The following is a 144,179-nucleotide window of genomic DNA, read 5'->3' as shown; positions in this document are numbered from 1 at the left end:
CCCTTCCTTAGCTACTGCTTCCATTCCTTTACCAGAATCTGCAGGCCTTTTTTCCAATGGTTTGAATCTTTTAGCTTTTGAGGAGTCTGTAGGAGCTGTATCATCAGAATTCTGCTTTCTAAGCCTTTTTAGGGACCTAGAACTCCCAATATCAGCATCCTTCTGAGAAGAGACCTTCTCAGCTTCTATAATAACAGGTTCTGATACTGGAACCTGTACAGTGAATTTATGAGTACCACTAACCCAAATTATGTGACTGTTTATATCTCACCCAAACATATTCTGATTAAAGAAATGACTGTTTCAGATTGAACCACAAATAAGTCAAGTAAAGAATCAGGATTTAATATCAGAACTTAGACTTATATCAAAACTTAACAGTCATCAGAACATGACTCCTTAACTCAAAAAGTGAATGTTTTATTCCTGTAATTCTTCACACAAATTCTGATTTCATTTCTTCAGGACTTAATCATTAGAACTTCCATCATAACTTGTCCTCAGAATTTATGCAACTGACACTTAAACTGTTCATCTAAAATAACATTTATCACCACAGTAATTTTCATCATTCATATGGAGTGTATGTGTGTGCAATAAGCTAAATATCAGATAAAGATTAAAGTCTGATTTACTTCAGTACATCTTAGAAATAAGGCATAACTAAGAACTTTGCTCAAAATCTGTTATTATTCTGAAGTCTACTATAGAATGAGTTCATGCATGAGTCCACTTCAACTGTTTTGTGCTCATTTTATGCATCTTTTGAAATTCCTTTTTACAGTGGCTTCTTAGTGTAAGTGAGTCATGACTGCTTATCAGAATTTATGCTATTATCAGAGTATTTCTCCAGTAATCATAGAGTGTAAAAAGTCACCAAGAAAATTTTATTTTGCTTTTCTGATGCATATTACTTAATACCAGCAATGCACTTGGGTCTTCCCTTCCACATTTTTACTCTAGATCTCAAAGGAGTACTTGATTTTTATTCTCTTTTCTTTTCTTTTCTTTTGATAAGTGAGGATTATCAGCACTTAGAATATTCACCAGATTTACTAACATCAGAGCTTAACAGATAAGAAGCACTATTCTAGTTTTTGACTTAGTAATAAGATACACAAAGTAAATTTTAACTAAGCTCAATATCGGAATTTGCTTGTGTTAACAAATTTCCACATAAACAATTACTTCAACATGTGATCTTCAGTATATTAAAGACTACTCAGTCGACATCTAGCGCAGTTATCCTCATTGGATTAAATAGTCTCAGAAACATTCATATCACTATCAGAGTTTAGAAATTAACATCAGATAACAATCAGTACTTAAGCAATTTTCAAATTAAGCACAGAATTTACAAAGACAGTAATATCTGTAAATACTGATCATAAAATCTGATAAAATAGAATATAAACTAAGCAGACTTAGAGAAAGAACCTGAAACCATTCCAAGTTCATTTACCAATCTTGTAAAAGTAGCTTCACACAGTGGTTTTGTGAAGATATCTGCTAGTTGTTGATCTGTTGGAACAAAGTGCAATTCCACTGTACCTTCATCCACATGTTCCCTTATGAAGTGGTACCTAATGCTGATGTGCTTTGTCATTGAGTGTTGAGCTGGATTACCTGTCATAGCAATAGCACTTTGATTATCACAGTAAATAGGGATTTTAAAGTATGTTAACCCGTTAACCCATAATCCAGTAACTGATTCTTTATCCAAAGAATCTGTGCACAACAGCTTCCTGCAGCAATGTATTCTGCTTCTGCAGTTGATGTGGAAATTGACTTTTGTTTCTTGCTAAACCAAGAAACCAATCTGCCTCCAAGAAATTGGCAGCTTCCACTTGTGCTTTTCCTGTCAACTTTGCATCCTGCAAAATCTGCATCTGAGTAACCTATTAGCTTAAAGTCTGATTCTCTAGGATACCATAATCCCAGATCAGTTGTACCCTTAAGATACTTGAAAATTCTTTTTACAGCTGTTAAGTGAGGTTCTCTTGGATCTGCTTGAAATCTTGTATAAAGACAGGTAGCATACATGATATCAGGTCTACTTGCAGTAAGATAGAGTAGTGAGCAAATCATACCTCTGTAATCAGTAATATCTACTGATTTACCAGTATCCTTATCCAATTTTGTTGCAGTGGCCATGGGAGTGGATGCACTCGAACAATCTTGCATTCCAAATTTCTTCAACAGATTTCTAGTGTACTTGGATTGACAAATAAAAGTGCCTTCTTCATTCTGCTTGACTTGAAGGCCCAGAAAATAGCTAAGTTCCCCCATCATACTCATTTGATATCTTGACTACATCAGTTTGGAAAACTTCTTGCAAAGTCTGTCATTTGTAGAACCAAAAATGATATCATCAACATATATATGCACCAAAAGTAAGTCCTTTCCATGGTTGAGGTAGAACAGTGTTTTGTCAATAGTTCCTCTGTTAAATCCACTTTCCAGAAGAAACTAAGCTAAAGTCTCATACCATGCTCTTGGAGCTTGCTTAAGGCCATAAAGTACTTTATCAAGCCTGTAGACATGATTTGGAAATTTGGAATCTACAAAGCCTGGAGGTTGTTCAACATATATTTCCTGTTCCAATTCTCCATTGAGAAAAACACTTTTCACATCCATTTGAAAGACTGTAAACTTTTTGTGAGCAGCATAAGCCAAAAATATCCTTATGGCTTCCAATCTAGCAACTGGTGCAAATGTTTCATCATAATCAATTCCCTCATGTTGATAATATCCTTTTGCAACCAGCCTTGCTTTATTTCTTGTAATTATGCCATCACTATCAGTTTTGTTTCTGAACACCCACTTTGTACCAACAACAGATCTGTTCTTTGGTCTTGGCACTAGGGTCTAGACTTTGTTTCTTTCAAATTCATTTAACTCTTCCTGCATTGCTTGCACCCAATCAGCATCTTGAAGAGCTTCTTCCACTTTCTTTGGTTCAGTCTGAGAAAGAAAAGAATTATAGAGACATTCATTTGAAGTAGTTGTTCTAGTTCTGACACCTGCATCAGGATTTCCAATTATTAAATCAGGTGTATGTGATTTAGTCCATTTCCTTGCAGATGGAAGGTTTTCTCTAGAACTGGATGCTCCCCCGTGATCCATGCTATCTTTATCAACAGTTTCTAATGCTCCCCCTGAAATTATGCTCTCTGAGTTGGATCCTTCAGAAATTGAGTTTCCAGAATTATCAGAACTTGGCTCATCAGAATTTGATGAATCAGAACTTGAAGAGCCAGTTGTATGTTCTGATGCTTCTTGAGACGTGATTCTATCTTCAGTATGCTCCCCCTGTACAGGTGCATCTTCCTTTGGAGTAGTCACCACAGTTTCAATAACATCAGAGCTTAATTCATCAGAGTTTGCAGTATCAGGAGTTAGACTGTCAGGACTTTCAGTATCAGAATTTAAGTCTTCATTTTCAAATCTCAGCTGATCATGATTATTGAAATCTTCAAGTCCAGTAATCTTCTTATCATCAAAGGAGACATTGATAGATTCCATGACAACCCTTGTTCTTAAATTGTAGACTCTGAAGGCTTTTGTGGAAAGTGGATATCCAACAAAAATTCCTTCATCAGCTTTTAAATCAAATTTGGATAGCTGTTCAGGATGAGTCTTAAGAACAAAACACTTGTATCCAAATACATGAAAATACTTCAGATTTGGCTTCTTTTTCTTCACCATCTCATATGGTGTCTTTCCATGCTTGTTAATGAGTGTTGCATTCTCAGTAAAACAAGCAGTCTGCACAGCTTCAGCCCAAAAATAGGTTGGTAGCTTTGCTTCATCAAGCATTGTTCGTGCAGCTTCAATAAGAGTTCTATTCTTTCTTTCAACAACTCCATTTTGCTGTGGAGTTCCAGGGGCAGAAAATTCCTGCTTTATTCTATGGTCTTTGCAGAACTCTTCCATGATCAAATTCTTGAACTCAGTACCATTATCACTTCTTATGATCTTCACAGAATCCTTGACCAATTTATCTAGTTGCTTGACATGATTAATCAAGATAGATGCAGTTTCACTTTTTGTGTGCAAGAAATACACCCATGTGTATCTGGTGAACTCATCCACTATGACCATAGCATATTTCTTCTTTGCAATAGACATGACATTTACTGGACCAAATAGATCAACATGTAGTAGGTGATAAGGCTCAAGAATTGATGATTGAGTCTTGCTCTTGAATGAAGATTTCCTTTGTTTTTCCTTCTGACATGAATCACAAAGGCCATCAGGAGCAAATACTGATTTTGGCAGTCCTCTTACAAGATCTTTCTTGACTAGTTCATTTATATTGTTGAAATTTAAATGAGAGAGTTTCTTGTGCCAATTCCAGCTTTCTTCAATTGATGCTCTGCTTAACAGACAGATTGCAGAACCATAAGAACCTGTTGAAAGCTTATCTTCATAAATGTTACAATGCCTGTATCCCTTCAGAACAACTTTGCCTGTAGATGTGCTTACAACTTCACAGTGTTCTTCAAAGAAATCCACATGATAACCTCTGTCACAGATTTGACACACACTCAGCAAATTGTGTTTAAGTCCTGAGACCAGAGCTACTTTTTCAATGATGACATTCCCCAGATTGATATTGCCATATCCCAAAGTTTTTCCCATGTTGCCATTTCCATAAGAAACACCTGGGCCAGCTTTCTCCACAAAGTCTGATAGCAGGGCTTTATTTCCAGTCATATGTCCTGAACATCCACTGTCCAGAACTAGGATGTTTTTCCTATTGCCCTGCAATCACAAAGACCACTAATGATTAGTTTTAAGGACCCGGACTTGCTTGGATCCTTTGGCCTTATTAAGTTTGTTAACATTTGCAGCGGATTTTACATCAGAGTTTATGTTAACATTTTTCTTATCAGAATTTATACTATCAGACTTTGAATCAGAACTTACACTAGAAGGAACAATGCTAACTTTCTTTAAAGAAGGTTTTATTTGATAATAATCATAGTAGAAACTATGATATGCCTTACAAGTATAAATGGAATGCCATAAACTACCACAATGAAAATAAGGATTTTGTGGCCTATATCTAACAGACTGACTCTTAACTCCTGACTTTGAAGGTAAGGAGTTTATGTTCTTATTCTTCCTGCAAAAAGAAGCCAGATGGTTAGAACTTCCACAATTATGACATGTTTTTCTAGGAGCATTAGGATCATGCTTATAATCATTGCTTTTATTCACATATTCCTTTCCATTCCTATTTTTCCTAGGTGACTTTACCTTGTTTACATTCTTAACATCTTTCAGCTTGTACTTAAGCTGCTTCTTAGTCATTAAGCCTATGTTAACTTCAGTTGCCTTTTCCTGTTTTAGTTTGTCAGAAGTTAATTCCTCTTTAACTTCTGATTTCTCAGTATCAGTCTTTACAGCTACAAACTTAACAAGTTTTATCTTTGGATTTTGTTTAACAACTATAGGCTCAATTTGTACAGTTCCCTTATCATTCTTATCATCTCCATAACCTAAGCCCTCTTTCCAGTTTCCACTACTTAACAAATTCTGAGTTGTTCTGCCAGAGTTAGTCCAAGTCCTGATAATCTCTTTTTCCTTTTCTAACTCAGTTTTTAGTGATTCATTCATTTTAAGTACTTCATCCCTAACATAGAAAGCATCATCTCTATCTTTCTGAGTTTGATGGAACATGACTAACTCTTTTTCTAAATAATCATTCCTCTTTTTGCAAGCAAGTTTTTCAGAAGTTAATCTTTCACATATTAAAGTTTGATCTCTATAACTAATAAACATGGTTTTAAGATATGTTCTCAACTCATTAATATCATCAGTATGAAAGGCATAAGTAGTTTGAGGTACCTTTAACTCAGCAGCATCAGAACTGCTATCAGCATTTGCCATCAAGGCATAGTTCTCCTCACTTTCAGAATCTGAAGTGTCTGTCCAGCTTTTCTTCTTTGTGACAAGAGCCTTGCCTTTGTCACTCTTCACTTTCTTGCAATCAGGAGATATGTGGCCTTTCTCACCACAGTTGTAGCATTTGACATTTGAGTAATCTCCTCTGTCAGACTTTCCTCCTTTGCCTTCAGATTTTCTGAAACTCTTCTTATCAGAACTTGCACCTTTCCTGGAAAACTTCTTTCCCTTCCTGAATTTCCTGTATGCAATCCTTGTGATTCCTTTCACCATAAGAGCACACAGCTTCATCATCTCTTCATCAACATCCATCTCAGGCAAGCTTTCAGTTTCTGAGTCATCATCACTATCAGAACTTGATGACTCAGTATCAGACTTTGTGATGAGCGCTTTTCCCTTGCCTTTCCTTGAGGTAGCTGCATTGGGGGAATCTTCCTCAGCCTTAAGAGCAACTGTCCTTGATTTTCCTCCTTTCCTCTTGCTTCTTTGTTCCATCTCAAGTTCATGAGTCTTGAGCATCCCATAAATTTCATCAAGAGTTGTTTCTTCAAGATTATAGTTGTCTCTTATAATTGTGGCCTTCAAATCCCAACTTTCAGGAAGAGCTAACAGGAATTTAAGGTTTGAATCTTCAAGATCATACTCCTTATCAACTAGTGACAAATCATTCAAGAGTTTGACAAATCTGTCATATATATCAGTCAATGACTCATTAGGCTTTGAGTCAAAGTGTTCATACTCTTGAGTGAGTATAGTCTTCCTGTTCTTCTTAATCGAATCAGTTCCCTGGCATCTTATCTCCAAGGCATCTCATATCTCCTTTGCAGTCTTGCAATTAATTACCCTGTTTGATATTACATTATCAATGGCACTATGCAGCAAGTGTCGTACCTTAGCATCCTTATAATTGATGGGATATCTTCAGCAGTGTAATCACTCTTCTCCTTTGGTACATACTTTGCTGCTTCACCTGCAACTGCAACAACGAGTTTGGTTGGCTTGTGAGGCCCTTCATTGATTCTGTCAAGATATTCTGGATCAGTAGCTTCCAGAAATATAGTCATCCTCACCTTCCATATAGGATATTCAGATGGTTTCAGTATAGGAACTCTAATAGCCTCATATCGACTATGGATTTGAGTCTTTGGAGGTTCTTCAGTTTTGGTGGGCTTGGTTGGAGTTTCTGCTTCAGACATGATTGTTTTTGGATCTTAAACTGTTTGTGTGTTAACAGAGCTGCTCTAATACCACTTGTTAGGTCACACACACTGTAGAAGAGGGTTGAATACAGTGTTTAACACAATCAAATCGAATTAAAGAACACAAGTAACAGAAAACAAACTTTATTAAACTATGTTACAATATGGAACTGTCCTCTCTCAGTGATGAACAAATTATCACGAGAGCTGCTAGGGTTACAATGAATATTATTCTCGATAATGATAACACGTATAGTGTAAACCCTATGTCTGTGTTTATATACTACACAGTTACAAGATAAGTTCTAATTGATATGGAATATAATTCTGCTTCCTAAAATATATCAATCAGATATCTTTTCTTCCAAGTATTCTATTCTTCATAGAATTCTTCTCCATGCATATCTCTTCTTTATTTAGTCTTGATCTTCTTTCCTTTCAATTAGCCTTTCCTTAACTGTTCGTCCTCCCGCACTTAAGTTCTGATATCCATCTTCTGATAATTATCTCCTGATAATTTAAGTACTGATATCCTTAAGTTCTGACTTCCAGTATGTGCTGATTTCAGTTAAGTACTGATTTATCATGTTTAAGTAAGATCTGAAAACTAAACACAAATCATATTAGACATGACATTATCAAATATATCTAACACGGGAGTTTTATGCTAACGCAAAGGCGGAGAAGAATGGCTTCACGGTGGTTAGGGGGATGACTATCGAGTACAGTGCTGAGGCTATTAGGAGGGTGATTGAGCAGCCCGCGAGGAAGGTGGGTCAGGACACATGAAACGATAAGACTCCGGAGGACTTTGATTTGGATCTGATCATTACAACTCTCTGTGTGCCTAAGACTTATTGGAAGTTCAAGAGGGGCACTACTGATTACTCCACGTTCCCTGCTTCGTGCATGAACAGGTTTGCACGTGCTTCGAACTCGTTTATTTGTGCTAACATTATGCCTTCTTCACATGTGCATAAGATTACTTTGGAGCGTGCTCGTCTGTTGTGGGAGATTCTGCAGGGTGTTTACATTGAGTTGGGGATGGTGATTTATAAGGGGATTCTGAGATTTTTGAGGGGAAGTACTACAGGTGCTATTTCGTATGCGTCAGTTGTGACGAAGTTGTGGGTGGTAGTTGGTGTTCATTGGCCAGCATATGAGCAGCTACAGCTTCCCAGTGCTCCTATTGATAGTGCTACGCTGCACAGCATGGTTGAGTGGTATGGCGGCAAGCCCGACCCTAAGGGCCTTGGTTACTCTTATGCTCTCTGCCAGGTGGTGTGCCTATGGAGGCAGCTATAGCGGGAGGTTCTCAGCATGCCCTCCGAGCAGCTTGGAGAGCTCAGTATAGAGAGGAGGCCGGTCCATCGCAGCAGCAGCAGCAGCATTAGTAGGCAGCAGGAGCAGAGATGGGAGATGGTTTGAGTTCGACGTAGTATAGGCGTCTAGCACGGAGGATGGATGCGATGCACGACATCCACAGTCGGTTTGCACGTGATCTCACCCAGGCACTTGGGACAGCTTTTAGAGCCATCGGAGTTGACATCCAGTGGCCAGTATTTGGTGAGGACTCCGTATATCCACCTCCGGACATGCCTGACACTCCACCCGTTGAGGGTGAGGATCTGATTCGCAGTAGGTATGCCTGATTCCTTACTATTACCTTTACTGAGGACAGTGAATATTTTAAGCTTGGGGGTAGTAGTTGAAGGAATATGTTTTTGTCTTAGTCTCATATAGTTGCATATTCATAATAGTTTAGTTCATATAGTTGCATATTTTTCCATGTAGTTTTTTATTTATTTTTTATATATTTTGTTAGTATTTTATGTTATTTTTCTCATATAGTTTCATGCATTTGCATTATAACATGATCCCTTAGATGATTTTTTCGATTAATTGGTGATATTGATGCTAGTGTAGTGATGTTGTGTTTAGAGATGTTAAGTCGTATTAAGTTGATTTACATGCTAGAGACACTTGTATTTCAATAAGTCTTATAGGTTGCTTAAGTGCTAGATCATAGTCATCGTTTATTGGTTTGTCGAGGTTTAACCGCTTGTTTATATTTATAATTTAGGATATTCGCTTAATAATAAAAGACATGGATATTTAAAAATTGGAGAAAATTGGATTTCATTGCTAGTTGTATGGCTAGGTGTCAAATGGCTAGTAGCCGGCTCATATTTATATGAGTAGTCTAGGGTTGAATGAGATGGAGCGAAAAGCACTCATTCAGAAATTGTGAAAAAAAGAGAAAAAAAAGAGAAGAATAAGTGTTATGTATAATTGATCACAAGTGGGCTCTTTAGTACTTGAGTTATTAAGTTCTTAGGGGACTTTGTGCCTAGTAACCTAAGGCTTGTATAGTCTGGGATCCACTAACCTAACGCTCGCTACATGGGTACTATTGTATAAGTCTTTTGTGGACCTCACTCATTGTACGATCAAATAAGCATATGTGTTTTGTTTTGTTTAAATAAAAGCATGAATCCATGATTAATTCCGATATAAGAATAGAAGTGTTATAAGTTATTTTGAGTCTAGCTTTTATTCTGTTTATAAACTTGCGATTGTTTTGATAAGTAATGAGTCCTGATTGTCGATCTAGTGGCGGCAATATATCTGTAAGCATTTGCACACATGCACGTCTTTAGTTTGTGAGTTGATTTGTATGATTTAATTGATCTTTATGCGCGTAACTGCATTTGCTGAGGTGTTGCTTGTTGATTGGTTGAGTTATTCTAGAGGGGATCATTGCATTCATATTAGTTGCATTCATGCATTTTTGTTCTCTTGTTTTTGAGTCTGTTTATGCTTGAGGACAAGCATTGATTCAAGTTTGGGGGTATGTTGAGTGGAATTTATGACACTTTATAATGCTCTATAAAGGCTTGAATTGATGTTTTGTACTCAATTTATTTGTGTTTTTGATGTGTTTTGTAGTGTTATTGCATTTCAGGCATTATCTGAGGAATCAGGTGAATTAACATTGTTTTGATGCTAATATGGTGTTAGGATGGAGTCTAAGGAATAAAGCTCTGGAAGCCAACTCGATTACAGCAGGAATTAAAGAAAGTCAGAAGTTTTTCCAAAAGCACGGCACGCCCGCGCTGGTCTAGCGCGCGGCCGCGTCCATTTGTTAGAGAGCCAGCGCGCCTGCGCTGATGAAGCGCGCGGCCGCGCCAAGTCGGGATTTTAGAATCCTTATTCTAATTGATTTACAATTAGGAGGACTTCTATCTTACTTGGGCCGCTATATAAGCATACTTTAGGTCATTTTTTAAGATATATCAAGACAGAGCGCAAGGAGAAGACGACAAGAGACTTATAGCACAATTCAACAAAGGCGAAGACGATCTAGTTTATTCTTGTGAATCTTTGTTTTGAGTTGTAATCTTGGATGCTCGTTTCTTGTTTTATTGAACCTATACTCTTATTTTGTACTTGGTTTTAATTATTTGATTATAAAGACTACGTTTGTTTTACCATGCTTTCATCGGAACCCACATTGATGATGAGTCCGATTATGGGCTAATCATTATCGTGGGGTTCTAGCGGATTTATTTATGGATTTCTTTGGTTAATTTGTTCAATACCTTAGTGTGTGGTGATTGATTGATAACCTAGTATTGGTTGTGCTTGTTCATCTTATGAGCGTCGCGAACTTATAAGATAGCGTGTTAATTCTTAATGAAGCGAAAGTGAATTTAAGGATTTAGAACTTGCCATTCTAGCACAGGTTCATGTATTGTTATGCATGATTCGTAGGTAATTTTAACCATCTTACTTGCCCAGTGTAATCAAGATAGATAACTTGTGCTTAAACCGTTATGTTGTCAAATTTTATAGACATATAGGGTCTCAATATAATTAGTGTCTATTCAGCTTCTATCTCTTTTATGGATGTCTGATAGTATCATACTCTTGCAACGAAAGTTGGCGTTTATCAGTTTCGTGTTATCTGATTAGTATCATCACCATTGCATGCTAAGGTTAAGAATGAAAAGGCTATTAAATGAAGTATTTAATGAAGTTAGATACTCATGTTTGTCATATATATTAATTCAATCGATCTTATTCTCGTAGTTATAATTATTAGTTTAATTCTTAGTTAATAACAATCTCAATAAGTTATCGTCTTAGCATTGAATAATAACCATACATTGTTGCCTAGGTGCATGACTTAATTAGTTAACAAATACAGTCTCTATGGGAACGAACTAGAAAAGATTCTATACTACTTGCGAACTCGTATAGTTGCGTGTATTATTAGCACGTGTTTAGCGACTAACAAGTTTTTCTTGTTCACGTTAAGGGTTTCGTTTTCTTTTAAGTATGATGACATATTGTACATAAAAATTAATTCTCCTCTTACATGGAGTTTTTTTAATTTTATTTTCCGCAACAATGACAAAAACCGTGTAAACTAAAGACGCATATGGTTTCTCACAACACGGTTTTTCCGTATAATTCATATTTAAGGTGGTACTCAGTATTGCTTTCCCGTTTAAGTTTCAGTTTAAATTTGAAAATAAAACCCAAGTCTCACAACATACTAAATTTCTTGTTGGGTGTGGTTGCATAAAATTTGCAGCAAGCAACTGAATAGGAATTCATAATGCACCAAGAATGATAGAAAAACACTTGACTTGCATATTATTAATGAAACAATTTGGAAAAACATTTCATGCACTTACTCCAACAGTTTATTATTTTTTATTTTTCGAGGGAAAAGTCAATTTTTATGTACTCGAACAATTCATATTCATATGTTATTCCATGCTTTACAGTATTGCTTATATTAGTAGTTTATATGTACCTGGAGTTACGTACCACCTCGAGATACTTTTCAATAGATGTGCCGAACTCATCCATATAAACAAGGTTAGATAGCTTGTTCATTCATACCTTTCTCGGCCTTTTGGCTAAGATCAAGTGTAGTATCTGTTTTTATCAGTTTAATATCTGATATGTGGACCAATGGTTCACATGATATTAAATTAATTTTTTTATCGGTGAAGATCCTAACAATAGCTTGCTATTGAGGTCTTCATGCGTCTCCTAAGTGTTGCACTACTGCTCGGGCGTGGTGCACCCCCACCAAATCAATGAATAAATAATTTTTTAAAGGGCACGAACTCTTTGCCAGAGAAAAAAATTGCTATTTCGATTGTTTCCAGATGAAAGTTTAAAACTACGATGATATATTTTAAATATAATTCAATTTATTGTAATAATTTAAGAATATTGTCTCAATTTCACCTTTTTAATATAATATTTCACGATAATAAGTAATATAGTTTCAATTTCGCCCTTTATGATGGAATGCATGACAATAAATAATAAAGTTCTTATTTTCCAGATTCAAGTACAAAGATTGTACCTCATTTCGATCCATGTTCAATGAACTGAGTTATTATGTCACCCAAAGCTATTTTCACTCATTGGCTGTAATAACCCCAAAATTTTGAACTTTTTGTAACCCTTATGAATAGTGTTTTTGCTGATATTTCTGAACAAGAAAACTTTTCATGCCACACTATATAGGGGTTCTTATATGGATATTCTGAGATTTTATTGGTACTCTATATGATATATAAGTGTATGTAAAGATCGTCAGAATCCAAATCCGAACACTTTGATTTTTCCAGGAAATCCACCAGATATCGAAAGAATTGAGTATAAGGTAACAGGATAAAAAGGATTTAAATTCAAGGATTTTAATAGAGGATCATAAAAAGGAATATAATGTATTGAGAAAGGTTAAGGGAACCTAAGTAATAAGATCCCGAGTATGATCCCTCAAACGAGAAACGAGAACGAAAGATAAGCGAACCGTATAACAGATCAGCGGTCATTAGGCAAACAATTAGGAGTTAATCAAGGAGGTCAGGGATGATGAGGTCATCAAACCAATAAGAAGAGGGCAAGTAAGGGATGATGACATAACAAGGTGACATAAGCATGACATAAGGGGGAAGGAGGTGTGGTTGATTTAAAACCACACAAAGTTCATGGTTAAAAAGGTAATTAACCAAAATCAAGCTAAAAACAACCAACCAACAATCATTTCACCCAAAACACAAAGATCATTTAATTTTCTTCATCTTGCTCTTGGCTTTTCTTCTTTTCCAAAGAAAGAAAAATCAAAATCCTAGTTCCAAGCTTTGTTAAATCACAAGGTAATTATCCAAGACTCCTTATGCATAGTTATGGATATCCTATAAGTTTGAGCTCCTAAACCATTCACAATCTCTTCCTAAAAATCATGGAAGAAGATGGTGAATAGTGTTTTTCAAGAACTAAATTTTTTGTTCTTGAAGTTTTGTTTAGATTAAGCTTGGATGAGGACTTTAAGGGTGATTCCAAGCCATTCTCTTGATTTTCCACTCTCCAAGGAAGGTATAACCCCTCCAAACCCTAACTTTATTTGAGTAATTAGGTTTAGTTTTGTTGTTATAATTCATGAGAGGTTTGCTAGTTGTAAATGTAGAGATTAGTTGATTTTGTGAAGTTTTTGGAGTGGTAGTTCTTGGATTGTTGATTAATGAACTTAAGTGTAGTTAAATTCAAGTTTAAGAATAAGTATAAATTGTTAATGTTGAGTTGTTGGGGCTGTTATGATGTAGTATGGATGGAGTTTTGATTGGGTTGTGATTGTGGATTGATTGTGGGTTAAATTGGAGTGTTTTAAATTTGGGAAATCGCGTAAACAAGCCGTCGTAATGTCCGATTTACTTTAGGCTGTTTTGTTCTTAACATTAGGACCCGAGAACTCACTGCTAGGTTTTGACCATTACCATGATTTGATATTTCATGTTACGAGCTTCGTTTTGATATGTGGTTCGTTTGATTCCGATGTACGGTTTAGGAGAAACGGCCGTTTTAAGTAACGATGTTTCGCGAACGAACCATTACCCCTCGCCTTACTTTGAAACATAGGTTAAAGACCTTAAAGACTAATTGGAGTATGAAACATTTATGTAAATTGTAATAGGCAGTTGGTAAGACACTCGCGAAAGAATCGCCTTAAAACTCGTAATGGTTAATTTATTAAAAATGGTGGAGCCAAGGGTACTCGAGCGACTTAAGTGAATCGTTAAGCGCAAAGCGAGCGTTAGAGTCTAAATTGGTTAAAGTATAGATTTATAAGTGACTTTGGCTTAATTCCAACTTATATGTTGTTTATAGGTTACCAGACTCGTCCCAAGCCATTTGTAACCCCCAATCGCTCAGGCAAGTTTTCCACCCGCTATACTGTTGTTGTGATGTATATATGTATATGCATTGTCTTGTGATAAATGCATATTTGTTATTAGCAAAATCTTGCGATATATTGTAGCATGTGATATGGTATATATGCATGCTTGGTTCGTAATCTTGATACATATATCTGTTGATTCAGTTGATAATACCCATGCTAGAGATAAGCGGTAATTTGTATATACCCTTAGTAAAGGGGACCCCAAGGTGAACATATTTCTAAACCGGGAGTCGATGTTTCCGAATATATTATATATATATATATATTTATATATATATGGATATAGTTTTCAAAACTATTGATCGAATAAGGTTTATTCGATAACTTTATTTTATTTAATGAATATTATTTGAATATTCATTCGAGGACTTATGACTCTGTTTATTCTATTTAATGATTATTATTTGAATATTCATTTGAGGATGTATGACTCCGTTTATTTTATTTAATGAATATTATTTATAATATTCATTCGAGGTATTAAGACTCCGCTTAGTATTTAATAATATCCTTTATTTTATTAAAGAATAATGTTTCGATAATCAAACTTATTTTCGATTATTCAAATAAAGATAGTACTTTCATATAAGTATATCTTTGGTTATTTAATATTCATTTCAAGTATGAGCTTTAACACTTCTACTTCGATTATTTTTATAAGGATTATCTTTATGAGAATATTATTTAAATAATAATATTCAGATATTTCTAATATATCGGGACTGATTTATTTTAATAAATCAGCAGTACTCCAAACATTCTTAAAAATGTTTTCGAGTTTTCAAAATGATTTCTAAAAGTTAGGGCGGATCCCAAAACTCATTCTTTTATATTTAAGATCCTCCTTTCGAAGGGGATTTAAATACTCGCTCAAAACCTGGGGGATCCGGCTCTGTGGTGTATTTTACATTCGCAACGTGGTTGCTGTTTTGAGAAAACAATTTGATTACTTGCCCAACGTTCGGGAAGTAAGTCCATCTAATTGAGTCGGCATAAGAGACAGGCCGGGGTACACGGTCTATCAAAGTGTAAGTGGCTGGGTGGCAGTCCATCAACACGTAAGAGGCCGGGTGGCGGTCCAGCACAAGGTCCTTATGTGGCCAGGGTGATGACCGGTGGGGGATTCATCCATCTACTAGTAGAAAAGGTTACTTATTGGTATCTTTGCCTGATCAGCAAGATATCGGGTTTATGCCAAAATTCTTTTCCTTTCCAAAATTCATTGGATGTTACAAACTCTGTTCATACTTCACATAACAGAGGTTCCATGAAATGTTTAAGAGATATATATGTGGATATATATATCGGGACTAAATAAAGTATCTCGTAACTTTATTTCATTCAATAATATTTCAAAGATTGAATCTATTCAAGTCTTAACTTGTGGTCTCATCTATGGAATGACCTTTTGAACCCTATAATACTTTGAACAGTGGTAGTTCAAATAGCTTTATAAATGATATAAGTATAGTGAAGTATTTGGTAACTTCATCCCTTATTTTTGCTTATATCCAGTAAGTAATTATCTTACACCTGATAAAGGTTTCCAGCAAGTTATCCATTTAGATACTTGCGTTATTGTTTACACTATATATTATCTTGCGAGCTGTAATGCTCACTCTTGCTTTATTTCTTCATCACACAACAACAGTTAGGAAAGATGGCCAGACTCCAGCAGACCCAGCGCAAGAGCGTGGGAAGCGCCCCGCGCCTTCCCGTTGAGATCATAGCTGCTATAGCTGCAGAGGTAGATCTATCTGTAGATCAGACCTTCTACTTTTGGGAATCAATTATGTATAATTATAACTTGTGGCAGATAATGGCAATTAATTGTAAACTTATCAAGTAATCATTTTGGGTTGTAATAACTTTTAAATTATGGATTCAAAGACTTGTACTTATTTAAATTTCATCTCTGAGACTATAACGGGTTGTGGTGTGTGTTAGTGTGGGGTCACAATATGAGGTTATTTATTGTTAATTAAGTGAAGTGATATTGTGGAAAGAAAGACCGTGACGACCCGGATCCCTGACCCCGGATCTGGGGGTGTTATAGAAATGATATCAGAGCCAAGCATTATAAACCTCAGAGATGATGCGACGGTATAATAATAAACTCACAAAGATAATAAGAACTCTTGCCAAGTTCATGGTCAGACTACTTAAAGTAGCGCTGACAGTTAAAACCCTTACGGGAACCCTTATAAGTATCATGATAGTAACTTAGCTCGTTTAATGTGTAGGCGCATGAGATAGAGGACCCTGAGATGTTCGAGCGTGAGCATGATGAGGCACTGCTAGATGTCGAGGATCAGGAGGAGCCTGAGATGGAGGAGGATGAGGAGGACCCCTCAGAGGAGTCAGAGACAGAGGTCATTGCTATTTCAGATGAGGAGGACCCGAATGAGGTCCCAGTAGCTGAGGAGCGTGTCGGAGCTATGGTAGTGTACACTGGTACCCCTTTACCTACACTCCCGATGGTCAGAGCTCCTACCCCTCCACCACTATCTTGGATCCCCTATAATGACAGCTCGGAGACCCATACTTCCGAGCCTAGGCAGACCGAGGAGGCACCCCCAGCAGCTTCGGATTCACCACCTCTCGACCCTGCCCATAGGTAGTCTTTGTTAGCCCACGACTATGTTCAGGATGTACTGAGGACTCAAGTGGCTGTTGCTGAGGCCCGGCTGGATGAGGCCAGGAGGGAGTTGGATGCGGAGAGGGCGGGTAGGCGTACCCGAGCTTATGAGACTAGGGTTGCTATACCCCGATCCTTGAGGAGGGAGCTGACGGGATAGAGCTCACGTCCCGAGCGAGACTCAGATCGCTTCAGGGGGACAAGCATGGTAAGATCTCCAGGTGGCAGGCCGACTATATCTTCCGTCATGCGATGGAAAGGGTATGGGAGCTGACCCGCTCCGGTGTGTGATTCAGGACTGACGATGGGATAGTCTAGTTATCTAGTTAGTCGAGGCCTTAGTAAGAGCCAATTTTCTGGGATAGTTGACTTGTATATAGCATCCCTTTTTCTGACTAGACAGATAGACTATTGTGTATCACTTTTAGGACAGATGGCTGTAACACTGTTGTACTTTTGACCAGATCAAACTATGTATTTCTCGTATTATGTATATATTTGCTTCCTTTCAGTTCAGTTCCTTAGTGACGAGATCACTGTTTTTATCATTATTATTACTGCACTTCTTATTAGAACTGTCATAAAATAATAGAATTGCGAGATACATTCTCCCCATTATAGAGTTGTGCAAGGCACAATGTTGTGTATGATTGTGACCTAACGTTGAATTTCCCAATAATTTTTTTTCATCACACAACAACAGTTAGGAAAGATGGCCAGACTCCAGCAGACCCAGCGCAAGAGCGTGGGAAGCGCCTCGCGCCTTCCCGTTGAGATCATAGCTGCTATAGCTGCAGAGGTAGATCTATCTATAGATCAGACCTTCTACTTTTGGGAATCAATTATGTATAATTATAACTTGTGGCAGATAATGGCAATTAATTGTAAACTTATCAAGTAATCATTTTGGGTTGTAATAACTTTTAAATTGTGGATTCAAAGACTTGTACTTATTTCAATTTCATCTCTGAGACTATAACGGGTTGTGGTGTGTGTTAGTGTGGGGTCACAGCATGAGGTTATTTATTGTTAATTAAGTGAAGTGATATTGTGGAAAGAAAGACCGTGACGACCCGGATCCCTGACCCCGGATCTGGGGGTGTTACATTGGCCGCAAACTACATAAAGATACCGGTGGTGTAAGAAATTACATTTGGAGATATAGATATTCCGTGTTTTTTATTTAAGACAAATAACTCCCAAATTTTAAACTACATGTCAATCGCACTACGAAATTATAGTCAAATACATCATCACAAGATTTACACTATCGTTGATAACAAAAGTCTGCTGTGAGAACTTTCCACATCGACCGATCTAAGGTAAAATATTCCAACGACGCTATGAATAGAGATATACGGCCTACATGAAAACTTACTTACCTGGATGGGGTCAATGGGCGATCATTAAGGTCCATGGCCTAGGGAAGTGACTTCCATTGCACTTTAGTTGTTTTTCTTGCCTAAGGTCTACCCAAGTGGTGGAGCCTACATCATAATTTGTGTTAGGGGGCTTGCGTTAGCGCGACCCCGCCAACTATATTACATAATTTGTTATATTACTGAATTTCATTAAACCTAGTAAACCAAGGGGATTTTAAACTTGGGGTGGCGAAATCTAAAATTCGGAATTAATCAATTAAAAACTTCATTTATTTAAAGTTATTACTATCTATTGAATATTTGCAAGTAAAAATTACTCTTATTAACACGCAAATGAATTTATAGTCTCTCACTAAATAAATTCATCATAATATAATATAAGAAATGATAGGTGAGGTAAATATTCACAATTACAAACATCAACATGCACATATATTGTACTGCGCCATTATCTTGTTCACGTTAAAGGTTTCGTTTTCTTTTAAGTTTGGTGACATATTGTGCTTAAAAATTAATTCTCCTCTTAAGTGGAGTTTTTTTAATTTTATTATTCGAAACAATGACAAATACCGTGTAAACTAAAGAGGCATATGGTTTCTCACAACACGGTTTTTCCGCATCATTCATATTTGAGGTGTCACTCGGTATTGCTTTCCCGATTAAGTTTCAATTTAAATTTGAAAATAAAACACAAGTCTCGCAACATACTAAATTTCTTCTTGGGTGTGGTTGCATAAAATTTGTAGCAAGCAACTGAATAGGAATTCGTAATGAACCAAGAGTGATAGAAAAGCAGTTGACTTGTATATTATTAATTAAATGATTTGGAAAAACATTTTATGCAGTTACTCCAACAGCTTAATATTTTTTTATTTTTCGAGGGAAAAGTCAATTTGTATGTACTCGAACAATTTATATTCATATCTTATTCCATGCTTTACAGCATTGCTTACATTAGTAGTTTATATGTGTCTGGAGTTCCGTACCAGCTCGAGATACTTTTCGGTAGACGTGCCGAACTCATCCATATAAACAAGGTCAGATAGCATGTTCATTCATACCTTTCTCGGCCTTTTGGCTAAGATGAAGTGTAGTATTTGTTCTTATCAGTTTAATATCTGATATGTGAGCCAATGGTTCACACAATATTAAATTAATTTTTTTATCTGGGAAGATCCTAGCAATAGCTTGCTATTGAGGTCTTCATGCGTCGCCTAAGTGTTGTACTACTGCTCGGGCCTGTCACACCCCCACCAAATCAATGAATAAATAATTTTTTAAAGGACACAAACTCTTTTTCGGAGAAAAAAATCGCTATTTCGATTGTTTACAGATGAAAGTTTAAGACTACGATAATATACTTCAAATATAATTCAACTTGTTATAATAATTTACGAATATTGCCTCAATTTCACCTTTTTAATATAATATTTCATGACAATAAGTAATATAGTTTCAATTTCACCCTTTATAATAGAATGCACGACAATAAATAATAAAGTTCTTATTTTCCAGATTCAAGTACAAAGATTGTACCTCATTTCGATCCATGTTCAATGAACCGAGTTATTATGTCACCCAAAGCTATTTTCACTCATTGGCCGCAAACTGCATTAAGGTACCGGTGGTGTAAGAAATTACGTTTGGAGATATAGATATTCCGTGTTTTTATTTAAGACAAATAACTCCCAAACTTTAAATTACATGTCAATCGCACTGCGAAATTATAGTCAAATACATCATCACAAGATTTACACTATCGTTGGTAACAAAAGTCTGCTCTGAGAACTTCCCACATCGACCGATCTAAGGTAAAATTTTCCAACAATGCTATGAATAGAGATATACGACCTACATGAAAACTTACTTACCTGGATGGGGTCAATGGGCGATCATTAAGGTCCATGGCCTAGGGAAGTGACTTCCATTGCACTTTGAATGAGTTCTTGCCTAAGGTCTACCCAAGTGGTGGAGCCTACATCATAATTTGTGTTAGGGGGCTTGCGTTCGCACGGCCCCGCCAACTATATTACATAATTTGTTATATTACTGTTGTTAGGTCACACACACACTATAGAGGGGGTGAATACAGTGTAAAGTACAATCAAATCGAACTTTAATATCTCAAGTAACAGAAAATAAACTTTATTGAAACAATAAACTATGTTACAGTATGGAACTGTTACCTCTCAGTGATGAACAAATATCACGAGAGCTGCTAGGGTTACAATGAATAATATTTTCGTATATGATAACACTTATAGTGTAAACCCTATGTCTTTGTTTATATACTACACAGTTACATGATAATCGCTAATTGATATGGAATATAATTCTGCTTTCTAAAATATATCAATCAGATATCTTTTCTTCCAAGTATTCTATTCTTCATAGAATTCCTTTTTCATGCATATCTCTTCTTATGTTTGTCTTGATCTTCTTTCCTTTAATCAGCTGTTGTCCTTATCTGAACGTCCTTCAGTACTTAAGTTCTGATATCCATCTTCTGATGATTATCTTCTGATAATATAAGTACTGATATCCTTAAGTCCTGACTTCCAGTAAGTACTGATTTATCCTGTTTAAGTAAGATCTGAAAACTAAACATAAATCATATTAGCCATGACATTATCAAATATATCTAACAATCTCCCCCAACTTGTAATTTATCATAATATACAAGTTTAACAGATATTTGATGATGTCAAAAACATTAAGTACAAATGCATGAGAATTAGACTAGATAACTACAACTTACAGTCCTTAAAGCTTTACCAATCTTTACCTTCTGATAACAACTTCAATCTGTACAAATATCAGAATTTAAGCAATTGTAGATCTTGACTTGGCTTCATCTTCTGATCTCTCTGATGTTAGGAGTTGTTCTGAGATAGTTCTTCAACAAACATCTCTCAGCATATCTAAGTTCATCAATCATCCTCCTTTTAGCATCTTTAAGCTCTGCAGTATCTTCACCAATTTGAAAGATTGCAGCAATGAGATCATTAATCTTAGCTTTTCTTATATGCTGATCCAGTCTGATCAAATAAGCTTTATCAGACTCAAGATTGAATTCCACAGCCCTGTAACCCGGAAAGGTATTTATAATCTTAGCAGTGTTGGGCTTCATTTCAACTATATTACCCTTGTGATCTCTGTACTTTGGAACATATGTGCTGCCAGACTTAACAGAATAAAGCCTTTTCTGTCTCTGAATCTGATCCTTCAAATAGTTTGCAGCACTTCATGTCAATCTGTCATTCACTTGAAGTAAGAATAGTACATGCTCCAATTCTTCAAAATACTTCAATGGAATGGCATTTTGCCTTATATGATAAACCCTACCATCTGTCATGAAGTACAACAAGAAGTGTTTTTTCAAGTAGGCATGGTAAACCATTTGTACAAATTCTAGTTGATTCAATCTCTCAGGAGTTGCTCCAATACCTGGTTCACTCAAGGAAGTTGGATTATTGGTAGTGTTCTGTATTCTTCTTTCATCAGCACTTCCCAATCCAGTTTTATCTCTTGCTTCCTTTCCAGTAACTACTCTTGCTTCAAAACCACTTGTAGCAGTCTTCAAAGGATGAGTCTGTTTTGCTTTAGTGAATCCTGGTAGGAGTTTCTTTGATTTATCTTCTGATATCAAGTTAACTTGAGCTATGTCAGAGGTTACTTGTTTCTTCGAAATATCAGAACTTACTGTCTCTTGACTCTGAACAACTTGAGCCATGTCAGAGGTTGTCTTAAGAACTTTTCTTGAAGTCAGAACAAGATCAGCATCTTCATCAGAAATTTCTTCATTCTCAGGAAGCACATAAACCTTGATAGGTTCACCAACTTTTTCTTTACCCTTGGATCTTGGATGTATTTGCGGTTGTGATTTAGCCAATGTTGCTTCTGAAAGAGTTATGTCCTAAGTCCAATCACGTATGAGGATTTAGGAATAACTTTTATGTAATCTGTTTTGATTTCATTGATATTAATAAAAGACTTGTTTTGTTTTTAATACGGGCTCTATCTATTTAAGTGTTTAAATAAGATATACCATAGTTTTGAGTAAAGCTTTTTATGGATTATGATGAGATCATAATAGTGAGACCTAAAAGATGATAACTCTAAACTTAAATAGTTCCCGGTCATAGGATTACTAACTGGTAATTAATAATCCGCAAAGATTGGTACATACTATGTTTGCTCCCTTCAGGAGGATGTCTGTTCTCATAGGCATTTGTGTGGTGACACTATAGTTAGTATGTAGGTGCTTATTATAGAATAAGTTCACTGAACATGACTCGCACAGCTGAACAACTGATGGAGTTCACTCACGTGTCAGCAGTTGTTCACATAGTGATAGTTGTACAAGTATCCTTAGACTTGAGGTCATCATAGTCATCTTGTGTACACTGAACTATGCTTTGGTTTAGTTCTTAGTCTCCAGGGACAATAATTAGGGCTCTACTGGGTATAGGAATTTATACACGAAGATAGTATATGATCAATAAAGGATCTACCCCTTCCAGTGAAGGAAGAGAATGTTCTAAGCTGATCCACTTATGCTAGTTCAGGAATCTCTGGCCAGAGTGAATGAAATTAGAAAGGAGTTTCTAATTTACATAGAACTGAGCATAATGAATGGGAAAGCAAATGATTAAATTAGATAGGCTTGACACAAGATCCATGCCTTGTATTTAATCAGGACATTGGAGGGTAGAAGGAGTTAATTGTACGGTAACTATTCACTGACAGGTTCTTGGTATTCTAAGCAGTGAATTCATATTATCCGAATAGTCGCGATATGTTGAGAAGCATCACTCACGATGTAGAATAAATATAATTAATCAGTTAATTATATTTAGTGAATTTTAATATTCATATAAATAATTAATAGAAGTTTATTATTATTTATTTCTACTACCGGCATAATATAGAACCTACAGGGTCACACCATAAAAGAATATTTTCTTTGATGAATATTGAGAGAGAGAATTATTTTCTTAATAGTTAAGAAAAGAAATAATGATTAAAATAGTTTTAATTATTATTAAAGCATTTTATGAAGATAAAATGTGGGGGTTAATATATATAAAGATATATTATAAAACCCTAGGAGAGTCCTATAAATAGAATGAGATGGATGGCTCATTTGATATGATACACAATTTTGGTTTTGTGAAAACCCTAGCCTCCATCTTCTTCTCTCTCTCTCTCTCCCAAAACTCCATTTTTTATAAAAGCTTAGTTTTATAAAAAGGTTCATCGAAGAGGATCGTTCTTGGTGGATACCGGTAGAGTGCTTCACACACTGAGGAGCAACTGCTAGCACTCCAATTTTATAAAGCTTCGATTCACGAGGTATGGTTTCGATTCCTCAGTTTTTCCCTTTTATATATTTTTCTATATGTGCGGTATATGGTTTTTACGGAATAATTGTTATTTCACGCTTTCGCTCATCCGTAAATTCCTTCATTGGCATCAGAGCCAGGTTCTGCATATAGAGATTCATATAAAAAATTTCAGATTTTTTAATGCATGTATGGATTTGTTATGATTTTTGCAAGTTTATTTGGATTTAATTATGAATTAATTCGAAATAATTTTTGCATGAGATTTTGACTACTGATCTGGGTTCTACAAGTGTTGTAGATCATCTAGGTATTTTTTTCATAATTTTGTGATGTGTAGATTATTTGTTATGAATTTTTTAAAATTGTTTTAATTAAAATTCATAAAACAATTATGCATATGAATAATTATGATTAAAATTTGCACAAGGACCCATGGCTGATCTGGTATTTTTCTGCTACTCCCTGATTTGAGAAATCATATTATTTTGATTTTTATGAATTTATTAATTAAATGTTAATTAATTTATTAATAATAAAATTAAAATAATAAATTAATAAAGAGTTATTAATGAGGGAGTAAAGGGAAAGGGGGGGTTACATCTCCTTTTTTTTGTAACAACAAGAAAGACAAACAGACACGGCAGGAAGGAACAAACGAAAAAAAAAATTGCAAAACCTGCTATCGGCTGCTATAGGCGCGTGCAGCGCACACGGGGTGGGGGGTGTGTTACGCATTCCGTGAATGCGTTACACACTGTTGCGCATTTACGGAATGCGTTACACGTGTAAATGGCTCAACAGTGTTGTAACGCATTACGTACATGCGTTACAGCCCATCTGTCTTTTTAAAATTTAATTTTTTGGGAGTTTCGTAACTCCGTTTTGGGCGTGCAATATATCGTTGGATTCGTTTTTCCAAGAAGGATCTAATTGAGTGGTCAAATATTTTTTATATAAAAGTTTTGAACTGTTTATATTCCCGAAAGTGTTTTAAAGCATGTTTTAATTATTTTAATTGCTTTTAAATGCTATAATAAATCAATACATCATTATATCAATGTGTGACATGATATTACATGCATGCTTACTTGTTTATTTATTTTTATATATGAGATATATGCCTGTGTTTACCATGCGATGATAGATTTAGGTGAACTTAAATCAATATAAGGCGTGCTCTAGAAAATCTAGAATAGGAATCGTTTCTTGCCTTGACAATAATATTATGAATACAACCATGAGATTCTTGTGTTTATGAAATACGTAATTAAATATAAATTTTCAATTTTGAGAGAAAGGATGATTCTGTCAACAACAGATTTTTATCTGTAAGAAAGGGTTATTAAGTGACGCCTCTTGACAATGCTCCACCCGATCTGGGAATCATCTGATTATCGATTATTGATTTGAAATATTTAATTTAAAAGGAAGAATCTGTAATATCCGGGATATATCGTGTAATTATTTTTGCTATTATATAACTATTATGTGTGTTCAGTATCAATTCTGTGAGCTAATTGTTAAGTGTTATCTGTACTTGAATATTCAAAAATAATATTAATTGAGTATTTTAATTTTTATATGTCCAAAATAAAATATAGATAATTTTCATATCTTCCTAATTATTTTTATGTTGGTTTATGGATTTCTAAGAATCATATGAAATTTCTAAAATCTTTTTCCGGGTAATTAAAATCTGTTTTATAAAAACGGGAACCAACCGACGTTAACCGTTGTTATGTTTTTGGAACCCGAAACTCTTTCGAGAACTCCTTCCTAACCTAATTATAATATTCCGAGCATATTCCATGTTTCAACTTTTTCGATCCGGCTTACGGTTTCTCCTGCGCGGGTCCCGGCACAACATTTTCGATACAATATTCGTTTCGGTAAATCAATAAAACCCGTATTTTCGATAAACGGGAGCTTTTTATTAAACTATCCCAATTATCACTTCGTAATACGTGTAACCAGGCGCTGAGACCAAGACCGCAGTACAAATTGTACTGATTTGGATAATTATCCTGAAAACCGATACCGTTTGGATCAGTTTTTACAAATAAACGTACCGTTTTATATCCGGAATGATCCAACGGGATACAAATTTTCCATAATTATAAATAGCCTTTTACCGTATTTTATTTCGTATCAAAATCATTTGCAGATAGTTAATTATATAATTTTCAGAGAAAATCCCTAATTTCTTAAAACTGTTCTAAGAATCAAACAGCAAAACGAAGGCGTTACCGATCTCTGTTTTCAAAGCTTGAGTAACCAAAACGAAGGATTTGAAGTATTCTATCAGATTCTGAGCTTTGTTTCACTGCAGAAATCAAGGTTATTTTTCTAAAAATTTATTTATTTTCGAATTTATTTTATTAAAAATATGAATTTTTGTTCGGATGATTGTTTGTATGATTTGATGATTGCATGTTGTAGAGCTTGTTTTCCTGATGATTTTTATATGTCATACGTCTGATTTGGAGTTCAATAACATGTTCAAATTTGAGTTTGATTTTCGAATTTCAAAATTAGGGTTTATAACCCGTATGAATGTTCTTAATTGAAATTTGGGGGTTTCTTTATCTGTGATAGATTGATGTTGTGTTATAGTGGGTTGTGTTCTCTGTGAAATTTGCAATCTAGTCATATAAGTTTCATGAACCAACGAGGTCTGTAGAGAAGAGAGTTGTGTTTTGAAGTTTTCCGATGTTCGCCGGAAACTGGAAAACTTCACGGCCAAATTCCGGCCAACTCAGGGATTGTTAGGATGAATTGATTGCATGGTTGTGTTCCTGATGTTGTGTAGATGTGATCTGGAGGTGTTGGTGGGGTGAGGACGCCGGGAACGTGTTCTCCGGCAAACCCGACTGTTTTCCGGCGAAGAGCTGGAAAATTACAGTTTAGAACCCCAACTTTTGAAAACGATGCAGTTTGGTCCCTTTAGTTTCCAGACTTTGCAAAAATTGGATTTCTGTTTTAAAAATGTTTAAAAATCATATTTCCTATTTATTTTATTATAAAAATTCGTTTTTAATTTCTGAAAATTCTAAAAGTTATTAATTTAATTCTGAAAATTATTTTTAATTCACAAATAAATCTAAATTAGTTAGTTAATTAATTTCAGTTAATTTGTAATTGATTAATTGGTCAATTAATTCGAAAATTAATTGATTAATTGATTTAATTAATTATTAATTGATTTTAATTAATTATTTAATTAGATTTAATTATTTACAAATGATTTAAAAATTCTGAAAAATAGTTTCGAGCGTTAAAATATTATTCTAAATTATTTCCAAGGCTCGATAATTATTTTAAAATTATTTCGGAGCCAGAATTGGCCAACCGAACCCTGTTTATTAACCCGAAATTGATCCAACGACCCGTTTTAATTCCGAAAAATGTTTTAAAAAATCATTTTAAATACCAGAAAGCCTATTTATGACCCGAGACTTCTTTATAAATAATATATCATTGATTACGTGATGTATTATGTGCTACATGTGACTTGTTAATTGACTATCGGTCCATATATTCGGTGTTTACTTGATTATTGCATAACTTTCAATCCGTTAATCGAATTTGGGTAAAATGAAGGGTAGATAGAAGTATGTGTTGAATAGAATTCCATGAGTAAATTATTGATAGATGCTTATGATATGTGAGCAGAAGAGGCAAGACGTAGGAAAGGGAAACATATAGTTGAGGAGTAAGACGCTTGTGATTGGAAGCGAGTGCAGTATAGTAAGCTAATATCAGGCAAATGTTCTGAACTTTCTCGAGATATTGTAGTATTTGATAGTCAGATTGATATTGCAAGTGCTTTGAAGCACTGAAACTTAAACTCTGATTCCAGTTATTGTTCTTGAGCCATAAACCTTATTCTTTCTAGACCATTGATTGTTGTATACCTAAACACAAATCTCAAGTATACGATATTACTCCACAAATACATGTAAACAAAATCCCAAACACTGAACTGAATTACTTGTACATTCAATCATTGTATCCTATACTTTGAAAGCCCAAATCTTTGAAACCCTGAAATGTTGATTCCTTTGTTATCCAATTCTTTCATTACCCAACATCCAAGCTTTTAAATTGCCTTATTGATCCTTACAAGGATTGAAACCCTTTCATTGTTAAACATTTATTATTGTTAATGATTTCGGTTATTGTTTATTATTGCATATTCTGTTATTATGTTAGAATTGGATTGTTTTTATAAAATTGTGGACCAGATTCGTGGTCAGACCATATAATGGTCAAGTTAGGCCAATGTGTGCCTTGGATTCAGTAGTTAGAGCAATGTTGTGTGCCTTGCTCGGGGTTAGTGCGTGACTGATCAGCAGCCTAACCTTGGTTTTTAAATTAAAAGTATAATATCCAATTCTAAATCATAATCCATTGTTCACTTGATATCATAAACATATTCACCTGATGATCATTATTCTCAGTTTTGTCATTGTGACTTGCTGAGCAAGTTAGCTCATTTGTGCGATGTTGTTTATATTCTTTCCAGTTAAAAATGAACCAGTTGGTAAAGAGGATCCCCAGTCCAGCGTGAGAGCTAGGGGTTCAGGTTGAGAAAGCTGAGCTAGTAGGCTTCTTTTGGAATAATTTAAGTTTGTAAAAGTTTGTAATAATGTTTAATACTCAGTTTAAATTTGAAATAGTTGGGATTTGAACGGTTTGTAATATATTAGTGTGTTTGGCTTGTGTGCATACTTTAACCTGTTGCGGTCCGTGGTGATTGGTAAGTAGGGTCATTGCATATATTATTATTATTATCTTTATTATTGTTATAAGCAGGTTATAATTAAGGTGTGTGTGTGGACCCCAAACTTCTGATCCGGGTTTGGAGAGCACCACAGAATCTCTTTATAATATGATTATAATTGTAACGTAATATAATCCCTCTAAAATTAATTAATATCAAGTAGTAATTGGCCAATGACACAACGGGCTTGTGTCGGTCATAGCCTTCCAATATGATAGAAAGTGGTTCTTAATTTTAAATTATTGTCGTTTCGTGCTACAGCCGAGGGCTTTGATTTCGAAATAAGAAATACTTGTCTATTACATAGAGATGTGTACATTGAATTAGAATCTAAAGGTCGTTACATGCCATAGCCGTGGGCCGTTGGAGACTGATTCAATTGTACGGAATGTTGGGTTAGACTTGACTTAGAATATTGAGTTTGTCATGCCACAGCCGTGACTCAAGTATTCAAGAGGCTAAAGTTTGATTAGGGAATAACATAAGATGTAATTGACAAGAGTTGTCTGCCTATTGAACATCACATGACGTTTCGTGCCACAGCTGAGGTTGTGTGATGGAATGTAGGATCCCTATTCCCACTAACATTATGAATGCTTAATTTTTCACGTAGGGGGTTGTATAAATTAGATAAACTAGTGGCAGCCACTTATGAATAAAGACCCCATTCATATAGTGTTTTGAAATGAAATTGAATATTTTCTAAGTGTTGTTATGTGTTTATCATTCACAGATTTACTATATTCGTTATGTCTTCTGCACTATCACTCCGGAGTATACTAGATGCTCACAAGTTGACTGGTCCTAATTTTGCTGACTGGCTTTGAAACATGAGAATTGTTCTCAGGGTGGAGAAGCTGGAATATGTGTTTGACTCACCTAAGCCTACTGAACCTACTAACGATGCACATAATGATGAACATGTTGTGTATCGTAAGTGGATAGATGATGCAAATGTTGGTCAATGTATCATGTTAGCTTCCATGAACATTGAGCTACAGAAGCAGCATGAGCATATGGATGCTCACACTATCCTTATGCATCTACAAGAGTTGTATGATGTGGCAGGGAGGACAGCTCGATATGAGATATCGAAGGAGCTGTTCGGTTGTAGGATGTCTGAGGGATCATCCGTGAATGACCATGTACTTAAGATGATCAATTTGATTGAACGTCTTGGACAACTTGGTTTTGCCATGGATGGGTAGCTGAGCCAAGACTTGGTCTTGCAATCACTTCCGGGTTCGTTTTCGCAGTTTGTTGTGAACTTTCACATGAATAAGTTGGATGTCAGCCTGGCTGAACTCCACAACATGTTGAAGACTGCGGAATCGAATTTTCCCCCTAAGAAGAGTTCTGTTCTTCTAATTGGTGAAGGTTCCAATCCTAAGAAAAGGAAAAGGAACCCTTCCAAGAAGAAGAAAGTAGGTGAAGAAAATCCGGTTCCACCAAAAGCTGAAGACCCTAAGAGCAAAGTTGTTTGCTTTCACTGTAACAAGGTGGGGCACTGAAAGAGGAACTGCAAGGTTTACCTTGCAGAATTGAAGGAGAAGAAGGGTAGTGAGACTACCGCTTCTGATTCAGGTATGTTCATGATAGAAGTGAATATGTCATTAAATCAAATTTCTACTTGGGTATTAGATACCGCCTGTGGTTCTCATATCTGCAATTTGTTGCAGGGACTAAGGAGAAGTAGGACTCTTGAGGAAGAGGAGGTGATTCTACTGATGGGAAATGGAGCAAGAGTTGCTGCTAAAGATGTAGAATCATTTCATTTACATATGCCTACGGGCAAGACTATTATTTTAAATAATTGTTATTTTGTTCCCTTGATTGTGAGGAATATTATTTCTATTCACATATTAGACTTGGCTGGATTTTCATTTATTATTAAGAATAATGAATGTTCTATTCTTAGAGATAATATTCTTTATGGACGTGGTACTTTAAATAATGGTCTGTATAAATGTGACATAATTTACTTCAGATTGAATAAACTAATAAAAGAAAAGGGATGATGAAGATCTCACTTCATTATGGCACTGCAGTCTCCATTTAGTGGACATGGAGAGAGGGCTGAAGATTTGCTAGGATTGGTACACACAGATGTATGTGGACCAATGTCTACGCAAGCTATGGGTGGATTTTCATACTTCATTACTTTCATAGATGATAGATCTAGATTCAGATATGTGTTTGATGAAACACAAGTCTGATGCCTTTGAAAAGTTCAAAGAGTATAAGTATGAAGTGGAGAAACAAACCAAAAATGGTATTATAACTCTTCGATCAGATCGAGGTGGTGAATACTTGAATGGAGAGTTTCTGGATTATGTCAAAGAAAAGGGTATAGTCTCTCAGTGGATTCCTCCAGATTGGTATCTGAAAGGAGAAATCGAACTTTGTTAGACATGGTTCGGTCCATGATGAGCTATGCCAATCTTCCAGTATTCCTATGGGGTTACGCATTGGAAACCTCAGCATATTTACTGAATAAGGTGCCTTCCAAATCTGTTCCTCAAACTCTATATGAGATATGGAAATAAAGGAAACCGAGTCTTAAACACGTTAAGATTTGGGGATGTCCAGCTTATGTCAAGAAGGTTGACCCAGATAAGCTGGAATCTCGATCCGTAAAATGTAGTTTTGTGGGATATCCTAAAGAGACTTTAGGGTATTACTTTTACACCGATCATCGGGTGTTTGTCTCCAGACATGCTACCTTCTTGGAAAAGGAGTTTATCCCTGAAGGAAACAGTGGGAGCAAAATTGAACTTGATGAAGTTCAAGAAGAACAAACTACTACGGATCAAGTGGAAACACCTGTTCAGACTGAACAACCTTCTGTGGAACAGCACATTTGTAGGTCAGAGAGAGTGTCTCGCCAACCTGAGAGGTATTATGGCCTTGTCATTGAGAATGACAATGAGTTGTCAATCATTGATGATGATAACCCTATGACCTATAATGAGGCTATGAGTAGTGTTGACTCAGAGAAATGGCAAAGTGCCATGAAATCTGAAATGGAATCTATGTATACGGTATACAAAAGAAAGATTAGAGCAGATGGCCAGGTGGAGACCTTTAAAGCCAGGCTTGTGGCAAAAGGATTCAAACAAAGGCAATGGATTGACTTTAATGAAACCTTTTACCTGTAGCCCTGTTAAAATTAGTTCAGATTTTGCTTGCGGTTGCTGCTTACTACGACTATGAGATCTGGCAGATTGCCAGATGGTTTTCTTTCCAAGGGAAATGAAAACCTAGTGTGTGTAACCTGCTGCGAACCATATGTGGTTTAAAGCAAGCTTCTCGTAGATGGAACATCCGTTTTGATGAGACAATCAAAGAGTTTGGTTTTATCAAAAAAACGTAGATGAACCATGTGTCTACAAAAGGGTTAGTGGGAGCGCGGTAACATTTCTTGTATTGTATTGAAAAAGAGTTGACACACACATAACAACATAGCAGACCCACTCACAAAGCCACTTTCTGAAAATCACTTTGATCGTCATAAAGACAAGATGGGTATTAGATACCAGAGTGTTTGGTTTTAGTACAAGTGGGAGATTGAAAGAGTTATGTCCCAAGTCCAATCACGTATGAGGATTTAGGAATAACTTTTATGTAATCTGTTTTGATTTCATTGATATTAATAAAAGACTTGTTTTGTTTTTATTACGGGCTCTATCTATTTAAGTGTTTAAATAAGATATACCATAGTTTTGAGTAAAGCTTTTTATGGATTATGATGAGATCATAATAGTGAGACCTAAAAGATGATAACTCTAAACTTAAATAGTTCCCGGTCATAGGATTACTAACTGGTAATTAATAATCCGCAAAGATTGGTACATACTATGCTTGCTCCCTTCAGGAGGATGTCTGTTCTCATAGGCATTTGTGTGGTGACACTATAGTTAGTATGTAGGTGCTTATTATAGAATAAGTTCACTGAACATGACTCGCACAGCTGAACAACTGATGGAGTTCACTCACATGTCAGCAGTTGTTCACATAGTGATAGTTGTACAAGTATCCTTAGACTTGAGGTCATCATAGTCATCTTGTGTACACTAAACTATACTTTGGTTTAGTTCTTAGTCTCCAGGGACAATAATTAGGGCTCTACTGGGTATAGGAATTTGTACACGAAGATAGTGTATGATCAATAAAGGATCTACCCCTTCCAGTGAAGGAAGAGAATGTTCTAAGCTGATCCACTTATGCTAGTTCAGGAATCTCTGGCCAGAGTGAATGAAATTAGAAAGGAGTTTCTAATTTACATAGAAATGAGCATAGTGAATGGGAAAGCAAATGATTAAATTAGATAGGCTTGACACAAGATCCATGCCTTGTATTTAATCAGGACATTGGAGGGTAGAAGGAGTTAATTGTACGGTAACTATTCACTGACAGGTTCTTGGTATTCTAAGCAGTGAATTCATATTATCCGGATAGTCGCGATATGTTGAGAAGCATCACTCACGATGTAGAATAAATATAATTAATCAGTTAATTATATTTAGTGAATTTTAATATTCATATAAATAATTAATAAAAGTTTATTATTATTTATTTCTACTACCGGCATAATATTGAACCTACAGGGAATATTTTATTTGATGAATATTGAGAGAGAGAATTATTTTCTAAATAGTTAAGAAAAGAAATAATGATTAAAATAGTTTTAATTATTATTAAAGCATTTTATGAAGATAAAATGTGAGGGTTAATATGTATAAAGATATATTATAAAACCCTAGGAGAGTCCTATAAATAGAATGAGATGGATGGCACATTTGATATGATAAACAATTTTGGTTTTGTGAAAACCCTAGCCTCCATCTTCTTCTCTCTCTCTCTCCCAAAACTCCATTTTTATAAAAGCTTAGTTTTATAAAAAGGTTCATCGAAGAGGATCGTTCTTGGTGGATACCGGTAGAGTGCTTCACACACTGAGGAGCAACTGCTAGCACTCCAATTTTATAAAGCTTCGATTCACGAGGTATGGTTTCGATTCCTCAGTTTTTCCCTTTTATATGTTTTTCTATATGTGCGGTATATGGTTTTTACGGAATAATTGTTATTTCACGCTTCCGCTCATCCGTAAATTCCTTCAGCTTCAGTATTTGTCCTTTCTTTTATCACAATGCCTTTGAGTTTTGGAAGTGTCTTTTAACTAGAAGCTTCAGATTTAGACTTAACTTTTTCTGATTTAAGTCTGGCTTCTTCTTCCACTAAACTCTCCAAGTCCATTCCTGGATTTTCCTGAAGAAATAACTGTCTTGACATTTCTTCATCAAGATCTAAAAGTTCATCAGAACTTATCCTTTTACCAGTAGCAGAACTAATCCTTTTTCCAGTATCAGAACTTGTCATGTAACTTGTGATTTCAGCTTTTCTTGATAGAAACCTCTACCTTGACTATGACCTCTACCCATTCTAGTGTTTCCTTGGTCATCCCTTTCATCATCCTTCCCCTTCAGTGTCTTATCAGTCTTGCATTTGGACTTAATTACTTTCTCCCCCTTTTTGGCATCAGCAGGAAAAAAGAAGAGAGACAAGCAATTCCACTAAGGCTTGGATTTCATCAAGTTGAGATTGCTGAGAAGCTTGATTTTTCAGAATATCATCAATCTGAGCTTGTTGTTTTTCTTGAGTCTTCTCAATATAAGCAACTCGGTCAAAGGTAGGTTGGAAGAATTTTTTCTTATCAATTTTCTGAATTTGTTCCTGTTTGATGAATTCTTCCTGAATCTTGTGTAGCTCTGCATGAGTAGTTGAATGGAGACCTTGTAGAAGTTTAGTACTCAATGCTGTGACTCTAAGCCGTGTTTTGAAATCATCAGTATTTAACATCTCATCATCTTTTGTCATCTAGATTCTTTGCAGATGGAACACAAGTAATTGAGTTCCATTCTTAGTCCACTCCTGACCAGCAGGAGTTTCACTCCAAGGCACTGGTGCTTCTCTGGTAACAAACTTCTTAACAAGTTCAGATTTAAGAACAGTTTATTGAGGAGCATGTCCTGAAGGACCTGCTTCATCAGTATCTGCTTGTAGAGCAGTATCACCAGTATCTCCAGCATTTGCAGCATTAGAACTTATAGAATCAACATCTTCTGACAAAACAACAGTATTTGAAGCAATTGAGGCTTCAACATCATCTTCTAAGTGCTGATCTGGATCCAAGTTCTGATCAACAACCATATCCTGATGTTCACCTATATTCTGATCATCAGCATCTAGATGCAGAGAAGGTGTATTAGATAACTCTGGAGTTTGAGCAGCATCAGTAACAGGTGTTATGGATGGATTAGTTGTTGTTGGAGCTTCTAAGTAAAGTACTTCAGGCACAACCAAGTTCTGGATATCAATATCAGCACTTGTGCCTGGGTCAACAGGAGATACAGACTTTTGAACAGGAGACACAGATGGTGTGTTGGCCTTTCCAGTAACAGCTTCCTGAATTGGAGTTGAGGGAGAAGTAGTAACTTTAGCAGATTCCTTTTCTTGTGAGATCAGAGACTCCTGATCTCCTTCCTTAGCTGCTGCTTCTTCATCATCTGAAACTGGCCTTTTTGCCCTCTGTTTCTTGTATCTCTTTGAAGATATGGATTTTTTGGGATTTTCATCAACAGTCATTCTTCTAAGCCTTTTGAGAAGCCTAGATCCCCCAATTGTAGAATCCTTCTGAGAAGGAACTTTCTCAGCTTCTTTATCAACAGGTTCCGATTTAGAAACCTGTTCCTCACTGTCAGAATCATCTCTCAAAACAATCCTCCTTCTCTTTTAAGGTGTTTGAGGAACAGTCTTTGTCCTCTTTGGCTTGGAAGATGAAGGCTTCACAGTAGGTGCTGAGGATGAGGGTTGAGTTGTCTGTGAAGTAGAGAGATATGATTTGAGATATGTTCTGAGGGATGGTTGAGTAGTATGAGTGGTATGTTATGTTGGTTGATGTGGTGTTTGAGATGTGGTGGTAGGTTGGATATCAGGATAAACAGATCTATAGGTGTCAGGATCAGCATCTACCAAGATCTATTTTACAGACTGAGGAATCTGTAAAGGTCTAACCACTGTTTTCTTAAGATCAGCATTTACCAAATCATTAAAGGATCGTTTTGCAATTTTGAAAGGTGCAGTTAAGTCAGTGGTAGGTTGGGGTTCATCAGCACAACAAAAATTATATATAAGCTGACAAAATCTAGCAAAGTAAACAACATTCCTATCTTCTGTCATCCTATCCCCAATAAAACCTATCACAGCAGTTGCAAAATCAAAATGAGTTTGGTTAATGATAGCATACCTGATGTGCTGACTCATTATAGGGATGGCATCAAAATTTGAACACTTATTCCCAAAAGCTTTAGTGATGCAGTCGAAGAAGAAGCTCCATTCCCTCCTAATATGAGCCCGTTTCAACTGCCCAAGCTTTGCCAAACTCTACTCATACCCCAAACTAGCCATTAATTCTTTAAGAGCTCATTCCTCCGGGGTTGAAAAAGTACATCCTTCTGGTAAATGTAGAGCCTTTCGAATTGTACCAGGAGTTACCACATGTGTAGAATCATCCACTTCAAAAAAAATAATGGGAGTATCATGTGTACCACCATTATCAAAGTGCCCAGTCCGCCAAAACGTCAGAACTTGTTGGCCGGAAAAGACTGAAGGCTGGGTCAATGCATACCCGATTTCACTGTGTGCAAGAAGATCTTGCACAAAATGCAACTCAGATGGAGCTTCAGCATTATCAAGAATTGCAGCATAGTTGTTTGGAACAAATTTAGCTCCATCAATGATCAAATCCTTAGGTGCCATGAAAATAATCGAGATTTAAGAGTGCCTGTTAGGTGTTTGATAAAATGTCTATTTGAAAAACCAACACCAGGAGATGAAAGAGAGTAAAATCGTATAGAGAGATAAAGTATAAAAGTGAATAAAAGATTAAAAAAAAATCCTTTCTCCGTCTTACTTATACTTTGTAAAAAAATGTTACCGTTGGACACCTGTCAAACATGCAGTAATAACGAATAGTTAATGGGCACGGGAAAACAGTAATCATTACTTACCCACTTGCAGTTTTTCAAGGAAAAACCGTTCCACTTACCCAGTTATTCCATTAATTAAGATAAATCAGTTTTAATTCAAAATTGAAACTGCTTCCTCTTATTCAATTATTTTTCACTACAACACCAATATTCTGAAAAAAAATTCGAGTGAGAATGACCAAAAGAAATCAGGTGAGCAAGTACTGATAAAGTAAAATCAGAACTTAATTTAAAACAAAATTTATATGGTCATTAGAATATGAATATTTATCAGGATTTAACAATGCATTACAAAATATCTCAGAGATAAGATCTTGAAAAAAAACACATTTCATTAATATATTAAGAGAATACATTCATGAAATTTAAATTACATCAGAACTTTTTACAAGATTGCCCTAAGCTGCTAAACCTAACATCAACAGCTAATGTCCTAAGCTAAGAAGCCTGACAAAGCTGATGATGAAGAAGAACAGGAAGAAGAAAATAAATTATTTCATCTTCCTACTCTCGATAAAGAGAATAGCAAGTCGTATTATTTGCTCCTGCTTTCGAAGGCGACGAAGGTGAAGTTCTCTTCGAACTGCCACCAGATCACGTTTAATAGCCTCTGGAAATTGAATCCAGAGATTGTGAGGGATGTTGGCGATAGGGTATGGAGTTGGAATCCCATTTAAAAAGACATATACAGTCTCATCGCCATAGTTGTAGAACCAGCCAAATGCAGCCATTTGTGGTGGTAAATGTGAAACAAGAGTGAGTTTGTGATAAAAGAGTTGATGTGTAGGCTGATGTGAAATGGTTGATTTTATAGGCAAAAGAATGCCAGGAGACGCAAAGAAATTTAATGCTGACAGGTAGAATTAATTCTACCTCGTCTCCCCAGACTTGGAAGAAGGAAACAGTCATTGGAAGTGTAAGTCAGGGTTAATGCGCACAACTAACAAGTAAAAAATTACTGTACGGGTATGTGAACCACTATCTACCCAAATATAGTCTGATTTAAACTGAAACTGTTTTTAGATTTTATGCACAAATAAGTCAAGTAAAGAATCAGAATTTAATATCAGAACTTAAACTTATATCAGAACTTAACAGTTACCAGAACATAATTTCTTAACTCGAAAAATGAATGCCTATCTTAGTAAGTCCTCACACAAATTCTGATTGAGATTCTTCAGAACTTAATCATCAGAACATGCAATCAGAACTTGTCCTCAGAATTTGTGCAATGTGACACAGAAACTGTTCATCTAAAATAACATAGATCGCCACAGTTAATTTCATCATTCATATGGAGTGTTGAGTGTGTGCATTAAGCTAAATATCAGACAAAGAGTAAAGTCTAATTCACTTCAGTACATCTTAGAAATAAGGCATAACTAAAACTTTACTAAAAACCTGTCATTATTCTGAAACCTACTATTGAATGAGTTCATGCTTGAGTCCACCTCAACTATTTTGTGCTAATTTTATGCATCTTTTTAAATTCCATTTACAGTGGCTTCTCAATGTAAGTGAGTTACGACTACTTATCATAATTTATGCTATTATCAGAGTATTTCTCCAGTAATCATAGAGTGTGAAAAGTCACCAAGAAAATATTTTGCTTTTCTGATGCATATTTACTTAATACCAGCAATGCACTTGGGTCGTTCCTTCCACATTTTTACTCTAGATCTCAAAGGAGTACCTGAATTTTAATCCTTGAATCTTTTCTTTTTCTTTTGATAAGAGAGGTTTATCAGCACTTAGTACATTCAACAGATTTACTAGTGTCAGAACTTAACATATGAGAAGCATTATTCTAGTTTGTGACTTAGTAATAAGATAGACAAAGTAAACTTAAGTAAGCTCAATATCATAATTTGCTTGTGTCAAATAGATTTCCACAGAAATAATTACTTCTAACATGAGATCCCTAGTTTATTTAAGACTACTAGGTCAGCATCTAGCACAGGTATCCTCATAGGATTGAGTAGTTACCTAAACAGACATATCACTATCAGAGTTTAGAAAGTTACATCAGACAACAGTCAGTACTTAAGCAAGTTTTCAATTAAGCATAGAATACACAAAGAGAGTAATTTCTGTAAATACTGATCATAAAGTCTGATGCATCAGAACAAAACTAAGCAGATTTAGAAAAAGAACCTGAAACTATTCCAAGTTCATTTACCAATCTTGTAAAAGTAGCTTCACACAATGGTTTGGTGAAGATATCTGCTAGTTGTTGATCTGTTGGAACAAAGTGCAATTCCACTGTACCTTCATCCACATGTTCCCTGATAAAGTGGTACATGATGCTGATGTGCTTTGTCATTGAGTGTTGAACTGGATTACATGTCATAGCAATAGCACTTTGATTATCACAGTAAATAGGGATTTTGAAATATGTTAACCCATAATCCAGTAACTGATTCTTCATCCAAAGAATCTGTGCACAACAGCTTCCTGCATCAATGTACTCTGCTTCTGCAGTTGATATGGAAATTGACTTTTATTTCTTACTAAACCAAGAAACCAATCTGCCTCCAAGAAATTGGCAGCTTCCATTTGTGCTTTTCCTGTCAATTTTGCAACCTGCAAAATCTGCATCTGAGTAACCTATTAGTTTAAAATCTGATTCTCTGGGATACCATAATCCCAGATCAGCTGTTCCCTTAAGGTACTTGAATATTCTTTTCACAGCTGTTAAGTGAGGTTCTCTTGGATCTGCTTGAAATCTTGCATAAAGACAGGTAGCATACATGATATCAGGTCTACTAGCAGTTAGATAGAGTAGAGAGCCAATCATACCTCTATAATCAGTAATATCTACTGATTTACCAGTATCCTTATCCAGTTTTATTGCAGTGGCCATGGGAGTGGATGCACTTGAACAATCTTGCATTCCAAATTTCTTCAGCAAGTTTCTGGTGTACTTAGTTTGACAAATGAAAGTGCCTTCTTCATTCTGCTTGACTTGAAGGCCCATAAAATAGCTAAGTTGTGACGCCCTCCAAACCCGGGGTCTAGATTTGGGGGTCACTTGCCAATAAACTAAAATAAAATAATCACAGCGGAATAATATAATAAATACGACCCCTTTACCTGCACTGGATCGATCACAGGTTATAGTATGGAACAGGCACTACTACAAATCAAGTGTTATTACAAACCATAGTCTAATTAGTTTTACAACTTATTCAAATTTTATTACAAACCTCTAGACTAATTAAGTATCCCAAACTGTCTACCTGGAAACACACCAACTATTTACAAACACATAACCTCTGGTCAGACCTGGAACTTAAGCTTGCCCTGGCCTAGCTGAAAGAATCAAGATAAGAAACAAGTATGAGCGAAAGAAATGCTCAGCAAGTAGTAAATAACTTATGATTTGGAATAACAACAGTATATCTGATGAACAAAACCAACTACAATAACTGAACAGTATCAAAACTGATATAAATTTGATAATAAACAACATTTGCAATATATTATGTTTTGGGATTGGAATCCTCGAACGACGGTGTGTTGCCGCCGGTGATCAGCCGCGGAGCAACACCGGTATGCCGAAGCATATCCAACTAAACAAAAGGTACCCAAGGCACATATCGGCCTAGCAAGGTGTTATATCCTGTATAACACATAGCTCACACTGGACCACCGCCACGGCCTCTTACGCAACCATCCAACCCATAAAACCAGTTTCCGTCAAAGGAGTCGAATCAAATGACATCCTTAACCACATAACTCCCCATTTCTCATGGTCCGGAGTTTTCTCAACAACCAATGGCGAAATAACCAGAACAATTAGTTATTTGCTAGTCTCAATTCAAAGCTTCACTGTATAGAGTAAGTTATAGCAAAATGTAAAAAATATTTAACTATTCGGAACTTAGAATAGTAGAGAAATTGAAAGAATAAATTCAGAGTCAATAACACTTGAATGGTATGTGAACATATAAATATTTGCATAATAAGATTCAAAATAAACGTCACTGGAACAATAAGTGAAGTTAGGGTACTTGCATAATATGATTAGAAATGTACGTCACTTGAACGATAAGTGAAGTTAGGGGTACTTGCCTGGTATGCTCAATAACCTCTTACTTTAACTCTATTTCTAACTGCTGGCTACTATCTCCGTCTAACACTTGACTGCGCTCCTTGCTACTCGATTCTATAAACAAAAGGACTATCTTAAGTGACAGAACTAAACTCAATCGACGTAACTATACGTCTTGACATCTACCCGATCGTTTATAACTAGCATGGCATTTTAAAACTGTAACAGATAGCATGTATATCACGTATCACGTAATCATGGTATTCGTATAACACGTAATCATATATTTCATCTAATACATAAGTCAAATCATTAAAAGGTACATCTCAGTGCGTTCAGAATGAAAATCAGTTCAATATTAGCATTTATCGATCAAACACCGACTCAAACTGATACACAAATCAAATGACATTGCAATACAATAGAAATTAGGTCTCAAAAGTATTTTTATTGAAAGCGCAATATTTTTCTGAGTCTGTACGCGTTCGTTTCGTATTAAACGGACCAACGGTTTAATTATTATTAATAAAATAAGGAATAAATAGATTTAAATCAATTAATAATAATATTAATTGATTTTTAAATACCAAAATATAATTTTTTTTAAAAGCCTAAAAATAATTTTTAGGAATTATTTGAATTAATTACAAATAATATACATTTATTTAACTATTTATAAATAAAATTAATTGATTAATTGATTTTTAATCAATTAATTAAATTCATAAATAATTAACTAAAATTAATTATAAATAATTAAATCAAATTGTATTTTTGAAAATAATTAAAGAAAATAATTTTAGGAATTTAAAATAATTAAGAAAATAATTTTTAGTATTTAAAATAATAATTAAATGATTTTAGAAGTAAATAAAATGATTTTTGAAAATAAGAAAAAGGATTTTTGAAATATTTTTAAAAATAAAAAACTGAGAAACAGAATTGGGGATTGGGGGTTGGGGTTTCAGGGATCAAACCCGGGTTGGAATTAAAACCAACCGGGTCGGGTTAGGGGACAGTCGGGTCCTGCCAAGAACTGGCCGGACCAAGTGCAGAAACCGGTGACCGGCACCGTTTCCGGCCAAGCTCCGGTGACGGCTAAAACAGCCCGATTTGATCGGGTTTTCAGTGCGATATACAGTAACACGAGTCCAATAATCCGGAAATCCCATCAACATCAACAATCAAACAACAGGGTACAATCTCCGACCAAAATCAGAGATTTTCCGGTCACCAAACTCGACTTTTCCGATCAATTACCCAAAACCTTTAAAACTCAACCAAACACAATGAATTATATCTTAAATTAAAGCTCCTGTCATTTAGAATCGATACCTATGATCAAAATCACTCCAGATATCACGAACAATTCACAAAATCAAAATAAAAAAACTACAAAACCAAGAACTCGGTTTCAATGAAATCCTAATCAAAATTAACGAATTAATATACTAAACCGATCCTTAGGATCCCAAGAACGTTAATCAGTCAACAAAATCATCAAACAATCACTTAAATTCAAAAACGAATTTCTCAAGAACAAAATACCCCAAAAATCGATTTTTATAAATATTATACCTCAATTCAAGATTTTGATACCACTAGAACGGGCTCGATGAGAGCTTTGATTTGGTTATCAGAGCTTTTCAAACGGATTCCTGAATCACCCAATATCATCCAATCTTTATTTGTGAATGAATCTCACCCCCACTTGTTCTTGATATCTTTCTTTTCTTTTCTTTTTTTTTTCTCTGAATTTTTTTTTTTTTAATAAAATAAATAAATAAAATAATTTATGATTAGCTATTTATACAAAATTTATACCCCAAAATAAATTAAAGGTGTTTTTATCCCCTAATTATAATAATTAGGCCCCAAAATAATAATTACGGGGAATAATTTTAAAACGATACAATACAAAATTAATATCAAAATTCCCCAAAAATTGCGAATAATTCAAAAATACAAAGATACGGGGTATTTGAAATACGAATAATTTTATAAAATAAAAACATCGATTTTTGTGGAGTTTGTCGTCCCGGTGGGGTCCCGGTCCGTTGATTTTTGAAAAACGGAAACGATCCCTAAATTCCTAGAAAATCCCAAAAACACGTAAAATACATTGAAACAAGCGTAAAACGAAATAAAACGAGTATCTTAATAAAGACGCTAATAAATACGCGTCCCGATTGCAGATAGGTTCATATAATTGCAATTTAAACATATTTTTAATCAATCGAAAAAAAAAATTTCTGGCCCGCACAGAAACACACATAACAGTTATAACATCTCATATCATAGCAACAATTACTTTAAATTTATAAAACACACAATATTTATTTATTTAACATATAATATTCACATAATTTTCCCGGATATTACATCCTTCCCCCCTTAACAGGATTCTGTCCTCAGAATCAGCCTAGGAAAACAAATGAGGATACTTGGATCGCATTTCGCTTTCCAACTCCCAAGTCGACTCTTCAACCTTGGGATTCCTCCACAAGACTCGCACTAAAGATACAGACTTATTCCTAAGCACTCTTTCTTTCTTATCTAAAATCTGCACTGGTTGCTCTATAAAAGACAAATCTGGCTGGATCTCTATTGGCTCGTATTCTATCACATGATTCGAATCAGGCAAATAATGCTTCAACATTGACACGTGGAACACGTTGTGAATATGCTGCATGTGAGGGGGTAACGCTAATTCGTAAGCAACCTTTCCCACACGCTTCAAAATCTCAAAAGGGCCAACATAACGCGGACTCAGCTTTCTTTTCTTTCCAAATCTTGATAAACTTTTCCAAGGAGAAACTTTTAATAACACTGCCTCTCCAACTTCAAATTCCATATCTTTTCTGGTAGGATCAGCATATTTGCGTTGATGATCTTGAGCTGTTGTTAATCTTTTCCGAATGAGTTCTATTTTCTCCTTCGTCTGTTGGATCAATTCTGGACCCAAAATCTTTCTTTCACCAACTTCTTCCCAACATATTGGAGATCTGCATCTTCTACCGTACAAAGCTTTGTAAGGCGGCATTCCAATATTGGCATGATAGCTGTTGTTGTAGGAGAATTCAACTAATGGCAAATGCTCGTCCCAACTACCTTCAAAATCTAGTGCACATACCCTTAACATATCTTCAATAGTCTGAATCGTCCTTTCACTTTGACCGTCTATCTGCGGATGATATGCGGTACTCATGTTCAGCTTCGTTCCGAGACAATCTTGAAAACTCCTCCAAAATCTTGAATTAAATCGAGGATCTCTGTCTGAAACTATGGATACTGGAACTCCGTGTCTTGTCACAATTTCTTTAAGATATAACCGTACCAATTTATCCATTGAGAATCTCTCGTTGATAGGAAGAAAATGCGCTGACTTCGTCAATCTATCGACAATAACCCAAATAGCCTCATGATTCGCCCTGGTCCTCGGTAATCCAACTACGAAATCCATCGCTATATGCTCCCATTTCCATTCTGGAATGTCCAATGGTTGTATCAGTCCACTGGGCCTTTGATGTTCCGCTTTGACTCGCTGGCAAGTGTAACACTTACTTACCCATTCTGCAATTTCTTTCTTCATGCTTGGCCACCAAAAGTTTTCCCTTAAGTCTCTATACATCTTCGTACTCCCGGGATGAATTGAGTATCTAGAGTTGTGAGCGTCTCGAAGAATTTCATCTTTCAGCTCGGCTATGTTGGGTATCCATATTCTGGAAGAAAATCTTAATATTCCTTTATCATCCTTTTGACCCCCTATTTCTTCTCCCGTCAAACTGTCTCGTTCATGGCTCATAACTTCCTCCTGACATCTTCTTATCTTCTCTAATAATTCTGGTTGAAAAGACATTACACACAATACCTCTGTAGACATACTTGGAATACTGACCTCTATTTCTAGCTTCTCAAATTCCCTGATCAATTCCTCTGATGAAATTATCATGTTTAACCTTTCTTTTCTGCTCAGAGCGTCGGCCACCACATTTGCTTTGCCTGGATGATAGTTAATAGTACAGTCGTAATCCTTGATTAGTTCTAGCCATCTCCTGTGCCTCATGTTCAATTCCTTCTGGGTAAAGATATACTTCAAACTCTTGTGGTCCGTGTAGATCTCGCACTTTTCCCCATAAAGATAATGCCTCCAAATCTTCAATGCAAATACTATAGCTGCCAATTCTAGATCATGCGTTGGATACTTCTCTTCGTGTGGTTTCAACTGTCTTGAAGCGTAAGCTATCACCTTGTCATGCTGCATCAAAACACATCCTAATCCTTTGTACGACGCGTCACTGTAGATCACAAAATTTCCTTGTTCATCTGGCAAGACTAGTACTGGAGAAGATACTAATCTATTCTTTAATTCCTGGAAACTTTCTTCGCACTTCTCATCCCATTCAAATTTCTGGTTCTTCCTGGTGAGCTTTGTCAATGGCGTAGCTATCTTCGCAAAATCTTGCACGAATCTTCTATAGTAACCTGCCAATCCCATGAAACTTCTTACTTCCGTTGGTGTTTTTGGCCTCTCCCAGTTGATTATGGCTTCAATCTTTGCTGGATCCACTTCCACTCCTTTATTGCTAATCACGTGCCCAAGAAATCGTACTTCTTCTAACCAAAATTCACACTTGGAAAACTTTGCGTATAACTTCTCATGTCGCAGTATCTCCAGAACTATCCTCAAATGCTCTACATGCTCCTCTTCTATTTTGGAATAGATCAAGATGTCGTTTATAAACACGATCACGAATTTATCCAAATACTTCTTAAATACTCGATTCATTAGATCCATGAAAGCTGCTGGTGCGTTGGTTAATCCAAATGCCATCACTAGAAACTCATAATGCCCATATCTGGTTCTAAATGCGGTCTTCGGAATGTCTTCAGGCTTGATCTTTAGTTGATGATATCCGGATCTTAAATCAATCTTAGAAAACCATACAGCGCCTCTCAATTGGTCAAACAAATCATCGATCCTTGGTAACGGATACTTGTTCTTAATGGTTAGCTTATTCAGTTCTCGATAGTCGATACACAACCGCATACTCCCATCCTTCTTTTTGACAAACAGTACTGGTGCGCCCCATGGGGATACACTGGGTCTTATAACTCCTTTCTCCAAAAGATCTTGCAGCTGAGATGCCAATTCTTTTATTTCCACTGGTGCCATCCGGTACGGGGATTTAGAAACTGGTTCTGTTCCGGGTGCTAGATCAATCGCAAATTCAATTTCTCTGTCGGGAGGTAATCCTGGTAGATCATCTGGGAAAACATCTGAAAATTCGTTGACAACTGGAATCGCTTCTAGTGCTGGAACTTCTTTAGTGGTGTCTACCACATGGGCCAAATATGCTTCACAATTCTAACGCAATAACTTTTTCACTTGAGCGATCGCTAAGAACTTCTTCTCTTGCCTATTTCCTCGAAATATTATCTTCTTCTTACTATCCAAAGTTTGAAGTCTTAATTTCCTATTCTTACAATCAATCTGAGCATTATTTTCTGACAACCAATCTATTCCTAAAATAACATCAAATTCTCCCAACTTAAAAGGTATTAAGTCGGCATAGAAATGATGTCCTCCTATCTTAATATCGCACTTCGGGCACACTCGGTCGACGGAAACTTGATCCTTATTAGCTAACTCTATCATTAATGCTTGTTCTAACAACTTAACTTCGCAATGCAGTTTATCGACAAAACTTTGAGAAATAAATGATCTTGTAGCTCCAGAATCAAATAAAACTTTAGCATCTATGGAGTTGACTGGAAGCGTACCTGCCACCACGTCTGAACTCTGAACAGCATCCTTCATAGTCATATTGAATGTCCTAGCCTTTGGCTGGTCCTTTGTTGGTGGTCCTTCAATCCTTGGCACATTAGCAGTTGGTTCAATTGTCTGGCAGTCCCTGGAAATATGCCCCATCTTTCCACATTTAAAGCACACTGTCCCTGATCTCTGAGCTATAGTCTGACTTCGACACTCATTAGCATAGTGTCCCTTCTGATTGCACTTATAACACAACACATTAGCCTTACAAATCCCAAAATGCCTTCTACCACAAAATTTGCACTCTGATGCAGGTGGACGATTGGGTCTCTGTTGATTTGAATTCTGAAAACGGTTGCCTTGTCCTCCATTTCCTGATTGTGGTCTCTTAAATCCCACATTCCTATTACCCTGAAATCCTGGCCTTTTGTTGAAACGGCCCTGAAAATTACTTGACTGCTGACCTCCCTCTGAGGTTTCCATTTTCCTTTTCTTCCCATCATTTCCTTTCTGAGACATAATACTCCTACTCTCAATCACCATTGCCTTCTGAACCATTGCCACATATGAAGTCAACTCAAACATGGCCACTCTGTTCTGAATCCAAAACTTCAATACCTGTTCAAATCTTCTGGCTTTCTTTTCATCTGTATCAACCTGGTCTGGCACGAACCTTGCTAACTCAGTAAACTTAGCCTCGTACTCGGCCACAGTAAGATCACCCTGGGTCAGATTCAAGAACTTAATCTCCATTTGATTCTTCATATACCTCGGGAAATACTTCTCCAGGAACAACTCTGTGAATCTCTCCCAAGTTATAAACTCACCTCCTTCCAATGCTCGCGTGGATTCCCACCAATAGTTCGCCTCACCCTTCAAAAAGTAGCTTGCAAACTTGGTCTTCTGCTCAGTTCCTGCTCCGACTAATTCAAAAGCCTTTTCCATTTCCTTGAGCCATGCATTGGCTTCCACAGGATCAGCACTTCCCTTGAACTCAGGTGGCTTCACTGCTTGAAACTGCTTAAAAGTCACTGCAGGTGGTGCTGCTGCTTGCTGCTGTTGTTGCTGTTGTTGCTGTTGTTGCTGCTGCGTAAGATGTAACATCTGCTGCTGCATCAGTCCCAACATCTGGATAATCGCTGGATCTGTACGACTCTCGGTACGATCCTCTCCTAAATTATTTCTTCTCTTTGGTGCCATTATTCTGGTAAGAAACAAGCAATATATATAATAATCTGTCAAGCATTGTGTCAAATATGTAGCAATTCCTTAGCATATTAAAGTTCGCAAACACTATCTCTTCTCAAAATATCATAAACTTGCTACCATATTAACACAAGCGACATGATTATCACATAATCCTACTTATTATCTCGAGAATAATAACACAAAGAAAATTTACTCCGAATTATCCAACCCTTTTAAATCCTTACTTAAAATCTCAACTAAACCAACAAAATAACAGGGCAATGACACAAGGCCTAAGGCTAAACGCAAAACAGGAAACCTAAACAACTTAACTACCCCAACCAATTAACCTAAATTAACCCTATAAAAGCTAAACTATACACGCCTATCTTATGTGATCTTCCTATGACTCATCTATGACAATCCTACGCCTGTTTCAGTGACCATAACCTGTAGCTCTGATACCAACCTGTGACGCCCTCCAAACCCGGGGTCTAGATTTGGGGGTCACTTGCCAATAAACTAAAATAAAATAATCACAGCAGAATAATATAATAAATACGACCCCTTTACCTGCACTGGATCGATCACAGGTTATAGTATGGAACAGGCACTACTACAAATCAAGTGTTATTACAAACCATAGTCTAATTAGTTTTACAACTTATTCAAATTTTATTACAAACCTCTAGACTAATTAAGTATCCCAAACTGTCTACCTGGAAACACACCAACTATTTACAAACACATAACCTCTGGTCAGACCTGGAACTTAAGCTTGCCCTGGCCTAGCTGAAAGAATCAAGATAAGAAACAAGTATGAGCGAAAGAAATGCTCAGCAAGTAGTAAATAGCTTATGATTTGGAATAACAACAGTATATCTGATGAACAAAACCAACTACAATAACTGAACAGTATCAAAACTGATATAAATTTGATAATAAACAACATTTGCAATATATTATGTTTTGGGATTGGAATCCTCGAACGACGGTGTGTTGCCACCGGTGATCAGCCGCGGAGCAACACCGGTATGCCGAAGCATATCCAACTAAACAAAAGGTACCCAAGGCACATATCGGCCTAGCAAGGTGTTATATCCTGTATAACACATAGCTCACACTGGACCGCCGCCACGGCCTCTTATGCAACCATCCAACCCATAAAACCAGTTTCCGTCAAAGGAGTCGAATCAAATGACATCCTTAACCACATAACTCCCCATTTCTCATGGTCCGGAGTTTTCTCAACAACCAATGGCGAAATAACCAGAACAATTAGTTATTCGCTAGTCTCAATTCAAAGCTTCACTGTATAGAGTAAGTTATAGCGAAATGTAAAAATATTTAACTATTCGGAACTTAGAATAGTAGAGAAATTGAAAGAATAAATTCAGAGTCAATAACATTTGAATGGTATGTGAACATATAAATATTTGCATAATAAGATTCAAAATAAACGTCACTGGAACAATAAGTGAAGTTAGGGTACTTGCATAATATGATTAGAAATGAACGTCACTTGAACGATAAGTGAAGTTAGGGGTACTTGCCTGGTATGCTCAATAACCTCTTACTTTAACTCTGTTTCTAACTGCTGGCTACTATCTCCGTCTAACACTTGACTGCGCTCCTTGCTACTCGATTCTATAAACAAAAGGACTATCTTAAGTGACAGAACTAAACTCAATCGACGTAACTATACGTCTTGACATCTACCCGATCGTTTATAACTAGCATGGCATTTTAAAACTGTAATAGATAGCATGTATATCACGTATCACGTAATCATGGTATTCGTATAACACGTAATCATATATTTCATGTAATACATAAGTCAAATCATTAAAAGGTACATCTCAGTGCGTTCAGAATGAAAATCAGTTCAATATTAGCATTTATCGATCAAACACCGACTCAAACTGATACACAAATCAAATGACATTGCAATACAATAGAAATTAGGTCTCAAAAGTATTTTTATTGAAAGCGCAATATTTTTCTGAGTCTGTACGCGTTCGTTTCGTATTAAACGGACCAACGGTTTAATTATTATTAATAAAATAAGGAATAAATAGATTTAAATCAATTAATAATAATATTAATTGATTTTTAAATACCAAAATATAATTTTTTTTTAAAAGCCTAAAAATAATTTTTAGGAATTATTTGAATTAATTACAAATAATATACATTTATTTAACTATTTATAAATAAAATTAATTGATTAATTGATTTTTAATCAATTAATTAAATTCATAAATAATTAACTAAAATTAATTATAAATAATTAAATCAAATTGTATTTTTGAAAATAATTAAAGAAAATAATTTTAGGAATTTAAAATAATTAAGAAAATAATTTTTAGTATTTAAAATAATAATTAAATGATTTTAGAAGTAAATAAAATGATTTTTGAAAATAAGAAAAAGGATTTTTGAAATATTTTTAAAAATAAAAAACTGAGAAACGGAATTGGGGATTGGGGGTTGGGGTTTCAGGGATCAAACCCGGGTTGGAATTAAAACCAACCGGGTCGGGTTAGGGGACAGTCGGGTCCTGCCAAGAACTGGTCGGACCAAGTGCAGAAACCGGTGACCGGCACCGTTTCCGGCCAAGCTCCGGTGACGGCTAAAACAGCCCGATTTGATCGGGTTTTCAGTGCGATATACAGTAACACGAGTCCAATAATCCGGAAATCCCATCAACATCAACAATCAAACAACAGGGTACAATCTCCGGCCAAAATCAGAGATTTTCCGGTCACCAAACTCGACTTTTCCGATCAATTACCCAAAACCTTTAAAACTCAACCAAACACAATGAATTATATCTTAAATTAAAGCTCCTGTCATTTAGAATCGATACCTATGATCAAAATCACTCCAGATATCACGAACAATTCACAAAATCAAAATAAAAAAAACTACAAAACCAAGAACTCGGTTTCAATGAAATCCTAATCAAAATTAACGAATTAATATACTAAACCGATCCTTAGGATCCCAAGAACGTTAATCAGTCAACAAAATCATCAAACAATCACTTAAATTCAAAAACGAATTTCTCAAGAACAAAATACCCCAAAAATCGATTTTTATAAATATTATACCTCAATTCAAGATTTTGATACCACTAGAACGGGCTCGATGAGAGCTTTGATTTGGTTATCAGAGCTTTTCAAACGGATTCCTGAATCACCCAATATCATCCAATCTTTATTTGTGAATGAATCTCACCCCCACTTGTTCTTGATATCTTTCTTTTCTTTTTTTTTTTCTCTGAATTTTTTTTTTTAATAAAATAAATAAATAAAATAATTTATGATTAGCTATTTATACAAAATTTATACCCCAAAATAAATTAAAGGTGTTTTTATCCCCTAATTATAATAATTAGGCCCCAAAATAATAATTACGGGGAATAATTTTAAAACGATACAATACAAAATTAATATCAAATTCCCCAAAAATTGCGAATAATTCAAAAATACAAAGATACGGGGTATTTGAAATACGAATAATTTTATAAAATAAAAACATCAATTTTTGTGGAGTTTGTCGTCCCGGTGGGGTCCCGGTCCGTTGATTTTTGAAAAACGGAAACGATCCCTAAATTCCTAGAAAATCCCAAAAACACGTAAAATACATTGAAACAAGCGTAAAACGAAATAAAACGAGTATCTTAATAAAGACGCCAATAAATACGCGTCCCGATTGCAGATAGGTTCATATAATTGCAATTTAAACATATTTTTAATCAATCGAAAAAAAAAAATTCTGGCCCGCACAGAAACACACATAACAGTTATAACATCTCATATCATAGCAACAATTACTTTAAATTTATAAAACACACAATATTTATTTATTTAACATATAATATTCACATAATTTTCCCGGATATTACATAAGTTCCCCCATCATACTCATCTGATACCTTGACTGCATCAGTTTGGCAAACTTCTTGCAAAGTCTGTCATTTGTAGACCCAAAAATGATATCATCAACATAAATCTGGACCAGAAGTAAGTCATTTCCATGGTTGAGGTAGAACAGTGTTTTGTCTATAGTTCCTCTGTTAAATCCACTTTCCAGAAGAAATTGAGCTAAAGTCTCATACCATGCTCTAGGAGCTTGCTTAAGTCCATAAAGTGTTTTATCAAGCCTGTAGACATAATCTGGATATTTGGAATCTACAAAGCATGGAGGTTGTTCAACATATACTTCTTCCTCCAATTCTCCATTGAGAAAAGCACTTTTCACATCCATTTGAAAGACAGTAAACTTTTTGTGAGCAGCATAAGCCAAAAATATCCTTATGGCTTCCAATCTAGCAACTGGTGCAAATGTTTCATCATAATCAATTCCCTCCTGTTGAGAATATCCTTTTACAACCAGCCTTGCCTTATTCCTTGTAATTATGCCATCACTATCAGTTTTGTTTCTGAATACCCACTTTGTACCAACAACAGATCTATTCTTTGGTCTTGGCACTAGGGTCCAGACTTTGTTTCTTTCAAATTCATTTAACTCTTCCTGCATTGCTTGCACCCAATCAGCATCTTCAATAGCTTCTTCCACGTTCTTTGGCTCAGTCTGAGAAAGAAAAGAATTGTAAAGACATTCGTTTGAAGTACCTGTTCTAGTTCTGACACCTGCATCAGGATTTCCAATTATCAAATCAGGTGTATGTGATTTAGTCCACTTCCTTGCAGATGGAAGGTTTTCTCTAGAACTAGATGCTCCCCATGATCCATGATGTCTTCAATTTCATTTTCTGATGCTCCCCCTGAAACTATGCCCTCTAAGTTGAATTCTTCAGAATTTAGATTTTCAGAACTATCAGAACTTGACGAATCAGAACTTGAAGAGCTAGATGTATGTTCTGATGCTTCTTGAGATGTGGTAAGATCTTGAGTATGCTCCCCCTGCATAGGTGCATCTTCCTTTGGCGTAGTCACCACAGTTTCAATAACATCAGAGTTTAATCCATTAGAGTTTGCAGTATCAGGACTTAGATTGTCAGGATTATCAGTATCAGAATTTGAGTCTTCATTTTCAAATCTCAGCTGATCATGATCAATAAAATCTTCAAGTCCAGTAATCTTCTTATCATCAAAAGAGATATTGATAGATTCCATGACCACTCTTGTTCTCAAGTTATAGACTCTAAAGGCTTTTGTGGAAAGTGGATATCCAACAAAGATTCCTTCATCAGCTTTTAGATCAAATTTGGATAGCTGTTCAGGATGAGTCTTAAGAATAAAACACTTGCATCCAAATACATGAAAATACTTCAGATTTGGCTTCTTTTTCTTCACCATCTCATATGGTGTCTTTCCTTGCTTGTTAATGAGTGTTGCATTTTGAGTAAAATAAGCAGTCTGCACAGCTTCAGCCCAGAAATAGGTTGGAAGCTTTGCTTCTTCAAGCATTGTATGTGCAGCTTCAATGAGAGTTCTATTCTTCCTTTCAACAACTCCATTTTGCTGTGGAGTTCCAGGAGCAGAAAATTCCTGCCTAATTCCATGGTTTTTGCAGAACTCTTCCATTATCAAATTTTTGAACTCAGTGATATTATCACTCCTTATGGTTTTCACAGAGTCTTTGACCAATTTATCCAGTTGTTTGACATGATCAATCAAGAAAGATGCAGTTTCACTTTTTGTGTGCAAGAAATACACCCATGTGTATCTGGTGAACTCATCCACTATGACCAAAGCATATTTCTTCTTTGCAATAGACATGACATTCACTGGTCCAAATAGATCAACATGTAGTAGGTGATAAGGCTCAAGAATTGATGATTCAGTCTTGCTCTTGAATGAGGATTTTCTTTGTTTAGCCTTCTGACAAGAATCACAAAGGCCATCAGGAGCAAATACTGACTTTGGCAGTCCTCTCACAAGATCTTTCTTGACTAATTCATTTATATTGTTGAAATTTAAATGAGAAAGTTTCTTGTGCCAATTCAAGCTTTCTTTAATTGATGCTCTACTCATCAGACAGATTGCAGAACCATCAGTACTTGTTGAAAGTTTAGCTTCATAATTGTTACCACGCCTGTATCCTTTCGGAACAACTTTGCCTTTAGATTTACTCACAACTTCACAGTGTTCTTCAAAGAAATCAACATGATAACCTCTGTCACAGATTTGACTTATACTCAACAGATTGTGTTTAAGTCCTGAGACCAGAGCTACTTCTTTAATGATGACATTCCCAAGATTGATATTGCCATATCCCAATGTTTTTCCAATGTTGCCATCTCCATAAGAAACACTTGGGCCAGCTTTCTCCACAAAGTCTGATAGCAGGGCTTTATTTCCAGTCATATGTCCTGAACATCCACTGTCCAGAACCAGGATGTTTTTCCTGTAGCCCTGCAATCACAAAGACCACTAATGATTAGTTTTAAGTGTGGCGCCCTCCAAACCCGGGTCAGAAGTTTGGAGTCCATACACACACCTTAATTATTAGCTGCTTATAACAATAATAAAGATAATAATAATAATATATGCAATGACCCTACTTACCAATCACCACGAACCGCAACAGGTTAAAGTATGCACACAAGCCAAACACACTAATATATTACAAACCGTTCAAATCCCAACTATTTCAAATTCAAACTGAGTATTAAACATTATTACAAACTTTTACAAACTTAAATTATTCCAAAAGAAGCCTACTAGCTCAGCTTTCTCAACCTGAACCCCTAGCTCTCGCGCTGGACTGGGGATCCTCTTTACCAACTGGTTCCTTTTTAACTGGAAAGAATATAAACAACATCGCACAAATGAGCTAACTAGCTCAGCAAGTCACAATGACAAAACTGAGAATAATGATCATCAGGTGAATATGTTTATGATATCAAGTGAACAATGGATTATGATTTAGAATTGGATATTATACTTTTAATTTAAAAACCAAGGTTAGGCTGCTGATCAGTCACGCACTAACCTCGAGCAAGGCACACAACATTGCTCTAACTACTGGATCCAAGGCACACATTGGCCTAACTTGACCATTATATGGTCTGACCACGAATCTGGTCTACAATTTTATAAAAACAATCCAATTCTAACATAATAATAGAATATGCAATAATAAACAATAACCGAAATCATTAACAACAATAAATGTTTAACAATGAAAGGGTTTAAATCCTTGTAAGGATCAATAAGGTACTTTTAAAGCTTGAATGCTGGGTAATGAAAGAATTGGATAACAAAGGAAACAACGTTTCAGGGTTTCAAGGATTTGGTCTTTCAAAGCATAAGATATCATGGATTGAGTAAATAATAATTCAGTTCAGTGTCTGGTATTTAGTTTGTATGTATTTGTGGAGTAGTATCGTAGATTTGTGGTTCTTGTTTGGGTATACAATAATCAATGGATTAGAAAGAATATGGTTCATAGCTCAAGAACAATAACTGAAATCAGGATTTAGGTTTCCGTGCTTCAAAGCACTTGCAATGTCAACAAGACTATCAAAAATTACAATATCTCGAGAAAGTTCAAAACACTTGCCTGATATTAGCTTACTATCCTGCACTTGCTTTCAATCACAATCGTCTTACTCCTCAACTACCTGTTTCCCTTTCCTACGCCTTGCCTCTTCTGCTCACATATCATAAGCATCTATCAATAATTTACTCACGGAATTCTATTCAACACATACTTCTATCTACCCTTCGTTTTACCCAAATCCGATTAACGGATTGAAAGTTATGCGATAATCAAGTAAACGCCGAATATATAGACCGATAGTCAATTAACAAGTCACATGTAGCACATAATACATCACGTAATCAATGATATATTATTTATAAAGAAATCTCGGGTCATAAATAGGCTTTCTGGTATTTAAAATGATTTTTAAAACATTTTTCGGAATTAAAACGGGTCGTTGGATCAATTTCGGGTTAATAAACAGGGTTCGGTTGGCCCATTCTGGCTCCGAAATAATTTTTAGAATAATTATCGAGCCTTGGAAATAATTTAGAATAATATTTTAAAGCTCGAAACTATTTTTCAGAATTTTTAAATCATTTTTAAATAATTAAATCTAATTAAATAATTAATTAAAATCAATTAATAATTAATTAAATCAATTAATCAATTAATTTTCGAATTAATTGACCAATTAATCAATTAGAAATTAACTGAAATTAATTAAATAATTAATTTAGATTTATTTGTGAATTAAAAATAATTTTTAGAATTAAAAATAATTTTCAGAATTAAAATAATAATTTTTAGAATTTTCAGAAATTAAAAACGAATTTTTATAATAAAAATAAATAGGAAATATGATTTTTAAACATTTTTAAAACAGAAATCCAATTTTTGCAAAGTCTGGAAACTACAGGGACCAAACTGCATCGTTTTCAAAACTATAGGTACTAAACTGTAATTTTCCAAGGGGTCGCCGAAAAACAGTCGGGTTCGCCGGAGAACATGTTCCCGGCGTCCTCACCCCACCAACACCTCCAGATCACATCTACACAACATCAGGAACACAACCATGCAATCAATTCATCCTAACAATCCCTGAGTTGGCCAAAATTTGGCCGTGAAGTTTTCCAGTTTCCGGCGAACATCGGAAAACTTCAAAACACAACTCCCTTCTCTACAGACCTCGTTGGTTCATGAAACTTATACGACTAGATTGCAAATTTCACAGAGAACACAACCCACTATAACACATCATCAATCTATCACAGAATAAGAAACCCCCAAATTGCAATTAAGAACATTCATACGGGTTATAAACCCTAATTTTGAAATTCGAAAATCAAACTCAAATTTGAACATGTTATTGAACTCCAAATCAGACGTATGACATATGAAAATCATCAGGAAAACAAGCTCTATAACATGCAATCATTAAATCATACAAACAATCATCCGAACAAAAATTCATATTTTTAATAAAATAAATTCAAAAATAAATAAATTTTTAGAAAAATAACCTTGATTTCTGCAGTGAAACAAAGCTCAGAATCTGATAGAACACTTCAAATCCTTCGTTTTGGTTACTCAAGCTTTGAAAACAGAGATCGGTAACGCCTTCGTTTTGCTGTTTGATTCTTAGAACAGTTTTAAGAAATTAGGGCTTTTCTCTGAAAATTATATAATTAACTATCTGCAAATGATTTTGATATGAAATAAAATACGGTAAAAGGCTATTTATAATTAAGGAAAATTTGTATCCCGTTGGATCATTCCGGATATAAAACGGTACGTTTATTTGTAAAAACTGATCCAAACGGTATCGGTTTTCGGGATAATTATCCAAATTAGTACAATTTGTACTGCGGTCTTGGTCTCAGCGCCTGGTTACACGTATTACGAAGTGATAATTGGGATAGTTTAATAAAAAGCTCCCGTTTATCGAAAATACGGGTTTTATTGATTTACCGAAATGAATATTGTATCGAAAATGTTGTGCCGGGACCCGCGCAGGACAAACCGTAAGCCGGATCAAAAAAGTCGAAACATGGAAAATGCTCGGAATATTACAATTAGGTTAGGAAGGAGTTCTCGAAAGAGTTTCGGGTTCCAAAAACGTAACAACGGTTGACGTCGGTTGGTTCCCGTTTTTATAAAATAGATTTTAATTACCCCGAAAAAGATTTTAGAAATTTCATATGATTCTTATAAATCCATAAATCAATATAAAAATAATTAGGAAGATATGACAATTATCTATATTTTATTTTGGACCTATAAAAATTAAAATACTCAATTAATATTATTTTTGAATATTCAAGTACAGATAACACTTAACAATTAACTCACAGAATAGATACTGGGCACACATAATAATATCAAAAATAATTACACGATATATCCCGGATATTACATTAAGGACCCAGACTTGCTTGGATCCTTTGGCCTTATCAAGTTTGTTAACATTTGCAGCGGATTTAGCATCAGAGTTTGTGTTAACAATTTTCTTATCAGAACTTACACTATCAGACTTTGAATCAGAATTTACACTAGAAGGAACAATGGAAACTTTCTTTAAAGAAGGTTTTATTTGATAATAATCATAGTACAAACTATGATATTCCTTACAAGTATAAATGGAATGCCATAAACTACCACAATAAAAACAAGGATTTTGTGGCTTATATCTAACAGACTGACTCTTAACTCCTGACTTTGAAGGTAAGGAGTTTATGTTCTTATTCTTCCTGCAAAAAGAGGCTAGATGGTTAGAACTTCCACAGTTATGACACGTTTTCCTAGGATCTTTAGGAACAGGCTTATAATCATTGCTTATATTCATACCTTCCTTTCCATTCCTATTTTTCCTAGGTGATTTTACCTTGTTTGCATTCTTAACATCTTTCAGCTTATGCTTAAGCTGCTTCTTAGTCATTAAACCTATGTTTACTTCAGCTGTCTTTTCCTGTTAAGTTTGTCAGAAGTTAATCCCTCTTTAACTTCTGATTTCTCATTATCAGACTTTACAGTTACAAACTTAACAGGTTTTAACTTTGGCTTTTGCTTAACAACAGGCTTACTTCTACAGTTCCTTTATCATTCTTATCCTCTCCATAACCTAAGCCCTCTTTCCAATTTTCACTACTTAGCAAATTTTGAGTTGTTCTGCCAGAGTTAGTCCAAGTCCTGATAATCTCTCTTTCCTTTTCTAACTCAGTTTTTAGAGATTCATTCATTTTTAGCACTTCATCCCTAACATAAAAAGCATCATCTCTACCCTTCTGAGTTTGATGGAACATAACTAACTCTTTTTCTAAGAAATCATTTCTTTTCTTAAAAGCAAGATTTTCAGAAGTTAAACTTTCACATGTTAAAGTTTGATCTCTATAACTAAGAAACATGGTTTTAAGATATCTTCTCAACTCATTAATATCATCAGTATGAAAAGCATAAGTAGTCTGAGGTACCTTTGATTCAGCAGCTTCAGAACTGCTTTCAGCACTTGCTTTATCAGCATTTGCCATCAAAGCATAATTCTCCTCACTTTTATAGTCTGAGGTGTATGTCCAGCTTTTCTTCTTTGTGACAAGAACCTTGCCTTTGTCACTCTTCACTTTCTTGCAATCAGGAGATATGTGGCCTTTCTTACCACAGTTATAACATTTGACATTGGTATAATCTCCTCTGTTAGACTTTCCTCCTCTGCCCTCAGATCTTCTAAAATTCTTCTTATCAGAATTTGTGCCTTTCCTGGAAAACTTCTTTCCCTTCCTGAACTTCCTATATGCAATTTTTGTGATCCATTTCACCATAAGAGCACACAGCTTCATCATCTCCTCATCAGCATCAGTCTCAGGCAAGCTTCCAGATTCTGAGTCATCATCACTTTCAGAACTTGATGACTCAGTATCAGACTTTGTGAAAAGAGCTTTACCCTTGTCTTTCCTTGAGGTAGCTGCCTTGGGGGATTCTTCTTCAGCCTTAAGAGCAACTATCCTTGACTTTCCTCCTTTCCTCTTGCTTCTTTATTCCATCTCAAGTTCATGAGTCTTGAGCATTCCATAAATTTCATCAAGAGTTATTTCATCAAGATTGTAGTTGTCTCTTATTGATGTTGCCTTCAAATCCCAGCATTCAGGAAGAGCTAACAGGAATTTAAGATTTGAATCTTCAAGATCATACTCCTTATTAACCAGTGACAGATCATTCAAGAGTTTGACAAATCTATCATATAAATTAGTCAATGACTCATTAGCCTTTGAGTCAAAGTGTTCATACTCTTGAGTGAGTATTGTCTTCTTGTTCTTTTTAATTGTATCAGTTCCCTGACACCTTGTTTCCAGAGCATCCCATATCTCCTTTGCAGTCTTGCAGTTAATTACCCTGTTTGACATTACATTATCAATGGCACTATGCAGTAAGTGTCGTACCTTAGCATCCTTAGCAATTGATGCGATATCTTCAGCAGTATAATCACTCTTCTCCTTTGGTACAGTCTTTGCTGCTTCACCTGCAACTACAACAGCGATCTTGGTTGGTTTGTGAGGTCCTTCCTTGATTCTATCAAGATATTCTGGATCTGTAGCTTCCAGAAACATGGTCATCCTCACCTTCCATATGGCATATTTAGATGGTCTCAGTATGGGAACTCTGATGGTCTCATACCGACTTTGAATTTGTGTCTTTGGAGGTTCTTCAGTTTTGGTAGGCTTAGTTGGAGTTTCTGTGTCAGACATGATTGTGTTTGGATCTTAAACTGTTTGTGCATTAACAGACAGGCTCTGATACCACTTGTTAGGTCACACACACACTGTAGAGGGGGTGAATACAGTGTAAAGTACAATCAAATCGAACTTTAATATCTCAAGTAACAGAAAACAAACTTTATTAAAACAATAAACTCTGTTACAGTATGGAACTGTTACCTCTCAGTGATGAACAAATATCACGAGAGCTGCTAGGGTTACAATGAATAATCTTTTCGTATATGATAACACTTATAGTGTAAACCCTATGTCTGTGTTTATAGACTACACAGTTACAAGATAATCGCTAATTGATATGGAATATAATTTTGCTTCCTAAAATATATCAATCAGATATCTTTTCTTCCAAGTATTCTATTCTTCATAGAATTCCTTCTTCATGCATATCTCTTCTTATGTTTGTCTCGATCTTCTTTCCTTTAATCAGCTGCTGTCCTTATCTGAACGTCCTTCAGTACTTAAGTTCTGATATTCATCTTATGATGATTATCTTCTGATAATATAAGTACTGATATCCTTAAGTCCTGACTTCCAGTAAGTACTGATTTATCCTGTTTAAGTAAGATCTGAAAACTAAACATAAATCATATTAGCCATGACATTATCAAATATATCTAACAACTGTATTTCATGAAACCTGGTAAACCAAGTTGATTTTAAACTTGGGGTGCCGAAATCTAAAATTCGAGATTAATCAATTAAAAACTTCATTTATTTAAAGTTATTACTATTTATTGAATATTTGCAAGTAAAAATTACTCTTATTAACACGCAAATGAATTTATAGTCTCTCACTAAATAAATTCATCCTAATATAATATAAGAAATGACATGGACATATATTATACTGCGCCATTATTTTGTTCACGTTAAGGGTTTCGTTTTCTTTTAAGTATGATGACATATTGCGCGTAAAAATTAATTCTCCCCTTACGTGGAGTTTTTTAATTTTATTTTCCGTAACAATGAAAAAAACCGTGTAAACTAAAGTCGCATATGGTTTCTAACAACACGGTTTTTCCGCATCATTCATATTTAAGGTGTTACCTGGTATTGCTTTCCCGTTTAAGTTTCAATTTAAATTTGAAAATAAAACACAAGTCTCGCAACATACTAAATTTCTTGTTGGGTGTGGTTGCATAAAATTTGAAGCAAGCAACTGAATAGGAATTTGTAATGCACCAAGAGTGATAGAAAAGCAGTTGATTTGCATATTATTAATTAAATGTTTTGGAAAAACATTTTATGCACTTACTCCAACAGTTTATTATTTTTTATTTTTTGAGGGTAAAGTTAATTTGTATGTACCCGAATAATTCATATTCATATCTTATTTCACGCTTGACAACATTGCTTACATTAGTAGTTTATATGTACCTAGAGTTCCGTACCACCTCGAGATATTTTTCGGTAGATGTGCCAAACTCATTCATATAAACAAGGTCAGATAGCTTGCTCATTCATACCTTTCTCGGCCTTTACTGTTCTTATCAGTTTAATATCTGATATGTAGGCCAATGGTTCACACGATATTAAATTATTTTTTTTATCGGGGAAGATCCTAAGAATAGCTTGTTATTGAGGTCTTAATGCGTCGCCTAAGTGTTGCACTACTGCCCGGGCCTGGCGCACCCTCACCAAATCAAAGAATAAATCATTTTTTAAGAGACACGAACTCTTTGCCGAAAAAAAATCGCTATTCTGATTGTTTCCAGGTGAAAGTTTAAAACTACGACTATATATTTCAAATATAATTTAACCTGTTGTAACAATTTACGAATATTGCCTCAAATTCACCTTTTTAATATAATATTTCACGACAATAAGTAATATAGTTTCAATTTCACCATTTATAATAGAATGCGCGACAATAAATAATAAAGTTATGATTTTCCAGATTCAAGTACAAAGATTGTACCTCATTTCGATGTATGTTCAACAAACCGAGTTATTATGTCACCCAAAGCTATGTTCACTCATTGGCCGCAAACTGCATAAATGTACCGGTGGTGTAAGAAATTACGTTTGGAGATATAGATATTCCGTGTTTTTTATTTAAGACAAATAACTCCCAAATTTTAAATTACATGTCAATCACACTACGAAATTATAGTCAAATACATCATCACAAGATTTAGACTATCGTTGATAACAAAAGTCTTCTGTGAGAACTTCCCACATCGACCGATCTAAGGTAAAATATTCCAACAACGCTATGAATAGAGATATACGGCCTACATGAAAACTTACTTACCTGGATGGGGTCAATGGGCGATCATTAAAGTTCATCGCCTAGGGAAGTGATTTCCATTGCACTTTAGATGGGTTCTTGCCTAAGGTCAACCCAAGTGGTGGAGCCTACATCATAATTTGTGTTAGGGTGCTTGCGTTCGCGCGACCCCGCCAACTATATTACATAATTTGTTATATTACTGAATTTCATGAAACCTGGTAAACCAAGGGGATTTTAAACTTGGGGTGCCGAAATCTAAAATTCGGGATTAATCAATTAAAACTGCATTTATTTAAAGTTATTACTATTTATTGAATATTTGCAAGTAAAAATTACTCTTATTAACACGTAAATGAATTTATAGTCTCTCCCTAAATAAATTCATCATAATATAATATAAGAAATGATAGGTGAGGTAAATATTCACAATTACAAACATCAACATGCACATATATAGTACTGCGCCATTATCTTGTTCACGTTAAGGGTTTTGTTTTCTTTTAAGTTTGGTGACATATTGTGCTTAAAAATTAATTCTCCTCTTACGTGGAGTTTTTTAATTTTATTTTCCGTAACAATGACAAAAACCGTGTAAACTAAAGACGCATATGGTTTCTCACAACACGGTTTTTCCGCTTCATTCATATTTAAGGTGTTACCCGGTATTGCTTTCCCATTTAAGTTTCAGTTTAAATTTGAAAATAAAACACAAGTCTCGCAACATACTACATTTCATGTTGGGTGTGGTTGCATAAAATTTGCAGCAAGCAACTGAATAGGAATTCGTAATGCACCAAGAGTGATAGAAAAACAGTTGACTTGCATATTATTAATAAAATGTTTTGGAAAAACATTTTATGCACTTATTCCAACATTTTATTATTTTTTATTTTTCGAGGGAAAAGTCAATTTATATGTACTCGGACAATTCATATTCATATTTTATTTCACGCTTTACAGCATTGCTTACATTAGTAGTTTATATGTACCTGGAGTTCCGTACCACCTCGATATACTTTTCGGTAGATGTGCCGAACTCATCCATATAAACAAGGTCAGATAGCTTGTTCTTCATACCTTTCTCGGCCTTTTCGTTAAGATCAAGTGTAGTATATGTTCTTATCAGTTTAATATCTGATATTTGGGCCAATGGTTCTCATGATATTAAATTTATTTTTTTATCGGTGAAGATCCTAACAATAGCTTGCTATTGAGGTCTTCATGCATCTTCTAAGTGTTGCACTACTGCTCGGGCCTGGTGCACCCCCACCAAGTCAATGAATAAATAATTTTTTAAAGGGCACGAACTCTTTGCCGGAGAAAAAATCGCTATTTCGAGTGTTTCCAAATGAAAGTTTAAAACTACGACGATATATTTCAAATATAATTCAACTTGTTGTAATAATATAAGAATATTGCCTCAATTTCACCTTTTTAATATAATATTTCACGACAATAAGTAATATAGTTTCAATTTCACCCTTTATGATGGAATGCACGACAATAAATAATAAAGTTCTTATTTTCCAGATTCAAGTACAAAGATTGTACCTCATTTCGATCCATGTTCAATGAACCGAGTTATTATGTCACCCAAAGCTATTTTCACTCATTGGCCGCAAACTACATAAAGGTACCAGTGGTGTAAGAAATTACGTTTGGAGATACAGATATTCCGTGTTTTTTATTTAAGACAAATAACTCCTAATTTTTAAATTACATGTCAATCGCACTACGAAATTATAGTCAAATACATCATCACAAGATTTACACTAGTGTTGATAACAAAAGTCTGCTCTGAGAAGTTCCCTCATCGACCAATCTAAGGTAAAATTTTCCAACAATGCTATGAATAGAGATATACGGCCTATATGAAAACGTACTTACCTGGATGGGGTCAATGGGCGATTATTAAGGTCAATGGCCTAGGGAAGTGACTTCCATTGCACTTTGGATGGGTTCTTGCCTAAGGTCTACCCAAGTGGTGGAGCCTACATGATAATCTGTGTTAGGGACTTGCGTTCGCGCGGCCCCGCCAACTATATTACATAATTTGTTATATTACCGTATTTCATGAAACCTAGTAAACCAAAGGGATTTTAAACTTGAGGTGGCGAAATCTAAAATTCGGGATTAATCAATTAAAAACTTCATTTATTTAAAGTTATTACTATTTATTGAATATTTGCAAGTAAAAATTACTCTTATTAACACGAAAATGAATTTATAGTCTCTCACTAAATAAATTCATCATAATATAATATAAAAATTGATAGGTGAGGTAAATATTCACAATTACAAACATCAACATGCACATATATTGTAATGCGCCATTATCTTGTTCACATTAAGGGTTTCGTTTTCTTTTAAGTATGATGACATATTGTGCTTATAAATTAATTCTCCTCTTACGTGGAGTTTTTTTAATTTTATTTTCCGCAACAATGACAAAAATCGTGTAAACTAAGGACGCATATGGTTTCTCACAATACGGTTATCCGCATCATTCATATTTAAGGTGTTACCCGGTATTGCTTTCCCGTTTAAGTTCCTAATTAAATTTGAAAATAAAACACAAGTCTCGCAACATACTAAATGTAACACCCCCAAATCCGGGGTCGGGGATCCGGGTTGTCACGAGTTCCATTTCCCTTAATAACACCTAATTCTTAATAAACAATCAACTGATGCGTACTGTGATCCCACAATATACACACACACCACAAGTTATAGTCTCAGAGATGAATACCAAAAATAACATAAGTCATTTTATTCCACAATTATAAGTCATTACACCTCAAAAGGGTTTCTGAATAAATTTAAATATTATTTGCCATTATTACAATTCATAAATATACATAAGTCTGGTACCACAAAAGTTGAAAGCCTAGCCTATTGGTAGTTCCTACCTCAGCTACAACGGCATCAACGCCTACATGAAACTGCGGAACGTTTCATATTCGCTCACGAATTGGGAGCTTGGTCATGTTCATCTTGTCTATCTGTTGTTGTGTGATGAAAGAAGAAAGCAATGGTGAGCAACAAGCCCACCGAAATAATAGGTATAATGAGTAACAATATATGAGCATTCTCATAGTACTCATGAAAGTCATGGTCAAAAGAAATGAACCAAGTTTGATCTCTTAATGCGACCAAGTCGCAAAATATTTAGTATATATGTATATATACTTTTCAAAATCTTAAAATCCTCTTCCATGTATAATATACACAGAGTTCCAGTTTATAACTGTATAAAAAATATCATTGCAAGGTGATCTCATATATCTAACCTTGTCTCAACATTTTTCTGAAAATCTTTGTCATGCATAAGATAATCATTAACTAGATATAAGTTGAAAAGATGAAGTTACAAGATACTCCAATATACTTATATCTTTTCCGAATACTACTTGAACTACCACCGTTCAAGGTATAATCAGTTTTCGAAGGTTCATCACATAGATGAGACTACAAGATAAAATTTGAATAGATTCAATCTTTGAAATATCATTCAAAAGAAATGAAGTTACGAGATACTTCATTAAGTCCTGATATATATATCCATATATATTTCTCATACATTTCCTGAAAACCTCTGTCATGTAAAGTATGAACAAAGTTGTAATATCCAATAAATTTGGAAAGAAAAGAGTTTTGGCATAAACCCGATATCTTGCTGATCAGGCAAAGATACCAATAAGTAACCTTTTCTACTAGTAGATGGATGAATCCCTCACCGGTCATCACCCTGGCCGTATTAGGACCTTGTGCTGGACCGCCACCCGGCCTCTTACGTGTTGATGGACTGCCACCCAGCCACTTACACTTTGATAGACCGTACCCCGGCCTGTCACTTATGCCGACTCAATTAGATGGACTTACTTCCCGAACATTGGGCAAGTAATTAAATTGTTTTCTCAAAACAACAACCTCGTTGCGAATATAAAATACACTATAGAGCCGGATCCCTCAAATTTTTAAGCGAGTATTTAAATTCCCTTCGAAAGGAAGATCTTAAATTTGAAAACGAGTTTTGGGATCCGCTCTAACTTTTAAAATCATTTTGAAGTCTCGAAAACATTTTTGAGAATGTTTGGAGTAATGCTGATTTAATAAAATAAATCAGTCCCGATATGTTGAAGAATATCTGAATATTATTATTTAAATAATATTCACATAAAGGATAATCTTTATAAAAATAAATGAAGTAGAAGTTTTAAAAACTCATACTTGAAATGAATAATAAATAACCAAAGATATACTTATACAAAAGTATGATCTTTATTTGAATAATCGAAAATAAGTTTGATTATCGAAACATTATTCTTTAATAAAATAAAGAATATTATTTAATAAATAAGCGGAGTCATAAGTCCTCGAATGAATATTTAAAATAATATTTATTAAATAAAATAAACGGAGTCATAAGTCCTCGAATGAATATTCTACTACTAATATTCATTAAATAAAATAAACGGAGTCATAAGTCCTCGAATGAATATTCAACTAATATTCATTAAATAAAATAAACGGAGTCATAAGTCCTCGAAAGAATATTCAACTAATATTCATTATTTAAAATAAAGTTATCGAATAAAACTTATTCGATTAATAGTTTTGAAAACTATATATATATTATACTCGGGAACATCGACTCCCGGTTTAGAAAATGTTCACCTTTGGGTCCCCTATACTAAGGGTATACGCAACTACTGCTTATCTCTAACATAGGTATTATGTAGTTTATAAGCATTTGAATTGATAATAGAATATCAAAATTTCATAACATGCATATATATACCATATCAACATGCTCCAATATATTGCAAGATTTGCTAATGACAGTCATGCATTTATCACAAGATAATGCATATACATGTATACATCACAACAACAGTATAACGGGTAGAAAACTTGCCTGAGTGTTCCCGGATAGACTTAAGCTTAGAGTGGGTCTGATAACCTATTAAAAACAACATAAGTCGGAATTAAACTCCGGTCACTTAAGAAACTAGACTTTAACTAATTGAACCCTAACATTCGCTTATGGTCACTTCTACGCTTAACGAATCACATAAGTCGTTCGAGTACCCTCGGCTTCACCATTTTTAATAAATTAACCATTAATAATTTTAAGGCGATTCTTTCGCGAGTACCCTACCAACTGCCTAATAGACTTTACATAATTGTTTCATACTCCAATTAGTCATTTAAGGGCCTTAACCATGGTTTCAAAGTAAGGCGAGGGGTAATGGTTCGTTCGCGAAACGTCGTTACTTAAAACGGTTGTTTCTCCTAAACCGTACATCGGATTCAAGCGAACCACATATCAAAACGAAGCTCGAAACATAAACTATCTAAGCATGGAAGTGGTTAGTTTATAGAAGTGGATTTTCGGGTCCAAAAGTTAATCACAAAACAGTTTATAGAAAATCGGGCATTATGACGGCTATAGCCTAACGATTTCCAAAGTTTAAACTACACCAAATCATCACCAATTCAACAACAATCCAACATCCATCAACATCAAACTAAAACCATTCATCTAAGCACCATTATTTTCGAAAAAAACCAAACTTAAAACTAAGGGCTCAAGAGTTTATACCTTCCTTGGAGAGTGGGTAGTCACTAACAAGCCTCTAGGAACCTTGATCTATGCTTAATCAACCTTAAGCTTTCATGAAAATCAAGAAAATCAAAGTAAGTTACTTTTCACTACTATTCATCATCATCTTTGATGAATGGATTAGCTAAGAAAACCATGGAATCTTGATCTTAAACTCATTGTATAACTAAGTTATGAAATATAGGATCCAAGGAAACAAACCTCGCAATTTTCCATGGCCTAGAACTTGAGTTTTGAAAATCTATTTCTTCATTTCTTGAAAAGGCCGAATGGAAGAAGAAAGAAATGGGGGAGAGCTTTTGCTTGCTTGTCTTGCCTTGATATTTGTGCAAAGAATGCATGGTTGTGGTTAATTATTGGCTAAATATCTTGTTTTCACTTGCTTATGTCATTGCTTGCATCACTACTTTGCCACATGTCTCATTCTTGTGGTGTGATGATGTCACCTTGCTTCTAACCACATGTTTTAGCTTATCTTAGAAGCTTCCTTCTCATATTACTTGCATGTGCTTGCCCCTTGGACGTTTATTTGTTTTACGGTTCGCTTAACTCTCGTTCTCGTTGATCGTTTGAGGAATCATATCCGGGATCTTATTACTTGGGCTTCCCTAACCCTCTCTTAATATTTTATAGTCCTTTAATGATCCTTGCTTATAATCCTTGAATTTAAATCCTTTTAATCATGTTACCTTAAACTCAATTCTTTCGGTATCTGGTGGATTTTCAGGAAAAAATCAAACTGTTCGAATTTGGATTCTGACGATCTTTACATACACTCATATACTTTATGGAGTACTAATAAGATCTCAGAATATCAATAAAAGAATTCCTACGTAGCGTGGCATGAAAAATTTCCTTAATCAGTATAATCAGCAAAATCACTATTCATAAGGGTTACAAAAAGTCCAAAATTTTTGGGGTTATTATAGTCTCCCCCTTAAAAGGATTCTGTCCCGGAATCAGATAGAAAATGAATAGGGATTAGCAGTGCACTTTCTAACTCTCAAGTCAATTGTCTATATTGTGGTTCTACCACCAAACTCTGACTAGTTTGATAACCCTTCTCCTAAGCACTTGTTCCTTTTCGATCTATAACCTTTCCTGGTTGCTCCATATAGGTTACATCCGGTTGCATGTCTATGCGCTCATATGCCCCTATTTGTCTGGCATCTGAATTACACTTCCTTAACATTGATACGTGAAACATGTTATAAACTTGCTACAGGTTCGGGGGTAGGGCTAGCTCATATGCTAACTTCCCAATACGTCTTAATATATCCCAGAGTCCAACAAATCGTGGACTTCGCTTTCCTTTCTTTCCGAACCTCGTCCATCCTTTCCAAGGGAATACCTATAACAGCACTAGGTCCCCCACTTCCTATTCTTTGTCCTTTCGTGTCAAATCAACATACTTCTTATGTCCATCTTGGGCAACTACCAGCCGTCCTCTGATTAGATCTATTATATCCTTGGTCCTTTGGACCACTGCTGGTCCGAGCATCTTGCGCTCTGCAATATCATCCTAACATAAGGGAGATCGACATTTTGTTCTCTCAAGGATCTCATAAGGAGATATCTCGATACTGACATAAGATCTATTATCGTAAGAAAACTCAATCCGCGTTAAGTGATCATTCCAAATTCTTTCAAGTCTATTGCACAGACTCTCATCATAGCTTCTAGCATTATAGCTTTTACTTCTCAATACCCATTCTTTTCCAGTTCGTAATCGTTACTATCTTCCGTACAGAATATTATTCTAGATATACCTTTACTCGCTAGAGTTTTATAACCTTTTAATAATCGCGTTAACCTTAGTATCACGAATGCGTTAGAATCGGAATACCACCGTACTTGGTACCACTTCATCTCTAGCTGTCTCCATCTTCGAAAGCTTGGTCCTTCGTATAGAAGTAAAAGAATTTATTGAGAGATCACTATGATCATGAACAATTGTTATATTGCATAGTTAGTACAGAAAGTGGCCAGCCTTTAGTACTTGATAAGTAATTAAACAACATGTGGTATCCTACTAGGCTTCTATCACACAGATAGATAGTCATTCGGCAATACCTCCCCTTCTGGAAGGGTTATTCTTCTCGGCTTATACAAAATGAAAAGGAGAGAAAAGAACGAATTGAAGAGAATTGTATATGAAAAGAATACTGCCACAAAAATATCTAGCTTGGAATCTACCTCTGAACTATAGAGGTTTGTCATAAGAGAACAAAACATATGTGTATATATATCAACATCAAGTATTATAGCATCGCATTTCACACTCCTGAATATCTACTATTTCGTCCATCGTTCTATGGTCCCATGCTTTTGCTCGAGCTTATAAACAATCACCTTCGAAAATCCCTCGACATCGAAAATCGAATCTGGGATTTCATTCTAGACAACATCGTTATTAGAATTCTATGCTTGCATCGCAACCTTCCTCGTATAGTAATACGGCCCTCTATTGATAAGAAGGAATAAATATTTAATAGGTAGATAATCGACTTAAATAGTCTATCAATAATAACTTATACATCACCACAACCCGATTAGTGGTACTCAATCTCAACATCCATTACAATACAACTCTCACGGTTGTAATCGGCTCATTATTCAAAGAATCGTTGATGCATTACTATAGTCCACCACGGACCTACTATACTCATTCGTTTTCCATGAAATCTTAATATCTAACCATAAAAAGTCCATACCTACCTTATCGAATTCTTCTAAGGAGTTAACATAATCACCATTCATAATTCATGAAGAACACTCCAGATCCTGACGTACATTCATGACATGAAGCAGATAAAATTGCAGAAGAGTTTCAACCAAAGCAACGATAGCAGGTTAATACCATTCTTAATCATATGCCTTCAATAGAAGACATAACTCAAAGGTTCGTTTAGTCCTTTTTGAAACATGGTCCTGGCTTATTCTCAAGATAGGACCTTCTAAGATAGATAGCCCGCTCACGGCGATTAATATGAATTCAATCTTTACCAAACTACTATTATGGTTGAGTATCACATAACCATTAGAAGCAATGTCAATCTTCCATACCAAAATATAACCTTCACGGCTTTAACCATCATCTCTGTATTCCTCTGGCACGAGCGCCTATAATTGTCCCTTTATACTTAAAGTGTCGGCCACCTCTTTGGCCTTTCCTGATATTAAAATTTCTTTACAATCAATGTCTTTTAAATGAACTTCAACTAAATTTTCTACCTCATTTCCAATCACTGCTTGTGTGAAAATGCTCTTCCTTTCGCTTTGGTGAGAAAAAAATATATCACCATTTTCCCATAAGTTATTGCCTCGGTCTTTTAGAGGTTAACATTGTCACGACTGACTCTCGATCATACTTAGGACTTCTCTTATCTTGGGTCCTACTTGTTTTCACCAATCTCGACCTTCATTGGGTCGATCTATACTTTCTTATGGTTCAACACGTGCCTACCTGGCATTATTATAATTATGTCATATTTCTTTTATCAAAATTTCTATTCGAGAGAACTTTGAATATTACCCTTTTCCTTGTAAAACCTCTAAGGTTATCCTTAAATTCTTCATCTGGTACTCCCTAGGTACATGGCATATCAAGATACCATTTACTAATACTAGAACCATTATCTATATAGTTCTGGAAACTTTCTCCACTGATCTTTAGAGGTTGTTGTTACCTTAATCCTTTTTAATTTATACTGCCAAAACTCATGTTGTCCCTATTAATGGCGAAATGCCAACCTTTATGCATTCCCCTAGGATTCATCTCAAGTTATCGAGGTTCTATCCTTAATTCCACCTTTAAAAAGGTACATGCATCTTTCCATGGATAGATCAAGTCATTTATCCTTGATAGATTATCTTATTCAATTATTCCCACCTCGATAGTCTATACCTAATTTCACAATAGCATCCTTATTCAAAATGAGGTCAATCAATATGGCCTCCAAAAGATAACAACGGTTATCCTCTTTTCTTGCCTGATTTAGTAATGATAACAGGGATGTTCTAGAAGATATTGGTCGTGTTCAACGTGAACTTTTTAGTTCTAACTACTCGTTTACCTCTTTATTTTATCTCAACAGTCATCTTAGTGTTGGGATATCTTTTATACCTGGCGTCCCTCTTTCTGGGTATCATGCCCCCGGTCTTACACTTCACATTCATGAAGTCACTTCCTTCATCCAGTTTTCCTAATTTCTTACTCTCTTGTCTCCTCAGTCTATCTGCGTCTCATTGTTTATCCTTCGAACTATCTCGAGGTTTCCTCGAATCCTCCCAACTTAAAGGGGATAAAATATATGTATCTCTCATGCCTTCATCCATCAGCTTTAACTCATGGTGAATCACTCTCATCCTGACGATTACATACTTTTCTATTTCTATTGCTACGAGTCTTTAGGGTTTCTTCATACCCAACTCCCTTATCATACCTCAAACTCTATTGCATTTATATTCCTTTCCACTTCAGTTTCTTTTTATTTTCCTCTCTCTTGCAATCATTTCACGAACCCACTAATCATTGACTTCAAACATCACGTCGTTCTGGGATTCTAGTCCTCAGAACAAATCTTGACAACTTTTAAAATCTTAGATTCATAATTTATCATACTCGTCCGCCTTCGTTTCGGCTCTAAAGCTTTTACACTATCTCCATAACCTTAGGAAGTACTTTCCCAAAACAATTGACTGAACTTTAATCAGTTTATTATAACCTCTGGCTCCATGCCTTTCTTGGTGTTTCACCAGCGGGTGGCCTATCTCTTAGGAAGGTAAGTGATAAAAACAGTCTTTTGTGTTTCGTCAATCATTTAGAATCTCGAATCATTCCTCTATTTCTTTTAGCCAGGCTCTTGCCTCGACTGGGTCAGCTTGTTCCTTGGAACTCTGAGAGTTTAGCGACTTAAAAGTCCTGAAAAAAATTATCACCGCATTGATTCCTCAGGGTGGTGGTTGGGGATAATAGTCTAAGTTCTATTTAGAAAGGTCCATGAATTGTCATATAGGAGTACCGTTTCGGGTCTCCTTTCCTTACTCGACTTCTGTTTCCTTAGTCTGAACGTTCCCTCCTCCTCCCCATAATCGGGGTCATCCTACATGTTTTAAATCCTCATTTTCCATTTCATTATGTTATGGGTTCCTTCTATCTTGATGGCGACCTCCCTGACTATCACGTTCAGGGTTTGCTGTAAATCTTATTCCTTAAACTAGGGCTTTCATCTAAGATCTCATCTTTAAGCTCTTGAACATTTGGAACCCAAATTCTGTAGGAACACCTCATTATTCCCTTATCATCTTTCTCGGTATTAATCTCTTCTCCAGTCATTGGCTCTCTGCCTTCATTCATCAATTTTTCTTGGCACAATATGATCTTTTTCAATAATTTGGGTTGTATTACAATCTCAAACAGCTTTTCGGTACCGGCTCCGGTTACCTTCACTTATATTTCCATTTTCTCGTAATCTCTTACCAGTTCTTCCGAACACATTATCATCTTAAGTCTCTCCTTTCTACTAAGGGCGTCAACCACCATATTGGCTTTTCTTGGATGATAAAGAATCTCATAATCGTAATCCTTGATTAGCTCTAACCACCTCCTCTGGCGCATGTTGAGCTCTTTCTACGTGAAAATATACTTGAGCTCTTGAGGTTTGCGTAAACCTCGCACTTTTCTCCATAAAAGTAGTGCCTCCAATATTTAGGGAAAAACTATTGCCGTGAGCCCAAGATCATTGGGGGATATCAAATTTCATATTCCCTTAATTGTCTTGACGTGTACGCGATTACCTTACCATGCTGCATAAGCACACACCCTAAGCCCTTGTGTGAAGCGTCACTACACTTCATAAAATCTCCTTTTCCATCCGGCAACGCCAACATAGGGCCCGTCACCAACCTTTGCTTCAGTTCTTAAAAGCTGTTCTCGTATTTCTCTGTCCATTCGAACTTCTCAGTCTTACAAGTAAGCCGTGTTAAAGGGGCTACTATCTTTACAAACTTGAATGAAACTATGGTAGTTATCGGTCAATCCTACCTCTGGTAGTCGTCTTGACCAAGGTCATCCATTCCTCATCGGTCCTTTCTTCGTTCTTGTCAGGATCCTCCACATAATCCTCTTCAGCAACAATCCCTTCTGGGATAACATCCTCAACCGCTACATCCTTAATATGAACATCATTTGGTCCCTCATTAGGGTGCTCCATTGGATCCACAATCTGATCCCCAATATGTATTAAAATATCATCATATTATTGCTCTTGAACTTCAGGGTTCGGAGTCCCACTACCATATACGATAACGAACTACGCTTCTATCACGATATTTATAAGGGTTCTCATAAGGGTTTTAGCTGGCAGTACTACGTTAGGTAGTCTGAATATGAACTTGGCAAGAGTTCTTATTATCTTAGTGAACTTATTATCTTAACGTCACATCATCTCTAAGGTTTATAACGCTTAGCCCTGATACCATTTCTCTAACACCCCCAAATCCGGGGTCGGGGATCCAGGTTGTCACGAGTTCAATTTCCCTTAATACCACCTAATTCTTAATAAACAATCAACTACTGCGTACTGTGACCCAACAATATACACACACACCACAAGTTATAGTCTCAGAGATGAATACCAAAAATAACACAAGTCATTTTATTTCACAATTATAAGTCATTACACCTCAAAAGGGTTTCTGAATAAATTTACATATTATTTTCCATTATTACAATTCATAAATATACATAAAGTCTGGTACAATAAAAGTTGAAAGCCTAGCCTATTGGTAGTTCCTACCTCAGCTACAACGGCATCAACGCCTACAGGAAACTACGGAACGTTTCCTATCCGCTCACGAATTGGGAGCTTGGTCCTGTTCATCTAGTCTATCTGTTGTTGTGTGATGAAAGAAGAAAGCAAGGGTGAGCAACAAGCCCACCGAAATAATATGTATAATGATTAACAATATATGAGCATTCTCATAGTACTCATGAAAGTCATGGTCAAAAGAAATGAACCAAGTTTGATCTCTTAATGCGACCAAGTCGCAAAATATTTAGTATATATGTATATATACTTTTCAAAATCTTGAAATCCTCTACCATGTGTAATATACACAGAGTTCCAGTTTATAACTGTATAAAAAATATCGTTGCAAGGTGATCTCATATATCTAACCTTGTCTCAACGTTTTTCTAAAAATCTTTGTCATGCATAAGATAATCATTAACTAGATATAAGTTGAAAAGATGAAGTTACAAGATACTCCAATATACTTATATCTTTTCCGAATACTACTTGAACTACCACTGTTCAAGGTATAATCAGTTTTCGAAGGTTCATCACATAGATGAGACTACAAGATAAGATTTGAATAGATTCAATCTTTGAAATATCATTCAAAAGAAATGAAGTTACGAGATACTTCATTAAGTCCCGATATATATATCCATATATATCTCTCATACATTTTCTGAAAACCTCTATCATGTAAAGTATGAACAAAGTTGTAATATCCAATGAATTTGGAAAGAAAAGAATTTTGGCATAAACCCGATATCTTGTTGATCAGGCAAAGATACCAATAAGTAACCGTTTCTACTAGTAGCTGGATGAATCCCTCACCGGTCATCACCCTGGCCGTATTAGGACCTTGTGCTGGACCGCCACCCGGCCTCTTACGCGTTGATGGACTGCCACCCAGCCACTTACAATTTGATAGACCGTACCCCGGCCTGTCGCTTATGCCGACTCAATTAGATGGACTTACTTCCCGAACATTGGACATGTAATCAAATTGTTTTCTCAAAACAGCAACCTCGTTGCGAATATAAAATACACCATAGAGCCGGATCCCTCAAATTTTTAAGCGAGTATTTAAATCCCCTTCGAAAGGAAGATCTTAAATTTGAAAATGAGTTTTGGGATCCGCTCTAACTTTTAAAATCATTTTGAAGACTCGAAAACATTTTTGAGAATGTTTGGAGTAATGCTGATTTAATAAAATAAATCAGTCCTGATATGTTGGAGAATATCTGAATATTATTATTTAAATAATATTCCCATAAAGGATAATCTTTATAAAAATAAATGAAGTAGAAGTTTTAAAAACTCATACTTGAAATGAATAATAAATAACCAAAGATATACTTATACGAAAGTACGAGCTTTATTTGAATAATCGAAAATAAGTTTGATTATCGAAACATTATTCTTTAATAAAATAAAGAATATTATTTAATAAATAAGCGGAGTCATAAGTCCTCGAATGAATGTTCAAAATAATATTTATTAAATAAAATAAACGGAGTCATAAGTCCTCGAATAAATATTCAACTAATAATATTCATTAAATAAAATAAACGGAGTCATAAGTCCACGAATGAATATTCAACTAATATTCATTAAATAAAATAAATGGAGTCATAAGTCCTCGAATGAATATTCAACTAATATTCATTATTTAAAATAAATTTATCGAATAAACCTTATTCGATTAATAGTTTTGAAATATATATATATATATATTATACTCGGGAACATCGACTCCCGGTTTAGAAAATGTTCACATTTGGGGCCCCTATACTAAGGGTATACGCAACAACTGCTTATCTCTAGCATAGGTACTATGTAGTTTTTAAGCATTTGAATTGATAATAGAATATCAAAATTTCATAACATGCATATATATACCATATCAACATGCTCCAATATATTGCAAGATTTGCTAATAACAGTCATGCACTTATCACAAGATAATGCATATACATATATACATCACAACAACAGTATAACGGGTAGAAAACTTGCCTGAGTGTTCCCGGATAGACTTAAGCTTAGAGTGGGACCGATAACCTATGAACAACAACATAAGTCGGAATTAAACCCCGGTCACTTAAGAAACTAGACTTTAACTAATTGAACCCTAACGTTCGCTTATGGTCACATCTACACTTAACGAATCACATAAGTTGTTCGAGTACCCTCGGCATCACCATTTTTAATAAATTAACCATTAAAAATATTAAGGCGATTCTTTCGCGAGTACCCTACCAACTGCCTAATAGACTTTACATAATTGTTTCATACTTCAATTAGTCATTTAAGGGCCTTAACCAAGGTTTCAAAGTAAGGCGAGGGGTAATGGTTCGTTGCCGAAACGTCGTTACTTATAGAAAATAGTTTATAGAAAATCGGGCATTATGACGGCTATAACTTAACAATTTCCAAAGTTTAAACTACACCAAATCATCATCAATTCAACAACAATCCAACATCCATCAACATCAAACTAAACCCATTCATCTAAGCACCATTATCATCCAAACAAACCAAACTTAAAATTAAGGGTTCAAGAGTTTCTACCTTCCTTGGAGAGTGGGTAGTCACTATCAAGCCTCTAGGAACCTTGATCTATGCTTAATCAACCTTAAGCTTTCATGAAAATCAAGAAAATCAAAGTAAGTTACTATTCACTACTATTCATCATTATCTTTGATGAGTGGATTAGCTAAGCAAACCATGGAATCTTGATCTTAAACTCATGGTATAACTAAGTTATGAAATATAGGATCCAAGAAAACAAACCTTGTAATTTTCCATGGCCTAGAACTTGAGTTTTGAAAATCTATTTCTTCATTTCTTGAAAAGGCCGAATGGAAGAAGAAAGAAATGGGGGAGAGCTTTTGCTTGCTTGTCTTGCCTTGATATTTGTGCAAAGAATGCATGGTTGTGGTTAATTATTGGCTAAATATCTTGTTTTCACTTGCTTATGTCATTGCTTGCATCACTACTTTGCCACATGTCTCATTCTTGTGGTGTGATGATGTCACCTTGCTTCTAACCACATGTTTTAGCTTATCTTAGAAGCTTCCTTCTCATGTTACTTGCATGTGCTTTCCCCTTGGACGTTTATTTGTTTTACGGTTCGTTTAACTCTCGTTCTCGTTGATCGTTTGAGGAATCATATCCGGGATCTTATTACTTGGGCTTCCCTAACCCTCTCTTAATATTTTATAGTCCTTTAATGATCCTTACTTATAATCCTTGAATTTAAATCATTTTAATCATGTTACCTTATACTCAATTCTTTCGGTATCTGGTGGATTTTCGGGAAAAATCAAAGTGTTCGAATTTGAATTCTCACGATCTTTACATATACTCATATACTTTATGGAGTACTAATAAGATCTTAGAATATCAATAAAAGAATTCCTACATAGAGTGGCATGAAAAATTTCCTTAATCAGCATAATCAGCAAAATTACTATTCATAAGGGTTACAAAAAGTCCAAAATTTTTGGGGTTATTACACTAAATTACTTGTTGGGTGTGGTTGCATAATATTTGCAGCAAGCAACTGAATAGGAATTCGTAATGCACCAAAAGTGATAGAAAAGCAGTTGACTTGCATATTATTAATTAAACGATTTGGAAAAACATTTTATGCACTTACTCCAACAGTTTATTATTTTTTTATTTTTCTAGGGAAAAGTCAATTTGTATGTACTCAAATAATTCATATTCATATCTTATTCCACGCTTTACAGCATTGCTTACATTAGTAGTTTATATGTACATGGAGTTCCGTACCACCTCGAGATACTTTTCGGTAGATATGCCGAACTCATCCATATAAACAAGGTCAGATAGCTTGTTCATTCATACCTTTCTCGGCCTTTTGGCTAAGATAAAGTGTAGTATATGTTCTTATCAGTTTAATATCTGATATGTGGGCCAATGGTTCACAAGTTATTAAATTAATTTTTTTATCATGGAAGATCCTAACAATAGCTTGCTATTGAGGTCTTCATGCGTTGCCTAAGTGTTGCACTACTGCTCGGGCCTGGCGCACCCCCACCAAATCAAAGAATAAATATATTTTTAAAGGACACCAACTCTTTGCCGGAGAAAAAAATCGCTATTCCGATTGTTTCCAGATGAAAGTTTAAAACTACGACGATATATTTTAAATATAATTTAATTTGTTGTAACAGTTTACGAATATTTCCTCAATTTCACCTTTTAATATAATATTTCACGACAATAAGTAATATAGTGTCAATTTCACCCTTTATAATAGAATGCACGACAATAAATAATAAAGTTCTGATTTTCCAGATTCAAGTACAAAGATTGTACCTCATTTCGATCCATGTTCAAAGAACCGAGTTATTATGTCACCCAAAGCTATTTTCACTCATTGGCCGCAAACTGCATAAAGGTACCGGTGGTTTAAGAAATTACGTTTGGAGATATAGATATTCCTTGTTTTTTTCTTTAAGACAAATAACTCTCAAATTTTAAATTACATGTCAATCGCACTACGAAATTATAGTCAAATACATCATCACAAGATTTACACTATCGTTGAAAACAAAAGTCTGCTCTGAGAACTTCCCGCATTGACCGATCTACGGTAAAATATTCCAACAACGCTATGAATAGAGATATACGGCCTAAATGAAAACTTACTTACCTGGATGGGGTCAATGGGCGATCATTGAGGTCCATGGCCTGGGGAAGTGACTTCCATTGCACTTTGGATGGGTTCTTGCCTAAGGTTCACCCAAGTGGTAGAGCCTACATCATAATTTGTGTTAGGGGGCTTGCGTTCGCGCGGCCCCGCCAACTATATTACATAATTTATTATATTACTGAATTTCATGAAACCTGGTAAACCAAGGGGATTTTAAACTTGGAGTGCCGAAATCTAAAATTCGGGATTAATGAATTAAAAACTTAATTTATTTAAAGTTATTACTATTTATTGAATATTTGCAAGGAAAAATTACTTTTATTAACACGCAAATGAATTTATAGTCTCTCACTAAATAAATTCATCATAATATAATATAAGAAATGATAGGTGAGGTAAATATTCACAATTACAAACATCAACATGCACATATATTGTGCAGCGTCATTATCTTGTTCACGTTAAGGGTTTCGTTTTCTTTTAAGTATGATGACATATTGTGCTTAAAAATTAATTCTCCTCTTACGTGGAGTTTTTTTAATTTTATTTTCAACAACAATGACAAAAATCGTGTAAACTAAAGACGCATATGGTTTCTTACAACACGGGTTTTCCGCATCATTCATATTTAATGTGTTACCCGGTATTGCTTTCCCGTTTAGGTTTTAGTTTAAATTTTAAAATAAAACACAAGTCTCGCAACATACTAAATTTCTTGTTGGGTGTGGTTGCATAAAATTTGCAGCAAGCAACTGAATAGGAATTCGTAATGCACCAAGAGTGATAGAAAAGCTGTTGACTTGCATATTATTAATTAAACGATTTGGAAAAACATTTTATGCACTTACTCCAACAGTTTATTATTTTTTTCTTTTTCTAGGGAAAAGTCAATTTGTATGTACTCGAACAATTCATATTCATATCTTATTACACGCTTTACAGCATTGCTTACATTAGTAGTGTATATGTACCTGGAGTTCCATACCACCTCGAGATACTTTTCCGTAGATGTGCCGAACTCATCCATATAAACAAGGTCAGATAGTTTGTTCATTTATACCTTTCTCGGCCTTTTGGCTAAGATCAAGTGTAGTATCTGTTCTTATCAGTTTAATATCGCATATCTGGGCCAATGGTTCACAAGATATTAAATTAATTTTTTTATCGGGGATGATCCTGACGATAGCTTGCTATTGAGGTCTTCATGCGTTGCCTAAGTGTTGTACTACTGCACAGGCCTGGCGCACCCCCACAAAGTCAAAGAATAAATAATTTTTTAAAGGACACCAACTCTTAGCCGGAGAAAAGAATCGCTATTCCGATTGTTTCCAGATGAAAGTTTAAAACTACGACGATATATTTCAAATATAATTTAACTTGTTGTAACAGTTTACGAATATTTCCTCAATTTCACCTCTTTAATATAATATTTCACGATAATAAGTAATATAGTTTCAATTTCACCCTTTATAATAGAATGCACGACAATAAATAATAAAGTTCTGATTTTCCAGATTGAAGTTCAAAGATTGTACCTCATTTCGATCCATGTTCAACAAACCGAGTTTTTATATCACCCAAAGCTATTTTCACTCATTGGCCACAAACTGCATAAAGGTATCGGTGGTGTAAGAAATTACGTTTGGAGATATATATTTTCCTTGTTTTTTATTTAAGACAAATAACTCCCAAATTTTAAATTACATGTCAATCGCACAACGAAATTATAGTCAAATACATCATCACAAGATTTACACTATCGTTGATAACAAAAGTCTGCTCTGAGAACTTCCCGCATCGACCGATCTAAGGTAAAATATTCCAACAACGCTATGAATAGAGATATATGGCCTACGTGAAAACTTACTTACCTGGATGGGGTCAATGGGCGATCATTGAGGTCCATGGCCTAGGGAAGTGACTTACATTGTACTTTGGATGGGTTCTTGCCTAAGGTCTACCCAAGTGGTGGAGCCTACATCATAATTTGTGTTAGGGGGATTGCGTTCGCGCGGCCCCGCCAACTATATTACATAATTTGTTATATTACTGAATTTCATGAAACCTGGTAAACCAAGGGGATTTTAAACTTGGGGTGCCGAAATCTAAAATTCAAGATTAATCAATTAATAACTTCATTTATTTAAATTTATTACTATTTATTGAATATTTGCAAGTAAAAATTACTCTTATTAACACGCAAATGAATTTATAGTCTCTCAATAAATAAATTCATCATAATATAATATAAGAAATGATAGGTGAGGTAAATATTCACAATTACAAACATCAACATGCACATATATTGTACTGCGCCATTATCTTGTTCACATTAAGGGTTTTGTTTTCTTTTAAGTTTGATGACATATTGTGCTTAAAAATTAATTCCCCTCTTATGTGGAGTTTTTTTAATTTAATTTTCCGCAACAATGACAAAAACCTTGGAAACTAAAGACGCATATGGTTTCTCACAACACGATTTTTCCGCGTCATTCATATTTTAAGGTGTATTGCTTTCCCGTTTAAGTTTCAGTTTAAATTACAAAATAAAACACAAGTCTCGCAACATACTAAATTTGTTGTTGGGTGTGGTTGCATAAAGTTTATAGCAAACAACTGAATAGGAATTCGTAATGCACCAAGAGTGATAGAAAAGCAGTTGACTTGCATATTATTAATTAAATGTTTTGGAAAAATATTTTATGCACTTACTCCAACAGTTTATTATTTTTTATTTTTTGAGGAAAAAGTCAGTTTGTATGTACTCGAACAATTCATATTCATATCCTATTCCAAGATTTACAGCATTGCTTACATTAGCAGTTTATATGTACCTGGAGTTTCGTACCACCTCGAGATACTTTTCGGTAGATGTGCCAAACTCATCCATATAAACAAGGTCAGATAGCTTGTTCATTGATACCTTTCTCGGCCTTTTGGTTAAGATCAAGTGTAATATCCGTTCTTATCAGTTTAATATCTGATATGTGGGCCAATGGTCCACACGATATTAAATTAATTTTTTTATTGGGGAAGATCCTAACAATAGCTTGCTATTGAGGTCTTCATGCGTCGCCTAAGTGTTGTACTACTGCTCGGGCATGGCGCAGCCCCACCAAAACAAAGAATAAATATTTTCTTAAAAGACATGAACTCTTTTCCGGAGAAAAATATCGCTATTTGGATTGTTTCTATATGAAAGTTTATAATAGAATGCATGACAATAAATAATAAAGTTCTGATTTTCCAGATTCAAGTACAAAGATTGTACCTCATTTTGATCCATGTTCAACGAACCGAGTTACTATGTCATCCAAAGCTATTTTAAATTATATGTCAATCGCACTACGAAATTATAGTCAAATACATCATCACAAGATTTACACTATCGTTGATACATGTCAATCGCACTACGAAATTATAGTCAAATACATCATCACAAGATTTACACTATCGTTGATAACAAAAGTCTACTCTGAGAACTTCCCACATCGACCGATCTAAGGTAAAATATTCCAATAACGCTATAAATAGAGATATACGGCCTACATAAAAACTTACTTACCTTGATGGGGTCATTGGGCGATCATTAAGGTCCATGGCCTAGGGACGTGACTTCCATTGCACTTTGGATGGGTTATTGCCTAAGGTCTACCCAAGTGGTGGAGCCTACATCATAATTTGTGTTAGGGGCCCGCGTTCGCACGGTCTGCCAACTATAGTACATAATTTGTTATATTACTGAATTTCCTGAAATCTGGTAAACCAAGGGGATTTTAAACTTGGGGTGGCAAAATCTAAAATTCGGGATTAATCAATTAAAAACTTCATTTATTTAAAGTTATTACTATTTATTGTATATTTGCAAGTAAAAATTACTCTTATTAACATGAAAATGAATTTATAGTCTCTCACTAAATAAATTCATCATAATATAATATAAGAAACGATAGGTGAGGTAAATATTCACAATTATAAACATCAACACACATATATTGTACTGCGCCATTATCTTTTTCACGTTAAGGGTTTCATTTTCTTTTAAGTTTGATGACATATTATGCTTAAAAATTAATTCTCCTCTTACGTGGAGTTTTTTTAATTTTATTTTTCGCAACAATGACAAAAACCGTGTAAACTAAGGACGCATATGGTTTCTCACAATACGGTCATTCATATTTAGGTGTTACCCGGTATTGCTTTCTCATTTAACTTTCAGTTTAAATTTGAAAATAAAACACAAGTCTCGCAACATACTAAATTTGTTGTTGGGTGTGGTTGCATAAAATTTGCAGCAAGCAACTGAATAGAATTCTTAATGCACCAAGGGTGATAGAAAAGCAGTTACCTTGCATATTATTAATTAAATGTTTTGGAAAAACATTTTATGCACTTACTCCAACAGTTTACTATTTTTTATTTTTCGAGTGAAAAGTCAATTTGTATGTACTCTAACAATTCATATTCATATCTTATTCTAAGCTAAACAACAATGTTTACATTAGTAGTTTATATGTACGTGGAGGTCCGTACCACCTCGAGATACTTTCCGATAGATGTGCCGAACTCATCGATATAAACAAGGTCAAGATAGCCCGTTCATTCATACCTTTCTCGGCCTTTCAGCTAAGATCAACTGTAGTATATGTTCTTATCAGTTTAATATCTGATATGTGGGCCAATGGTCCACACGATATTGAATTAATTTTTTTTATCGGGGAAGATCCTAACAATAGTTTGCCATTGAGGTCTTCATGCGTCGCCTAAGTGTTGCACTATTGCTCTGGCCTGGCGCACCCCCACCAAATCAAAGAATTAATATATTTTTTAAAGGACACGAACTCTTTGCCGGAGAAAAAAATCGCTATTTCGATTGTTTCCAGATGAAAGTTTAAAACTACGACGATATATTTCAAATATAAATTTAACTTAATGTAACAATTTACAACTAATGCCTCAATTTCACCTTTTTAATATAATATTTCACGATAATAAGTAATATAGTTTCAATTTCACCCTTTATAATAGAATGCACAACAATAAATAATAAAGTTCTGGTTTTCCAGATTCAAGTACAAATATTGTACCTCATTTCGATCTGTGCTCAACGAACCGAGTTATGTCACCCAAAATTATTTTCACTCATTGGCCACAAACTGCATAAAGGTACTGGTGGTGTAAGAATTTACGTTTGGAGATATAGATATTCTGTGTTTTTTATTTAAGACAAATAACTCCCAAAATTTAAATTACATGTCAATTGCACTACGAAATTATAGTCAAATACATCATCACAAGATTTACACTATTGTTGATAACAAAAGTCTGCTCTGAGAACTTCCCACATCGACCGATCTAAGGTAAAATATTCCAACAATGCTATAAATAGAGATATACGGCCTACATGAAAACTTACTTACCTGGATGGGGTCAATGGTCGATCATTAAAGTCCATGGCCTAGGGAAGTGACTTCCATTGCACTTTGGATGGGTTCTTGCCTAAGGTCTACCCAAGTGGTGGAGCCTACATCATAAGTTGTGTTAGGAGGCTTGCATTCGCGCGGCCCCGCGAACTATATTACATAATTTGGTATATTACTGAATTTCATGACACCTGGTAAACCAAGGGGATTTTAAACTTTGGGTGGCAAAATCTAAAATTCGGGATTAATTAATTAAAAACTTCATTTATTTAAAGTTATTATTTTATTAAATATTTTCAAGTAAAAATTACTCTTATTAACACATAAATGAATTTATAGTCTCTCACTAAATAAATTCATCATAATTTAAAATAAGAAATAATAGGTGAGGTAAATATTTACAATTTCAAACATCAACATGCACATATATTGTACTGCGCCATTATCTTGTTCTCGTTAAGGGTTTCGTTTTCTTTTAAGTATGATGACATATTGTGCTTAAAATTAATTCTCCTCTTACGTGGAGTTTTTTTAATTTTATTTTCCGCAACAATGACAAAAACCGTGAAACTAAAGATGCATATGGTTTATCACAACACGGTTTTTTCGCATCATTCATATTTAAGGTGTTACCCGGTATTGCTTTCTCGTTTAAGTTTCAGTTTAAATTTAAAAATAAAACACAAGTCTCGCAACATACTAAATTTGATTTTGGGTGTGGTGGCATAAAATTTGCAACAAGCAGCTGAATAGGAATTCGTAATGCAACAAGAGTGATAGAAAAGCAGTTGACTTGCATATTATTAGTTAAATATTTTGGAAAAACATTTTATGCACTTAATTCAACAGTTTATTATTTTTTATTTTTCCAGGGAAAAGTCAATTTGTATGTACTCTAACAATTCATATTCATATCTTATTCCATGTTTTACAGCATTGCTTACATTAGTAGTTTATATGTACGTGGAGTTCCGTACCACCTCGAGATACTTTTCGATAGATGTGCCGAATTCATCCATATAAACAAGGTCAGATAGCTTGTTCATTCATACCTTTCTCGGACTTTTGGTTAAGATCAACTGTAGTATCTGTTCTTATCAGTTTAATATATGATATCTGGGCCAATGGTCAACACGATATTAAATTAATTTTTTATCGGGGAAGATCCTAACAATAGCTTGCCATTGAGGTCTTCATGCATCGCCTAAGTGTTGCACTATTGCTCGGCCCTGGCGCACCCCCACCAAAACAAAGAATTAATAATTTTTTTAAAGGACACGAACTCTTTGTCGGAGAAAAAAATTGCCATTCCGATTGTTTCCAGATTAAAGTTTAAAACTACGATGATATATTTCAAATATAATTTAACTTAATGTAACAATTTACAACTAATGCCTCAATTTCACCATTTTAATATAATATTTAACGACAATAAGTAATATAGTTTCAATTTCACCCTTTATAATATAATGCACAATAATAAATAATAAAGTTCTGGTTTTCCATGTTAGATATATTTGTGATGTCATGTCTAATAATGATTTGTGTTTAGTTTTCAGAAGATATCTCATCTATTTCCAAGGATGCAAAGATAAGGCATTTGCTACATAGTGCCATTGATAATGTCATGTCAAACAGGGTAATTAATTGCAAGACTGAAAAGGAGATATGGGATGCTTTGGAAACAAGGTGTCAGGGAACTGATGCAATCAAGAAGAACAGGAAGACTATACTCACTCAAGAGTATGAGCACTTTGACTCAAAAGCTGATGAGTCATTAACTGGATTATATGACAGGTTTGTCAAACTCTTGAATAATCTGTCACTGGTGGACAAGGAATATGATCTTAAAGATTCAAATCTAAAATTCCTGTTAGCTCTTCCTGAAAGTTGGGATTTGAAGTCTACTACTATAAGAGACAACTATGCTCTTGATGAAACTACTCTTGATGAAATTTATGGTATGCTCAAGACTCATGAACTTGAGATGGATCAAAGAAGCAAGAGGCATGGGAGAAAGTCAAGGATAGTTGCTCTTAAGGCCGAGGAGGAATTCCCCAAAGTGGTTGTCTCAAAGAAAGGCAAAGGAAAGTCTCTCATCACAAAGTCTGATTCAGATTCATCAAGTTCTGATAATGATGAGGATTCAGAAACTGAAAGTCTATCTGAGATGGATGTTGATGAAGAGATGATGAAATTGTGTGCTCTTATGGTGAAGGGTATCACAAAGATAGCCTACAGGAAATTCAGAAAGGGAAAGAAGGTTTCCAGGAAAAGTGGAAGTTCTGATAAGAAGAGTTTCAGAAAATCAGAAGGCAAAGAAGGAAAGTCTGACAGAGGAGACTACTCAAATGTTAAATGCTACAATTGTGGTGAAAGAGGCCACATATCTCCTGACTGCAAGAAAGGAAAGAGTGACAAAGGCAAGGCCCTTGTCACAAAGAAGAAAAGTTGGACAGACACTTCAGAATCTGAAGATGAGGTGAACTATGCCATGATGGCAAATGCTGATAGCAATTCTGATGCTGCTGAGTTAAAAGTACCACAAACAACTTATGCTTTTCATACTGATGATATTACTGAGTTGAGATCTTATCTTAAAACCATATTCATTAGCTATAGAGATCAGACTTTAACATGTGATAGGTTAACTTCTGAAAATCTGGATTTTAAGAAAAGGAATGACTATTTAGAAAAAGAGTTAGTTATGTTCCATCAAACTTAGAAAGAAAGAGATGATGCTTTTTATGTTAGAGATGAATTGTTAAAATTGAATCAATCTCTAAAAACTGAGTTAGAAAAGGAAAGAGAGATTATCAGGACTTGGACTAACTCTGGCAGAACAACTCAGAATTTGCTAAGTAGTGCAAACTGGAAAGAATGCTTAGGTTATAGAGATGATAAAAGTGAAATAGGAACTGAACAGATTAAGCCAATTATTGTTAAACAGACTACTAAGTCAAAGGTTAATCCTGTTAAGTTTGTAGCTAAAAATGTAAAGTCTGATTCTGAAAAGATGAAAGATATTGAGACAGAGGTTAAGGCAGAGTCAACTTCTGACAAATTAAAACAGGATAAACCAGCTGAAGTTAACATAGGCTTCATAACAAAGAAGCAGCTTAAGTATAAGCTGAAAGAGATTAAGAATGTAAACAAGGTAAAGCCACCTAGGAAAAATAGGAATAGAAAGGAAGGTGTGAATAAAAGCAATAATTATAAGTCTGTTCCTAATGCTCCTAGAAAGAAATGCTATAACTGTGAAAACTCTAACCATCTTGCTTCTTTTTGCAGGAAGAATAAGGATATAAACTCTTTACCTCCTAAATCAGGAGTTAAGAGTCAGACTTAGGTTTAAACCACAAAATCCTTGTTTTCATTGTGGTAGTTTATGGCATTCCATTTATACTTGTAAGGAATATCATAGTTTATACTATGATTATTATCAAATAAAACCTTCTTTAAAGAAATTTAGCATTATTCCTTCTAGTGTAAGTTCTGATGCAAAGTCTGATACTGTAAAATCTGATAAGAAAAATGTTAGCATAAACTCTGAAGTTAAATCCACTGCAAATGCTAACAAACTTAATAAGGCCAAAGGATCCAAGCAAGTATGGGTCCTTAAAACTAATCATTAGTGGTTTTTGTGATTGCAGGGTAATAGGAAAAACATCCTAGTTCTGGACAGTGGATGTTCAGGACATACGACTAGAAATAAAGCCCTGCTATCAGACTTTGTGGAGAAACCTGGCCCATGAGTTTCTTATGGAGATGGAAACATGGGAAAAACTCTGGGATATGGCAATATCAATCTTGGGAATGTCATCATTAAAAAAGTAGCTCTAGTCTCAGGACATAAACACAATTTGCTGAGTGTTAGTCAAATTCGTGACAAAGGTTATCATGTGGATTTCTTTGAAGAACACTGTGAAGTTGTAAGCAAATCTACAGGCAAAGTTGTTCTGAAGGGATACAGGCATGGTAACATTTATGAATCCAAGCTTTTAACAAGTTCTGATGGTTCTGCAATCTGTCTGTTAAGCAGAGCAACAATTGAAGAAAGTTGGGATTGGCACAAGAAACTCTCTCATTTAAATTTTAACAATATAAATGAACTAGTCAAGAAAGATCTTCTGAAAGGACTGCCAAAATCAGTATTTTCTCCAGATGGCCTTTGTGATTCATGTCAAAAGGCAAAACAAAGAATATCTTCATTCAAGAGCAAGACTGAATCTTCAATTCTTGAGCCTTATCACCTACTACATGTTAATCTATTTGGTCCAGTGAATGTCATGTCTATTGCAAAGAAGAAATATGCTATGGTCATAGTAGATGAGTTTACCAGATACACATGGGTGTATTTCTTGCACACAAAAAGTGAAACTGCATCTATCTTGATTGATCATGTCAAACAACTGGATAAATTGGTCAAAGACTCTGTGAAAATTATAAGAAGTGACAATGGCACTGAGTTTAAGAATTTGATCATGGAAGAGTTCTGCAAAGACCATGGAATAAAGCAGGAATTCTCTGCTCCTGTAACTCCACAGCAAAATGGAGTTGTTGAAAGAAAGAATAGAACTCTTATTGAAGCTGCATGAACTATGCTTGATGAAGCAAAGTTACCAACCTACTTTTGGGCTGAAGTTGTGCATACTGCTTGTTTTACTCAGAATGCAACACTTATCAACAAGAATGGAAAGACACCATATGAGATGTTGAAGAAAAAGAAGCCAAATCTGAAGTACTTTCATGTATTTGGATGCAAGTGTTTTGTTCTTAAGACTCATCCTGAACAGCTATCCAAATTTGATCTAAAAGCTGATGAAGGAATTTTTGTTGGATATCCACTTTCCACAAAAGCCTTCAGAGTCTACAATTTAAGAACAAGGGTTGTCATGGAATCTATCAATGTCTCTTTTGATGATAAGAAGATTATTGGACTTGAAGATTTCAATGATCATGATCAGCTGAGATTTGAGAATGAAGTTTTAAATTCTGATTCTGTAAATTCTGATAGTCTAAATCCTGATACCACAAACTCTGATGGGTTAAACTCTGATGTTATCGAAACTGTGGTGACTACGCCAAAGGAAAATGCACCGGTGCAGGGGGAGCATATTGAAGATCCAACCACATCTCAAGAAGCATCAGAACCTAGAACAGGCTCTTCAAGTTCTGATTCATTAAGTTCTGATGGGCCAAGTTCTGATAATTCTGGAAACTCAAATTCTGAAGGATCCAACTCAGAGAGCATAATTTCAGGGGTAGTATTAGAAAATGTCAATGGAGACAGCATGGATCATGGGGGAGCATCCAGTTCTAGAGATCACCTTCCATCTGCAAGAAAGTGGACTAAAGCACATACACATGACTTGATTATTGGAGATCCTAAAGCAGGTGTTAGAACTAGAACAGCAACATCAAATGAATGTCTCTATCATTCTTTTCTTTCTCAGACTGAACCAAAGAAAGTGGAAGAAGCTCTTCAAGATGCTGATTGGGTGCAAGCAATGCAGGAGGAGTTAAATGAATTTGAAAGAAATAAAGTCTGGACCCTAGTGCCAAGACCAGAGAATAGATCTGTTATTGGTACAAAGTGGGTGTTCAGAAATAAAACTAATAGTGATGGCATAATTACAAGAAATAAAGCAAGGCTGGTTGCAAAAGGATATTCTCAACAGGAGGGAATTGATTATGATGAAACATTTGCACCAGTTGCTAGATTGGAAGCCATAAGGATATTTCTGGCTTATGCTGCTCACAAAAAGTTTAAAGTCTTTCAAATGGATGTAAAAAGTGCTTTTCTTAATGGAGAATTGGAAGAAGATGTATATGTTGAACAACCTCCAGGTTTTGTAGATTCAAAATTTCCTAATCATGTCTATAGACTTGATAAAGCACTTTATAGCCTTAAGCAAGCTTCAAGAGCATGGTATGAGACATTAGCTCAGTTTCTTCTAGAAAGTGGATTTAACATAGGGACTATTGACAAAACTTTATTCTATCTCAACCATGGAAAGGACTTACTTTCGGTGCAGATATATGTTGATGATATCATTTTTGGTTCTACAAATGACAGACTTTGTAAAAGGTTTGCCAAGCTAATGCAGTCAAGATATCAAATAAGTATGATAGGAGAACTTAGCTATTTTCTGGGCCTTCAAGTCAAGCAGAATGAAGAAGGAACTTTTATTTTTCAATCTAAGTACACCAGAAATTTGTTGAAGAAGATTGGAATGCAAGACTGTTCAAGTGCATCCACTTCTATGGCCACTGCAACAAAATTGGATAAGGATACTGGTACATCAGTAGATATTACTAATTACAGAGGTATTATTGGCTCACTACTCTATCTAACTGCAAGTAGACCTGATATCATGTATGCTACATGTCTTTGTGCAAGATTTCAAGCAGATCCAAGAGAACCTCACTTAACAGCTGTGAAAAGAATTTTCAAGTACCTGAAGGGTACAACTGATCTAGGATTGTGGTATCCTAAGGAATCAGATTTTAAGCTAATAGGTTACTCAGATGCAGATTTTGCAGGGTACAAAATTGACAGGAAAAGCACAAGTAGAAGCTGCCAATTTCTTGGAGGCAGATTAGTTTCTTGGTTTAGAAAGAAATAAAAGTCAATTTCCAAATCAACTGCAGAGGCAGAGTACATTGCTGCAGGAAGCTGTTGTGCACAAATTCTTTGAATGAAGAATCAGTTACTGGATTATGGGTTAACATATTCTAAAATACCCATTTACTGTGATAATCAAAGTGCTATTTTTATGACAGGTAATCTAGTTCTGTAATATCCGGGATATATCATGTAATTATTTTTTTTTGCTAATAAATAATTATTATATGTGTTCAGTATCTATTCTGTGAATTATATGTTAAGTGTTAAAGGTGTTTGGATGTTTAAAAATAATATTAATTGAGTATTTTAATTTTTATATGTCCAAAATAAAATATAGGTAATTGTCATATCTTCCTAATTATTTTTATGTTGATTTATGATTTTATAGGAAATATATGAATTTTATAAAATCTTTGTACGGGTATTTAAAACCTATTTTATAGAAACGGGAACCAACCGACGTCATCCGTTTTTACATTTTTAGAACCCGCAACTCTTCCGAGAACTCCTTCCTAACCTAATTGCAATATTTAGAGCATTTTCCATGTTTCGACTTTTTCGATCCGGCGTACGGTTTGTCCTGCGCGGGTCCCGGCGCAACATTTTCGATACAATATTCATTTCAGTAAATCAATAAAACTCGTATTTTCGATAAACGGGAGCTTTTTATTAAACTATCATAATTATCACCTCGTAATACGTGTAACCAGGCGCTGAGACCAAGACCGCAGTACAAATTGTACTGATTTGGATAATTATTCCGAAAATCGATACCGTTTGGATCAGTTTTTATAAATAAACGTACCGTTTTATATCCAGAATGATCCAACGGGATACTAATTTTTCGTAATTATAAATAGCCTTTATCGTATTTTATTTCGTACCAGAAATCATTTACAAACAACATTTACAGAGTTTTTACGGAGAAAATACTATAATTATAAACTGTTCTTCGTAATCAAACAAAAATTCGGAGGCGTTACCGATATCGGATTAAGGCGTGTATATACTCGAATCGAAGCCTGAAAAATTTCCTATCCGATTCAGCCATCATTTTCAACCGAGAATTAAAGGTTATTTTCTTATAAACTACTTTATATTCGAATTATTAAGAATTAAAAGTGTGAATTTTTGTTCGAGTTATTGTTTGGATGATTTGATGCTTGCATGTTGTAGATCTTTTCTTCCTGATCATTTTGGTATGTCATATAATCAATTTGGAGTTCAATAACATGTTCAAATTAGGGTTTGATTCTCGAATTGTATAATTAGGGTTTATATTCGTTCGAATGTTCTTGATTAAAATTGGGGGTTTCTTAAATAGGGATTAACAGATGTTGAGAGATAATGGGTTTTGTTCCCCTTGAAATTTGCAATCTATTCATATATACCTTGCTAATCGACGTTGCTTGTAGTGCCCGTGGTTGTGATTTGAAAGTTCGCCGGAGTTCTTCGTTTCCAGGCACAAATCCGGCTAAATAAGAGTTTGTTTGCTTGATTTGTTTACTGGAATAAGTTCCTGGCAATTACCCACACATTTCCCTGAGTTTTTGAACCATTCTGAGCTTTATGGTGTGTTTTCGGCGAGCTTGCGCGGCGGCGAGTCGCCGTTAATGGCTTCTCGGCCGTCCGCCGGCGAGGTTGAGGAAGGAGGGTGGTCGAATTGCATTTCGACCCCCCCTAGTTTGGAAAATTTGCAAATTATGCACTTCTGTTTTAAAAACCTACAAAAACCTGATTTCTGTTTTCAAAATTTATAAAAATGATATTTCTGGTTATAGTTTATTTTCAAAAATTATTTTAAATATTTTAAAATCAATATTTTAATTCTGAAAATTATTTTTAATTTTAAAAAATAAATCTAAATTACTTAATTAATTAACTTTAATTAATAATAATTATTCTATTGATCAATTAATTTAAATATTAATTGATTAATTAGTTTAATTATTTATTAATTGATTTAATTGATTATTTAATTGGATTTAATTATTTAAAAATGATTTAAAAATTCCGAAAAATAGTTTCGAGCTTTAAAATATTATTCTAAATTATTTCCAAGGCTCGATAATTATTATAAAATTGTTTCGAAGCCAGAACTGGCCAACCGATCCCTGTTTATTACTCTGAAATTGATCCAACGACCCGTTTTAATTCCGAAAAATGTTTTAAAAATCATTTTGATTACCTGAAAGCCTGTTTATGACCCGAGACTTCTTTATAAATGATATATCATTGATTATATGACGTGTTATGTGTTATATGTGACTTGTTGGTTGACTGTCAGTCCATATATTCGGTGATTACTTGTTTATAGCATAACTTTCAATCCGTTAATCGGATTTGGGTGAAATGAAGGGTAGATGGAAGTGTATATCGAATAGAATCGTATGAGTTAAATATTAATAGATATTTATAATGCCTAGCAGAGTAAGCAAGGCGTAAGAAAGGGAAGAAGGTGATCAGAAAATAGAATTGACATGTAGAAAATACAGCAAGTAATCAGAGGATAGAAGCGAGGCATAAGAAAAGCAGACGAGTGATTGTTGAATGGAGTCATTAGACAAGTACAAGTGAAGTTGAAAGTGATTATGATAAGGCAAGTACTTCTAAACCTTTTTTGAGATATAAAGCAAATATTTTTAAATTCTCTTGTGACATACTGTTAATACCCAAAATAGCTCTGTTTTATACCGTAAATACTTTGAATCCTTCAGCCTTGAACCTGAGCCACATCATTTGATCTTTAAGCCGCAAGCCTTATTCTTTGTGAACCATTTCTTGTTGATTTACCAGATATTAAACCACACAAATACAATACTACTCCACAAATATATATCCATCAAATACCAAATACTGAAACAGAATTGTTTGAACATACAAAAACTTTTATACTCAACCATACCTTGTGATATCAAAGTACTAAAACCTTGTAAAAACACTATTCATATAATACCCGATTCTCCTACCGGCTGAAGGCCACTTCTTTTATGTACTTTGACATACCCTTTCGGTAACCATGAATTTTTACCATGTTCTTTTACAAATGTTTTATTGTTATTGATTATGATCTGGTTTTATTGAACTCTATTATTTATCATATTGAAATGTTTTAGAATTGGATAGTTTTCTTTGTGTGGACCAGATTCGTGGTCAGACCATATCGATGGTCAAGTTAGGCCAATGTGTGCCTTGGATCCAGTAGTTAGAGCAGTGCTATATGCTTTGCTCGGGTTTAGTGCGTGACTGATCAGCAGCCTAACCTTGGTTTCAAAAACTTAAAATGAATATCCAATTCTATTGGTTGTTTAACAAGAAACTTGATTCCTTTGAATCACCTCGTTTATTATTGTTTAACCTCAGTTATTGATAATATGACTTGCTGAGCTAGTTAGCTCACTCTTGCGAATCTTTTTATGTATTCTACAGTTAAGAAGGATACGGTTGATAGCGAGGTTTCCCAGTTCAATGTTCGAGCTAGGATTCCAGATTATGATTGATTGAGCTAGCAGGAGCTTATTGCAGTAGTGAGATAGTAAGGTTGTAAGAATAATTTCATATCATTTATAAATTAAATTAGTTGGGATTTGGTGCGTTGTAATAAAAGTTAAGGTTGTGGCTTGTTTTCATACTTTAACCTGTTACGATCCGTGGTTATCTAAAGCAGGGTCATTACAAATAATATTTTATATACAGGTTTATATATTGAGTATGTGTTGTGGACCCCAAACTTCTGACCCGGGTTTGGAGGGCGCCACAAGTTCAACACTCAATGACAAAGCACATCAGCATTAGGTACCACTTCATAAGGGAACATGTGATGGAAGGTACAGTGGAATTGCATTTTGTTCCAACAGATCAACAACTAGCAGATATCTTCACAAAACCACTGTGTGAAGCTACTTTTACAAGATTGGTAAATGAACTTGGAATGGTTTCAGGTTCTTTCTCTAAATCTGTTTAGTTTATGTTCTGATACATCAGACCTTATGATTAGTATTTACAGATATTACTATCTTTATGTAATCTGTGCTTAAATTGAAATTTACCTAAGTGCTGATTGTTGTCTGATGTGAATTTCTAAACTCTGATAGTGATATGAATATTTTTGTGACTATTCAATCCAATGAGGATAACTGTGCTAGATGATGACCTAGTAGTCTCTAATATACTAAAGATCCCATGTTTGAAGTAATTGTTTATGTGGAAATCTTTTAACACAAGCAAATTCTGATATTGAGCTTGGCTAGGTTTACTTTGTGTATCTTATTACTAAGTCAAAAACTAGAATAGTGCTTCTTATCTGTTAAGTTCTGATGTTGGTAAATCTTATGGATGTAGTGTTGATAAGCCTCACTTATCAAAAGAAAAAGTTAAGAAAAGAAATAAATATCAGGTACTCCTTTGAGATCTAGAGAAAAATATATGTGGAAGGGAAGACTCAAGTGCATTGCTGGTATTAAGTAATATGCATTAGAAAAGCAAAATAAAATTTTCTTGGTGACTTTTCACATTCTCTGATTACTGGAGAAATACTCTGATAATAGTATAAATTCTGATAAGCAGTTGTGACTCACTTACACTGAGGAGCTCCTGTGAAAAAGAATATCAAAAGATGCATAAAATGAACACAAGACAGTTGAGGTGGACTCGTGCATGAACTCATTCTACAGTAGACTTCATACTAATGACAGATTTTGAGCAAAGTTCTTAGTTATGCCTTATTTCTAAGATGTACTAAGTGAATCAGACTTTACTCTTTGTCTGATATTTTGCTTAAAACACACACTTACACTCCATATGAATGATGAAAATTACTATGGTGATCAATGTTGTTTTAGATGAACAGTTTAAGTGTCAGTTGCATAAATTCTGAGGACAAGTTCTGATGGAAGTTCTGATGATTAAGTTCTGCAGAAACCTTATCAGTATTTGTGTGAAGAATTACAGAAATAAACATTCACTTTTTGAGTACAAAAGCCATATTCTGATGACCTTTAAATTCTGATAATAATCAAGTTCTGATGCTTACGTGGCAGTATTTATTTACTTGATTTATTTTTGTCAATACTTGAACGGTTCTATTTTCTCAGAATATTGGTTTAAGTGAGATAAAGACAGTCATAATCATTTGTTTAGTGGGAATAGTTTTTTTTATTGAAAAACTGCATGTGCATAGTAATCATTACTTATTTCCCGTGCCCATTAACTATTGTCTTAACTACTAAATGGTTGACAGGTGTAAAGACTGTTCCAATTCGTCTTAACTGCTGTCAAGTGGCGTGTATAACTAAAGAGAGAAAAGATTTTAAATCTTTTATCTACTTTTGTATTCTATACTCTCTCTCTTTTCTCTTATTCTCTCTATATTCTCTAACAGTTTTTACACAGGCATTTTACCAAACACCTTTCAGGCATTCTTATTTCTCACTTCTTTTTCAATGGCACCCAAGCATCTAATCTTTAATGGAGAAAAGTTCATCCCCAACAACTACACTGCCATTCTAACCAAGAGTGACGCTCCGTCAAAACTTCATTTTGTTCAGGACTTCTTGGCTCACAGTGAAATAGGGTTCGCTTTGACGCAGCCATGCACTTTATCTGGAACTCAAGTTCTGACGTTCTGGCGAACGGGACTTTATGATGATGGTGGTAAGGATGGGACTCCAAGCATCGTTTTTACAGCAAAGGAGGTGGAGTACATTGTTACTCCGGTAACAGTCAAGAAAGCTCTACATCTACCTGAGAATTGCCAGTTCAGTTCTGCTGTTGAGGAGCCATTGCTACAGCAAATGATGGCTAATTTAGGGTATGAGGAGAGTTTGGCAAAGTTGGGCCAACTTAAACGCCCACATATTCGAAGAGAATGGAGCTTTTTCTTCGATTGCATCTCCAAGGCGTTTGCAAACAAATACTCAAATTTTGACGCCATTCCGATTCTGACTTAACAAATTGGCCATCATAACCTACTACTGCCACTCAACAAACACACACATCAGAACATGTCAACCACCCATCAACACATAATCAGGTGAAGCCTTCTTCTTCTAGAGCAAAGAGGACTAAGACAGTACCTCAGGCACAGCAGAAAAGAAGGAAGGTGATTTTAAGACATGAGTCTGATGATGAGGTACAGGTTCAACCATCAGAACCTGTTGCTGAAGTAGCTAAGAAGGTCTCTTCTCAGACAGCTCAAGAAACTGGGAGTTCTAGGCCCCTAAAAAGGCTTAGAAAGCTAAACTCTGATGATCAAGCTCCCAGAGTCTCTCCACCAGCTAAGAGACTTAAAAAGCAAAGAGCAAGGAGGGCTGTGGAAGAATCAATCTCTGAAGAAAGAATGGAAACAGCAGCTGTGGAAGGGGGGTCAGGAATCTCTGATCCCACAAGAACCTACTGTAGTTGAATCTCTTCCAAGTGTTGAGCCAGAACTTCATGAAGCTCACAAATCTCCAATCCAAGAGCCAGAGACTACTCCAATGCCTACACCTCCTGTGTCTCCAATAAACTCTCCAGTACATGCTGACAACCCAGGCACAAGTGCTGAAATTGATATCAACAACTTGGATGTGCCTGTAGTCTTGTATCTGGAAGCTCCATCTACTTCACATCTTTCTCAGCACACTCCACCAACAACTTCATTACTAGATGCTGATGTCCATGCAGATGAATCTTCTATTGCTTCACATATAATCATTCTATCAAAAGATGCTGATATTGAAGATTCTGCAAGTTCTGTTGAAGAAAATACTGGTGAAACTACTACAACTATAAATGCTGATGCAGCTGGTCCTTCTAGACATGCACCTCCACAAACAGTTGGTAAAGCTGATTTGATTAAGAAGTTTGTGAGAAAGGATGCACCAGTTCCTTGGAGTGAAACTCACAGAGGAAGAAAATGGATCAAGAAGTGGAAAAAGTTAATTTTGTTCCTACTGCAGATGTTCTTGCTGAGAACCTGGCTAAAGCTGATGAGATGCTGATGAATGATGACTTCAAAACATAACTCAGAGTTACTGCATTGAGTACCATGAACCTTCAAGGTCAACACTCAATAACTCAAGCCAAGGTGGACCAAATTCAAGATAAAGTGACTAAGTAAACCATGAATGTCACATTGGATAAGAAAAAGTTTTTTAAGCCAGCCTTTTACCGCATTGAGTATATAGAAAAGACTCAAGAAAAGCAGCAAGCTCAACTATCTGATATTTTAAAGAATCAAGCTGCTCAACAAAACTAACTCAATGAAATCCAAAACTCTGTGGAATTGCTTGTCTCCCTGCTTCTACCAGATGATGCCAAAAAGGGGGAGAAAGTAATTAAGTCCAAATGCACAACTGATCAACCACTGAAGGGTAAGGATGATGATAATGAAGACCAGGGAAACTCTGAAAGGAGTAGAGGTCTAATTCAAGGCAGGGGTTCTTTATCAAGGGAAGCCAGAATTATAAGTCAAAGAACAAGTTCTGATACTAAAAGGATAAGTTTTGATGAACAAACTCTGAAACTTAATGAAGAGATCTCCAAAAGGTTGTTCCTAAAGGATAATACAGGCATAGATATTGAAAGTCTGAAGGAAGAAGAGATTAGACTGAAAGCTGAAAATGACAAATCTAAGTCAAAGTCTAAAACTCAAGTCACAGCAAAGAAACCAACTAAGCCTAAGGGCATTGTGATCAAAGAGAGGATAAATACTGAGGCATATAAGGCCAAGTCCAAATAACAGGTGGAACTTGATCCTAGAATCAAGGGTAAGGCAAAAGCTGATGAATCTGTAAAGATATATCTGCCAACCATGGATCTGGAAGTAAATGCTGATGAAGATACAAGTCTGATTTTGAAGAAGAAAAGGAATATTCAAGCAACCTCTGACAGAGCTCAAGTTGTCATGACATCAGAAGAAAAGGAAACCTCTGACATTGCTCATGTTAAACCTTCAACAATTCTACTACCTGGGTTTACTAAAGCTCAACAATCTGCTCAACCTATGAAGACTTCAACAAATGTTTTTCAGGGTAGATTGATCCAAGAGAAGGAAGCTAGAGATAAAAAAGGACTGGGTAATGCTGATGAGAAAAGAATAAACAACTCTACCTCAGATCCTACATCCCTTACTAAACCAGGAGTAGGGACAACTCCAGAAAGACTAAATCAATTAGAGTCTGTACAGATGGTCTACAACTCCAAGCTGAAAGAAGACATAATGATTTATTTTATGATAGATGGGAGAGTATTCCAGATAAGAAATGATGCAATTCGGTTGAAGTATTATGAAGAACTGCAACATGTTTTATTTCTACTTCAAGTGAAGAACAGGTCAACAGATGGTGTTGCCAGATACTTAATATCTGATATTCAGAGGTAGAAGAAACTTTACTCTGTAAAGTCTGACAGACCATACTATCCAAAGTACAGAGCTCACAATGGTGATTTAGTTGAGATGAAGCCCAATATCACTAAGATCACTACTTTTCAGGGTATTAAGGGTGTTGAATTTAATCTGGAGTCTGACAAAGCTTATCTGATTAGACTGGATCAGGAGATAAGGAAAGCAAAGATTAATGATCTCAGGGCTGCTATCTTTCAGACAGGAGAAGATACAGTTGAACTTAAAGATGCTAAAAGGAGGATGATAAATGAACTTGAATATGCTGAGAGAACTCTTCTGAAGAACTATCTCAGAACGACTCCTGACATCCCAGATATCACACACTGAAGCCAGGTCGAGGACTACAACTGTTAAATTTTGAAGGATATACAGGCTAAAGCTGATATCAGACTTTAAGGATGGTAAAAACTACAAGGACTGTGAGTTGTAGTTATCTAGTCAAATTCTCATATGCATTTATACTTAATGTTTTGACATCATCAAATATCTATTGAACTTGTATATTATGCTAATTTACAAGTTGGGGGAGATTGTTAGATATATTTTTGATGTCATGTCTAATAATGATTTGTGTTTAGTTTTCAGATCTTGACTAAGAGGACAAATCAGGACTTAACTGGAAATTAGTACTTATACCGAAGTCAGAACTTAAGATATCAGAACTTAAGTTATCAGAACTTAAGATATCAGAAGATATTCATCAGAAGATAATATCAGGACTTAAGAAGACTTTCAGATAAGGAAGGCGGCTGATTGAAGGGAAAGAAGATGAAGACTAAAATAAGAAGAGATATGCATGGAGAAGAATTATATGAAGAATAGAAGACTTGGAGGAAAAGATAACTAATTGATATATTTTAGGATACAGAATTATATTCGATATCAATTAGAGATTATCTTGTAACTGTGTGGTATATAAACACAGCATAGGGTTTACACTAGAAGTGTTATCATTATCGAGAATATTATTCATTATAACCCTAACAGCTCTTAGTGATATTGTTCATCACTGAGAGAGAACAGTTCTATTGCAATATTGTTTTATTAATAAGATTATTCTTTGTTACATACTTGTGTTCTTAATTCGATTTGATTGTATTATACACTGTATTCAACCCCCTTCTACAGTGTGTGTGACCTAACAAGTGGTATCAGAGCCTATCTGTTAACACACATACAGTAAAGATCCAAAACAATCATGTCTGAAGAAGAACAAACTCCAACCAAGCCCACCAAAACTGAAGAAACTCCAAAGACTCAAATCCACAGTCGATATAAGACTATTAGGGTTCCCATGCTGAGACCTTCTGAGTATCCCATATGGAAAGTAAAGATGGCTATGTTTCTGGAAGCTACAGATCTAGAATACCTTGACAGAATTTATGAAGGACCACATAAGCCAACCAAGCTCTCTGTTGTAGTTGCAGATCAGCCAGCAAAGACCATACCAAAGGAGAAAAGTGAGTACACAGCAGAAGATATCTCATTTATTGCCAAGGATGCAAAGGTAAGGCATTTGCTACATAGTGCCATTGATAATGTCATGTCAAACAGGGTAATTAATTGTAAGACTGCAAAGGAGATATGGGATGCATTGGAAACAAGGTGTCAGGGAACTGATGCAATCAAAAAGAACAGGAAGTCTATACTCACTGAGAGAGAACAGTCCCATTGCAATACGGTTTTATTAATAAGATTATTCTTTGTTACATACTTGTGTTCTTAATTCAATTTGATTGTATTATACACAGTATTCAACCCCCTTCTACAGTGTATGTGACCTAACATTCCAGATTCAAGTACAAAGATCGTACCTCATTTTGATCTGTGTTCAACGAACCGAGTTATTATGTCACCTAAAGTTATTTTCACTCATTGGCCATAAACTGCATAAAGGTATCGGCGGTGTAAGAAATTACGTTTGGAGATATAGATATTCCGTGTTTTATTATTTAAGACAAATAACTCCCAAGTTTTAAATTACATGTCAATCGCACTACGAAATTATAGTCAAATACATCATCACAAGATTTACACTATCCTTGATAACAAAAGTCTACTCTGAGAACTTCCCACATCGACTGATCTAAGGTAAACTATTCCAACAACGCTATGAATAGAGATATACGGCCTACATGAAAACTTACTTACCTGGATGGCGGCAATGGGCGACCATTAAGGTCCATGGCCTAAGAAAGTGACTTCCATTGCACTTTGGATGGGTTCTTCCCTAAGGTCTACCCAAGTGGTGGAGCCTACATCATAATTTGTGTTATGGGGATTGCGTTCGTGCGGCCCCGCCAACTATATTACATAATTTGTTATACTACTGAATTTCATAAAACCTGGTAAACCCAGGGGATTTTAAAATTGGGGTGCCGAAATCTAAAATTCGGGATTAATCAATTAAAACTTCATTTATTTAAAGTTATTACTATTTATTGAATATTTGCAAGTAAAAATTACTCTTATTAACACGCAAATAAATTTATAGTCTCTCACTAAATAAATTCATCATAATATAAAATAAGAAATGATAGGTGAGGTAAATATTCACAATTACAAACATCAACATGCACATATATTGTACTGCGCCATTATCTTGTTCACATTAAGGGTTTCGTTTTCTTTTAAGTTTGATGACATATTGTGCTTAAAAATTAATTCTCCTTTTATGTGGAGTTTTTTAATTTTATTTTCCGGCAACAATGAAAAAACCGTCTAAACTAAAGACGCATAACGCATATGGTTTCTCACAACACGGTTTTTCCGCATCATTCATATTTAAGGTATTACCCGGTATTGCTTTCCCGTTTAAGTTTCAGTTTAAATTTGAAAATAAAACATAAGTCTCGTAACATACTAAATTCGTAATGCACCGAGAGTGATATAAAAGCAGTTGAATTGCATATTATTAATTAAATGTTTTGGAAAAACATTTTATGCACTTACTCCAACAGTTTATTATTTTTTTTATTTTTCGAGGGAAAAGTCAATTTGTATGTACTCTAACGATTCATATTCATATCTTATTCCACGCTTTACTGCATTGCTTACATTAATAATTTATATGTACCTGGAGTTCCGTACCACCTCTAGATACTTTTTGGTTGATGTGCCGAACTCATCCATATAAACAAGGTCAGATAGCTTGTTCTTTCATACCTTTCTCGTCCTTTTGGCTAAGATCAACTGTAGTATCTGTTCTTATCAGTTTAATATATGATATATGGGCCAATGGTCCACACGATATTAAATTAATTTTTTTATCGGGGAAGATCCTAACAATCGCTTGCTATTGAGGTCTTAATGCTTCGCCTAAGTGTTACACTACTGCTCGGGCCTGGCGCACCCCCGCCAAATCAAAGAATAAATATTTTTTGAAAAGACACGAACTCTCTTCCGGAGAAAAATATCGCTATTCCGATTGTTTTGAGATGAAATTTAAAACTAAGGTGATATATTTCAAATATAATTTAACTTGTTGTAACAATTTACGAATATGGCCTCAATTTCACCTTTTTAATATAATATTTCAGGATAATAAGTAATATAGTTTCAATTTCACCTTTTATAATAGAATGCACGACAATAAAAAATAAAGTTCTGATTTTCCAGATTCAAGTACAAAGATTGTACCTCATTTCGATCCATGTTCAACAAATCGAGTTAATATGTCATCCAAAGCTATTTTCACACTGGCCGCAAACTGCATAAAGGTACCGATGGTGTAAGAAATTACGTTTGGAGATATAGTTATTCCGTGTTTTTTATTTAAGACAAATAACTCCCAAATTTTAAATTACATGTCAATCGCACTACAAAATTATAGTCAAATACATCATCGCAAGATTTACACTATCGTTGATAACAAAAGTCTGCTCTGAGAACTTCCCATACCAACCGATCTAAGGTAAAATATTCCAACAATGATATGAATAGAGAAATACTGCCTACATGAAAACTTACTTACCTGGATGGGTTCAATGGGCGATCATTAAAGTCCATGGCCTAGGGAAGTGACTTCCATTGCACATTGGATGGGTTCTTGCCTAAGGTCTACCCAAGTGGTGGAGCCTACATCATAATTTATGTTAGGGGGCTTGCGTTCGCACAGCCCCGCCAACTATATTACATAATTTCTTATATTACTGAATTTCATAAAAACCTGGTAAACTAAGGGGATTTTAAACTTGGGGTGGCGAAATCTAAAATTCGGGATTAATCAATTAAAAACTTCATTTATTTAAATTTATTACTATTTATTGAATAATTGCAAGTAAAAATTACTCTTATTAACACGCAAATGAATTTATAGTCTCTCACTTAATTAATTCATCATAATATAAAATAAGAAATGATAGGTGAGGTAAATATTCACAATTACAAACATCAACATGCACGTATATTGTACTGCGCCATTATCATGGTCACGTTAAGGGTTTCGTTTTCTTTTAAGTTTAATGACATATTGTGCTTAAAAATTAATTCTCCTCTTACGTGGAGTTTTTTTAATTTTATTTTCCGCAACAATGACAAAAACCGTGTAAACTAAAGACGCATATGGTTTTTCACAACACGGTTTTTCTGCATCATTCATATTTAAGGTGTTACCCGGTATTGCTTTCCCGTTTAAGTTTCAGTTGAAATTTGAAAATATAACACTAGTCTCACAACATACTAAATTTGTTGTTGGGTGTGGTTAAATGAAATTTGCAGCAAGCAACTGAATAGGAATTCGTAATGCATCGAGAGTGATAGAAAAGCAGTTGACTTGCATATTATTAATTAAATGTTTTGGAAAAACATTTTATGCACTTACTCCAGTTTATTATTTTTTATTTTTTGATGGAAAAGTCAATTTATATGTACTCTAACAATTCATATTCATATCTTATTCCACGCTTTACAGCATTTGTTACATTAGTAGTTTATATGTACCTGGAGTTCCGTACCACCTCGAGATACTTTTCGGTAGATGTGTCAAACTCATCCATATAAACAACGTCAGATAGCTTGTTCATTCATACATTTCTCGGCCTTTTGGCTAAGATCAAGTGTAGTGTTAGGAATATGTTGTGAATTTGATAATAAATTAAACAAAACATCTTAGTAGATTTAACTTAGTGAATTTTGTAGCACTCGATGGATATTCAATTATAGTCTCGACGGATGAGTTAATATAGTCCCGACGGATGACAAATTGACATCCACCGGGTGAGTAGCTTATGTAATAATAAGTATTGTAGCACATTTCTGCAAGCAACTTTGTGTAGATTCTGTAGGAGTATTTGAGTCATGTTGACTACTAGTGGATATGCAGAATAGGTTGATTAATTGTAAATATGAGATGTCTTGTAATTTTGTATAAGTGAAATGCAGTCATATGACAAATAGCTACCCGACGGATGATCAACAAAGCTACCCGATGGATGATCAACAGAGCTACCCGACGGATAACAAACATGTACCCGACGGATGATCAAATTCAAATATCTATTGACAGTGACAACACAGTCACATGTGTTGGGTGTTTGTAAAAGGAATGTGGCAGCCTGTTAAGCAGGAATTTGAGAACAAAGAAACATTACCATTTCCATGTAAATTATGAAGATATTCAAAGATGCTGGAATAGTATTGTCATGTAAACTTGGTGATATATAAACCAAGTGTAGCTAGTGGAACATTCAACTAAGCAAACACATTTTGAAAGAGAGATAGAAAAGTTGTACTTGTAAAGAATTTCTCTATAGTTTGTTTGTTCTACTTGTAAAGAAGCTGTGAGCCAATTTGAGCTACACAGAGTTCTCAGACCGATATATATATATATATATATATATATATATATATATATATCTGGTGGATATATTCAAATCCACCAGAAAGTTTTAAAAGCTTGTGTTTTTATTACTTTGTGTTTTGATTTATATAATTCTTTCATTCCGCACTTTGCAAATCAAACACTTATATATATTCAGTTAGAACAGTTTTTAAAATCTTGAAAAAGTAGCCAGAATTACATTCAACCCCCCTTCTGTAATTCTTGTGGTATTGTTAGGGAATAACAATTGGTATCAAAGCAAGCTCTTGAAGTACAAAGAATTTAAAGATCACAACAAACAGCAAGATGAACAAGAAGGATGTTGGAGTTAAAATTCCATTTCTGGACAAAGATAATTATCACCACTGGAAGGTGAAGATGCACCTACATCTTCTTTCCCAAGATGAGGCCTATGTGGATTGCATAGAGAGAGGTCCTCATGTACCAATGAGAGCTGCAACTGGCAATGATCCATCTGTTCCAAAACCAAGGTATGAATGGTCAGACCCTGATATTGAGCAAGTCAGGAAAGATAAGAAGGCCATGAATATATTGTTCAATGGAGTTGATGGTGATATGTTTGATAACATCATTAACTGCAAAACAGCCAAAGAAGTTTGGGACATAATCCAGATTATTTGTGATGGTACCGAGCAAGTAAGGGAGAACAAGATGCAACTACTGATTCAGCAATATGAGCATTTCCACTATGAAGAAAGTGTGTCTCTCACTGATATTTTTAGTAGATTCCAAAAGCTACTAAATGCTCTGAATTTGCATGAAAGAGTCTATCAAACAAAAGACTCTAACCTCAAGTTCCTTAGATCTCATCCAAAAGAGCGGAAGCCAATGACGGTCTCATTGAGAAATTCTCAGGATTACAAGGAGTTCACCTTGGAGAGACTGTATGGCATCCTAAAAACTTATGAGCTTGAAATTGAGCAAGATGAGAGGATGGAGAAAGGAAGGAAGAAAGGAGGGTCCATAGCACTGGTTGCTGAGTTAGAAAAGGAGAAAGAGATGAAGGTAGAAGCTGTTGAATCTATATCAAAGGTTTGTGAAAGCAAGGGTAAAGGGCTGGTAGCTAGAAATGAAGATCACTTGAGCCAAGATGACATGGATGATCTTCCGAGAACTCCTTTCTAACCTAATTGCAATATTCCGAGCATTTTCCATGTTTTGACTTTTTCGATCCGGCGTACGGTTTTCCCCGTGCGGGTCCCGGTGCGATATTTTCGATACAAAATTTATTTCGGTAAATCGATAAAACCCGTATTTTCGATAAACGGGATCTTTTTATTAAACTATTATAATTATCATCTTGTAATACGTGTAACCAAAGCGCTAAGAACAAGACCGCAGTACAAAATTTACAGACTTGGATAATTATCCCAAAACCGGTACTGTTTTGGATCTGTTTTCTCAAATAAACGTAATATTTTATATCCAGTATGATCCAACGGGGTACCAATATTCCATAATTATAAATAGCCCTTACCGTATTTTATTTCGTACATAAAATCATTTGTAAATAGTTAATTATATAGTTTTACAGAGAAAACCCTAATATTCATATAAACTTTCAAGAATCAAACAAGCTTTTGAAGGTGTTATTGATTTCTGTTTGGGAAGCTTGTGTAACCAAAACGAAGGGTTTGAAGAGTACTATCAGATCCCAGGACTGGTTTTACTGCATAATTCAAGGTTTATTTTCTATATTTTATTTATTTTCGAATTATTTTGATTTAAATTATGAATTTTTGTTCGAGTGATTTTTTGGATGATTTGATGATTGCATGTTGTAGAGATTTTCTTCTTGATGATTTTGATATATTATATGACTAATTTAGAGTTCAATAACATGTTCAAAATTGAGTTTGATTTTCGAATTTCAAAATTAGGGTTTATAACCCGTATGAATGTTCTTAATTGAAATTTGGGGGATTCTGTTCTAAGGGTTATTAGACGTTTTTGTTGATTGCATCGTGTTTCTTGTTGAATTTGCAATCGATTCATGTATAGTACATCAACAGACGATTCCTGGTTTGCTCGAATCGAAGCAAGCAAAACTCGTCGGAGCCGGCAAGTTTCTCGGCCAATTTCCGGCCAATTCTGGGGTTATTGATATGATTTGATTGCATGAATGAATTCCTGGTGTTGTGTAGATGATATCTGGAGGTGTTGGTAGTGTGACGGTACTGGAGACGAGTTCTCCGGCGAACCCGTCGTTTTTCGGAGAACTAAACTCCAAAATTGCAGTTTAGTCCCTGAACTTTTAGAGATGGTGAAGTTTAGCCCCTGAGCTTTCCATAATTTGCAAAAATAGGATTAATATTTTAAAAATATTTAAAAATCATATTTTCTATTTATTTTAATTACAGAAATTCATTTTTAATTATTAAAAATTCTAAAAATTATTATTTTAATTCCAAAAATTATTTTTAATTCAAAAATAAATCTGAATTAATTAGTTAATTAATTTTAGTTAATAATTAATTAGTTAATTGGTCATTTAATTAAAAAATTAATTGATTAATGGATTTAATTAATTATTAATTAATTAATTAATTAGATTTAATTATTTATTTTTGATTTAAAAATTCTGAAAAATAGTTTCGAGCTTTAAAATATTATTTTAAATTGTTTTCAAGGCTCGATAATTATTATAAAATTATTTTAAAGCCAGATTCGGTCAATCGAACCCTGTTTATTGTTTTAAAAATGATTTGACGGCCTATTTAAATCCCGAAAAATGTTTAAAAATCCGTGTTAAATATCCGAAAAATCCTTTTAACATCAAACCTTCTTTGAAAAAGTATTTTCAATTAAATGTCTTATGTGTTATGTGATATATGTGCACTGATTAATGTGTTAAATGTGTATGTGTATGTTATATGACTGTTTTAATTGTATATTTCAATCCGAAAGTCGGATTTGGGTAAAACGAAGGGTAGATAGAAGCTTATATCGAATAGAATCATACGAGATGAGTATTGATAGATACTTATGCTATGTGAGCTGAAGAGGCAAGGCGTAGGAAAGGCAAGCAAGTAGTCAAGGAATAAGAGTTTGTGATAAAAAGCTAGTGAAATGTAGCAAGTTAATACAAGGCAAGTGTTCTGAACCTTATCGAGATATATTGTGAATAATTGATAGTTCTATCTTATATTGCAAGTGCTTTGGAAGCACTGAACCCTAAACCTTGATTCCAGTTATTAATCTTTGAGCTGTAAGCCTTATTCCTTCTGAACTATTGATTGTTTAATACCCAAATACGTACCACAGACCTACGATACTACTCCACAAATACATAAAAATTAAATACCAAACACTAAGAAAAGATTGCTTACATACTCAAACCACTGTACCTTATACATTGAAAGACCAAATTCTTGTAACTCTGAAACTTCGATTATTTTGTTATCCGATTTTTGCATCGGCTGATAGCCATTCCTTGTAATTACCATATTGTTTCCTTGTGAAGATTGAAACCCTCCCATGCTTGGAAATCCAATGTTATTTATGATTCTATTTATTGCTTTACATTGTTTATTCTGTTATTATGATAGAATTGGATTGTTTTATAAAATTGTGGACCAGATTCGTGGTCAGACCAGATTGGTGGTCAAGTTAGGCCAATGTGTGCCTTGGATCCAGTAATTAGAGCAGAGCTGTGTGCCTTGCTCGGGGTTAGTGCGTGACTGATCAGCAGCCTAACCTTGGTTTTAAAATGAAAACTTAATATCCAATTCTAAATCATTGCTCATCCATAAACTTGATATCTTAAATAATTTGACTTGATCATTATTTATTCTCAGTATTGTCAATGTGACTTGTTGAGCTAGTTAGCTCATTTGTGCAATTTTCTTTATATTCTTTTCCAGTTAAGAAGGAACCTGTTGGTAGCGAGGATCCCCAATCCAGTGCGAGAGCTAGAATTCCAGGTTGATCAGGAAAAGCTAGCTAAAGGTTTTTGTGATAGTTTAAGCTTGTGAAGTTTGTAAGAATGTTTATTATTCAGTTGTAAGTTTGAATAGTTGGGATTTGGATGTTTGTAATATAAGTGTGTGTGTGGCTTGTGTGCATACTTTAACCTGTTGCGATCCGTGGTAGTTGGTAAGTAGGGTCACTGCATATTATTATTATTATTATTATTTTTATTATTGTTATAAGCAGGTTTATATAATGGTGTGTGTGTGTGGACCCCAAACTTCTGACCCGGGTTTGGAGGGCGCCACAGGTTTGGTATCAGAGCTACAGGTTATAAGTCACTGACACAAGCCTAGATCAACGGGAATGGGTAGATGGTTAGGATTAGAAGTAAAAAATAGAAAAATAGAACATCGAGAGGTTGAGTGTGACTGTATAATAGGTATTAGTATGATTCACGTTGTAGTTCGAGATTCTTATATTGCGATATGATTTCAGATAGCAGCGATGGCAGACTCTTTTATCCCAGTACCAGCTGATAATTTTGAGCCTTCGGTTGGAGGACCATCTTTTGATCCATGTCCTGTTGTTCCACCGGTGTTGGCTATTCTACCTCCAGATATGCCACATCCTGTACCACTGCGAGCTATTCCACCTCCTGATATGAGGCCACCTATCCGAGGACCCCCACCCGCTGGTTCGGATTCCACTGGGCATTCAGTTGCGAGTGCACCATTTGTGGCGCCCTCCAAACCCGGGTCAGAAGTTTGGGGTCCACACACACACTATTTATAACCTGCTTATAATGTAATAACCCCAATTTTTGGAAATTTTTGAAACCCTTATGAATAGTGTTTTTGCTGAATAGGAAAAACTTTTCATGCCACACTATGTAGGGGTTCTGTTATGGATATTCTGAGATTTTATTAGTACTCTATATGGCATATAAGTGTATGTAAAGATCGTCAGAATCCAATTCCGAACACTTTGATTTTTCCCGGAAATCCACTAGATACGAAAAGAATTGGGTATAAGGTAACAAGATAAGAAGGATTTAAATTAAAGGATTTTAAGAGAGGATCATAAAAGGAATATAATATATTGAGAAAGGTTAAGGGAACCTAAGTAATAAGATCCCGGGTATGATCCCTCAAACGAGAAACGAGAACGAAAGTTAAGCGAACCGTATAACAGATCAGCGGTCATTAGGCAAACAATTAGGAAACTAATCAAAGAGATTAGAGGGGATGATGTCACCCAACCAATGAGAAGAGGGCAAGTAAGGGATAATGACATAACAAATGTGACATAAGCATGACATGAGGGGGAAGGAGGTGTGGTTGATTTAGAACCACACAAAGTTGATGGTTAAAAAGGTAATTAACCAAAAGCAATCTAAAAACAACCAACCAAAACAAATCAAAGCAAAACACAAATTTTTTTTCATCTTCATCATCTTGCTCTCGGCTTTTGAAAGAAAAACAAGGAGGAGTTTTTCAAAAACTCAAGCTACACACCTTCAAAAATTATAAGGTTTGTTTCTTTAGCTTCCATAATTCATAACTTAGTTATGCTATAAGTTTGGATCCAAGAATCCAAGGTTTACCTAGTTAATCAATTCCTAAAAGTTTAGGGTGAATAGTAACTTTCAAGAACAAATTTTTGATTTTATTTGTAAGGACAAGGTAGCTTAAGCATAGATCAAGGCTTCCATGGGCATTCCAAGGATCTTTCATGGATTAAAAGCTTCAAGGAAGGTATAAACTCCAAACCCTAGTTTTAGTTTTGAGTATTTAGGAATGGTTATGAGTAGTATAGTATATGTAAAGCATGAAGCTTGTTTGTTTAGAGTTTGGGTTGTAGTGGTAGTGGTATGAATGTTGAATCCTGTTGATTTCTTAAAGGAATTAAGTATAGTTTAAATTCATGATGAGAATAACATAAATTGGAAAAACTTGAGGTGTTGGGGCTGTTGGAGTGTGTTTTGGATGGATGTTGGTTGTATGATTGATTTGTAGTTGAATTGTGGTTGTTTTGGAATGGTTTAAATTTGGGAAATCGCGTAAACATAGTCGTCGTAATGTCCGATTTACTTTAGACTGCTTTTGTTCATAACATCAGAACCCTTGAAATCACTGTTAGGTTTTGACCATTGCCATGTTTAGATAGTTCATGTTACGAGCTTCGTTTTGATATGTGGTTCGTTTGATTCCGATGAACGGTTTAGGAGAAACGGCCGTTTTAAGTAACGACGTTTCGCGAACGAACCCTTACCCCTCGGCTTACTTTGAAACATAGGTTAAAGACCTTAAAGGACTAATTGAAGTATGAAACATTTATGTAAGGTGTAATATGCAGTTGGTAAGACACTCGCGAAGGAAAAGCCTTAAAACTCGTAATGGTTAAATTATTAAAAATGGTGGAGCCGAGGGTACTCGAGTGACTTAAGAGAATCAGTAAGCGCAAAACGAGCGTTAGAGTCTGAGTTGGTTAGAGTATAGATTTACAAGTGACTTTGGTTTGATTCCAACTTACTTGTTGCTTATAGGTTACCAGACTCGTCCCGAGCCATTCATAACCCCCAGTCGCTCAGGCAAGTTTTCTACCCGTTATACTGTTGTTGTGATGTATATGTGTATATGCATGATCCCGCGATAAATGCATATTTGTTATTAGCAAATTCTTGCGATATATTGTAGCATGTGATATGGTATATATGCATGCCTGTTTCATATTCTTGGATTATATATCTGTTGGTTAAAATGCTTACAGTTGCATAATACCTATGCTAGAGATAAGCGGTATTTGAATTTATCCTTAGTATAGGGGATCAAAAGGTGAACATATTTCTAAACCGGGAGTCGATGTTCCCGAATATAATATATATATTTTTATATATATATGGTTATAATTTTCAAAACTATTAATCGAATAAGGTTTATTCGATAACTTTAACTTTATTTTATTATTGAATATTATTTCGAATATTCATTCGAGGGCTTATGACTCAGTATATATTATTTAATGATTATTAATTGGATAGTCATTTGAGGATGTATTGACTCCTTTATTTTATTTAATGAATATTATTTATAATATTCATTCGAGGTATTATGACTCCGCTTATTATTTAATAATATTCTTTATTTTATTTAAGAATAATGATCGATAATCAAACTTACTTTTGATATTCAAATAAAGATATTACTTTCGTATAAGTATATCTTTGGTTATTTAATACTCATTTCAAGTATAAGTCTTACAACTTCTACTTCAATTATTTGTATAAAGATTATTCTTTATGGGAATATTATTTAAATAATAATATTCAGACATTTTCTAAATATATTGGAACTGATTTACTTCATTAAATCAGCATTACTCCAAACACTCTTTAAAGTGTTTTCGAGTCTTCAAAATGATTTTAAAAAGTTAGAGCGGATCCCAAAACTCATTTTTATATTTAAGATCTTCCTTTTAAAAAGGGGATTTAAATACTCGCTCAAAACCTGAGGGATCCGGCTCTATGGTGTATTTTATATTCACAACAAGGTTGCAGTTTTGGTAAATGAATTGATTACTTACCCAACGTTTGGGAAGTAAGTCCATCTATCGAGTCGGCATAAGCAACATGGGCTCAGTGGGCGTCCATGATAGTGTAAGTGGCTCAGTGGGAGTCCATCAAATACATAAGTGGCTGAGTGGCAGTCCAGCATAAGGTCCTATTACGACCAGGGTGATGACCAGTGGAGAATTCGTCCATCTACTAGTAGAAAAGGTTACTTATTGGTATCTTTGCCTGATCAACAAGATATCAGGTTTATGCCAAAATTCTTTCCTTTCCAAATTTATTGGATATTGCAATTCTGTTCATACTTTACATGATAGAGGTTTTCAGGAAATGTATGTATATATATAGGTGTATATATATCGGGACTTAATGAAGTATATCATAACTTCATTTCCTTCAAAATATTTCAAAGATTGAATCTATTCGAGTCTTATCTTGTAGTCTCATCAGTGTGATGAACTTTTGAAACTAATTATAACTTGAACGGTGGTAGTTCAAGTAGTATTTGGAAAAGATATAAGTATATTGGAGTATCTTGTAACTTCATCTTTTAAACTTATATCTAGTAAATGATTATCTTATGCATGACAAAGATTTTCAGAAAAACATTGAGACAAGGTTAGATATATGAGATCACCTTGCAACGATATTTTTATACAGTTATACACTGGAACTCTGTGTGTATTATGCATGGAAGAGGACTTCCCATATTTTGAAAAGTATATATGTATATATATATATAATGAATATTTTGCGACTTCATCGCATTAAGATATCAACTTGGTTCATTTCTTTTGACCAAGACTTTTATGAGTACTATGAGAAGGTCATATATTGTTAATCATTATACATGTTATTTTGGTGGGCTTGCCGCTCACCCTTGCTTTCTTTTTTCATCACACAACATCAGATAAATAAGATGAACAGGACCAAGCTCCCAATTCGCAAGCGGATAGGAAACGTTCCGCAGCTTTCTAGAAGCGTTGAGGCCGCTGTAGCTGAGGTAGAAATTACCAATAGGCTAAGTTTTCAGCTACTGATGTACCAGACTTATGTATAATTATGAATTGTAATAATGGCAAAGAAATGTAAATTTATTCAGAAACCTTTTTAAGGTGTATTGACATATAATTGTGGAATAAAACGACTTGTGATTATTTTTGGATATTCATCTCTGAGACTATAACTTGTGGTGTGTGTGTTTATTGTGGGGTCACAGTACAGAGTAGTTGATTGTGTATTAAGATTGGGTGTTATAAAGGGAAATGGAACTCGTGACAACCCGGATCCCCGACCCCGGATTTGGGGGTGTTACATATAACAATAATAAAGATAGTAATAATAATATGTCATGACCCTACTTACCAACTACCACGGATCGCAACAGATTAAAGTATGCACACAAGCCAACCACACTTACTTATATTACAAACCGTTCAAATCCCAATTATCCAACTCAGAACTGAGTATTAAATATTATTACAAACTTTTTACAAACTTAAAATTATTCCAAAAGAAGCCTACTAGTTTAGCTCGATCAACCTGAACCCCTAGCTCTCGCGCTAGACTGGGGATCCTCAGTTCAACTGGTTCCTTCTTAACTGGAAAAGAACACAAACAACATCGTACAAATGAGCTAACTAGCTCAGCAAGTCACAATGACAAAACTGAGAATAATGATCATCAGGGAAATATGGATACGATATCAAGTGAACAATGGATTATGATTTAGAATTGGATATTATATTTTCATGTTAAAAACCAAGGTTAGGCTGCTGATCAGTCACGCACTAACCCCGAGCAAAGCACACAACACTGCTCTAACTACTAGATCCAAGGCACACATGGGCCTAACTTGACCATTATATGGTCTGACCATGAATCTGGTCCACAATTTTATAAAAACATTCCAATTCTACCACAATAACAGAATAAGCAGTAATAAACAATAAACAGGATCATTAACAACATTGGACGTTCAATAATGAAAATGGTTTCAATCTGTATAAAGATCCATATGGCATTTCAAAAGCTTGGCTGTCAGGTAATGAAAGAATTGGATAACAAAGGGATCAACATTTCAGGGTTCCAAGAATTTGGTCTTTCAAAGCATAAGATACAATGGTTTGAATGTGTAAGTAATTTGGTTCAGTGTGTAATAGTTAGTTTGTATGTATTTGAGGAGTAGTATCGTATGTTTGAGGTTTGTATTTGGGTACACAACAATCAATAGTCTGGAAAGAATCAGGTTTACGGCTCAAGATCAATAACTGGAATCAAGGTTTAGGGTTCAGTGCTTCAAAGCACTTGCAATATAAAATAGGAATATCAATTATTGCAATATCTCGAGAAAGTTCAGAACACTTGCCTGATACTAGCTTACTACACTGCACTTGCTCTCAATCACCACTGCCTTATTCCTTGACTATCTGTTTCCCTTTCCTACGCCTTGCCTCTTCTGCTCACATATCATAAGCATCTATCAATATTTAACTCATACAATTCTATTCGACACATACTTCTATCTACCCTTCGTTTCACCCAAATCCGATTAACGGATTGAAAGTTACGCAATAAACAAGTAAACATCGAATATACAGACCGACAGTCAACCAACAAGTCACATATAACACATAACACGTCACTTAATCAATGATATATCATTTATAAAGAAGTCTCGGGTCATAACTAGGCTTTCGGATATTTAAAATAATTTTTAAAACATTTTTCGAAATTAAAACAGATCGTTGAATCAATTTCGAAGTAGTAAACAGGGTTCGGTTGGCCAATTCTGGCTTCAAAATAATTTCATAATAATTATCGAGCCTTGAAAACAATTTAAAATAATATTTTAAAGCTCGAAACTATTTTTTGGAATTTTTAAATCATTTTTAAATAATTAAATCTAATTAAATAATTAATTAAAATCAATTAATAATTAATTAAATCAATTAATCAATTAATTTGCAAATTAATTGACCAATTAATCGATTAAAAATTAACTGAAATTAATTAACTAATTAATTCAGATTTATTTTTGAATTAAAAATAATTTTTGGAATTAAAATATTAATTTTTGGAATTTTCAGAAATTTAAATCGAATTTTTATAATAAAAATAAATAGGGAATACGATTTTTGAATATTTTTAAAACAGGAATCCTATTTTTGAAAACTCTGGAAAGTTCAGGGACTGAACTTCATCGTTTTCAAAAGTCAGGGTACTAAACTGCAATTTTACAACCCCCGTCGCCGGAAAATACAGGGGTTGCCGGAGAACACGATTCCGGCACCCTCACCTCACCACAAGCTCCAGATCACATCTACAGACAACCAGGAACTTATTCATGCAATCAAATCATTCAAATAACCCTAGACTTGGCCGGAAATTGGCCAAGAACATCGCCGGTTTCCGGCGAATATCGGGAATTTTCAAAACACGACTCCCTTCGATTCAGACATCCTCTGTTAACGAGCTATATACCAATCGATTGCAAATTTCATAAGGAACATAATCCACTATAAATCAACAGCCAATAACCCCTAAATCAAAAAGCCCCAAATTTCTATTAAAAACATTCATACGGGTTATAAACCCTAATTTTAAAATTCGAGAATTAAACTCACTTTTGAGCATGTTATTGAACTCCAAATCAGACGTATGACATATGAAAATCATCAGGAAAACAAGCTCTACAATATGCAAGCATCAAATCATATAAACAATCATCCGAACAAAAATTCATAGTTTTAATAAAATTAATTCGAAAATAAATATTTTTTCAGAAAATAAACCTTGATTTCCGCAGTGATTTGGAACACAGAATCTGATAGAACACCTCAAGACCTTTGGATTGAGTACTCGAGCTTTCCAAACGGACTCCGGTAACACCTCCGATTGTTGGTTTGATTCTCAGAAAGGTTTATGAATATATGAATTTTCTCTGAAAATTTATATAATTACTGACTGCAAATGATTTTTGATACGAAATAAAATACGGTAAAGGCTATTTATAATTACGGAAAATTAGTATCCCGTTGGATCATTCTGAATATAAAACGGTACGTTTATTTGTAAAAACTGATCCAAACGGTATCGGTTTTCGGGACAGTTATCCAAACCAGTACAATTTGTACTGCGGTCTTGGTCTTAGCGCCTGGTTACACGTATTACGAGGTGATAATTGGGATAGTTTAATAAAAATCTCCCGTTTATCGAAAATACGGGTTTTTATTAATTTACCGAAACGAATATTGTATCGAAAATGTTGCGCCGGGACCCGCGCAGGACAAACCGTACACCAGATCGGAAAAGTCGAAACATGGAATATGCTCGGAATATTACAATTAGGTTAGGAAGGAGTTCTCGGAAGAGTTTCGGGTTCCAAAAATGTAACAACGGATGACGTCGGTTGGTTCCCGTTTTTATAAAATAGATTTTAAATACTCGGAAAAAGATTTTATAAATTTCATATGATCCTTATAAATTCATAAATCAACAAAAAAAACTAGGAAGATATGACAATTATCTATATTTTATTTTGGACATATAAAAATTAAAATACTCAATTAATAATATTTTTAAACATCCAAACACACTTAAGCAATAATTCACAGAATAGATACTGAACACATATATTAAATATTTATTAGCAAAAATAATTACACGATATATCCCGGATATTACATCCTTCCCCCCTTAAAAGGATTCAGTCCTCAGAATCTTCTAAGAAAACAAATGAGGGTACTTTTCTCTCATATCACTTTCTAACTCCCAGGTTGACTCTTCAACCTTTGGGTTTCTCCATAACACTCTTACTAGCTTTACCACTTTATTTCTCAATACCTTCTCTCTTTTCTCTAAAATCTCTATCGGATTCTCTACATATGACAAATCTGCCTAAAGCTCTATTGGCTCATATTCTATTACATGCCTGGAGTCTGGATTATATTTCTTAAGCATTGATATATGAAAAATATTGTGAATGTGCTCCATGTGCGGAGGTAACGCCAACTCGTAAGCTACTTTGCCAACACGCTTTAGAATCTCAAAAGGTCCGACATATCTTGGACTCAGCTTTCCTTTCTTTCCAAACCTCGTTAGTCCCTTCCACGGTGATACTTTCAGTAATACCAAGTTTTCTTCTTCGAATTCCATGTCTTTCCTGGACTGATCTGCATATTTCCTTTGACTGTCCTGTGCGGCTATCAATCTCTTTTGGATAATTTCAATTACTTCTTTTGTCTGCTGTACTAGTTCAGGTCCAAGTATTTTGCGTTCTCCTACTTCATCCCAATGCACTGGAGATCTGCCTTTACATCCATAAAGGGCTTCATAGGGTGGCATCCCAATACTGGCATGATAACTGTTGTTATAAGCAAACTCTACGAGAGGTAAATGCTCGTCCCAACTTCCTTTGAAATTAGTAGCACAAACACGTAACATGTCCTCGATTGTCTGAATCGTTCTTTCACTTTGGCCGTCTATCTGGGGGTGGTAAGCCGTACTCATACTCAATCTCGTTCCCAAACATTCTTGAAAACTTTTCCAAAATCTTGAATTAAATCTTGGATCTCGATCAGATACGATAGACACAGGAACTCCATGACGAACTACGATTTCCATTAGATACTTATGGACCAACTTGTCGAGTGAAAATCTTTCATTTATAGGCAGAAAATGAGCTGACTTGGTAAGTCTATCCACTATAACCCATATGGCATCATGATTAGCCCTTGTCCTTGGTAATCCAACTATGAAATCCATGGTAATATGTTCCCACTTCCACTTTGGAATTTCCAATGGCTGTAGCAATCCACTTGATTTCTAATGTTCTGCTTTAACTATCTGACATGTATAACATCTGCTAACCCATTCGCAATTTCTCTCTTCATATCTGGCCACCAATAATTCTCCTTTATATCTCTGTACATTTTGGTACTCCCTGGATGGATTGAATACCTTGAATTATGTGCTTCCTGTAAAATTTCATTCTTCAGCTCCGTCACCGGTGGAATCCAAATTCTAGAAGAAAACCTAAGAATACATTGATCGTCCTTCTGCGTGCATAATTCCTCACCTATCAAATGATTTATATCTTGATCCATTACATCTTCCTGACACTTCTTTATTTTCTCTAGCAACTCCGGCTGAAAAGTCATACTGTACATTTTTGCTTCATTAGGCCTGCAAACTTTAATCTCCAATTCCAGTTTCTGAAACTCCTTATATATCTCTTCAGGTACTGATAACACATTTAACTTTTCCTTCCGACTTAACACGTCTGCTACAATGTTCGTTTTATCGGGATGATAATTAATCGAGCAGTCGTAATCCTTGATCAATTCTAACCATCTCCTTTTCCTCATATTAAGTTCCTTTTGTGTGAATATGTACTTTAAGCTTTTATGATCCATGAAAATCTCGCACTTTTCTCCATACTGATAATGTCTCCAAATTTTCAAAGCGAAAACTATGGCTGCTAGCTCCAAATCATGAGTAGGATATTTCTGTTCGTGTGGTTTCAATTGCCTTGACGCATACGCAATCACCTTATCGTGCTGCATTTGAACGCATCCTAGTCCTTTATGAGAAGCATCGCTATTAATTACAAAATTCCCTTGATCGTCTGGAAGTGACAAAACAGGTGCTGTGATTAATCGTTGCTTCAATTTCTGAAAACTTTCTTCGCACTTGTCGTTCCATATAAACTTTTCATTCTTCCGTGTAAGCTTTATCAATGGTATTGCAATCCTTGAAAAATTTTAAACGAATCGACGATAATATCCCGCTAATCCCAAAAAACTCCTTACCTCGGTGGGTATTCTCAGTCTTTCCCAGTTTGTAATTGCCTCGATCTTTGATGGGTCCACTTTGATCCCTTCATTACTGACTATGTGTCCTAAGAACTGAACTTCCTGTAGCCAAAACTCACACTTCGAGAATTTAGCATATAACTTCTTTTTCCTTAAAATCTCCAAAGCTGTTCTCAAATGTTCCGCATGATCCTCTTCCATTTTTGAATAAATCAAAATATCATCTATAAACACAATAACGAACTTGTCCAAGTATTCTTTGAAAATTTTGTTCATCGGGTCCATAAACGCTGCTGGGGCGTTGGTCAATCCAAAAGACATCACTAAAAATTCGTAATGTCCATACCTTGTTCTGAAAGTTGTCTTTGGTATATCTTCTGGCTTGATCTTCAGTTAATGATATCCCGATCTTAAATCAATCTTAGAGAAGTACTTGGCTCCCTTCAATTGATCAAACAGATCATCAATTCTGGGTAACGGATACTTGTTCTTGATTGTAAGCTTGTTGATCACCCTATAGTCGATGCATAGTCTCATGCTTTCATCATTCTTATTGACGAATAATACCGGGGCTCCCCACAGGGACACACTGGGTCTGATTACTCATTTCTCTAACAGCTCTTGCAATTGCTTCACTAGCTCTTTCATCTTAACGAGCGCCATTCTATACGGGGCCTTGGATACCGGTTCTGTTCCAGGTGCTAAATCGATTGCAAACTCAATTTCTCTATCTGGAGGAAGTCCTGGTAATTCGTCGGGAAACACGTCTGGAAATTCATTCACTACTGGAATATCTTCAAGTTTTAATGGCTCCTGACTCCTATCAATCACATATGCCACGATATGCTCGCATCATTGTCGTAGTAACTTCTTAGCTTGAATCATCGTTAAGAACTTCTTTACTTGTTTCTGGCCCTTGAACGTTACTATACTTTCGTCTGTCATTTTTACCATTACCTTCTTATTTCGACAATCTATCTGGGCATCGTGCTTAGATAACCAATCCATTCCCAAGATAACGTCAAATTCTCCTAACTTAAATGGTATCAAATCTACATAAAACTTACTACCAGAAATCTCAATCTCACAATTCCCATAAACTTGATTAACAGATACTCGTTCTTGATTTGCCAATGCCATAGTCATTATTTCATTTAAATACTCAACTGGACAATTTAACTTACTAACAAAATCTTGTGAAACAAACGATCGAGTTGCTCCCGAATCTATTAACACTTTGGCACATAAAGAATTCATATTAAGCATACCTGCCACGACATCCGTATTCTGGATAGCATCCTTCACAGACATGTCAAAAACTCTAGCCCTTGGAGTCTCACTCACTGTCGGGGTAGATCCCATAATCCTCAATGCATTACTAACTAGGGCTGGTATCTTGCAATCCCTGGCTATATGTCCGGGCTTTCCACATTTAAAGTACGTAAATCCAATGGCTGGAACCTTCACTGCTGGATTCTGGATAGGCTGATCCTTGCTGGTTCTTTTGCTGGCTGATTTCGGCACTCTCTCGAATAGTGCCCTTTCTGATTGCACTTGAAACAAACTACATTCAACTTATTACAAACTCCCCCATGCTTCTTCCCACATACTTGACAATCTGGAAAATTTAATCTCAACTGATTTGGCTGATTCGCATTAATTGGACGGTTGCCCTGGCTTCCGTCCCTTGCATTTTGTCTCCTGAAATTAAAATTCCTCCCTGGCTGAAACTTGCCCTTCTTAAAATTTGGAAACTTCCCTGGTTGTGACTGACCTTCATTCCCTTCAAATTTCCTTTTCTTGCTTTCTTTCTCCTTCTGTGATATTTCACTCTCTGTCTCTGCGATCATAGCCTTCTGTACAACTCCTGCGTAAGTATCTAATTCAAAAATGGCTACCTTCCCTCTAATCCATGGTTTCAAACCTTGCTGGAATCTTTTTGCCTTTTTCCTATCAGTATCCACATACGACGGCACATACCTTGACAATTCCTCAAACTTGCTCTCATAATCGATCACCGACATGTTTCCTTGCTTTAGTTCTAAAAACTTCAGCTCCATCTGGTCTTGGACAAATTGAGGAAAATACTTTTCTAAAAACAACTTCTTAAACCTCTCCCAAGTAATAACATATGTTCCTTCCAACGTCTTCACCATCTCCTACCAATAGGTGGCCTCATTCTTCAAATAGTAACTTGCAAACTCAACCTTCTGTTCGTCCTTTACTTTTACTAAGGCAAATGCCTTCTCTATCTCCTTTAACCAAACATTTGCTTTAATCAGCTCTAAGGAACCCTTGAATTCTGGTGGGTTTACTGCCTGAAAAGTTTTGAAAGTTACCTGGGGATTGGTCTTTCTTTGTTGTTGTTGTGCCAGGTGAACTGTTTGTTGTACCAAGATTTGAAGAATCTGGGCTATTGCTGGGTCTATGGGTCCTGGGTTTGCATTCTGGTTTGTATCATCTTGGTTGTTATTATTGTTGTTGTTGTTGGTTTCTTCATTCTGGGTGTTGGTGCGGGTATTTCTTCTGGGAGGCATTTTCTGTAAAGAATCAAACAACTTATTTAGCTTTTAAACCAAATTCTTTGCAGAAAAGAAAAGTTTTGTAAAATGAAAATATTCCTTTTTGAAAATAGTTGTAACTAGGTAAATTGCATGCTTCTTTATAGAATATAAACAGTTATGACAAACAGGGTACATGGTATCACAGGGGTATAACTGGTGCAATAAATAGGTAAAGTAAAACAGGCGCAGTAAAATGAATGACAATACTGGAAAGGAAAGGTGTTGATATATATAGATCAAAAGTTTTGGGTAGTACAAGCGTAAAGACGCTTCGAAAGTAAAAGCAAAAGGGTACAACAACCTACTCACTAGTCAGCATAGCTAGTCTATAAATACAACTCAAAAGTCTACTGATACACACTACACACTACTGTACATACTACATAACCATCACAATACTGCTCAGCATCTCTGGATCTCTAACTCATGGCAAGTCTGGACCTCCAATCTCCTCAAGCTCCTCTAGAACCCACTTAGCCCACTCCACTAGGAAATCAGGGGTGATGTCCTCATGTGTAGCCTCAGCAATCCTCACTGCAGCTGCTCTACGAAACGCCTGGAGCCTCTCTCTGAGTCGCCTCTCACCACTCTCAACCTCTCTGGTACGCATAATATGTAGTAACTCCTGAATCTGACCCTGTAGGAATCGTTGCTCCATAAGGCAAGCCTCAGACTGATGATATGGGACAGGATAGGAAGAGAACTGGAAAGGTACTCCTGTAACTGAGTGACTAGTAAAGCCCGAATTAGTAGGTGAGGGTCCTCTGATAGGTGGCCTTATGCCTGAAGGTGGAATAGCCTGTAATGGTACGAGCTGCAACACAGGTGGAGGTAGTATAGACAACACTGGTGGAATAACAGGACGTAGATCCGAAGACGGTACTCCAACTGAAGGCTCTGAGTGATAAGCTGATACGGGGATAAAAGAGTCGGCCATCGCTGCTATCTGAAATCATATCACAATATAAGAATCTCGAACCACGACGTGAATCATACTAATAACTGTTATACCATAGCACTCAACCTCTCGACGTTCTATCTTTCTATTCCTTACTTCTAATCCTAACCTCTACCTATTCCCGTCATCCTAGGCTTGTGTCAGTGACTTATAACCTGTAGCTCTGATACCAAACCTGTGGCGCCCTCCAAACCCGGGTCAGGAGTTTGGGGTCCACACAAACACTATTTATAACCTGCTTATAACAATAATAAATATAGTAATAATAATATTCCATGACCCTACTTACCAACTACCACGGATCGCAACAGGTTAAAGTATGCACACAAGCCAACCACACTTACTTATATTACAAACCATTCAAATCCCAACTATCCAACTCAGAACTGAGTATTAAACATTATTACAAACTTAAAATTATTCCAAAAGAAGCCTACTAGCTTAGCTCGATCAACCTGAACCCCTAGCTCTCGCGCTGGACTGGGGATCCTCGGTACCAACCGGTTCCTTCTTAACTGGAAAAGAACATAAACAACATCGCATAAATGAGCTAACTAGATCATCAAGTCATAATGACAAAACTGAGAATAATGATCATCAGGGAAATATGGATACGATATCAAATGAACAATGGATTATGATTTAGAATTCGATATTATATTTTCATATTAAAAACCAAGGTTAGGCTGCTGATCAGTCACGCACTAACCACGAGCAAAGCACACAGCACTGGTCTAACTACTGGATCCAAGGCACACATTGGCCTAACTTGACCATTATATGGTCTGACCACGAATCTGGTCCACAATTTTATAAAAACAATCCAATTCTACCATAATAACAGAATAAGCAGTAATAAACAATAAACAGGATCATTAACAACATTGGACGTTCAATAATGAAAATGGTTTCAATCTGTATAAAGATCCATATGGCATTTCCAAAGCTTGGTTGTTAGGTAATGAAAGAATTGGATAACAAAGGGATCAACATTTCAGGGTTCCAAGAATTTGGTCTTTCAAAGCATAAGATACAATGGTTTGAATGTGTAAGCAATTTGGTTCAGTGTGTAATAGTTAGTTTGTATGTATTTGTGGAGTAGTATCGTATGTTTGAGGTTTGTATTTGGGTACACAACAATCAATAGTCTGGAAAGAATTAGGTTTACGGCTCAAGATCAATAACTGGAATCAAGGTTTAGGGTTCAGTGTTTCAATGCACTTGTAATATAAAACTGGAATATCAATTATTGCAATATCTCGAGAAAGTTCAGAACACTTGCCTGGTACTAGCTTACTACACTACACTTGGTCTCAATCACCACTGCCTTACTCCTTGACAATCTGTTTCCCTTTCCTACACCTTGCCTCTTCTGCTCACATATCATAAGCATCTATCAATATTTAACTCATACGATTCTATTCGACACATACTTCTATCTACCCTTCGTTTCACCCAAATCCGATTAACGGATTGAAAGTTACGCAATAAACAAGTAAACATCGAATATACAGACCGACAGTCAACCAACAAGTCACATATAACACATAACACGTCACATAATCAATGATATATCATTTATAAAGAAGTCTCGGGTCATAAATAGGCTTTCGGATATTTAAAATATTTTTAAAATATTTTTCGAAATTAAAACAAATCGTTGAATCAATTTTGAAGTAGTAAACAGGGTTCGGTTGGCCAATTCTGGCTTTAAAACAATTTCGTAATTATTATCGAGCCTTGAAAACAATTTAAAATAATATTTTAAAGCTCGAAACTATTTTTCGGAATTTTTAAATCATTTTTAAATAATTAAATCTAATTAAATAATTAATTAATAATTAATTAATAATTAATTAAATCAATTAATCAATTAATTTTCATATTAATTGTCCAATTAATCAATTAAAAATTAACTGAAATTAATTAACTAATTAATTCAGATTTATTTTTGAATTAAAAATAATTTTTGGAATTAAAATATTAATTTTTGGAATTTTCAGAAATTAAAATCGAATTTTTATAATAAAAATAAATAGGGAATATGATTTTTGAATATTTTTAAAACATGAATCCTATTTTTGAAAACTCTAGAAAGTTCAGGGACTGAACTTCATCGTTTTCAAAAGTCAGGGTACTAAACTGCAATTTTACAACCCCCGTTGCCGGAAAATACAGGGGTGGCCGGAGAACACGATTCCGGCACCCTCACCTCACCACAAGCTCCAGATCACATCTACAGACAATCAGGAACTTATTCATGCAATCAAATCATTCAAATAACCCTAGACTTGGCCGGAAATTGGCCAAGAACATCACCGGTTTCCGGCGAATATCGGGAATTTTCAAAACACAACTCCCTTCGATTCAAACATCCTCTGTTAACGAGCGATATACCAATCGATTGCAAATTTCATAAGGAACATAATCCACTATAAATCAACAGCTAATAACCCCTAAATCAAAAAGCCCCAAATTTCAATCGAAAACATTCATACGGGTTATAAACCTTAATTTTAAAATTCGAGAATTAAACCCACTTTTGAGCATTTTATTGAACTCCAAATCAGACGTATGACATATGAAAATCATCAGGAAAACAAGCTCTACAACATGCAAGCATCAAATCATACAAACAATCATCCGAACAAAAATTAATATTTTTAATAAAATTAATTCGAAAATAAATAATTTTTCAGAAAATAAACCTTGATTTCTGCAGTGATTTGGAACACAGAATCTGATAGAACACCTCAAGACCTTTGGATTGAGTACTCAAGCTTTCCAAACGGACTCCGGTAACAGCTCTGATTGTTGGTTTGATTCTCAGAAAGGTTTATGAATATATGAATTTTCTCTGAAAATTTATATAATTACTGACTACAAATGATTTTTGATACGAAATAAAATACGGTCAAGGCTATTTATAATTACGGAAAATTAGTATCCCGTTGGATCATTTTGAATATAAAACGGTACGTTTATTTGTAAAAACTGATCCAAACGGTATCGATTTTCGGGACAGTTATCCAAACCAGTACAATTTGTACTGCGGTCTTGGTCTCAGCGCCTGGTTACACGTATTACGAGGTGATAATTGGGATAGTTTAATAAAAAGCTCCCGTTTATCGAAAATACGGGTTTTATTGATTTACCGAAACGAATATTGTATCGAAAATATTGCGCCGGGACCCGCGCAGGACAAACCGTACACCGGCTCGAAATAGTCGGAACATGGAATATGCTCGGAATATTACAATTAGGTTAGGAAGGAGTTCTCGGAAGAGTTTCGGTTCCAAAAACATAACAACGGATGACGTCGGTTGGTTCCCATTTTTATAAAATAGATTTTAAATACTCGGAAAAAGATTTTATAAATTTCATAGGATCCCTATAAATTCATAAATCAACATAAAAATAATTAGGAAGATATGACAATTTTCTATATTTTATTTTGGACATATAAAAATTAAAATACTCAATTAATAATATTTTTAAACATCCAAACACACTTAACCATTAATTCATAGAACAGATACTGAACACATATATTAATTATTTATTAGCAAAAATAATTACACGATATATCCCGGATATTACACCATTAGAGTCTACACCACATCATGTTCCTTATTTCCGCTATGAGGCTCTTCTTTTGGAGCGTGAGTCTCTGTTGGCACAGATTCGAGAGCTGCAGCATATAATGAGGATTACAGATGTTGACCGGAGTGTGAGGGAGCTTCAAGAGGAAATTCATGTGACACGGAGGATTCTTGAGGCTAGACTGCATGGACCTACATGTGAGTATGCAGGCCCTGATGCTCTTATGGGATGGGCCAGAGAGGTGATGGAGGATCTTGAGAGGCTTGGTGGACCAGAGTTTCCTTGGAGCTAGAGATAGAGATGCAGAGATAGAGATGTTGAGCCAGAGTTGTGGTGGTTTTATTATGTACATTAGTGTGTAGCGTGTATCAGTAGACTTTTGGTTATATTTATAGACTAGATCTGCTGACTAGTGAGTAGGCTTATTGTACCCTTTTGCTTTTACTTTTGAAGCGTTTTCACGCTTGTACGACCTAAAACTTTGATCTATATATATCAGTACCTTTTCTTTTCCAGCACTGTCATTTACATTACTGCACCTGTTTTATCTTACTTCTTATTGCACCAGTTATACCTCTTGTGATACCATGTACCCCATCCCCTTACCTATTTACATTCTATAAAGAAGCATGCAATTTACTTAGTTCAACTGTTACAACTGTTTTCAAAAAGAGATATTCTTGTTTTATAAAAACTTTTTATAAAAAGAATTTGATTTGAAGGCTAAATAAGTTGTTTAATTCTTTACTGGAAAATGCCTGCCCGAAGAAATACCCGTTCTACCAACCAGAATGAAGAAACCAACAACAACAACCAAGACAACAACAACCAGAATGCAAACGCAGGTCCCATAGACCTAACAGTAGCCCAGATTCTTCAGATCTTGGCTCAACAAACAGTTCACCTGACTCAACAGCAACAAAGACAGACCAACCCCCAGGTAGCTTTTAATATTTTTCAGGCGGTGAATCCACTGGAATTCAAGGGTTCTTTAGATCCAATTGAAGCGAGTGTTTGGGTAAAGGAAATAGAGAAGTCATTTGCTTTGGTTAAGGTAAAGGAGGAACAAAAGGTTGAGTTTGCAAGTTATTATTTAAAGAATGAGGCCACCTACTGGTGGGAAACAGTGAAGACATTGGAAGGTACAGATGCTATTACTTGGGAGAGGTTCAGAGAGTTATTTTTAGAAAAATATTTTCCACAGTTTGTTCAGGATCAAATGGAATTGAAGTTTTTGGAGTTAAAACAAGGGAATATATCGGTAGCTGATTATGAAAGTAAGTTTGAAGAATTGTCAAGGTTTGTGCCATCATATGTGGATACTGATAGGAAGAAAACCAAGAGATTTCAGCAAGGTTTGAAGCCATGAATCAGAGGGAAGGTAGCCATATTTGAATTTGATACTTATGCAGGAGTTGTATAGAAGGCCATGATTGCGGAAACAGAGAGCGAGATGTCACGGAAAGAGAAGGAAAGCAAGAAAAGGAAGTTTGAAGGGAATGAAGGACAGTCACAACCAGGGAAATTTCCAAGTTTTAAGAAGGGCAAGTTTCAGCCAAGGAGAAATTTTAATTTTAAGAAGCAAAATACAGGCGATGGAGGTCAAGGCAACCGTCCAGCCAATGTGAACCAGCCAAATCAGTTGAGGCTAACTTTTCCAGATTGTCAGGTATGTGGGAAGAAGCATGGAGGAGTTTGTAATAAGTTGAATGTGGTTTGTTTCAAGTGTAATCAGAAGGGGCACTATTTAAGGGAGTGTCGTAACCAGCCAGCTAGAGAGCAAGTGAACAAGGACCAGCCTACCCGGAATCCAGCAGTTAGGGTTCCAGCCATTGGATTTATATGATTTAAGTATGGAAAGCTAGGACACATAGCCAGGGATTGCGAGACACCAGCCCCAGTCAGTAATGCATTGAGAATTATGGGATCTACTCCAGTAGTGAATGAGACTCCAAGGGACAGAGTTTTTGATATGTCTGTGAAGGACGCTATCCAGGATAATGATGTCGTGGCAGGTACGCTTAATGTGAATTCTTTATGTGACAAAGTGTTAATAGATTCGAGAGCAACTCGATCGTTTATTTCTCAAGATTTTTTTAGTAAGTTAAACTGTCCAGTCGGGTATTTAAATGAAATAATGACCGTGGAATTAGCAAATCAAGAACGTGTATCTGTTAATCAAGTTTGTGTGAACTGTGAAATTGAGATTTTTGGTAATAAGTTTTGTGTAGATTTGATACCATTTATGTTAGGAGAGTTTGACGTTATTCTAGGAATGGATTGGTTATCTAAGCACGATGCTCAGATAGACTGTCGTAATAAGAAGGTAATTATAAAGACGCCAAATGAGAGAATGGTAACGTTTAAGGGCCAGAGCAGGCAAAGAAGTTTTTAACGATGATTCGAGCTAAAATGTTGCTACGGCAAGGATGCGAGCATTTCATTGCATATGTGATTGGTAGAAGTCAGGAGCCAGCAAAACTTGAAGATATTCCGGTAGTCAATGAATTTCTAGACGTGTTTCCCGATGATTTACCAGGAGTTCCTCCAGATAGAGAAATTGAGTTTGCAATCGACTTAGCACCCGGAACGGAACCAGTATCCAAGGCCCCGTACAGAATGGCGCCCGTTGAAATGAAGGAATTAGCAAAGCAATTGCAAGAGTTGTTAGAGAAAGGAGTAATTAGACCCAGTGTATCCCCATAGGGTGCACCAGTACTATTTGTTAAGAAGAAAGATGGAAGCATGAGAATGTGCATCGACTATCGAGAGCTCAACAAGCTTACAATCAAGAATAAGTATCCATTACCTCAAATTGATGATTTGTTTGACCAGTTGAAAGGAGCCAAGTACTTCTCCAAGATTGATTTGAGATTGGGATATCACCAATTAAAGATTAAACTAGAAGATATACCAAAGACAGCTTTCAGAACAAGGTATGGACATTATGAATTCTTAGTGATGTCTTTTGGATTAACCAATGCCCCAGCAACATTTATGGATCTGATGAACAGAATTTTCAAGGAATATTTGGACAGGTTTGTCATTGTGTTTATAGATGATATTTTGATTTACTCGAAGACAGAAGAAGACCATGTAGAGCATTTGATGACATCTTTGGAAATTTTGAGGAAGGAAAAGTTATATGCTAAATTTTCGAAGTGTGAGTTTTGGCTACAGGAAGTTTAGTTTTTAGGGCACATAGTCAGCAATGAAGGGATCAAAGTGAACCCGACAAATATTGAAGCTATTAAAAATTGGGAAAGGCCGAAAACACCAACAGAAGAAAGAAGTTTCTTGGGATTAGCAGGATATTATTGGCGATTTGTTCAAGATTTCTCGAAGATTGCGACACCATTGATAAAGCTTACATGGAAGAATGAAAAGTTTATATGGAACGACAAATATAAAGAAAGCTTTCAGGAATTGAAGCGGACCTATTTTGTCACTTCCAGATGACCAAGGAAATTTCGTAATCTATAGCGATGCTTCTCATAAGGGACTAGGATGTGTTCTGATGCAGTATGATAAGGTTATTATGTATGCGTCGAGGCAACTGAAACCACACGAGCAAAATTATCCTACTCATGATTTGGAGCTAGCAGCCATAGTATTCGCTCTAAAGATTTGGAGACATTATCTATATGGAGAAAAATGTGAGATTTATACGGATCACAAAAGTTTGAAGTAAATATTCACACAAAAGGAGCTTAATATGAGACAAAGAAGATGGTTAGAGTTGATTAAGGACTACGACTGCACGATTAACTATCATCCTGACAAAGCAAATGTGGTGGCGAACGCATTAAGTCAAAAAGAGAAGTTGAATGTGTTATCAGTACCCGAAGAGATATAGAAAGAATTTCAGAAATTGGAATTGGAAATCGGACTTTGCAAGCCTGACGAAGCAAAGATGTATAGTATTACTTTTCAGCCAGAGTTGTTAGAAAAGATAAGGAAGTGTCAAGAGGAGATAATGGATCAGGACATCAACCATTTGGTAGGTGACGAGTTGTGCACACAAAAGGATGATCAAGGTATTCTTAGGTTTTCTTCTAGAATTTCGATTCCACCAGTAATGGAGTTGAAGAATGAAATTTAAAGGAAGCTCATAATTCAAGGTATTCAATCCATCCAGGAAGTACAAAGATTTATAGAGATTTAAAGGAAAATTATTGGTGGCCAGATATGAAGAGAGAGATTGCAGAATGGGTTAGTAAATTCTATACATGTCAGAAGTTCAAGGCAGAGAACCAGAGACCAAGTGGGCTATTGCAGCCATTAGAGATTCCAGAATGGAAGTGGGAGCACATTGCCATGGATTTCATAGTTGGATTACCAAGGATAAAAGCAAATCACGATGCAATTTGGGCTATAGTGGACAGACTTACCAAGTCAGCTCATTTTCTACCTATAAATGAAAGATTTTCACTAGACAAGTTGGTCCATATGTACCTGAAAAAGATCGTGGTTCGTCATGGAGTTCCTGTGTCTATCGTATCTGATCGACACCCAAGATTTAATTCAAGATTTTGGAAAAGTTTTCAAGAATGTTTGGGAACGAGACTGAATATGAGTACAACCTATCATCCACAGACGGACGGCCAAAGTGAACGAACAATCCAGACAATTGAAGACATGTTACGCGTTTGTGCCATTGATTTCAAAGAAAGTTGGGACGAGCATTTACCCTTGGTAGAATTTGCTTACAACAACAGGTACCATGCCAGTATCGGGATGCCACCCTATGAAGCTCTTTATGGACGCAAATGTCGATCTCCAGTATATTGGGATGAAGTAGGAGAACGCAAGATACTTGGGCCTGAATTGGTGCAACAGACAAAGGAAGTTGTTAAAGTTATCCAGAAGAGATTAATAGCAGCACAAGACCGTCAGAGGAAGTACGCAGACCAATCAATGAAAGATATGGAATTTGAAGAAGGAAATCTAGTATTGCTGAAAATGTCACCGTGGAAAGGATTGACAAGATTTGGGAAGAAGGGAAAACTGAGCCCTAGATATGTCGGACCTTTTGAGATTTTAAAGCGTGTTGGCAAAGTAGCTTATGAGTTGGCGTTACCCCCGCACATGAAGCACATTCACAATGTTTTCTATGTATCGATGCTTAAGAAGTACAATCCAGACTCCAGGCATGTGATTGAGTATGAGCCAATAGAACTTCAGGCAGATTTGTCATATGTAGAAAGTCCGATAGAGATTCTAGAAGAAAGAGAGAAAGTGTTAAGAAATAAAGTGATAAAGTTAGTAAGAGTATTGTGGAGAAACCCAAAGGTTGAAGAATCAACCTGGGAAATAGAAAGTGATATGCGAGAAAAGTACCCTCATCTATTTTCTTAGGAGATTCTGAGGATAGAATTATTTTAAGGGGGAAGGATGTAATATCTGGGATATATCTTGTAATTATTTTTGCTAATAAATAAATATTATGCTTATTCAGTATTTATTCTGTGAATTATTGGTTAAGTAGTATATGTGTTGGATGTTTAAATATGATATAATTTGAGTATTTTAATTTTTATTTGTCCAAAATAAAGTAAAGATAATTGTCATATTTTTTTATTAATTTGTATGTTGATTTATGATTTTATAGAAAATTTATGGATTTAATAAATTATTTTTCCGAGTATTTATAAACTATTTTGTATAATCGGGAACCAGCCGACCTCACCCGTTTTTATGTTTTTATAACCCGAAACTCTTCCGAGAACTCCTTCCTAACCTAATTGCAATATTCCGAGCATTTTTCATGTTTTGACTTTTTCGATCCGGCGTACGGTTTTCCCCGTGCGGGTCCATGCGCGATATTTTTGATACAAAATTTGTTTCGGTAAATCGATAAAACCCGTATTTTCGATAAACGGGATCTTTTTATTAAACTATTATAATTATCATCTCGTAATACGTGTAACCAAAGCGCTGAGACCAAGACCGCAGTAAAAAATTTACAGACTTGGATAATTATCCCAAAACCGGTACCGTTTTGGAACTATTTTCTCAAATAAACGTAATATTTTATATCCGGTATGATCCAACGGGGTATCAATATTCTGTAATTATAAATAGCCCTTACTGTGGCGCCCTCCAAACCCGGGTCAGAAGTTTGGGGTATGTCAAAGTATATAAAAGAAATGGCCTCCAGCCTGTAGGATAATCGGGTATTAGATGAACAATGTTTTTACAAGGTTTTAGTACTTTGATGTCACAAGGTATGGTTGAGTATAAAAGATTCTGTATGTTTAAACAGTTTTGTTCCAGTGTTTGGTATATGATGGATATATATTTGTGGAGCAGTATCGTGTTTGTGTGGTTTAGTATCTGGTAAATCAACAAGAAATGGTTCACAAAGAATAAGGCTTACGGCTCAAAGGTAAAATGATGTGGCTCAGGTTCAAGGCTGAAGGATTCAAAGTACTTTCAACATAAAACAGAGCTATTTTGAATACTTAACAATATGTCATGAGAGAATTTAGAAATATTTGCATTATATCTCAAAAAAGGTTTAGATGTACTTGCCTTACAGGGCTTTATAACTATTACTGATCAACTCTTAGCCGACTATGCCGCTCAGGCTTTATTGTCTATCCACTAGATCACTCTGGATTCAACCTCAACAGTTAAGTCCTTTGATTGGAACCTTACTGAGCTATTCGACTGACCACCAACGATCTTTCATCCAATGCCAATTCTCGGGCATTCCGACTAGAACCTACAAGGTCGAAACATCCTAACTTAGACATTCGATTATGCTGGACATATCCTCGCTAACAATCTACCCGTGCGTTAACAACACCAGACTTGTAACACATATATTATTGCAATACAGGCATCAGTTAGGGTTCACGTTCTCGAAAATCGATTCGGTGTTCATTTTCAGAAAATATGTATACTCGTCATTGTATGAAATTAGGGTTATTGGTTTTGACAAAATGTTTCACTGCAACATACAATCAGGTTTGGTATAAACATACGTATATGTATTTACTTATACTTGCTCGACGTCCCGATAATTACTGGATAAGCTCCCGTGTTTCCGTAGTTCGATTTCCCGTAAATCGGGCAGCGTCTCCTTTGTTTATCGGACTACCCGTCGAAATACAACGACGTCAAACCAACAACAATCAATCTCACAACAATCAACATTCACAATTTCCCAAACGCCAATTCACTACTATTATTAATTATTATTCGCATTTTACAATTATTTATTAAATTAGGACTCAGATAATAATCGTCACGGTCCACCGTTGACTCACCGAAGTTCATCGTCAACGGTGGTAAAATCTACGGGTACCCGATAAATTCCGGGTTTCCAATACAAATTCTACTGATTAATTACAATTACTCCTGCACGAAATATAATTTATTTCACAAATTTCTTAATCAAATATTTTTCTGCAAAAATATAAAATAAAATTAAATTAGTAAATTGAAATAAGTATTCGAATGAACACTGCACAGTACACGCGCTTCACGCGCCCACAACACAGATGAGCTCACAGCCGGAAAAACAATCCGGCGGCACATGTAGCAATTCAGGCAACACCACAGTTAACACACGCAGACGAAACCACATACACACTCGAACATACACACACTTACACCCACGAACACACACACTTTACACACACTGCACACATATATACGCACACAATATATATGACCACACACAGCAAAAGCCAACAGAAACCGGCAATTATCGGAGACTGGCCGGATACAGAATCGCGGCGGCAAAGCCAAAAACAGGAAAAAACAGTCATGGACAAGAAGGAAACAGGGGAGCAGGAAAAGGACGAAGAAGCGCGCGAATAGCAGCGTGAAGGAGAGGCACAAAAGAGATTGATAATTGAGAGATTAATCCCGAAAGATAAGAAAGAGTGAGACTGTGGGATTTTTGTGAGGAAGAGAACAGGGAGATGGGTATTTGTGTGTGTATTTGTATTTATTTTATTTTTTTACTAAATTAAGCAATAGCAGCACAACACCTATCCAACAAATTCCTGAGGAATTGAAATGTAGCTGATTCAGGATACGCATCTCTCTTCTTTTTTTTCTGCCTGGTTCTGACCCGTACTTTGGATTTTAATGAACCATGTTGCACATAAAATAAACTCAGAAAATTAACAAAATAGTCTTAAAATTTTCTAAAAATCCCGAAACTAATCAAATAAAATTTCCATAATTTTTAAAGCAATATTGAAACGCAACTCGTACCCGCATTTCACAATTAACGAACTGAGTTGCACTTAAAACAATTTCATAAAATCATGAGAATAGTTTTAAAATGTTATAAATGTTCCAAAGTTAATTGAAACATAAATTTCAAAATTTTAAAACACAATTTATACCCGCTTTTTAACAATTAACGAAACAACGCGCGGGTGAAATTAATCCCAAAAATTTCCGAAACAATTTTAAAATTCTCAAAATAATACGAACTTAATAAAATATAAGTTTCATGATTTTTGAAGATTTCCATAATTAAATATGGATTTTACCATTAAACACACTTAGAAAATCATTTATAAATAAATAATTAATGAAATATTGATTTCTCAATTTTAGAAAATCCTAAAAATATTTAATGAAATTATAAAATCATAAAAACAATTTTAGAGACACTTCAAATATTTATACAAATAAATTTGCATTAAATCCACTTTAAAAGTGAAATAATTCAATACAATTCCTTAATTAATCACGCGGACAACCCGATACATCATAAATCACACATAGATAATAATCAAACAACACATAGCGGTCAAAACTAATACACATATTTTATTTAATAATTTCCATAATAATCACATATTTAAATAATTTAAAAATACACGAGTCGTTATATCCTTCCCCCCTTAAAAAGATTCTGTCCTCAGAATCTGGTCTAACTAAACAAGTGAGGATATTTGTCAAGCATATCTGACTCTAATTCCCAAGTAGACTCTTCTTCTCGAGGATTTCCAACGTACTTATTATAGATATACACTCATTTCCAATGAATCGCCTTTAACGATCAAGAATTTGGATTGATCACTATATGCAAAACAAACTTGGACAAGAGCCCCATTGGCTCCTGATCAATCACTTAATTCAAATCAAATACTTATCGCTTTAACTTTAACAGGCCAAACACATTATATGTACACACTGTTGTGACGGTAACATCAACTCATGAACAACTTTATCTATATTTATCAATACACCGAATGGTTCACTAATTTTAGGACTTAACCTGTCCCTTCTACTTAGACTTATCCAGTCTCTTTCAAGATGAAACTTGTACTAACACTACTGGTCCTATTTCTATACTCATATTCCCTCTCGATATAATTTCGCCTTCTTTCTTTGTCTACTCTGAGCTGCTTCAATCAATATCACTACGCTCTTGGTGTGCTGAATTAACTTAGAATTTAACAACTTCTTTTCTCCCACTTTATCTCAATAAAAATGGGGACCTACACTTGCGTTCACATGAAGCTTGATAAAATAGCATTCCAAAGCTGACATCGATGATAAATGATCATTCCGGTGTTTCCTTAAAACTCAACCTCTCAACATATCTTACATTTCCTGAATCACTTCCGTACTTTGACTCTCCGTTTAAGGATGATAGGCGGTGCTCGTTTTCAACTTGGTTTCTAAACATTTAAACATCTCTTACTCTTTTCCATCAGTTAAGGCTGAAAAGTAATCTCATATATTCATATATTATCACCTTTAAGTATTTGAAATTTCAGATTCCACTATTTCCAATTCGTTTATTAACTCCTCGGTGGTCTTAATTACATCCATTCCTTTCTGTCGGCATAAGGCATCTGTTACCATACGGCTTTGCTCAGGTAGTTGTTAACGGATTAATCAGAGTCTTTTGTTAACCTTAGTCAAAATTTCATTCTTGAAGACTCAACGCATAGTTGCTTTCCTTCTGATCCTTGGAGAAAAATCCTTGGGCATTCCACGCAGACTTTCTTATTCTTTGAGTAGCTGAGGATGTTATCAATAAATACAGTTTATTTATCTAAGTACTCCTTATACACCATGATCCTTAATTCCTTATAGTCACCTGATGCACTTGTTATTTCACATAATATTACCAGAGCTTGCAATGCTCTTAACTCACTTTAATCGTAATCTCTGATATGTTCTCAGGTCAGATCTTAAGTTAATCCTCGAGATATAACATACTTCTTGAATTAGGTCTCGTAAGTAATCAATTCTTTATAGGGTTTCACTTCTCCTTATTCGTTATTTTGTTAAACTCCCGATAATCAGTACATACTCTTATACTTTCATTCCTTTTTCTCCCTTAACATCACTGGTACACTTCATGATTCGCTTCTTGTAAAACCACTTCCTAGGTCTGCCTTATCTACTAGGCCTCCAATATTTCGCCTTAATCCTTTGACATGTCCACACTTCCTAATCCATCTTGAAATTTCCTTCTTATACCTGGTTATCACTATTTTTCTTTAAATTTCCGTATATCTTGGCATTTCTTCAGTAAATTAAATACTTTATATTATGAATTCCCTGTGGAATCTTATTTCTTAATCCTTCTACTTATAGCATCCAAGTGCTGGAAGAAAATCTAGGAATATTGTGATTGTTCTTCTGGGTGCATAATCTTCCTCTTACTAACTTTTAACATCGTGATCCATTATCTTCCCTTGACATCTCCTTATCTTTTCTTAGCAATTCTGACTGAAAGGTCATACTACCCATCCTTGTTTCCTTGGAAATATATGTTTGACTTCCAACTCCAACTTCTAAAATTCCATAGATAATTCTTCGGGTACAGTTTCTACGTTCATTCCCTCCTTTTTGCTTATCGCCTGCCTCTACATTTGCTTTTCTTCGTGAGTACATACTTCAAACTTTTATGGTCTGCATAGATCTTATACTTTTCTCCATACATATCATGTTTCCCAATATTTCAAAACAAATAATACTACTGTTAGTCCCAATTGTGAGTATGATACTTCTGCTCATAAGGTTTCGGTTGTCTGGGTGCATATACAATAACTTTATTGTGCTGCATCAACACACATCCTACTCCCTTATAAGAAGCATCACTATAAATTACCAAATCTCCCTGATACCTTCAAAGTGATAAAGCAGGTGTTGTAACCATTCTTTCATTTATCTCCGCAAAACTTTCTTCACCCTTCTCCATTTCATATAAACTTCTTTCTTTTCCAACTTCCCAGTTATCATTAAATGCTTTGCATGGTCCATAATACGTTGATTTCTGTTGGAAAAACTCTTGCAAAGAATGACAGTACAACAAAACAACTAGAAGGATTCACTGATAAGTGGATTTTATATCCACTTGAAATGCTTCATTACAAGCTTAAATTGGTGTTTTGGACTCAAGTTGTTGGTATTTTGATGTGTTTTTGTGTTATTGCATTTCAGGTATCAGTTATATGAAGAAAAGAGCTTTTATAGGAAATATATTAAAGAGTGATCAGATTTGGAAGACAAGGTCATTTTCAAGTTGTATAGAATCTTGTTATCTTCGCGTGGGCAGTTGAATCGCCTAATTCTGACGAGTGAAACTCAAGTTATGGCCAAAACAAGATTCATCAGAAATTTTTCCAGACAGTAGTTGAGCGCCCGCTCAGGAGAGCTGAGCGGCCGCTCAAAGCACGGCTGGTCGCTGATTTCGCTGAAAAAGCTTTTTTTGAGTGGAATTTGACGATTTTAAGGGTTCAGGTCCATTAGGGGCGTATATATACTTAAAAAAAAGGGTTTTCATCATCCGGGAAGATTGGGATACCAAGGAGAAGACCTAGAAGCACATAACAACTCTGAAAAAGAAGATCTTGTTTTCAACTTATGATTCTTTGAATTAGTTATAACTTTGGATGCTCGTTTTCGTTCTTGTTGAACCTAGATCTCGTTTATTCGTACTTTAATCATTATTCAGTTTATTAAGACCTTGTTTTATACCATGCTTTCATTGGAACCCATGGTGACGATGAGTTCAATTATGAACTAATCATTATCGTGGGGTTCTAGCAGATTTACTTATGGATTTCAATAATTAATTTGTTTTGATATCTTGGTGTGTGGTGATTGATTGATATCCTAGCATTGGTTGTGCTTATTCGTCTTATGTGCGTAGCTAACATATAAGATAGCGTGTTAATCTCTATTGAAGCGACAGTGAATATAGAGGTTTAGAACTTGTCATGCTAGCATAGGTTCATGTATTGTATGCATGATTAATGGGTAACTCTAACCGTTTTACTTGCCCTATATAATCATTATGGATAACTTATGCTTAAACCGTTATGTTGTCAAATTCTATAGACATATAGGGTCTCAATATAATTGGTGCCTATTTAGCCTCTATCTCTTTTGTGGATGTCTGGTAGAATGGTACTCGTGCAACGAAAGTTGGCATTTATCAGTTTCGTGTTATCTGATTAGTGTCATCACCACCACATGATAAGGTTAAGAACGAAAAGGCTATTGAATGAAGTATTTAATGAAGTTAGAATCCCATGTTTGTCATATATTGTAATTCAACCTCAATTCTCTTAGTTAATGTTATTTGGTATAATTTCTTAATTTAATAAAAACCCAATTTGTTATTTGTCTTAGCATTGAGCAATAACCATACATTGTTGCATAGGTGCATAAATTGAACTTAACCTAAACTAGTCTATGTGGGAACGAATCTGATTTATATCTTATACTACTTGCGAACGTGTATACTTGCGTGAATATTAGCGCGTATTTTCGCCCTAACAAGTTTTTGGCGCCGCTGCCGGGGACTCGGTGTTAATTTTTAGTTTATGTGTTTGTCGTCTGTGGTCATTAAAGTTCAGTGACTCGGATTCTTTTACTTTCACGGTTTATTTGTTTGTGTTTCAGGTACTCATTACTATAGGAGATCCAGCAGCACGAACGAAAGCCTTGATGGATTTTTCTCAACCCAAGATCAATGACATTTAATCTAGCATTGTCCAGCCAGCTATCACAGCTAATACCTTTGAGATCAAGCCTGACATAATTCAATGGGTGCATAATTCAATCCAGTTTGGGGCTTCTCCAACGGAAGATCCCAATATGCACATTAGGGATTTTATTGAGATCTGCGACACCTTCAAGTTCAACGGTGTTTCTGAAGATGCTGTGAAGCTGAGACTGTTCCCATTCTCTCTGAGGGACAAGGCTAAGAGCTGGTTACACTCTCTACCAGCTGGTTCAATTACTACATGGGAAGATCTTGCTCAAAAGTTTCTCACTAAATTCTTCCCTATGGCGAAGACAGCTGCAATCAGAAACGCTATTACTCAATTTGCGCGGCAATCAGGAGAATCTTTATATGAAGCTTGGGAGCGCTACAAGGAGATGCTTAGGAAGTTTCCTCATCATGGAATTCCTGATTGGATGATCATCACTTGTTTTTATAATGGGTTGGGAGCACAGTCCAGACCATGCTCGATGCAGCATCAGGTGGAGCCTTATGAGCGAAGAGCTATAAGGAAGCTTATGATCTAATTGAACTGATGGCTACTAATGAATATCAGTATCCAACCCAGAGATTTCCACAGGGCAAGGTAGCAGGAGTTCTTGAAGTGGATACAGCTACGGCTATCACTGCTCAACTGAAGGCGTTGTCTATGAAGATCGATTTTCTAGCTAACTATGGTGTTAAGCAGATAATTAGTGTTTGTGAGCTTTGTGCAGGTCCGCATGTGACAGAACAATGCGCTATATCTAGTGAATCAGCTCAGTTTGTGAGCAACTTTCAGAGATCGCAGCAACCAGTTCCAGACACTTATCATCCTGACAACTGGAATCATCCTAACTTCAGCTGGAGCAACAATCAGAATGCGATGCAACAGCCGTTCCAGCAGTTTGGAAATAAGCTATTCAACCCTCCTGGTTTTCAGCAACAAATTGCACCAAAACAACAACCCTAAATTCAACAACAAAATCATGATGCAGGTCTATCTTCGAATGAAAAATCTGAATTGAAGGAGTTACGGCTTATGTGCAAAAACCAGGCTCTCGTATGCCAAAGCCAGGCTATTTCTATCAAGACTCTGGAGAACCAAATAGGGTAAATTGCTAATGCCTTATTGAATCGGCCACCATGAATGCTTCCTAGTGATACAGAAGCCAATCCAGGCAAGAGGGAAGTTAAAGAATAGGTGAACGCCATCACCTTAAGGTCTGGAAAGGTTGCAAGCCCCCAAATTCAGTAAGACGAAGAGCCTGAAAAGTCTCAAGTTCCAGAATCTGAAGTTTTGGCTGAAGAAGATGTGCAGAAGGAAGTAGAGGTGGAACCAAGGAAGACTACTATGGAACACACTCCTCCTGAGGGTAATACAGGGGAGAAACAGATCTATCCTCCACCTCCTTTTCCTAAGAGGCTGCAGAAGAAAAAGCTGGATAAGCAGTTTGAGAAGTTTCTGGAGGTGTTCAAGAAACTTCATATCAACATACCTTTTGCTGAAGCTCTTAAACAGATGCCTAGCAATGCGAGGTTTATGAAAGGTATTCTCTCTCGGAAAGTGAAGCTCGATGACTTAGAGATCATTACTCTAACGGAGGAATGCAGTGTTGTGCTGCAATAGAAGTTGCCTCTGAAGCTTAAAGATCCTGTAAGCTTCACTATTCCTTGCACCATCGGAAACTTGTCATTTGACAAGTGTTTATGTGATTTAGGAGGTAGCATCAATCTGATGCCCTTATCTATCTTCAAGAAGCTTGGTCTGCCTGATCCGAAACCAACATACATGTCATTGCAACTAGCTGCCGTTCCATCGCTTATCCACGAGGTATAGTGGAGGATGTCTTGGTCAAGGTGGATAAACTCTTCTTCCCTGCTGACTTTGTAATTCTTGATTTCGAGGAAGATAAGAAGATTCCCATTATCTTGGGAAGACCATTCTTGGCTACAGGCCGAACTATGATCGATGTGCAAAAAGGAGAGCTTACGATGAAGGTTCACGATCAAAAGGTCACTTTTAATGTGTTCAAGGAAATAAAGTTACCCACAGCTAAAGAGGAGTGCTTTAAAGTAGAGCAACTGCGGGTTTTGAATGCACCTCCGTGGAAGAAGAAGTTGGATATGCCATTCGATTCTCTTGGGTTAGCAGAGCTGAAAATTTCTCAGGAGCGTTTTGAATTATTTATTTAAGAAGCTCCCACACTTGAGCTCAAGGGACTGCCAGATCACTTGAGTTATTCATTCTTAGGTGCACCCCATGATAAAGGGTTGGGATATATTTTTGATGATGTAGAGAGTGGCTGGATGGATATTCCCGTGCCTACAGAGGGTTTCTCTCATGCGCCACAGGTAGTTGATAGAACTGATGTTGGTGATGAGCAGTACAGGCGAGTGACTAGGTGTATGGAGGCCATGCACGACATTCACCATCATTTTGCTGAAGATTTGACACACACTTTCGGTACTGTTGTACGAGACACTGGTGGTGAGGTTGATTGGCCACCTAATCCTCCACCCGACGAGGGTGACTCTCCCGTTAACTAGGTATGCCTGAAATCCTTATTATTACCATCAATGAGGACATTGAAAATTTTATGTTTGGGGGTGATAATGTAAGGATTAGTAGTGTGTGTGTCCATATAGATTTATATAGATTCATATTGCATGTTTAGTTGTAGTTCATTCATATTTTTGCATGATTGTTCATTTAGGACATATTTGTTTGTTTTTATGTGATTTCATATAGTTGCATTTGCATGCATATTTAGCATGATCCCTTAGGATGAACTATGATATTTGATAAGTTGATGTTGATTTAAGTGTGGTGATGACAAATAGAGGGATGTTTAAGTCTTAATGAATTGATTTATATGGCAGAAACAAATATTTTCACAAAGTCTTATAGGGTTGCTTTTGATCTAGATCATGATCATACTTGTTTGTTGTTGAGATTTAATCACTTGGTTATATTTAGAATTTGTGATATTCTCGTAATGACGTAAAAACACTAATTTTTTTTATCTGGAAAAAAACTTGGATTTCATTGCTAGTTGTTGTAAGGCTAGGCGTCAAATGGCTAGTAGCCGGCTCATATTTTTATGAGTAGTCTAGGGTTGAATGAGATGGAGCGAAACGCACTCATTCAGAAATTGTTGAAAAAAATAAAGAAAAAAAAGAGAAAAAAAAAGAAAGAAAAAAAAATGTGTTTATACATAATTGATCAAGAGTGAGCTCTTTAATACTCGAGTTATTAAGTTCTAGGGGACTTTGTGCCTAGTGACCTAAGGCTTTTATAGTCTGGGATCCGCTAACCTAACGCTCGCTACATGGGTATTATTGCATAAGTCGTTTGGGACCTCATTCATTGCACGGTCAAATAAACATCTTTGCTATGTGTTCAATAATAGTGTGAATCCTTGTATAACTCTAGTAGGAAGGAGGTGTTTTAAGTCATAATGCGTTTATTATCTATTCTGTTTATAAACTTTTGATTGTTTCGATGATAGATAAGTTACGGTTATTGATCTAGTATCGAGAGATATCTGTTAAGCATTCCACACACGCATGTTTCTGGTTTGTGAGTTGGTTTGTGGGATTTATTCGAGCTCTGTTTAAAGTCATTGCATTCTTAGAGGCATTGGCTTATTCGTTTTTTTATAGTTATTCTGAGGGGATCGATTACATTATCATTTAGTTGCATTCACATAGTTGCATTCATGCATTAGGTTTGTTTTGTAGTTTTGAGTCTGTTTATGCTTGAGGACAAGCATCGATTCAAGTTTTGGGGGTGTGATAAGTGGATTTTATATCCACTTGGAATGCTTCATTACAAGCTTAAATTGGTGTTTTGGACTCAAGTTGTTGGTATTTTGATGTGTTTTTGTGTTATTGCATTTCAGTTATCAGTTATATGAAGAAAAGAGCTTTTAAAGGAAATATGATAAAAAGTGATCAGATTTGGAAGCCAAGTTCATTTTCAAGTTGTAAAAATCTTGTTAGCTTTGCGTGAGCAGTTGAATCGCCTAATTCTGACGAGTAGAACTCAAGTTATGGCCAAAACAAGATTCATCAGAAATTTTTCCAGACAAAAGCTGAGCGCCCGCTCAGGAGAGCTGAGCGGCAGCCCAGGAGCTGCGCGCCCGCTCAGGAGAGCTGAGCGGCCGCTCAAGGCGCGGCTGGTTGGTGATTTCGCTGAAAAAGCCTTTTTAAGTGGAATTTGACGATTTAAGGGTCCAGGTCCACTAGGGGCGTATATAAACTTAAAAAAAGGGTTTTCATTATCCGGGAAGATTGGGATACCAAGGAGAAGACCTAGAAGCACAG

At 35.4% G+C, this 144,179-nt stretch overlaps 20 non-coding genes and 2 pseudogenes across 20 annotated transcripts; 21 read left to right on the top strand and 1 right to left on the bottom strand.

The window, feature by feature from the left end:
• Positions 1 to 12,022: 12,022 nt before the first annotated feature.
• On the top strand, positions 12,023 to 12,218 carry LOC141681575 (U2 spliceosomal RNA). The gene has a single exon (XR_012559003.1). It is a non-coding gene; the product is annotated as a U2 spliceosomal RNA (small nuclear RNA).
• Positions 12,219 to 18,394: 6,176 nt separating this feature from the next.
• Positions 18,395 to 18,554, top strand: LOC141682331 (U1 spliceosomal RNA). The gene has a single exon (XR_012559733.1). It is a non-coding gene; the product is annotated as a U1 spliceosomal RNA (small nuclear RNA).
• Positions 18,555 to 19,459: 905 nt separating this feature from the next.
• On the top strand, positions 19,460 to 19,655 carry LOC141681723 (U2 spliceosomal RNA). The gene has a single exon (XR_012559149.1). It is a non-coding gene; the product is annotated as a U2 spliceosomal RNA (small nuclear RNA).
• Positions 19,656 to 20,265: 610 nt separating this feature from the next.
• On the top strand, positions 20,266 to 20,424 carry LOC141682294 (U1 spliceosomal RNA). The gene has a single exon (XR_012559695.1). It is a non-coding gene; the product is annotated as a U1 spliceosomal RNA (small nuclear RNA).
• A 40,864-nt stretch (positions 20,425 to 61,288) lies between these two features.
• On the top strand, positions 61,289 to 61,463 carry LOC141681959 (U2 spliceosomal RNA; annotated as a pseudogene).
• Positions 61,464 to 62,072: 609 nt separating this feature from the next.
• On the top strand, positions 62,073 to 62,231 carry LOC141681245 (U1 spliceosomal RNA). The gene has a single exon (XR_012558685.1). It is a non-coding gene; the product is annotated as a U1 spliceosomal RNA (small nuclear RNA).
• Positions 62,232 to 63,132: 901 nt separating this feature from the next.
• LOC141681821 (U2 spliceosomal RNA) lies at positions 63,133 to 63,328 on the top strand. The gene has a single exon (XR_012559244.1). It is a non-coding gene; the product is annotated as a U2 spliceosomal RNA (small nuclear RNA).
• Positions 63,329 to 63,938: 610 nt separating this feature from the next.
• Positions 63,939 to 64,096, top strand: LOC141681293 (U1 spliceosomal RNA). Its single transcript, XR_012558734.1, has one exon. It is a non-coding gene; the product is annotated as a U1 spliceosomal RNA (small nuclear RNA).
• A 14,255-nt stretch (positions 64,097 to 78,351) lies between these two features.
• Positions 78,352 to 78,547, top strand: LOC141681601 (U2 spliceosomal RNA). Its single transcript, XR_012559029.1, has one exon. It is a non-coding gene; the product is annotated as a U2 spliceosomal RNA (small nuclear RNA).
• Positions 78,548 to 79,158: 611 nt separating this feature from the next.
• Positions 79,159 to 79,317, top strand: LOC141682147 (U1 spliceosomal RNA). The gene has a single exon (XR_012559549.1). It is a non-coding gene; the product is annotated as a U1 spliceosomal RNA (small nuclear RNA).
• Positions 79,318 to 80,222: 905 nt separating this feature from the next.
• LOC141681922 (U2 spliceosomal RNA) lies at positions 80,223 to 80,418 on the top strand. Its single transcript, XR_012559337.1, has one exon. It is a non-coding gene; the product is annotated as a U2 spliceosomal RNA (small nuclear RNA).
• A 611-nt stretch (positions 80,419 to 81,029) lies between these two features.
• LOC141682197 (U1 spliceosomal RNA) lies at positions 81,030 to 81,188 on the top strand. The gene has a single exon (XR_012559598.1). It is a non-coding gene; the product is annotated as a U1 spliceosomal RNA (small nuclear RNA).
• Positions 81,189 to 82,085: 897 nt separating this feature from the next.
• Positions 82,086 to 82,281, top strand: LOC141681637 (U2 spliceosomal RNA). The gene has a single exon (XR_012559064.1). It is a non-coding gene; the product is annotated as a U2 spliceosomal RNA (small nuclear RNA).
• A 442-nt stretch (positions 82,282 to 82,723) lies between these two features.
• LOC141681159 (U1 spliceosomal RNA) lies at positions 82,724 to 82,881 on the top strand. Its single transcript, XR_012558601.1, has one exon. It is a non-coding gene; the product is annotated as a U1 spliceosomal RNA (small nuclear RNA).
• Positions 82,882 to 83,771: 890 nt separating this feature from the next.
• Positions 83,772 to 83,968, top strand: LOC141681921 (U2 spliceosomal RNA). Its single transcript, XR_012559335.1, has one exon. It is a non-coding gene; the product is annotated as a U2 spliceosomal RNA (small nuclear RNA).
• A 610-nt stretch (positions 83,969 to 84,578) lies between these two features.
• On the top strand, positions 84,579 to 84,737 carry LOC141681171 (U1 spliceosomal RNA). Its single transcript, XR_012558613.1, has one exon. It is a non-coding gene; the product is annotated as a U1 spliceosomal RNA (small nuclear RNA).
• A 900-nt stretch (positions 84,738 to 85,637) lies between these two features.
• Positions 85,638 to 85,832, top strand: LOC141681939 (U2 spliceosomal RNA). Its single transcript, XR_012559353.1, has one exon. It is a non-coding gene; the product is annotated as a U2 spliceosomal RNA (small nuclear RNA).
• Positions 85,833 to 101,749: 15,917 nt separating this feature from the next.
• LOC141681281 (U1 spliceosomal RNA) lies at positions 101,750 to 101,907 on the top strand. Its single transcript, XR_012558722.1, has one exon. It is a non-coding gene; the product is annotated as a U1 spliceosomal RNA (small nuclear RNA).
• An 860-nt stretch (positions 101,908 to 102,767) lies between these two features.
• On the top strand, positions 102,768 to 102,963 carry LOC141681934 (U2 spliceosomal RNA). The gene has a single exon (XR_012559349.1). It is a non-coding gene; the product is annotated as a U2 spliceosomal RNA (small nuclear RNA).
• A 608-nt stretch (positions 102,964 to 103,571) lies between these two features.
• On the top strand, positions 103,572 to 103,730 carry LOC141682355 (U1 spliceosomal RNA). The gene has a single exon (XR_012559757.1). It is a non-coding gene; the product is annotated as a U1 spliceosomal RNA (small nuclear RNA).
• Positions 103,731 to 104,632: 902 nt separating this feature from the next.
• On the top strand, positions 104,633 to 104,788 carry LOC141681964 (U2 spliceosomal RNA; annotated as a pseudogene).
• A 35,382-nt stretch (positions 104,789 to 140,170) lies between these two features.
• Positions 140,171 to 140,277, bottom strand: LOC141682226 (small nucleolar RNA R71). The gene has a single exon (XR_012559627.1). It is a non-coding gene; the product is annotated as a small nucleolar RNA R71 (small nucleolar RNA).
• Between the last annotated feature and the right edge of the window lie 3,902 nt (positions 140,278 to 144,179).

This window comes from Apium graveolens, chromosome 8 (genome assembly GCF_009905375.1).
Source record: "Apium graveolens cultivar Ventura chromosome 8, ASM990537v1, whole genome shotgun sequence".
Classification (NCBI taxonomy): Eukaryota; Viridiplantae; Streptophyta; class Magnoliopsida; order Apiales; family Apiaceae; genus Apium; species Apium graveolens.
The sequence above is the reverse complement of the archived record's forward strand: the minus strand, read 5'-3'. Positions and strand labels throughout refer to the sequence as shown.